This window comes from Cervus elaphus, chromosome 3 (assembly GCF_910594005.1).
Source record: "Cervus elaphus chromosome 3, mCerEla1.1, whole genome shotgun sequence".
Lineage (NCBI taxonomy): Eukaryota > Metazoa > Chordata > Mammalia > Artiodactyla > Cervidae > Cervus > Cervus elaphus.
Genome location: NC_057817.1, coordinates 18,636,827 through 18,781,005, shown reverse-complemented (window position 1 = coordinate 18,781,005; position 144,179 = coordinate 18,636,827). Strand labels below are relative to the sequence as shown.

At 39.4% G+C, this 144,179-nt stretch overlaps 1 protein-coding gene across 2 annotated transcripts; it reads left to right on the top strand.

Annotated features, from left to right (window-relative positions):
* The first annotated feature begins 42,242 nt into the window (after positions 1 to 42,242).
* On the top strand, positions 42,243 to 139,365 carry KITLG (KIT ligand). 2 transcript variants are annotated; one of them, XM_043880828.1, is made up of 10 exons: positions 42,244 to 42,459; positions 81,860 to 81,973; positions 94,188 to 94,250; positions 111,942 to 112,112; positions 114,586 to 114,745; positions 115,475 to 115,558; positions 124,079 to 124,188; positions 124,844 to 124,911; positions 125,913 to 125,989; positions 134,986 to 139,365. In XM_043880828.1, the coding sequence occupies exons 1-9, from the start codon at positions 42,445 to 42,447 to the stop codon at positions 125,950 to 125,952; spliced, it is 825 nt and encodes a 274-aa protein (XP_043736763.1). In that variant the 5' UTR covers positions 42,244 to 42,444; the 3' UTR covers positions 125,953 to 125,989; positions 134,986 to 139,365. The 2 variants fall into 2 exon arrangements, with proteins under 2 accessions (XP_043736765.1, XP_043736763.1); XM_043880830.1 differs by lacking the exon at positions 115,475 to 115,558 and having other exon boundaries at positions 42,243 to 42,459.
* Positions 139,366 to 144,179: the final 4,814 nt, after the last annotated feature.

Here is a 144,179-nt window from a genome sequence, read left to right as displayed (position 1 = left end):
GCAATCTGTTTTACTTGGTCTGCCAATTTAAATGTTGATCTCATGGAGAAACACCCTCACAGACATATCCAGAGTAATGTTGAACCAAATATCTGGGTACCCCATGGCCCAGTCAAGTGGCCTAGTCAAGTTGACATATAAAGTTAAGCAACACAATAACTTCTAGTGGAAGAAAGACCAAGGAAACTTTTAAGGGAATCCAATCATAGTCCAGAGAACATTAAAAAAAACTTCAAACACTACTGCTAATTTTTATAGATACAGTTAACAAAAGCAGTCAAGCGGCCATAATGACATAATACCATTCTTCTCTACCACGCGCAAACTAAACAACCCAAAAGTATCAGCTGTTTCTTAGATCTTATTCTAAAACATAAGCAAAAGTATTTTCTTTTTATATTTTATTTAAGATAATGTATGCACTGAAGGTCTATCAAGAATACACTGCAGTGTCTGCCTTGCTGATCATGCTTTTTGCAAAGAGCTGTTTTCCTTTTATTTGTTGTAAGTTTATTTCTGGGGCCATTATGACAGTTTTGAAGTTACACAATATTTATCTTGGCAGAAGTGATCCAATTTTTACAAATATGTGTATGTAATAATCTAACCCACTGTATCATAAGTATGGAAAACTAGAAAGTGTTGAAAGAACAAATTTTTTTAAACTATTGCTTGGATTTTAAAATGAGATCAAGGGTGATTCTTAAAAACTATCAAATGTTTGGTCATCTAAGAACACATCTATCAGTGGTTTTTGGTTTTTGATAGTTTCTTGTTTATCTATTGAGTTCCAGGCACCGGAATTTGGTCAACTGTCAGTTATCTGTGCTAATTAAGAGGAGTAATTTCAACAACAAATAATTTCAAATCATGAACAGCCTAAAGCCCACTGTATTTGCTTTTATATGTTCTGTGAGTTTTTGTCTTTTTTTTTTTTACATTAAAATTCCATATATTTTGCTGACACACACCATAGCCTTCCTCATGGTTACGTATCAAAAGCACAATGGGAGGAAATTCTGACTCTAAAGCTCTAATTGATTTTGGATAACCTCTAAGGGCTTCGATGGTGGCTCAGCTCAATCAGTTCAGTCGCTCAGTCGTTCCTGACTCTTTGCAACCCCATGAACTGCAGCACGCCCTGTCCATCACCAACTCCTGGAATTTATTCAAACTTATGTCCATTGAGTCAGTGATGCCATCCAACCATCTCATCCTCTGTCATCCCCTTCTCCTCCTGCCTTCAATCTTTACCAGCATCAGGGTCTTTTCTAATGAGTCAGTTCTTCACACCAGGTAGACAAAGAATTGGAGTTTCAGCTTCAGCATCAGACCTTCCAATGAATATTCAGGACTGATTTCCTTTAGGATGGACTCGTTGGATCTCCTTGCAGTCCAAGGGACTCTCAAGAGTCTTCTCCAATACCACAGTTCAAAAGCATCAATTCTTTGGCACAGCTTTCTTCACCGTCCAACTCTCACATCCATTACATGACCACTGGAAAAATCATAGGTTTAACTAGTTGGACCTTTGTGGGCAAAGTAATGTCGCTGCTTTTTAATATGCTGTCTAGGTTGGTCATAACTTTTCTTCCAAGGAGTAAGCGTCTTTAAACTTCATGACTGCAGTCATCATTTGCAGTGATTTTGGAGCCCTGCGCCCCCCCCGCCCCCCCCACCCCCGCCGCCAAAAAAAGTCTGTCACTGTTTCCACTGTTTCCCCATCTATTTGCCATGAAGTGATGGGACCAGATGCCATGATCTTAGTTTCTGAATGTTGAGCTTTAAGCCAACTCTTTCACTCTCCTCTTTCACTTTCATCAAGAGGCTCTTTAGTTCTTCTTCACTTTTCATCTGCATATCTGAGGTTATTGATATTTCTCCCAGAAATCTTGATTCCAGCTTGTGCTTCATCCAGTCCAGCGTTTCTCATGATGTACTCTGCACATAAGTTAAATAAGCAGGGTGACAATATACAGCCTTGATGTACTCAAAGGGGTACGTTCCTGAGTTGGAACCAGTCTGTTGTTCCATGGCTCAGTGGTAAACAATCCATCTGCCAAAGCAGAAGATACAGGTTTGATCCCTGGTCTGGAAAGATCCTACATGCTGTGGAGCGACTAAGCCCCTGTGCCACAACTTCTAAGCCTGTGCTCTAGAACCCAGGAGCGGCAGCTACTGAAGTCTGAGCACCTTAAAGCCCATGAAACAAGAGCAGCCACCACAATGAGAAGCCCGGGCTCTGAAACTGGAGCGCAGGCCCCGCTCACCTCAACCAGAGGTGAGGTGCAACAATGAAAACCCAGCACAACCCAAAATGAATGAATAAGTCAATAAAACTATTGTTTAAATATCTGGATATTAAGTTTAAAAGGAATCTGAGACAGTTCGTGCAGTAAATAAATCCTGTGCAGTTAGTTTTAAATTGAACATGCACAGAAAATCCAGCTTTAAAAAAAATGTTGCTGATAAGTTTACTAAACTAAAACCCACCAGAACAGAGGGGAGTAGAAACATGGTCAGCCCCTTTACTATAAGTTTCCTCACTAACATCTCCCCTGTAATAACTCTAATGCACCTTGGTCTCCTGCCATGCAAGGCTTTCATGGCAGAAAAGAAGACAGAATTTTTTTAATAATAACTTAAAGAGAAATTCTCTGAGGCCCTTCTCCATTAGGTTCTGAAGACTAGATAAGGAAGGAAAGGAAATTGAATTTTTATATCTAATAATTACATTTATTTTTATGAACTTTCATAATACATATCTTTATAGACATTTAATTATTTGATGGGAACACCGCAGCTTTGAAGGTTCCGACGTAGGGAAAGCACGTGTGCACCCTCAGTTAGGGGAGACTCTGAAAGTGTCTCCAGCACATGGTTCTTTCTCAAGTGTCCTCCTGCTTTCTGTCCAAACCTCTTGATTTTTCTCTGAACTCTTCTCAGTTCTTCCCCACTTCTTTCCCTTCTCAGCTTGACTCCCTCCCTTTGACTTTTCCCTTTCCCAGGTGACACCCAAGCTGTCCCTTTCTGTCCTGACATCCTGTGAGGAAAGCCCTCCTCTCTCAAGCTTTCTTCCTGGATACCTTCCTCCTCCTAAGATTCTAAGGTCCATATTTTCTGAGGTTGAGCTACTTCATAATCTCAATCATAGCCCCTCAGGCCAGCTCCTCAAGAGTTACTTTCCAGATGACGGTCCCTTAACCACTGATGAAGTAAAATGAAGTAAGGGAAGCCAGAAAATTAAGGGAGCACAAAAGCAGAAAGACAAATTAGTAGCAAGTTTATTCAATACTGTCTGTGCATCTCAGGGCAGGGGAGCTGGTAATAGGTCACAACATCCAGAAATCACTTTGACAGCCCAACATCAGTCATGACTAAGAGCCAGGCCCTGTCTGTGCCTGGCGCCAGGTCTGTGGCACCAATTTATATCTCCCTTTAAGGCCCCTGACTCCTGATACAATCACTGATGTAGGGCGTGCAGTGTCAACCACAATTAATACCCACACTCACCTTCTAATCCCAGTCATTGGACTATTGACTAGCGTTAGAGATTCTTTGTTCCCCCAAAGATTAAAATTAACTAATGTGAATGAATATTATCTATAATACCCTCACTGTTTGGGATAGAATGAACCAGTATGAATTGAATGATTTTTAACTTGATGACAACAATTTAACACAAATTAAATTGTCCCAGAAGCATCTCTATTTTTAAACCGAAAAGCTCAAGAGGAAAAAAAGAATGAGAGCTATAGAAGGACTATGGATCAAGAATTTTTTATTTGTGAGTCACAGTTACTAAGTGTGGCTTTGCACTTCTTAATGAAGAGAATTTTGGAGAATAAAGCAGTGACTAAGAAAAAACAGACTGCAAAACAGGCACTGTATCAGTGGCAGAATTCCAGGATGATAGTGAAAACCACACTGAGACTGATTACAGAGTCGGATTGTTTTTCCATCAAAATTCTCTTTTATGAGATTTGTCAATCAAGTGGACTCCATTTATCTTTTCAAAGTTAGATGACCTCTGAAGAGGCCAGTCTTACCAATATATCCATCCTTTTCATTGCCATCCTATCATGGTCTTTTATATCTAGATAAGATTTAACCCCCATAACCTCACATAGGGTAGTTTATGAAATCACTTTCAATAGGATATTGCTAAACTTAAGGACATTTAAAAAATGTTAGCTTAACAACCTCTTAGAATTGTCTGCTTACTCGGTGAACAGTGTCCTTTTCACTATCTCGCATAGCATTTTCTTTGTTCTTTCTGCAACCCTCTCTCATCAGAGTCCATGCTTTGGACTTGCTTTTTGCATAAGCAATAATCCTGTAAAGGTGGGGTTTTTTTACAAAAAAAAAAAAAAAGAGTCACCACTCAAAACTGAATCCTGCTCCCCCACCATGATAGAATTCATAAATAGTTGCTCTTTTATAATATTGGCCCACTGGATGTATCAAATCATTGTAGTCTATGAAAAAGTGCTTTGGGGGCTCATGTGAGTAAGTCATGTCACTTTTCAAAGGAAGACGAAAGAGAGGCATAGAAGGAAGCAGAGAGGGAGAGATAAAGGGAGGGCGAAAGTTCTAGGGCTGGAAAAAAAAATGAAACAGCAAAGGGTCACAGTGTTTTGCAAAATACAACTGGGACTTTGATATCCTACATATTATCATGAAGTTTCAGGTTACAGTTTGTACGTGTGTGCACAAGAATGTGGTTATTTTCCTTGTGGTTATGATATACCAGCCTAGACTGAATTCAGTACAGTATTACACACAACAGCGAAACCACATTTGTATGTCCTTAACAATTGTAATTTTAAACAAATATAAGAAATTCTCATGCATTCTATACAGTGAAATACCAAATATACAGTAGGCCTCCGTCTTTCTTTTACCTTTTTTAGGTTAGAGGCCAAGCAAAGGTCAACAAAAGAGAGACTCTCTATCCTAATGCTCTCCAACTGCTTGCTCCTACTTTCTTATATTACGGTAGAACTCCAAGGCCATTTCACCAAGTTAACCCTCTAGCACTGCATGGCCAGCAAACAGGGAACCTGGTCCAAAGTGCCAGAACATGAGTAAAGCAAGCTGGCAGGAGATCTCATTATCCAGTCGCTAAACATAGTAAGGAGGTCAGAGTACCACATCCACACTAAAGGCAACTCAGCGTTCCCTTGACCTCCGTGTTAAGAAGGAATTAAACTTCTTTCAATTTACAACACTCCCTCTAGTCCCCACGCCTCCTCCACCAACCTCATCTCCTGCCCCAGCCACTTCCAGACACTTCACATCCAAATCCTTGCCAATGAGGAAGAAACAGGAGAAATTTTAATGACCTCTCTAGTACACATTATCAAGGACCTGCCCCATAATGGATCCCCATGACCATTAGCAGCAGGAGTTCCTGCCAGAGATAAGCACCTGTGGGCTTGATAACCTCAGATTTCAAAAGTCTGAAACAACAAACATGATTTCGTTAAAGCCTTCTTCCTACTTGGGAGGACCAGGCACCAACACAAACACGATGATGAATGATGAGATTTCTCTGGAAGGGAGTTTCCTCTTCACGGTGTGCTGTCGTGCTTACAGTCAGAGTATCCTGGAGCTGGAAGGGGCTGCTCGATGTTCAGGTTACAAAGTGACAGTCACAGTCCCGATGAGGGGGATGAACCTGAAGCCTACTGTAAGAGTGAAGTAAGTCAGAAAGGGACAAATACTGTATATTTAGGCAGATGTATGGAATCAAGAAAGATGGCACTGGTGATCCTACATCCAGGGCAGCAAAGGAGACACAGATGTAAAGAACAGACTTCTGGACTCAGGGGGAAAAAGAGAGGGTGGGATGCTTTGAGAGAATACCACTGACACATACACATTACCATATGTCAGTGCAAGTTTGACGTATGAAAGCAGAGCCCCCAAAGCCAGGGCTCTGTGACAACCTGGAAGGACAGGGTTGGAGGAGGGAGGGGGATTCAGGATGGGGGTGGGGGGGACACATGTATTCCTATGGCTGACTCATACTGATGTATCACAAAACCCATCACAATATTGTAATTATCCTCCAATTAAAATAAATCCATTTAAGATAAAAAGGAAAAGAAGAGGAAGTGAGACTCAGAGCATAAGCCTTGTGTGCAAAGGCCACAGCGATGGTAAGCATTAGAACTAAAAATTAAGGTCCTCGGATTCCCAGTTAGTACTCTTTTATATGTACCAGTGATCCTCAAATATTTATATATCTTGGGGTCACCAGCAGTGCTCTTGAAAAATGCTAAGCTCCTAGGTCTCATCCTCAGAACATCCTGGTTGGTAGATGGCATGGAATCTGAGAATGTATTTCTACTGAGCTCCCCTTTGTGATTCAGAGGCAAGTGGACCCCACTCGGGGACAGGGTACAGCAGATGCTGAGAAGAACACCAAAGTTTGCTCATGATATTTATACACATTTTCTGCATCTTTTTGGTTCACCTCTCACAAGTCTTCCTTTGCCAGTGGGTTCATGACTAACTTGTCAACAAGCAGAACTCATGTTTAAACCCTCAGTGCTTTAAAACTCCATGTAGTACTGTGTTGGGGTAGGTGTGAAAAGGACAATCTCCCAGATAAAGAATTGCTCAAGTAACGCATGCGTATATGCTCATTGAAAAATTTAAACAGTGCAGAAGACTGTAGATTAAAAAGTGAGGTTCTTCCTTTATCCCCCCCCAATCTCACTCCTCTCCCTAAAGTTACTTACTGCTGTTGGATGAGTACCCTTCAGATTTTTCTATACATTTACACACACAAATACGTAAGTGTGCTTGTGTGTGCTTTTTGCACTTTTTGGGAAAGTTCTGCTTAGAGAATGATCTCAGCAATTGTTTCTTTTATTATATAGGCGACAGTGGATACAAAACTTAAATCAAGGACATCTCAGGATACGTGACTGCTAGTGGTAATTACAGCATCCTTCCTTGATCGTTCTAAAAATGAAGGCTTCCTGGACCTCACTCACCTCCTCAAATACATTTTGGTCAGTAAGTAGTGTTCCTCAGTTATATAAAAAAAATCTGTGAGGATGCTAAAGGAAGAGGAAAGGGCGGGCAGTCACACTGTGTAAACGCGTGAATACTATTATAGAGTTCTCATGCGAACACAAGGTGCTAAATTAATTCACCTGGTTCCAAGTCCTGCATGACGGAGGATCTGCTTCTGTGAGAAGGGTTGCATGGGGTAGGGTCAAGGACATAGAGTGAGTGCTGCTGTGCATTCATGCAAAATATACAGCGTTTGTCTGCTTTCCCACCTTCTAAATCCCTCAATGCAATTGTCACTCTCTGCATCCAACTGAAATGGCTCTTGTTAAGGCCGCTCAGGACACCTAACTGCTGAACCTTATTCTCTTGACTTCTGCAGCATTTTTTATTTAACCATTTCTGCCTTATCTCTCCTCTGGTTCTAGTGAAACAGTATTCACTGTCCATCTTTAGCAATTTCTTTTAAATCTTCGTATACCTCAGGATTCTATCCTGGGATTGCTTTTATGCTGGCTCTGTATCTTCTGATGGTGCTCACAGCCTCAGCAATGAACCCCAGATTTTCATCTACAATCCCATTTTATACTGAACTCAGGGATCACCTTCTGAAAAGCATCTGCAATTCAAATATGGCATGTCTAACAGCAAACTGGTGTCTCCCTCCCCATCTTTCCACCAGCCTCATCTCTACCCTATATATTACTCCTATCAGTTAAGGATAAAACAATGTATCAGTTCCTGAATCAGAAACCCCATCACGGTTCCTCATTCCTCCCTTTATCTTATTCTTTTCATCAAATCCTATGGATTATACCTCTAGAATATCTACATACTGTACCGTCTGCACTCTGCTCCCATTAGTTAGTTACCCTTGTCCTCATCATCTCCACTTGGACCAAAGCCATGGCTCCCTAGCAGGCATCCCTGTATGAAATCTCTTTCCTCCTCCAATTCCAAACAGTTTGCACCAAAAAAGTTCATGTTTCTGAAATATATAACATATATGGCACTCTCCACTTAATAACCTTAAATAGTTTCCCATAACCTACTGCATATAAATTTAAAATCCTTGACATATTTTCAAATCCTGTCCCAATCTACATTCCCAGCCTTATCCCTGGTCACAAATAACTCAGCAATTCCCTCAAAATGCCATAAGCTTCCTTATCTGTTTTGGCCATTCAGTTCTCTCAACCCAGAGTGAAGTCTGCCAACAACTCCTTTAGTTCATAAACTAAATGTTTTCTCCTCTGTAAATTCATGCCCACCTGTCCACCATCTCCTTCAAGGCACTCACATCTTTCTCTGGGTCCCACTTTGCACCTACCTCTAATAGGACACTTACCATAGCATTCGTTCACATATTCTTTCAGCCAGCATGTAAGTAAACACTCATAACTGTGTATAGTAATATCATTTCTAAACCCTATTGACCCTAATGAACCTGCTATCCTGGAATTCTGTACCAACTTCCAGTATATAGAACTGAGCCTTGTATACAAAAGGCTCTCAACAAACTGAATGGATAAATGAATAAAACATAAATAATAGCCGTGCATGGAAATGACCTTCATCTTATTTCTCATGATGCCAGACACTAGAAAACCACAGAGTTGAACCCTATTACCAGCTCTGAGTCCTGCCCTCCAGAATGTGTTCATTCATCCTTTTATGTGTTTACATATTCAATAACTGTTTAGTTCCTGTGATATGCCAGGAGTCAAGGTGCCAGGGAGACAGCAATGAACAAGACTGACAGAAGCACTGATTTCTTGCAATTTACATTCTAGTGGGGGGAAAAAAAACTATGGATGAATATAGAAGTAGAATGTATGGCATTCCAGTCAGTGATGAATATTAGGGATGAAAATAAAGCTGAAAAGGGAAAAAGTGCTGGGAATATAGCTAAAGTTTTGATTGGGGACAATCTATATAGAGAGGTCAAGAAATGGCTTGGGGAGGCATAATTCTAATTTGTACTCCAGGGATGATTTCCTACAAAAGTCAAGAAAAGAGGATGCCAAACTACTTTCCTAGCTCTATCTCAGGGAAAGTAAATAAATAAATTAAAGGGGAGAGAGGGACAAAGAGGCCTCCAACACACAACCATGTGGTGTGGATTTATAAAGAGCAGGACAGAAGTGTTGTCAATCTGGGCCTAGGGTCATAAGTTCATACTTGGGAGAGCCTCTGGACTTTATAAGAGAGGAAAAGCTTGAAGTCCTTGGGCCTCGCAGGGAGCTTTGGAGAAGAGGATCAGGTACTTTATCAGAGAGAGGCTTGGACCTGAGGCACTAGTCCACCAACCTCTCAGTCTGCGGGCATTCTCTGTCTAATAAAGTCACTGTTCTTTGCCCCCAACAATTCATCTCTCGATTTACCAGCCTGTTGGGCCCATGAGCAGTACAAGCGTGGACTCTGGACTCAGTACACTAATAACCCAGAAACCCAGCCTATCTACCTGCGAGAGAGAAGGCAGGGCCTGCCATCTGGGCTCTACTCTGGCAGATACGCCAACCTGCTTCCACCTGCCTCCAACCTGCCTCCAACCTGCCTCCAACCTATCCCCACGGGAATTTTTTTTTTTTTTTAAAGAAGAAGAAGAATACAAGGAGGCCATGGCTCAGATGATTTTTCAATGACATTGCTAGGTTTTTCTTGATGATAATACTGGTACATATCACCCAGATGATTTGCCTGGACTCAGGCAACTTCTCACGCAATCTCTCTGCCTAGTCACTGATTCCTGGTCCATTATCAAGAGTTATAAACCTCTGTGGCAGTACTGCCAGTGTGCTGGAGCTGACCCATATTAGCTCATACCAAAGAGTTGTTAAAAGTGCAAACACTTTGCAAGTCCATTTATCTCATTTTGATAGCTTGAAAGTGGTTTTGGTATGAGTATTTATACCAGGGAAATTGGAACAAGCTACAGATTCTCTTCTTCTTCCCTACTCCTGCATTCCCCACTACAGTTACCAACCCACTGCTTGGTTTAACCTGGAAAACTTGCATGCAGATCCCTGCTGTATCTAATTTCCATGGATGTATCACCATGCCCACATGATCCTTTCTGCCTGTGAGTTCTTAGTCTCACCCCATTTAACTTACCCTATCCTGCTGGTGCCCATGTCTTAGCATGGGAATATTCTCTGCCAAAAGCTACCACAGCAGGGGAGATAAGTAGCCCTGTATGATCTGGCTTCACAGTATGTAAAACTGAGTGTTACAGGTGGATTGTAGAGTCATTAGCTCATCAACCACCCATCCTATTTCTAATAACTTCCATGGCATCACTGATAAAAAAAAATGCGATGTGAAATGTTCAGAGATTACAAGGTACATAGCCCAATTTTAGAGTGCTGAATTGTGGCCCCAAGAAAGTCTTAGAAGTGAAGACACATGCTAATTAAATATAAGATCTTCAAGTAGTATTTTTTTAAAGCATCTTTTGACAACATAGGTGACAATTTCCCGAAGGAAAAACTATTTGGAGCTGAATATATATATATTTTTTCTTTCCTTCAATTTCTCCTACATTTTGCTGCCATACTATTTTCTAAAATACAGATTTTTATTGTAACATCAGATTTTTTTTTTTGGGAAGAGAAAAAAAGTGACTTTGTTACTTTAATAGGCAAAGGGGGTACACAGTAGGCTAGTGCCTCAAGAATTCTGCCCTGTAATTTAAATTCTTTGATGAAACTGTATATGGTTGCATATGGTTGCAATTAATACTAATTTTTATATCTCAATGAGAAAGAATAATTAGGACAGTGTAACAGTAGGAAAAATAATGCAGAACTTATTTGGAATTTAAAAGTATAAAACCTGGGAATTATACACTTCTTTGAATTATTAACATCCTGCTCCCATTATTTATGATAATCATGAATTAAATGTAGTTCTACTTAGTTTGATATCTTCCTACAAACTTGCTTAAACATAAGAGTCATATCAGGGTCTTGTTAAAAAAAAAAAAGAAGGTCTTACGCAGACCTACTGAATCTTCACAGGGAGAGACCTGGAACATTATAATAAATGTCTTAGGTAATTTCATGGCCATACAATCTGGAAAATACTGGTTTGGTACAACCTTCTATTTTTTAATAAATGAAGAAACTTCTCTGGAGAAATAAAATACTGATGGTTAAAAACAGCCAACCTAAGACTATTAATTAAGTTTTCATAATTTAAGGCAGTAGACAGAATAATTCTAGATTTATGAGACACTATTTCCACAATAAAAACAGACAACCAACTTTTATGGAAAGGCAAACAAATGTTTTATATAATAGTAACAATATTTATTATATGAATCATTTTTAAGAATTAAGTAAATTTTAAATTATATGCATCATTTAAAAGATTAAACATATATTTGAAAACCATCTATAAATAGTTAACTAAGCAAATTAAAAAAAAAAAAACTGCCACGTTGCCTTTTATGACCTGTTTTCAGAAGTCCCATAGTAATTTTTCTACTGCTTTCTATTTATGGAGGCAGTCAGAAGGGCCCACCAAGTTTTAAAGAAGAGGACTGCAGTGGAGAGAGGCACAGACTCCACCTCTGGACTGGGAAATTGCCAAAGTCTGTAGGATTGGAAATGTTCTTGCAGCCATTTTTGGAAAATACAATCTACAACAGTGGGGCTCTTATTGAACATACTTGGGATGACTTTTAACTCAGAGTACAACCCCACATAATTTATTTTAGTCTATACAAATGCATCCAAAAACCAGGTTGAATGTAGCTTGAAAGTGTAGGTTAATCTAAAAAAGAAACGTATTCAAATGCATTTTTAAACAGAATGCTTTTAACGTGGTGAAAATGTGTGATTCTGGTTATTCATTTGATCATGTGTAATTGGTCAATAAATAGGTACACACTTCTGCGTATAAATGTATGAGTTAAAAGGCAGATGTAACCACAGCTGTCTATTTCTCTATTACCTTAACACACTCATATATACCTGGGGATATATATATATATATCTCCTCATATCATATATATGTATCTGTGTGTATAACTAATTCAGAAATGTCTTTGTTTTTTTTTTTTTAGGAAACTTTATTTTCTGCCTGTCTTATTTCCATTTCCTATTTAAGGGTCTGTGGAAGAGCAACTTAAGACCACTCAGTGGTCGTTCCTACCGGTTCAGTGGCCCAAGCAGTGGGAGCTGCCATCCTGTCCTCGGCGTTGGGCTGAGCGCGGCAGTCTTCAGTAGGAACCGCTGGACGGGCCCAGAGGGCACCTGCAGACCCATCTGCAACTCCATGTCAGGTAGCAGTACATTTGGGCGCTGGAGCAGTCCGTTCACCCTGAACTTCCTACCGAGCCGAGGCCCTTCCTGCAGCAGCCAGCTCATCCCCGGAGCAGAGATCAGGCTGACCTTCCGGAGGGTGCTCACGGGAGTCGGCGCCACGCATGCGCAGAACTTCTCACCGTGCATCCACCCGGCATTGCTGCTGCTCGGCGATGGCGCAGAGGAGAGTCACCGGGACAGGGCGATGAGAGACGGCTTAACAGAAGACGCCTCCGACATCAGCCCGGGGCCAGTAACCGCTAGAAGTCTTGGCTCCGGAATGGAGGCCTGGATGGAGTTAGGAAAGGTTCCAGAAGAGCAGGAGCCAGCAGAAGGAATGGCTCCAGCGGCAGTAGCAATCTTCAGCCCAGATCGCTGGCCAGTATCCCTGGAGGATATGACACTGACATCAGCCCAGTGTCCGATGGCAGCTATGGCAGGAACTGCCAGCGGAGGCTTCTCTCGGTAGGTGTAAGAAGTAACACCACCACTCTTCCTTTCATAGACCATTTAGCAGTCAGGGTTGGTGCCACCGAAGTGGGTTCCTGCTGCAAACAATTTGAGGATACCTTCCTTTCTCATTTGCAGGACACCAAGGGCTCCAAACATTGTGATCCTTTTCCTTTAACGTACATGGGGAACCCAGAACAACGCTGTATGACCCCTTTTGGGGTAATGCAGAAAAGCAGGAATGTCATTTTAATAAATAAATAAAAACATGCAGTTAGTTCAGTTCAGTTGCCCAGTCGTGTCCGACTCTGTGACCCCGTGGACTGCTGTATGCCAGGCTTCCCTGTCCATCAACAACTCCCGGAGCTTGCTCAAACTCATATCTATCTAGTCAGTGATGCTATCCAACCATCTTATCCTCTGTCATCCCCTTCTCCTCCTGCCTTCAATCTTTCCCAGCAGCAGGGTCTTTTCCAAGGAGTCAGTTCTTTGCATCAGGTGGACAAAGTATTGGAGTTTCAGCTTAAGCATCAGTCCTTCCAATGAATATTCAGGATTGATCTCCGTGCAGTCTAAGGGACTCTCAAGAGTCTTCTCCAACACCGCAGTTCAAAAGCATCACTTCTTTGGTGCTCAGCTTTCTTTATAGTCCAAGTCTCACATCCCTACAGGACTACTGGGAAAACCATAGCTTTGACTAGATGGACCTTTGCTGGCAATGTCTCTGCTTTTTAATATGCTGTCTAGGTTGGTCATAGGGACTTCCCTGGTGGCTCAGACGGTAAAGCATCTGCCTACGATGTGGGAGACCCGGGTTCAATCCCTGGGTAGGGAAGATCTCCTGGAGAAGGAAATGGCAACCGACTCTAGTATTCTTGCCTGGAAAACCCCATGGAATGAGGAACTTGGTAGGCTACAGTCCATGGGTTCACAAAGAGTCAGGCACGACTGAGCAACTTCAATTTCACTTCACTTTCTAGGTTGGTCATAGCTTTCCTTCCAAGGAGCAAGCGTCTTTTAATTTCATGGCTGCAGTCACCATCTGCAGTGATTTTGGAGCCCCCAAAATTGAAATTTGTCACTGTTTGCACTGTTTCCCCATCTATTTGCCATGAAGTGATGGGACCAGATGCCATGATCTTAGTTTTCTGAATGTTGAGCTTTTTTTTTTTTTTTTGGGGTTTTTTTTTTTTTTAATTTTTTTTTTTTTTTAATTAGTTGGAGGCTAATTACTTCACAACATTTCAGTGGGTTTTGTCATACATTGATATGAATCAGCCATAGATTTACACTTATTCCCCATCCCGATCCCCCCTCCCATCTCCCTCTCCACCCGATTCCTCTGGGTCTTCCCAGTGAACCAGGCCCAAGCACTTGTCTCATGCATCCCACCTGGGCTGGTGATCTGTTTCACCATAGATAGTATACATGCTGTTCTTTTGAAACATCCCACCCTCACCTTCTCCCACAGAGTTCAAAAGTCTGTTCTGTATTTCTGTGTCTCTTTTTCTGTTTTGCATATAGGGTTATCGTTACCATCTTTCTAAATTCCATATATATGTGTTAGTATGCTGTAATGTTCTTTATCTTTCTGGCTTACTTCACTCTGTATAAGGGGCTCCAGTTTCATCCATCTCATTAGGACTGGTTCAAATGAATTCTTTTTGACGGCTGAGTAAAATTCCATGGTGTATATGTACCACAGCTTCCTTATCCATTCATCTGCTGATGGGCATCTAGGTTGCTTCCATGTCCTGGCTATTATAAACAGTGCTGCGATGAACATTGGGGTACACGTGTCTCTTTCAGATCTGGTTTCCTCAGTGTGTATGCCAAGCAGTGGTATTGCTGGGTCATATGGCAGTTCTATTTCCAGTTTTTTAAGGAATCTCCACACTGTTTTCCATAGTGGCTGTACTAGTTTGCATTCCCACCAACAGTGTAAGAGGGTTCCCTTTTCTCCACAGCCTCTCCAGCATTTATTGCTTGTAGACTTTTGGATAGCAGCCATCCTGACTGGTGTGTAATGGTACCTCATTGTGGTTTTGATTTGCATTTCTCTAATAATGAGTGATGTTGAGCACCTTTTCATGTGTTTGTTAGCCATCTGTATGTCTTCTTTGGAGAAATGTCTGTTTAGTTCTCTGGCCCATTTTTTGATTGGGTCATTTATTTTTCTGGAATTGAGCTGCAGGAGTTGCTTGTATATTTTTGAGATTAATCCTTTGTCTGTTTCTTCATTTGCTATTATTTTCTCCCAATCTGACGGCTGTCTTTTCACCTTACTTATAGTTTCTTTTGTAGTGCAAAAGCTTTTAAGTTTCATTAGATCCCATTTGTTTAGTTTTGCTTTTATTTCCAATATTCTGGGAGGTGGGTCATAGAGGATCTTGCTGTGATTTATGTCGGAGAGTGTTTTGCCTATGTTCTCCTCTAGGAGTTTTATAGTTTCTGGTCTGACATTTAGATCTTTAATCCATTTTGAGTTTATTTTTGTGTATGGTGTTAGAAAGTGTTCTAGTTTCATTCTTTTGCAAGTGGTTGACCAGTTTTCCCAGCACCACTTGTTAAAGAGGTTGTCTTTTTTCCATTGTATATCCTTGCCTCCTTTGTCAAAGATAAGGTGTCCATAGGTCCGTGGATTTATCTCTGGGCTTTCTATTCTGTTCCATTGGTCTATATTTCTGTCTTTGTGCCAGTACCACACTGTCTTGATGACTGTGGCTTTGTAGTAGAGTCTGAAGTCAGGCAGGTTGATTCCTCCAGTTCCATTCTTCTTTTTCAAGATTACTTTGGCTATTCGAGGTTTTTTGTATTTCCATACAAATTGTGAAATTCTTTGTTCTAGTTCTGTGAAAAATACCGTTGGTAGCTTGATAGGGATTGCATTGAATCTATAGATTGCTTTGGGTAGAATAGCCATTTTGACAATATTGATTCTTCCAATCCATGAACACGGTATGTTTCTCCATCTGTTTGTGTCCTCTTTGATTTCTTTCATCAGTGTTTTATAGTTTTCTATGTATAGGTCTTTTGTTTCTTTAGGTAGATATACTCCTAAGTATTTTATTCTTTTTGTTGCAATGGTGAATGGTATTGTTTCCTTAATTTCTCTTTCTGTTTTTTCATTGTTAGTATATAGGAATGCAAGGGATTTCTGTGTGTTAATTTTATATCCTGCAACTTTACTATATTCGTTGATTAGTTCTAGTAATTTTCTGGTAGAGTCTTTAGGGTTTTCTATGTAGAGGATCATGTCATCTGCAAACAGTGAGAGTTTCACTTCTTCTTTTCCTATCTGGATTCCTTTTACTTCTTTTTCTGCTCTGATTGCTGTGGCCAAAACTTCCAACACTATGTTGAACAGTAGTGGTGAGAGTGGGCACCCTTGTCTTGTTCCTGATTTCAGGGGAAATGCTTTCAATTTTTCACCATTGAGGGTGATGCTTGCTGTGGGTTTGTCATATATAGCTTTTATTATGTTGAGGTATGTTCCTTCTATTCCTGCTTTTTGGAGAGTTTTAATCATAAATGAGTGTTGAATTTTGTCAAAGGCTTTCTCTGCATCTATTGAGATAATCATATGGTTTTTATCTTTCAATTTGTTAATGTGGTGTATTACATTGATTGATTTGCGGATATTGAAGAATCCTTGCATTCCTGGGATAAAGCCCACTTGGTCGTGGTGTATGATTTTTTTAATATGTTGTTGGATTCTGTTTGCTAGAATTTTGTTAAGGATTTTTGCATCTATGTTCATCAGTGATATTGGCCTGTAGTTTTCTTTTTTTGTGGCATCTTTGTCAGGTTTTGGAATTAGGGTGATGGTGGCCTCATAGAATGAGTTTGGAAGTTTACCTTCTTCTGCAATTTTCTGGAAGAGTTTGAGTAAGGTAGGTGTTAGCTCTTCTCTAAATTTTTGGTAGAATTCAGCTGTGAAGCCATCTGGTCCTGGGCTTTTGTTTGCTGGAAGATTTTTGATTACAGTTTCGATTTCCTTGCCTGTGATGGGTCTGTTAAGATCTTCTATTTCTTCCTGGTTCAGTTTTGGAAAGTTATACTTTTCTAAGAATTTGTCCATTTCATCCAAGTTGTCCATTTTATTGGCATAGAGCTGCTGGTAGTAGTCTCTTATGATCCTTTGTATTTCAGTGTTGTCTGTTGTGATCTCTCCATTTTCATTTCTAATTTTGTTAATTTGGTTCTTCTCTCTTTGTTTCTTAATGAGTCTTGCTAACGGTTTGTCAATTTTGTTTATTTTTTCAAAAAACCAGCTTTTAGCTTTGTTGATTTTTGCTATGGTCTCTTTAGTTTCTATTGCATTTATTTCTGCCTTAATTTTTAAGATTTCTTTCCTTCTGCTAACCCTGGGGTTCTTCATTTCTTCCTTCTCTAATTGCTTTAGGTGTAGAGTTAGGTTATTTATTTGGCTTTTTTCTTGTTTCTTGATGTAAGCCTGTAATGCTATGAACCTTCCCCTTAGCACTGCTTTTACAGTGTCCCATAGGTTTTGGGTTGTTGTGTTTTCATTTTCATTCATTTCTATACATATTTTGATTTCTTTTTTGATTTCTTCTATGATTTGTTGGTTATTCAGAAGCGTGTTATTTAGCCTCCAGGTGTTTGAATTTTTAACAATTTTTTTCCTGTAACTGAGATCTAATCTTACTGCACTGTGGTCAGAAAAGATGACTGGAATGATTTCAATTTTTTTGAATTTTCCAAGACTAGATTTATGGCCCAGGATGTGATCTATTCTGGAGAAGGTTCCGTGTGCACTTGAGAAAAAGGTGAAGTTGATTGTTTTGGGGTGAAATGTCCTATAGATATCAATTAGGTCTAGCTGGTCCATTGTGTCATTTAAAGTTTGTGTTTCCTTGTTAATTTTCTGTTTAGTTGATCTATCCATAGTTGTGAGTGGGGTATTAAAGTCTCCCACTATTATTGTGTTACTATTAATTTCCTCTTTCATACTCGTTAGTGTTTGCCGTACATATTGCGGTGCTCCTATGTTGGGTGCATATATATTTATAATTGTTATATCTTCTTCTTGGATTGATCCTTTGATCATTATGTAGTGTCCTTCTTTTGAATGTTGAGCTTTAAGCCAACTTTTTCACTCTCCTCTTTCACTTCCATCAAGTGGCTCTTCAGTTCCCTTTCGCTTTCTGCCATAAGGGTGGTGTCATCTGCATATCTGAGGTTATGATATTTCTCCCAGCAATCTTGATTCCAGCTTGTGCTTCATCTAGCTTGGCATTTCACATGATGTACTCTGCATAGAAGTTAAATAAGCAGGGTGACAGTATACAGCCTTGACGTACTCCTTTCCCAATTTGGAATCAGTCTGTTGTTCCATGTCCAGTTCTAACTGTTGCTTCTTCACCTGCATACAGATTTCTCAGGAGGCACAATAAAGGACATAAATGGTATGGACCTCACATAAGCAAAAGATATTAAGAAGAGGTGGCAAGAATACACAGAAAAACTGTACAAAAAAGAACCACATTACCTAGATAACCACAATGGTATGATCACTCAGCTAGAGCCAGACAGCCTGGAATGTGAAGTCAGGTGGGCCTTAGAAGCATCACTATGAACACAGCTAGTGGAGGTGATGGAATTCCAGTTGAGCTATTTCAAATCCTAAAAGATGATGCTGTGAAAGTGCTGCACTCAATTTGCCAGCAAATTTGGAAAACTCAGCAGTGGCCACAGGATTGGAAAAGGTCAGTTTTCATTCCCATCCCAAAGACAAGGAATGGCAAAGAATGTTCAAACTACTGGACAATTGCACTCATCTCACATGCTAGCAAAGTAATGCCCAAAATTCTCCAATCCAGCCTTCAGCAGTACGTGAACCGTGAACTTCCAGATGTTCAAGCTGGATTTAGAAAAGGCAGAGGAGCCAGAGATCAAATTGCCAACATCCATTGGATCATTGAAAAAGCAAGAGAGTTCCCGAAAACCATCTGCTTTTGCTTTATTGACTATACCAAAGCCTCTGACTGTGTGGATCACAACAAACTGTGGAAAATTCTTCAAGAGATGGGAATACCAGACCACTTCACCTGCCTCCTGAGAAGAAACATTATACTAGCAAATTAAATGGTGGTCAATTTACATGCATTGAAAATTTTGAAGAAAATGCATTCTAGATCTGAGAGAACTCTGAGCTCTTCGCAGCTACAGTTCACTCTTAGGAGCTGAACTGAGTCCCCTCAAAATATTATATATGTTGAAGCCTTAATCCCCAATACCTAGAATGTGACTGTATTTGGAAAGAGGGCCTGTAAAGAGGTGACTCATTAAACGGAGGGCAATAGGGTGAACCCCTGACTGTTGTCCTTATAATGTACTCAGTCGCTCAGTCACGTCAAACTCTTTGTGACCCTATGGCCTGTAGCCCACCAGTCTCCTTTGTTCATGGGATTCTCCAGGCAAGAATACTGGAGCAGACTGCCATACCCTCCTCCAGGGAATCTTCCCAACCCAGGGATCATACCCACATCTCCTGCGTCCCCTGCATTGCATGCATGTGGACGCTTTACCCACTGAGCCACGTGGGAAGCCAGTCCTTATAATAAGGAGAGATTTGGACACACAAAGAGAAAACCAGGGCACAAATGCACAAAAGGACAACCCTGTGAGGACACAGCAAGAGGTGACACCTGCAAAGGAAGAGAGCAGTTTCAGGAGAACCAGCCCCACTGACACTGTGACCATGGACGTTCAGCCCCCAGGCCTGTAAGAAAACTGCATTTCTCTTGTGTAAGCTACCCAGTCAGTGGTAGTTCCTTATGGCAGCCTAGTAAACTAACATAGCCACTCAATCTACCATTTAAATGCATGAACAGAATTAGGTATCTCTCAATATTTTTCTAAATATTCTATGAAGTGTTTTCTATCCAAAAATTTGAAATAAAATTTTGAGAAGTCTGTCTTTTGTAAAGTCTCATTTGTTGCTGGTCAGTTGCTCGATCATGTTCAACTCTTTTCGACCCCATGGGGCAGCACGCCAGGCTTCCCTGTCCTTCACTGTCTCCTAGAGTTTGCTCAAACTCATGTCCATTGAGTCAATGATGCCATCCAACGATCTCATCCTCTGTTGTCCCCTCTCCTCCTTCCCTAAAGCTCTCCCAGCATCGGTGTCTTTTCCAATGAGTCCACTTGTTTCCCTAAATATTCCTCCTACACTTGTGCTCCTCAGGCACCTATGTTTAAGGTTCTTTGTGATCCTTTTTAAAAAGATAGTCCCAAGTATATTCAAACCATGTTGTTACCACAGTTCCCTAGGAAAAGCACAAATATGCTTTAGATGAGAAGTCTTATTATGAAATGAGCCTATGTTTAAATAGCCTTTTAGTTTTAACTGATCTTTTTTTTAAAAAATGAACAAAGTGCAGCATTAGGATCAGAGCATTTACTACTTGAGTTAGTAGCCACAAGAGACTTAAGCACTCTTCTATGTGACTATAAATGCATTGACCTTCCTACACAAGGATGGAACTGCTACTGTATAGTCATTATTTAAGCATAAGCTGACAGGAGAAACAAGAACAACAAACACCTTTGTTTCATTTTAAAAAGGAAAAATATATTCATAGTCTTTTTAAAAATAGAATGTGCAAGCATTTGTGTTTACTTGTGTGAGTTTGTTTATCTCTGTATATTTGTATTAACACATTGATTAAGTCAATAGAATAAACCATTTATGAACTCTGTGTCTTAGGATAAATTCCTAAATCTAAAACACTGTTCCCTCATCTAGAAAATTGGTGAATAAAGTGCAGTCTCTAAAGGATTGATGTGGGAGGATTAAATAAGAAAACATGGCCGTATTTTCCCTCTGCGATGGCCCACAATCGTCTGTGGAGTCTGCTTCTCTCTGTATCTGAATAAATCCACTTCTTACCTACCACTTTGTCTCTCACTGAATTCTTTCTGCGATGAGATATCAAGAACCTGAACTTCATTAGGTCCTAAAACCAGGTACTGTGGGCTTTGGCTGGGTTTAAGTCCCAGCACATGGGTTCGAGTCCCAATCTGTGTTAAACGGTTTCAGCTGGCAACCACAAAGGGATGGTGATAAGGTAAGAAAGGTTTAAAGTCAGGTCTTGGTCCTAAAGAGGTTCCCAGGACACCTGAGCCAGGTATACTGAGGAAAATGCTCTGCTGTTGTCTGCTTATTTGAGACTGGCAGGTCAATTCTGAATGCTTATGCACGTCCAGGACAGAATTATACTGTTTACTTTGACTGAGGTTTTTCTCCTACATTTTTTTGTTCTTATTCATTTCTGATCTGTTTCTTCTGTTAACCCCAGAAGATTGCTTTTATTCTCCTCCCTCTTACCCTTACAAGTGTTGACCCTTTATCCCCAACTTATAGCTAAACCACCTCCAGCTCATCATCAACACCATTGGGGATGTCTTTGTGCCATTTCTTTGTGACAGCTTTTGGGTACTAACAACTGGTTGGGAGACCCCCTTGGAAGGGATAGCATCTAAAATCGTAAGTGCAAATCTTGATCAAATTGTGTGGTGGATTCTGACTTAAGGGTAAAATTTTGAATAGAACAGGAATTAGACACATCATCCCTGGTTTGGCTCTGAAATGGGTCAGGCGGCATCAATCCCAACCACTACCCCATGTGTCTCATCCTCCAGGATTGGGAAAGATTCAGACTACTGGGATTAAAACCAAAAAAATTTGTTAGGTTATGTAATCATGTTTGGCCATAATATGAGTTAGGATGCCAAGAAAAGTGGCCACTAAATGGGTCCCTGAGTTATGATACTATATTGCAGCTAGATTTATATTGTAGAAGGAAATTTAAATGGAGTGAGCTTCCATATGTTTGAATTTTCATGACCTTGTATTAGATCCACAAGGGATTTAAGGTGTGTGTAGCTCTGAGGGATAATTCTAGTAAGGACACAAAAGATGTTTTAGCTGATTTACTCTTTAGAGTCATCCAAAGATTAAATCCTTTGCAAGGAGGAGCCACAGCTACTCCTCACCTACTGGGCGGAACCATTGCCTTGGGGGGAGACACAGCTAAGGATGGAAAAGAGGCCCCACCCATATTCAGGAACCTCTTCTTTGTACCCTGAGTTACCCAAGGGGCCCATCCTTAGCTCAGCTAGCACTGTCAAAGATCTAAGTCACCAACCAACTCCCCCTACAGTTTTGCCTCTGAGAGAAGATCTTGATGGAAACCGAGGAACAGTAAGATTCTATGTACCTTTCTCAATATCTGATCTAAGTATGGCAGAGGACAAGTTGGGAAGTTTTTCTGAGGATCCTGAACGTTTTACAGAAGAATTTACCTTACTAGTGAGTGAGATCTTTTGATCTCACCTGGGAGGACTTACAGAATTTACTATCCTATTGCTGTACCCCTGAGGAAAACCAGGGTATAATACTGGCAGCCTGAGCCAGACAGGACCGTGCGGTGCACCAGGTGAGGAAGGACGCTGTCCCTTAGGCAAACCCACAGTGGAATTACCAGCTGAATTCTATTGATAGAGATAGACAGGATCATATGACTGTTTAATAGAGGGTATGAAGAAACTTACAGTAAAGCCTGTTAATTATGAAAAACTGAAAGAGGTCAAACAGGGACATGAAAATCCTGCAGTTTTCCAAAGGAGATTAGTGGAGGCTTTTAGAAAGTATACAAATGTGGATCCCTCCTCCCCTGAGGGACGGACCCTTTTGGCTATGCGTTTCATAGCCCAGTCTGCCCCAGACATCAGGCACAAAATTCAGAAAGCAACTGCTGGTCCTCAGATTCCAATGAATGATTTAATCCAGTTGGCTCATTTGGTTTTCAATAATCAGGATACAGCTGAAAAGGCTGAACACACCCAGAGAAATATACAAGAGACCCAAATGATTGTAATGGCTTTGTCTGCTCAAAGACCACCAATCTGGTCCTGACAGACCACAAGGCCCATGGGTACCCATACAAGGCCGGTATAACCTGCGTAGACAAAAAGGCACTGGAGGAAGGACTGCGGTCGATGTGTCCTTTGCAGACAGCCAGGGTATTGGCAGAGGGAATGCCCCAGATACCAGAGACTGTCAGGGGCCCCTCAGCCATTGGTGGTTTTGCAATCAGAAGACTGATGGGAGCCAAGGCCAAAAGTGGCTCTGCTTGGAGATACTGTCTACATAACTAATGTCCAGCCTTGGATGATCATTGATGTGGCTGGCTGCTTGGTAAAATTTCTTATAGACACTGGGGCAACCTTCTCAGCCTTAACCCAAAGGATTGGAAACCTTAGCAATCATAAGAAATATGTAATGGGGTTGTCAGGGAAGAAACACACAATTTTCTGGAGCCTGTTTTGTGCAATGCTAATGGTCAGTTGTTTTTACCTTCATTTCTGGTTGTGCCTGATTGTCCCACCCCTTTAATAGGAAGAGATTTATTAACTAAGTTAGGGGCGACTCTGTTTCTGGCAGGGCAAAGGAGCCACCCTCATTGCCAAATGATTTTAACAGAAGATAGAAAGGGACAGGTTGAAACTGAAGTTGAGATAGAAGACTTACTAGGCCCTGGAATGTGGAATTCTGAGGTCCCAGGTCTGGCCAAAGATGTCCAGCTAATGGTTACTATACAAGATCCCCAAGAAATAGCTGTTGTTCACTGTAGGAGACATCAGGCTCAGATTCTCAGGTCTGAAATTGGACAGGGAAATCACCGAGTTTCCCAAGAAGCAAAGAAAGCAGCTTACATACCAACAGATAAAACACAGGCAGTTTTAAAAGTCCTAGGCTTGGGTAGAGGAAATGCAACAACCTTGCTATACCAAGGAAAAACACTGTGCTAAAAATAGGGGGTTAATAATTCAAAGCAATAGTATATGTTAGGTAAAAAGATTATGATCCCACAAGCTCAACAATGGAAAGTAATCAAGGCTTTATATGAAGCTGATCAGGATTTTCTAAGATTGGATGAAATTTATTTGGGCAAATGGATTTTGTTAGGAATGGGCTAAGACAAGACTGGATTTGGTTTCTTTCTCAAAAGATTCTTGAAATGCTACTTATGACAAATGGAGCGGAGTTTCTTCACCTGTAAGTGACTTATATTTGCTTTTGAGATCCTTATAACTTTGGATAGGGAATAAGTATTGTCTCCCTGTGACTTATCTGACTAAAAATTAACTTTGCGATGTTTTAGAGGACTCCTGAGGAATCTCAGAGAGAAATATTTAACTAGGGTTATTTGGTATGCTAAATGTGATCATTTGTAATTCTGGTTATTGTAACCAAACTTTATCTTACATTGTAATCAGATATTTGACCATGACTTTTGAGTCTTTTGTCATTTATAGATATTTCTGTACACTGGTGCTGGTACAAAATGCTTCATCATCAAAAAGATACATAAGAAGACTAATAAGAAACCAGTTACAACAGTTCTACATCAAGAAGATGGCTATGTAGGGATTTCAGCCCATGTGGACTAAAACAAGGAGCTTCCCAGTCCCTGGGGCCCCTAGATCAGGTATCCAGAGATTTTTACTCCCTGATAGGTAGGGATGATGCCTCTACTCAGCATGGAAGCAATTACAGAAGATGGCCCTTCTGCTTTCCATAAGAATATAGGAGTAAAATCTCTGTGGTGGGAATGTAACAGGAGGGACAGGGGCAGGGCACAACTTTTGAAAGTGACATAGCCCAAGCACATGATATAAACCGACTAGAATCAGATGGGACCAAGATGGCAGACAAGACTAGATCCTGATCCTTGATCAGCAAGTGAAATGACACACCCAGAAGTGCCATAACAGTTCCAGTACAGCTCAGTTCAGTCACCCAGTCGTGTCCGACTCTTTGCAACCCCACGGACTGCAACACGCCAGGCTTCCCTCTCCATAACCAACTCATAGAGCTTACTCAAACTCATGTCCATCAAGTCAGTGATGGCATCCAAACATCTCATACTCTTGAGGTCCCCTTCTGTCATCTGCATTCAATCATTCCCAGCATCAGGGTCTTTTCAAATGAGTCAGTTCTTCAAATCAGGTGGCCAAAGTATTGGAGTTTCAGCTTCAACATCAGTCCTTCCAATGAACATTCAGGACTGATCTCCTTTAGGATGGACTGGCTTAATCTCCTGACAGTCTAAGAGACTCAAGAGTCTTCTCAAACACCACAGTTCAAAAGCATCAATTCTTTGGCGCTCAGCTTTCTTTATAGTCCAACTCTCACATCCATAAATGACTACTGGAAAAACCAAAGCTTTGACTAGATGGACCTTTGTTGGCAAAGTAATGTCTCTGCTTTTTAATATGCTGTCTAGGTTGGTCATAACTTTTCTTCCAAGGAGCAAGAATCTTTTAATTTCAAGCATCTTATAATTTCATCTTTTAATTTCACCATCTGCAGTGATTTTGGAGCCAAAGAAAATAAAGTCTTGTACTGTTTCCACTGTTTCCCCATCTATTTACCATGAGGTGATTAAGACTGGATGCCATGATCTTAGTTTTCTGAATGTTGAATTTTAAGCCAACTTTTTCACTCTCCTTTTTCATCAAGAGCCTCTTTAGTTCTTCTTCACTTTCTGCCATAAGGGTGGTGTCATCTGCATATCTGAGGTTATTGATATTTCTCCTGGCAATCTTGATTCCAGCTTGTGCTTCATCCAGCGTGGCATTTTGCATGATGTACTCTGCATAGAAGTTAAATAAAGAGGGTGACAGTATACAGCCTTGATGTACTCCTTCCCCAATTTGGAACCAGTCTGTTGTTCCATGTCCAGTTCTAACTATTGCTTCTTGACCTTCATACAGATTTCTCATGAGGCAGGTCAGGTGGTCTGGTATTCCCATCTCTTGAAGAATTTTCCATAGTTTGCTGTGATCCACATGGTCAAATGATTTGGCATAGTCAATGAAGCAGAAGTAGATGTTTTCCTGGAAATCTCACTTTTTTGATGATCCAATGGATATTGTCAATTTGATCTCTGGCTCCTCTGCCTTTGTTAAATGCAGCTTGAACATCTGGAAGTTCATGGTTCACATACTGTTGAAGCTTGGCTTGGAGAATTTTGAGCATTACTTTGCTAGCATGTGAGATGAATGCAGTTGTCCAGTAGTTTGAGCATTCTTCAGCATTGCCTTTCTTTGGGATTGGAATGAAAACTGACCTTTTCCAGTCCTGTGGCCACTGCTGAGTTTTCCAAATTTGCTGGCAAATTGAGTGCAGCACTTTCACAGCACCATCTTTTAGGATTTGAAATAGCTCAACTGGAATTCCATCACCTCCACTAGCTTTATTCTTAGTGATGCATCCTAAGGCCCACTTGACTTCACATTCCAGGCTGTCTGGCTCTAGGTGAGTGATCACACCATCATGGTTATCTGGGTCATTAAGGTCTTTTTTGTATAGTTCTTTTGTGTATTCTTGTCACCTCTTAATATCTTTTGCTTCTATTAGGTCCTTACCATTTCTGTCCTTTATTGTGCCCACCTTTGCATGAAATGTTCCCTTGGTATTTCTAATTTTCTTGAAGCGATCTCTACTCTTTTCCATTCTATTGTTTTCCTCTATTTCTTTTCATTGATCACTGAGGAAGGCTTTTTTTTTTTTTTTTTTTAATTTCTCCTTGCTATTCTTTGGAACTCTGCATTCAAATGGGTATATCTTTCCTTTTTTGCTCATCTTCTTTTCAAAGCTATTTGTTAGGTCCCCTCAGACAACCATTTTGTATTTTTTTTTTCTTGAGGATGGTCTTGATCACTGCTTCCTGTATAATGTCACGAACCTCTGTCCATAGTTCTTCAGGCACTCTATCAGATCTAATCCCTTGTATCTGTTTCTCACTTCCAATGTATAATCACAAGGGATTTGATTTAGGTCATACCTGAAAGGTCTAGTGGTTTTCCCTACTTTCTTCAATTTAAGTATGAATTTGGCAATAAGGAGTTCATGATCTGAGCCACAGTCAGCTACTGGTCTTATTTTTGCTGACTGTATAGAGCTTCTCCATCTTTGGCTGCAAAGAATATAATCAATCTGATTTTAGTATTGACCATCTGGTGATGTCCATGTGTAGAGTCTTCTCTTGTGTTGTTGGAAGAGGGTGTTTGCTATGACCAGAGCATTCTCTTGGCAAAACTCTATTAGCTTTTGACCTGCTTCACTCTGTACTCCAAGGCTAAATTTGCCTGTTACTCCAGGTATTTCTTGGCTTCCTACTTTTGCATTCCAGTCCCCTATAATGAAAAGGACATCTTTTTGGGGTGTTAATTCTAGAAGGTCTTGTAGGTCCTCATAGAACTGTTCAACTTCAACCTCTTCAGCCTTACTGGTCAGGGCATAGACTTGCATTATTGTGATTTTGAATGGCTTGCCTTGGAAAAAACAGAGATCATTCTGTTGTTTTTGAAATTGCATCCAAGTACTGCATTTTGGAGTCTTTTGTTGACTATGATGGCTACTCCATTTCTTCTAATGGGTTCTTGCCCATGTAGTAGATATAATGATCATCTGAGTTAAATTCACCCATTCCAGTCCATTTTAGTTTGCTGATTCCTAAAATGTCAGTGTTCACTCTTGCCATCTCCTGTTTGACCACTTCCAATTTGCCTTGATTCATGGACCTAACATTCCAGGTTCCTATGCAATATTGCTCTTTACAGCATCAGACTTTACTTCCATCACCAGTCACATCCACAACTGGGTGTTGTTTTTGCTTTGGCTCTGTCTCTTCATTCTTTCTCCACTGATCTCCAGTAGCATATTTGGCACTTACCAACCTGGGGAGTTCATCTTTCAGTGTCCTATCTTTTTGCCTTTTCATACTGTTCATGGGGTTCTCAAGGCAAGAATACTCAAGTGGTTTACCATTCCCTTTTCCAGTGGACGATGTTTTGTCAGAACTCTCCACCACAACCCATCTGTCTTGGGTGGCCCTACACAGCATGGCTCCTAGTTTCATTGAGTTAGACAAGGCTGTGGGCCATGTGATCAGATTGATTAGTTTTCTGTGATTGTCCTTTTCATTCTCTCTGCCCTCTGATGTAGAAGGATAAGAGGTTTATGGAAGTTTCCTGATGGGAGAGACTGACTGAGGGGGAAACTGGGTCCTGTTCTGATGGGCATGGCAATGCTCAGTAAATGTTTAATCCAATTTTCTGTTGATGGGCAGGGCTGTGTTCCCTCCCTGTTATTTGTCCTGAGGCCAACTATGGTGGAGCTAATGAAGATAATGGCGACCTCCTTCAAAGGGTCCCATGCACACACTGCCCCCAACCCTGCATCAGGCCACTGCTGACCCACGCCTCCACCAGAGACTCCTGGACAGCCAAGGGCAAGTCTGGGTCAGTCTCTTGTGGGGTCACTGCTCCTTTCTCCTGGGTTCTGGTGCACACAAGATTTTGTTCGTGCCTTCCAAGAGGTGGCTCTAAGGTGGGGTTAATGGTGACCTCCTCCAAGAGGGCTTATGCCATACCTAGGTCTACTGCTCCCAGAGCCTCTGCCTCTGCAGCAGTCCACTGCTGGCCCGTACTTCTGCAGGAGACACTCAAACACAGTTATGTCTCATTTTCTGTGGGGTCTCTGGGTTCCCAGTTCAGTTCAGTTCAGTTGCTCAGTCGTGTCCAACTCTTCATGACCCCATGGACTGCAGCACACCAAACCTCCCTGTCCATCACCAACTCCTGGAGTTTACCCAAACTCATGTCCATCAAGTCGGTGATGCCATGCAAACATCTTACCCTCTGTCATCCCCTTCTCATCCTGTCCTCTATCTTTCCCAGCATCAGGGTCTTTTCAAATGAGTCAGCTCTTCACATCAGGTGGCCAAAGGATCAGAGTTTCAGCTTCAGCATCAGTCCTGCCAATGAACACCCAGGACTGATCTCCTTTAGGATGGACTGGTTGGATCTCCTTGCAGTCCAAGGGACTCTCAAGAGTCTTCTCCAACACCACAGTTCAAAAGCATCAATTCTTCGGTGCTCAGCTTTCTTGACAGTCCAACTCTCATATCCATACATGACTACTGGAAAACCCATAGCCTTGACTAGATGGACCTTTGTTGGCAAAGTAATGTCTCTGTTTTTTAATATGCTGTCTAGGTTGGTCATAACTTGTCTTCCAAGGAGTAAGCGTCTTTTAATTTCATGGCTGCAGACACCATCTGCAGTGATTTTGGAGCCCAAAAATGTAACGTCAGCCACTGTTTCCACTGTTTCCCCATCTATTTGCCATGAAGTGATGGGGCCAGATGCCATGATCTTAGTTTTCTGAATGTTGAGTTTTAAGCCAACTTTTTCACTCTTCTTTTTCATTTTCATCAAGATGCTCTTTAGTTCTTCTTCACTTTCTGCAATAAGGGTGGTGTCATCTGCATATCTGAGGTTACTCTGGGTTCCCAAGGCACTGTTAAAAGACCAAGGAATGGGCAGCAGCCCAAATCCTGGAAATCTCTGCCCCTTCCCAAAAATAGTTGGACTAATCCTCCCACCATTAGCATGTGAAGTTACCCAGCCTAAAAACTAACCACACCACGTCTTGCCACTGCATTCTCTCTCTGCAATGGCCCACATTCTGTCTGTGGAGCATGCATCTCTCTGTATCGGAATAAATCCACTTCTTACCAATCAAAACAGGAAAAGAAAACATATGCAAAACCCTTGGCAAAGTGGCTGATACATAATAAGAGATCAATAAAAGTTAGCAACTAAAATTGTATTACCATAAAGTGAATTCCTCAAGAACAGGGCCCTGTGTTATCTCAGGGCCAGTATCATGCCCTAGAGAATAGGTTCTCTTTGAGTATTATAGGTTGAATTAAATTGCCAGTTGAACAGAACCAAAATATATATTATATTTTATATATACATTTACACATTTTTTATTTCTGTTACTTTCTAAAAGTATTTTAATATGGCAAAGAAAAAATTTATCAAGTATTTAAGTAGCTAACTGAGGATAATAAACTATTTTAAGTAATCTAAGTTAGTTTGGACTTGATTCTTACAAACCCAATGCTTTTAAACTCTATGTAGTCAGTAACCATGTTTCATAAGAAGACCTCTGTTTCAAAGAAATTTTAATTATTTTGTTAGTATTCCAATTGCTTTATTCATCAAAATATTTAATTTTTTTCTTTGCTATTTCACGTTGAGAAATTTGATTTCTGATCTTAAAAACTTTGATCTTTTTTCCCGAAGAAAGACAAAACATTTTGCCATTTCAGTTTTCAAGGGTCTGAAATCAGTTCAAGTCTCAAAGCTGATAGTGGCACAAATCCATTCAATTTAGCAAAGTGTGTCCTCTGTTCCTCTCTAAATGTTACAGAGAATTCATCATCATTTTTCCATTTAAAAAAATGAAATGATAAGCCAAGGGCATCAACATATCATGAACTCATTAGAGGAAAGCCTATCTTGATTACTTACTTCTTGCTCTTACAATTTATCCCAACAAGATTCCTTGAAAGTTATACCAGAAAAATAAGACAGTGAGAATGTTTTATGATGGAAAGATTGTTTGCTGGGGCAGAATTCAGGAATCCAGATTCCAGCCTTGATCCTACTGAATCACACCATTTCTGCAGAATACCACTAAATTTCTCTGGATCTCAGCCTTCTTTTCTGGAAAATAGAGAATATGATGTATATGTCCTTCTCCACAAGGATATGATTATGCTTCAAAAAGTAGTGAACATAGTTTAAATATGGGAAATTTTTGTCTATTTTGTCTGCTACGGCATATATTTTTTCCTATGAAAACAAGTATTGAGTAAGCCAATCCCACCAATAGACCTAATGTGGATTTAACAATGTACTCCAAACATTTACTGCATCCCAGTTGTGTATCATTTATTGCCTGCTTCTATGAACTAGGAGCTGGCAGTTCTGAATATTCATTGGAAGGACTGATGCTGAAGTTCCAATACTTTGGCCACCTGATGCAAAGAACTAACTCATTAGAAAAGATCCTGATGCTGGGAAATATTGAAGGCAGGAGGAGAAGGGGCCAACAGAGGATGAGATGGCTGGATGGCATCACTGACTCTATGAACATGAATTTGAGTAAGCTCCGGAAGTCGGTGATGGACAGGGAAGCCTGTCATGCTGCAGTCCGTGGGGTCACAAAGAGTTGGAAATGACAGAGCAACTGAACCGAGCTGATGAACTATGAACTTGAAATGTATTACTTTAATCTTTAGAAGGCAACTACCAGGTAGTCATTTTTTTTTTAACTTGACAGATAAAAAACCAAGAGAGTCAGTCCTATATATTTCGTCCATCTGTGCAGGAAAAGTTCCAGATTGGAGCCAAGAAACATGACTATTCCCATTTTACAGATGGAGCTTCTGAGGCTCAGAAAAGTCGAGTTTCCCCAAGTCAAAAAGAAGGTTTATGACAGATATAGGCTTCAACACTTCTGGGTAATGGATACTGGGAGTTCCATTTAACCTATGGGGAAACTGAGGCTCAGAGAGTTTTAAGAATCTGCCCTAAATTTCCCAGGCAAAAACTACTAAAGCCAGGATTTTACCCCAGGTCTGCTGACTGCAAAGCTAATGTTCTTTTCATTACCATACAGTGTAAAAGGAAGGACATTCGACACAAAATATACTTCCTCTTTTTATATAATACACAGTGTAAAATCAATCATTTTGCACTTTATAACTTCCTTGTTCATTTTTTCCTCCATTGTTGGCTACAAAGCCTCTCTCTGCTCTTCTACCTGATTTAGCTGGTCTCCAGAAGTCATACATGTTCTGTTTCCTTTTCAGAGAAAAAGGTTTATATAGCATCATACCTTCTATTTTTTTTTTAATCAGTTCTGCTTATATTGCTAAGAGTTCAAGGATTATCTTCCTTAACAAAGCCACATCTTTGATGTATTCGATTTAAGAGAACAGCTTCAGTGTAAGGATGAATTGACAAAAACTCTTTATTGAAGTTCAAATAGAAAAACTCTGTACCACAGCAAATAATCAAGATTTTAGCCAACCCTTTTTGTTCACCACGTACTGTGTTGTCGATATTCTTAAGTGAACCTTCCCCCTAGGAAGCCTTCCTTCCTCAAAATGCCTTCTTTAGGTTAGCTGTTGGCGCTTTAATACCTTTACTACTTTATTTCTGCTCAAGCAAACTTTTTTAGTTTCTCTTTTTCCTAGTTAGCACCATTGGAAACCAGATGAAAGGCAGCTTCTCACTTTGCACTGATAGTTGATCAAGATAAGCTGACAAACACAAAGGTTACAGAGATGATATTGTACAAGCTATACTAAGGTCGGGTATCCAGAAACCCGATAAGGTGGATTAAGGGAAAAATCAGCACAGATAATCTTAAGCTTCCAATGTTTGCCCTGAAAAGACTCAGTGCTAGCCTAACTATTTCCTGAGCTCTACATAAAAGAACACAGCTTTGCTTTTGGAGCCCTTCATTGTCATGAAATCAGTCATTTGAATCAAAATCCTTAAGGACATTTTCCATGCTGAGAGTCTTGCTTTGAAAAGTGTCTAATTATCTCAGAGTCCTGATAGCTATCCAGCATGCCCTACACTTGACAAATTATTTTCTATCATTGGACCCCAGGAGAAAACTCTGCAAAGTAGATACTGTACTATCAGAAATATTTAACTCACTTCTTAGCCCCTAAATTATTCCATGAACAAGAAAAAATCATTTGGAGATGCAGTAAAACATCATGGTTAGAAGGATGGGCTTTTAAAGTCATTCAGGCACAGGTTAAATCCAAGACTGGCCACTTTCTATCTGTATGTCCTTGAGTAGTCACTTAACTCCTCTGTGGCGATAGTTTCCTTATCTGTAAAACAAGTAATTATGCCCACCTCATAGTAGTAGTAGTTTAGTTGCTAAGTCATGTCCGACTCAATTTAATTAGCTTGCTTCTCTTTCTCTAAATAGTGACAATGATTAGCATCATCCTGTACATCGATGGTTTGCCAAAACCAAACAATAACTGTTGTGCAAGGAGTAAAGTGAGAATTATTGTATAGATTACTATAGAGGTTAAATAATATATGCAAAGTACATGGTAAGTGCTCCATAAACCATTACGAACTGACTCAAGCCAATTCAATATGCACAACTCTTAGATTCTTTATGGTAGATTATGCTATGTGGCTACAAGATCATGTTGAAAGCAAATCACAGACCAAATTGTGCAACACATACAGACCTTCTCCCGGGGATCTTCCTGACCCAGCGATTGAACCTGGGTCTCCCAGATTGCAGGAAGATTCTGAGCTACCAGGGAAGCCCCAGTAAAATGATAGACATAAATCAGGTCACACCAAGTATTCTTTATAGCTTGATAAACTTCCCACTCTTAGTACAGTTAAGTGTTCCACTAACATCTCACACGAATTATTTACTCAAAACAAACACATCATTAGAAATTCTCTTACCCAATAGCTGGAACCAATCTGTTTAGGACTCAAGTCTTAAGCATCATTTTTACTGCTAAAGGTTTCAGGCCTCCTTGCATCATTATACCCTGTTCATGACTATGCTTCCAGAACAATTTTAGTCAGTGCACATATCCTGAAGAGCTTTAATTTTACTAATGAGACTGTCTTCTTACATTAATGATATTGATCAATAAGCCAGCATTTTCACTTCTGAAAAAATTATTTGCCATATAGTATGCTGTTTATGAATAATATCAAATATTCCTATTTCTAACCTATTTGCCATCTATGAAATAAGCTAGATTTAGATAGCAAAGATATGGATGATAGAAGCACGTACATTAGCATCTCATAGTGCATGGAACTTTTAGCTTGAAAGCTAGCTGGCTAGCCCTGGACTAAAATTCTTGAATATGATGTTTTCAGCACGTGGAATGTACTCTCCATCAAATAACACACACACAGTACTAAGCTGCATATTTTTAAGGTAAATGAAAGATATCATAGCAAAAGTCAATCCAATTTAAGCGTGAATTCTTTATAAATGAAAAAGAAAACATATATTTAAAAATCAGTGATTATGACAATGATTATCTTATTTTTATCTACTGTCTCATGTTGGGTGCAGGCCTCAGAATAAGAAAGCTGGTTGTGAGGATTTGCCATGGGAGCCTCCATAGTATGGAATAACAGATCTGAATGGGAAAAAAAATTTTTTTTAAGGAAAGTGGGTGAGAGTGGCTGGTGTATATGGCTAAGATGACAATGCTAGGGCTTACCAGCCATTCTAAGCTTGGATCTCTCAATTATGAAAGCCATCTCTTCCCTCAAGGCCTTTTGCAGACTAGGTTGAAAAGTGGTCAAGATCTGCATAACCTCTAAAGATGGGGTCATTGCAAATAGTTTCTAGCTGAGGGAAAACACAGACAATAAGGTACATTGTTAACAAAAGTCTTTTATCCAAACTTGATAAGTGGTCTGATGACGCTGGAGGGAGACATAAAAAATCTGCTACTTGTCTAAGCAAGTTGCACATCCACTTAAAAAAAAAAGTATCTACAATGCTTGTTTCAGACTTTGGAACCTACAATAAAGAGTAAAGTTTATTTGTTCTCTAGCTGCCTTAATGTCAAATTCTTTTCACCCACCATGCTCCAGAAGAAGAGGAAAGTTCCAAATACATGACAGCTTCTCTGCCATTCCCTGTTTATAATTTTTAAAGGGAGATAACCAGGGGAGTCACATTACATTTCATGATAGAGCTTTACCAAGTTCTAGAACATTTGTCGATGTCTCTATACTGTTCACTGACTATACCATTCAAGAGCTGAATATAACAAACTTGTCAATTAGGAAATAAGCCATTAGCTAGCAACTTCTCATTTAAATGATTCATTAGAGAATGCATTTCAAAACTACAATGAAAAAAAGAACACTGCTACAGTTCAAGTCACACATCTCTTTTAAATCAGATAAGTGAAGAGAATAACATCACTGACAAAAACATCACCCTAAATTAATTTATCTAATACACATAAAAGTTATCGGACATATATGGATGTCATAATATCAAGGGAAATTCTGTAAAAATGTGGAATTATATGTTTTTTAAATGTCATGGAGAAGAGGGGCTTGTAGTAAAATATTAAAAGTTCTAACAGCTCATGGTATTTGATCATCATATATATGTATGGATACATATATACATATATATGTATATAGAAATGCATAATCCCAGAAATACATATAAATTAGAAAATCAATTCTACTTTTTTCTCTTCTCTAGAAATTCTTCTCTAAATAATCTTAAAATCATTATCTTATTAATAAAATACTCTTTACTGTAAACAAGGTAGAATATTTACTCCTTGATCTGGATTTCTTGGAAGTAGTTCTTCCGGACTAGCCAGAAAGTGTTTCATAAGTCATTTATGGAGACAAATGTTCTCTTCCTCATTCAAATAAGACTTTCTGTGGCCTCCATTCTTCATCTGTAGATGAACTGTGTAAACCACATTTATCAAAATTTATCAAAATTCTTTTCTAGTTGTAAAACCTAGAAATAGTGAAATAACTATTTCTGAAATTTTTAAGGATTTGAAAGACACAAAAACATTTATATAAGTTGAAGGGAATAATTATACCCATTAAAAATAAAACTTTGAGTCAAAACATATTTGCTAACCTTTTAGTAAAAAAAAAAAAAAAATCACATGAAACTATTATCAAGCCCCCATGTGCATATTCTCTTGCTTGAGCGTTCCCATCAAATTCCCACAGCTCATTTTATTCTTCCGCTCAGCACATACTGAGTATCCTTCTCTCTTTCTCTGAATGAGGGCTCATGGATTACCAAATAACTTTCTCATTAATTGTAAGCCTAATGAATGTTATAAGGAGTGAGCAACCACTCTGCTTCTAAGAGGAAGTGTTATTTGAACCAGGATTTGAATGATGAAAAGGAGATTTCAGGCATAAAATAGAGAAAAAGCTACTCCATGCAAAAGGGACAATGTGAACACAGGAACAAAGGTGTCAAAGAGAAAATGTTGAGAAGTCCAATATGGCTAGTTGGAAGAAAGCAGCTAGTACAACTGATGAGTCTAGGGAGCTACAAACACGTATTGTGGCCAAATTGCGGGGAACTTCAGATTTTATTCTCTAGTTATGGAGAATCAGACTACATTTATAGACTGTGAAGTACTGTGTCTAGATTTTTACAGATGCTACTGTAATGTTGACAGTGATGATGAAGTGGATGGGAAGAAGAAAAGCCCAGAGACGGGATGCCATTAGGTGAATCTGTTCAAATAGTTTTAAATGAAATTCATGAGCTCTGAAGTGGGGTAGTGAGGATTGAAATGAATGATACATTTGAGGGGAGATTATTGGGGGTAATTAAAAATTATGTTATAATTACTGAAAGCATTAAAATTATTTGTCAAATGAATTCATTAATGAATAAATGAGTTAATTCTACAATTTTTTTTTTCAGGAATGTAATTATTTACTGTTGTTTTTAAATTGGACTTGTGATTAATCTTCAGGTACCTGTAAAGGGAAAGAATGCTGACTATCAATTATTAAAAGTATTTCCTATCCTTGGCAATATTTTCTATTCTGTACTCTATAATCAAGAAAAAATAAACTAATGAGTTTGGTAGTATTCCCTAAATATAAAAACTGTTGGGTTTTCAAAGAATACTCTGAACTATTATCTTTCAGCATTTTTAAGGCTGGTCAAACCAGACATCAATAGGACAAAGGAAGCTTCACATTTTTGTAGCTTGTGGCAAATCCATAGGAAGAAGGTAACCTTTCCAAGTAACTTTAGCAGGAAAATATTTCAGTGGATTCTGATTGGTCCATCTCAAGTGATGTATCCATACCTTCCCAATCAGGGGATTGGCCAGGATTCTAAACCCAGGCCTCTAGTGAAGGGGGAAGGTGGGGAACAAAGGCTTGTGAATGACAATCCCTCCTGAAAGACTTGGAATCATCTTGTGTGATTTCTACAAAAGAAAGTGGGATGCCGGTAGCAGAGGAAGAAGAATAGGAGAGGTGCCGAGTAGGTAAAAAATCCTAACCATAGTCCACAGCCTGAATTAGATCATGCCTTTTTCACTTACCAACTGAGGATCTTGAATAAATTACTTAATATTCTTGGTCCTCAGTTTCCTTATTGATCAAACATAAAAATTATCTCCCTTAGATGATTGTTGTGAGAAATTGGTGATATCATATAAGCTATGGGCCTTGTCCAATTACTGCCTCCTGTCTGGCATCAGCAAACTAATCAGAATAATATTTAAGAGATTCACTGTGTTCTGCTCACTGCACTAAACATTGAAGGTAAAATAATGAGTGAGGATAGTCAGAGTGACTTTAATAATCACACAAACAAATGTGAAATGGCCTCTGTTTAATAAATGCTATAAAAGAGGGAATTCATACTTGAGTTTCTAGTAAGACCGTGCATGTGTGCTAAGTCACTTCAGTCATGTCCAACTCTTTGAAACCCCATGGACTACTGCCCACCAGGCTCCTCTGTCCGTGAGATTCTCCAGGCAAGAATACTGGAGCAGGTTGCCATGCTCTCCTCCAGGGTATTTTCCCAACCCAGGGATTGAACCTGTATCTCTTATGTCTCCTGGCAGGAGAGTTCTTTACCACTGGCGCCTTCTAATAAGAGACATGCATGCTCAGTCGCTCAGTCATGCATGATCTTTGCAATCCTGTGGACTATAGCCCACCAGACTCCTCTGTCCATGGGATTCTCCAGGCAAGAATACTTGAGTAGGTTGCCATGCCCTTTTCCAGGAGACCTTACTGATGCAGGAATTCAACTGCAGCTCCTGAGTCTCCTGTATCACAGGCAGATTCTTTGCCCACTGAGCCACCTGAGAAGCCCCTCTAAGAAGAGGGAGCTGATCAAATCAGAGGTTGGGGAAAACCTACTTGAAGAAGGGAATTTAGGAAATACTGAGTTGAGATCTAAAGAATAAGAAGATATTTACTAGGCGACAAGAAGCGAGTTGAGCAAGGTGGTGTAGGCAGAGGCAGAAGGAGGAGTACCGAATGAGTGCAGGCTCTGAGATAGGAGAGATTCTGAGGACTATCAAGTGGCTCCTGCCTCTGGAGCAGGAGCACTGCACGAATTGACTTTGGAGAGGCAGTGAGGAGCCAGACCTCAGAAGGTGCAAAGCCTTTGCTTTTATTGTTTTCATTCCAAGAGCAATGGCAAGCCACCAGAGTTCTCAGCAGAGGAGGTTATGTGATCAAAATGTTACATCTAACAGAGGGCAACCAGAAGGGGTGAGTGAACAAGAGACGTTTCGTATGCAGGCAAGACTTACCAGACTTACATACTAAATTAAATCTATCTCTAAACAACATCAACAACAACAAATGTTAAAGCTCAAAAGAAAAAAATAAAGCTTTCCAACAAATTAATCAAAAACAGCATGATGGACCAACTAGCGCTGAATGTATGCAAGTAAAGACTAGATAATCATGGACAGACTTTCTTCCCAATGTATCAATGGTTGAACTCCCTGAACCCTATAACAGGAGACTACTATTCTGCAAGAAAAAATTCCTGATGCTTCCTATCCATTTAGGGCATAGCCTTACCTCTTGTTCACTTCTAAGTAGCTCCTGGTTTCCTTCTGCTAAGGGGCTGGAGGCTGGCTCTTGTCTTCTCTCAAAAGCCTACCCTGAAGAAAGATCTGAGTCTTTCTGACCCACTTCTGACCTCCTGATGAGCTTGCCCACAGTCTTCGATTGGTATGCTAGCACTTCTAATTGCTTGGGTATCTTCTTTTTTGTTGTTGTTCAGTCTCTCAGTCATGTCCGACTCTTCTGGACCCCATAGACTGCAGCACTCCAGGCCTACCTGTCTTTCACTGTCTCCTGGAGTTTGCCCAAGTTCACACCCACTGCATCGGTAAGGCCATCTGACCATCTTATCTTCTGACACCCTCTTCTCCTTCTGCCCCCCATCTTTCCCAGCATCAGGGTCTTTTCCAATGACTCAGCTGTTCGCATCAGGTGACCAAAATACTAGTGCTTTCAATTCTCCAACACTCTGCCTTCTTTACGGTCCAGCTCTCAAAACTATACGTGACCACTGTCTAGGTATGTCATAGCTTTCCTTCCAAGAAGCAATCATCTTCTAATTTCATGGCTGCAGTCACCATCAGAATTGTAGTGTCATATGAAGGAAACAACAGATACAGAGTTATCGATGAGAAAGTCAATCATGCTATTAATGGAGCTAAAAAGCCATTGACTGTGGAGGTGGAAGAAGAAAACAGAACTGAGAGGGAGAAGAAAGGAAGAAGGGAGGAAGAGTGAGAAGAGAGTGAGTCATTCTAGGAGATGAGCATATTGAGTACTGAGATGAATTATTCAGTTGATTGAAAAGAAACTGGACTGAATTTATGCTAGGTCTAAATTATCTGGTTTCTTTAAACCTGTTCTAACCTATAGGCCATTTCCTCTTATTGGTTTCATAAAATTAGAATAGTTAGATAGATGTTGGCCAAGCTTCAGTAATTCTACCATGATGATTTTTGTCAATATCTCTCTTCCTTTACTACCAATTTTATTTAATGTTATAAATTGAACTTCTTTTAAATTGACCCTTAATTTTTTTTTATAAAAAGCAATCAACTTGGACTCATCTGTTTAATATGATATACATGTTATATGTGTGTGTGTGTGTGTGTGTGTGTGTGTTTGTGTGTGTTAGTTGCTCAGAGGTATCTGACTCTTGCTGACCCCATGGACAGTAGCCCGCTAGACTCCTCTGTCCATGGAATTCTCCAGGCAAGAATACTGGAGTGGGTTGCCATTCCTTTCTCAAAGGGATCTTCCTGACCCAGGGGTCAAACCCAGGTCTCCTGCATTGCAGGAAGATTCTTTACCATCTGAGCCACCAGGGAAACCCTATATATGTTATACATGTAAATATATAGTAAACATTTTAAAAATTCACATTTCAACTTATCCTCATTTGATAAACAAAAATGTAGTATCTATAGTCACTTGGGGAACCTTTACAATTAGGCATGCCACACTGTTAAATCCCTGATTGGACAGAAGATCATAGAGTCTGCATAGAGTCTGAAATAGAATCAACCTTCCTCAAACTCATTTCCCTTTCCATTGGTCCATAATGATACACTTCAGGAGTGTAACTCCTTAGTGCGTAAATATATGCAACTCTTTGGAAGATTCTGGCAGACCAAAATTACTCCTAAAGGCTGGTTATATTAAGATTGGATTGCCAGGGAGAAGTCATTAGTTAAATGATTTTCCTCTACTGTCCTATTTGTTTCTGTTTTCACACTTCCACTCTGTTTAAAATGGTTTTGACTGAAAGTAAGTAATTATTTAACACTCTGACCTTTGGTTGTGGTCTTTTTTCAAACACTTATTTTCATAACTATGGAGCAGATAGTGTCCTAGCCAGAGATCTGTGGCTGCTTGGAGTTAAGCACTTGATGAAGGATGCATAGTGAAATAAATCCACATTTTCACTCCATGTTCTTCCAGAACTTGTTTGCTATTAAGTGTGGTGTGTGTTGAGTCACATCTGACTCTTTGTGACCCCCATGGACTGTAGCCCACCAGGCTTCTCTGTCAACGAGATTTTCCCAGCAAGAGTGGGTTGCCATTTTCTCCTCCAAGGGAACTTCCCAAACCAGGGATGGAACTCGTGTCTCCTGAGTCTCCTGCACTGTGGGCAGATTTGTTTTTTTTTTTAATGATGCGCCACCAGGGAAGCTCACATTGAGTGTGGCAGATAGAATAATGCCTGTACCTGCTGCTCCCAAACCCCTACCATGATATCAATGTTCTAAGCCCTGGAACCTGTGAATATGCTATGCTAAAATGGCAAAGGGGAATTAAGATTGCAGATGGAATTAATGATGCTAATCAGATGATTTAGGAGCATACCCTGGATTATTCAGGTGAGCCCAATGTAATCACAAGGTCCTTCAAAGCAGAAGGAGGAGGCAGAAGGGAAGGTCAGAGTGGGTGATATGAAGACTCAACTCACCATAACTGATTTTGAAGAGGAGGATGTCTGTGAGCCAAAAATTCTGGATAATTTCTACAACCCTGGACAAGCAAGAAAAGGAATTCTCCCCTAGAGCTTCTATAAGGAACATAGCCCTGTTAACATTTAGCCCCAAGAGATCCATTTTGGACTTCTGACCTCCAAACTGTAAGATAATAAATACGTGCTGTTTAACATGAATAAGTTTTGGTTATTTGTTACAGCAGTGATGGAAAACTAATACTATGAGCTTCAAATTTTACCTAGTTTCTTGTTTTTCACGATTATAGGTTTGGCATATTCATTTATTTAAAAAGGCTCACTGAATTAATTTGGAATCCTACTTATTAAAATACCTAAATTCTAAATTTACATAATATTCTTTCTTATAGATTATTGACATTAATCTCTAGTACATATTTTCTTCAAAGAATTAATAAAATGCTTTTTAGTGGTCTGAAATGATAAGAACAAATATAATGGGGCTTTAGAGAGTCAATAATTGTTTTAAATATTTTAAAGGCTGTATAGCCAGGACTCTGGATTCAAGTTAAGTTCTGCCATTTACTAGCTGTGATTTGGGAAAGTTGACCTAAGACTGTTTCACCAACTATAGAATGGAAATAAAAATGACAAGACCTGTATAATAGATTTGTGGAGAGGATCTAAGTGAGATAATCGCTATAAAGTACTAACACTTTACAGGCACAGCGCCTGGCATGTAATTAAGTGCATCACACAGTGGTTTTAGCTATTATTGGTGCTGCATTATCTGACTCCAAAACCTTCTCCAACAACAGAAAGTACAGGTTTCAAAACTGCCTGGTTCTATGGCCTGCCTGCTACCTACTGCTTCTCTTTCCATCTAAATTTCTAAAGCAGCAGCCGTAAATCACTCTGGAAACAGCATCTCCCTTAGCAACATTCAACTCTGAATCAACAATCATTTCGATGATTAAATATCCATTCACTAATTATTTTAAAAAAATGGAGTGGGACAATGGCCTAACTATATAGATCCTAATTAAGCTTTAAACATTTTTTCCCTAAAGCAGGACGAGGTGAATTCTTCGCTAGGCCCCCAGTGACCCCTCCCGCCCCGCCTCTGCAGTAGAGAAGGAACTGCCAGCCCTCGCCCAAGCTCAAGGTTTCTCTTGAGTCCCCCGGCCGTGCCAGGCTAAGGAGCAGATCAGAGACTCTCCGCGCCCGGCGCGCAGCGTGAGTGGCGGCTGCAGCGTGTTCACCTTCGTCCTAGGCGCCCCCGCGCCCCAGTGGTCTCCCAGCCTTGCGCGCACCGGCCCCCCAGCGCCGGAACGCGCTTTGCTTGATCTGTCCAACTTCTGGTGCTCCAGCCGCCCTCCAGGGTCTGCCCTCCCGCTCCCCTGCCCCAGCCCGGGCTTGCTTCCCCGGGGCTCCGGAAGGGAAGGAGGCGTGTCCGGAGTAGGCGGGCGGGAGCCGTATAAAAGTGCTGGCGGCTCGTCGGCCAGGGCTTCGCTCACCGCCTCGCGCCGGGACGGGGATCGCCGCGCCAACACGGGCAGTGGAGAGGGCGTTGCGCTCGGGCTCAATGCGTGGACTATCTGCAGCCGCTGCCCATGCAGTATGCCGGAGCTCCAGAACAGCTAAAAGGAGTTGCCACACCGCTGCTTGGGCTGGATCACAGCGCTGCCTTTCCTTATGAAGAAGACACAAGTAAGTAGGGCGCGCCCGGGAGCTCGCCAGCTCTCCAAGAAAAACCGTGCCCGGAGGCCGGCGCGTCCCGGCCGCAGCTGCCCGGGCGTGCGGGGCTGTGCCTGCCGGACTAGCCTGGAGGCTGCGGGGGAGGCGGGCGCGGCTCGCGAGCCCCAGCCGCCTGGCCCGGGTGAGCCTGGAGAGGAGGAGTGGAAGGGATGAGAGGGAGCGGGCATCAAGTTTGGAGCCATAGCCCGTAAGTTGGGAGCTGTCAGTCGGGAGCCGGCAATTCCTGTAAGACAGTAGGATCTGTGCTTTGGCCGGAGAGTTGAAGTTATTCCAGAAAGGCATGTCCTTGCACGGGAGACATTTTCCCATGGATTTCGGGAAGGTTACACAACAGTTCCCCCACGCGCCACGCTCGATCACTCGCGTACTCAGATTTTTGTGTGGCTCCGGGGTGGGTGCCGGCCTCGTGCGGACTCCGGTGCAGCCGCGGGAACCGAGCCAACCCCGAGGTCCTTATTCGCCGCGCTCAGCTGGGCGGAGAACCTGCCCCAGCAGCCGGGGAAAAACTTGGCTCCCGCGGCGTCTGCCAGTTTTGCGGCTCCAGGCGAGCTCTAGATAGGGTAATACCTCCACGTTGCACCCACTTTCTTCCATTACAGAAGAGAAAAAGTTGTGTGTGTGTGTGCGCGCGTGCGTGTTTTAATGGGCACCTCTGGTGGTAGTTACGGAGGTAATTCCCAGTGCTGCAAATTTTGCGTTATGCACAAGAAGCACGGAAGGTAGAGCACCGTCCAGGGATACAATTAGTTGGGTTTTTTTTTTTTTTTTCTTTTTTTCCCTTTCTTTCCTTGTAGCAGATATCTCTGGCTTGTCCTTGATAAAGGGCCGGCGCGGCACTCCCATCCACAGTTCTTTTCGCCAGGTCTCACCTCTTCTTACTTCTCCCCTTAGGAATTTTTCTGTTAATCTGCTGCGGGTTGGGTAAGGCTGCCCTCTCACCCCCCAGAGGTTCTGTCGGAGATTGCAATTCTTGAAACGTGTCGAAGGGGTGGAAGTGGCGGGTGAAAAGATTGTACACGTCTTCAGTTTAGAATGTGCTGAAAATGCTTTATTTAATGATACATTGAGTGTCACATTTTCAATAGACGTCTAGATCTGGAAAGGGTACCACGCATTCCGAAGGGAGTAGAAAGACCCGAACCCATTACACTGTGTGGAAGAGGGCAGCGGTTTGGGACTTGGCCTGGCAGAAAGGGTTGTGTAGTCTCTAGGGCAGCTGCCCGAGGCGGAGGAGGGGAGCGCAGCGCAGGTTTCTCTCTTGCAAGCAGGTTAGTTTATAGGCAGAGCACCTGGGATCACCGCAGCGGGCTGTTGAAATGCAAATGTGGAAGACTGGCAACAGAAGTTTTAAAGTAATTGCTTGACTTATACATGCTTTCTGCTGTGTGAAATTAATAAGCATGGGCGGGGAACCAATTCTTTGTTACAGTAGCATCTGCTCACATGAATGGCAGTAGTGAGATCAGGGTGGAGAACCCTGCTACCTTACAGATCAGGAAAAGAGCCTAAACCTTCCTATTTAAACACGATCTCTGGAGACAGATCAGGTTAATGACCAACAATCTAAAGGTGGGGGTGGAGGGGGCGTATGGGACCGTACTATCAAGTCAACTTAGACTCTGTAGGATTGATGATCCTTGCACCCTTGCTTGCTTTGCAAAACAAACGGTGAGCTCTGTAATCTCCTTTCTCACTTTGATTAAATAGCTGTGTAAATCGGATTACATGGAATAATTCCATTGAAAGCTAGAAAGAGGTCGAACTAGCCTGAAACTCCTTGGTGGTGGTGAATCAGTACTGCTGACCAGGGACGTTGGAGACAGGGAAGTATTTTAGAAATGTGACCTGCTCAGGCTGAGTAAAAGTGCAAGCCCTTTGGGGGAACTTGCTGATGCTGAAGGGCTGGAGGCAAAGGAGGGCAGTACCCTTGGTGAATGAAGGCATTCATTGCCTGGGATTTAATGACCTTCAAGGTTTCCTTTAAGGATACTTCTAGCAATTCCACATTCTTGCCACTGAAGAAGGAGACCCTGGAAATAACATGAAATCAATGAAGTAAGCAGTGGAAATGGGGGAGGGTGCGTAGGTCCTCATTCATATTGTTAGATTTTCTAATCCAAAAGTTACAAAGAAATTTCCTAGTGCAACTCTGTATGGAGGGAAAGTAGCATAAGGTAATCTGGCATTAAGAGATGAGATCAATTGTTCCAGTCAATCTAATGTTATACTCGAAAGGGTGGAATAGCTATTAATATTCAGTAGTTGAAATAGTCATTTATAAAGATGGAATCAATTCCAAGTTCTGTTATAAAGCAAATAGTTGTGTACCCTTCCATTACCCAAGATATAAAATGAGAAATTAATAATAATATACTTGAATTATGTAGCTCTCCAAGAATCACAGGGACACCAGGCATTCTTGCCTTATAGTCAAGCTAAATAAATGTGGAAATTCCACCAACAACCACTTGGGGTGTGAAAAAACGATTCTTTCATTTATTTAGCACATGCGACGGACCAGCAGATGGGCAATAATTACACGGCAGGAGTCGTGAGAAGCAATTTGAACGGTTAAGTTTTAATCACAAGTCTACAGAAATGAACGTGTTTTGCATTTTTCAGATCTCTGGATGTATTTTATCCTTATTGTGTGGTTTTACGGTTTCTGAAGGGAATTGTGTCTCTGGCTTAGAACATCTATATTCAGCGTATAATAACAATTGGACATCTTAATTTGCAAGACCAATTAGAAAAGTGCTATCAGTTTAACAGGGCTGATGCCATGTTTGTTGATGTACTTATATTTTAGTTTTCAGATGGTTTGTGAGAGTTTTCACAACTGCTGTCGGGTTTAGAAATATGAAGATAGGAAAATTGCATCTGGCAAATGGTGTAGAAAAGACCACATTAGGCACACATTAGTTCTCAGAAGAAGCAAATAGAATGATTATTAGCTTTTGTTTTTCCAAAGATGCCCCCCTCCTTTTTTTTGTCTGTGTGAAGCTTGTCATCTGGGTGATGATACAAGGTTATAGAAAAATTTAACATTTATGAAAAGAGCATTTTTTAAATCTTGCCCTTAGAAATCACTCCATTTGGAATCTGTGCTTTGAACACTCCTAATTTATGTAGCTTTTAATTGATACATTCTGCCAAAACTTTGAAACTCAAGTGCTAAATCGATTACGTTTAACATAAAACAAGGAAAATAACCATATGTAAATCTGAAGGCCTGAGCCAAACCAATTAAAATTGCCAAATTTTATTTATATCTAACTGCTGATTTGGAGATAGCAAATTGTGAGCCACATTTATTCTATAATGATAGGTGATTGAAATCTTTTCATCACCATCAATAATGTGAAAAAGAATAAATTCTTCCCCAAGTAGTTAGTCTGAATATGCGAGGTTCTTGCATGGTCTGGCAAGCCCCACTCCATGTGCCCTTCCCCATCCATGTCCAGGGAACACCTAAAAATAGTGAAGAGATCTTAAACTTTAGCTTTTCAAGACTGATTCTAATTCCTCTTTTACCACTGGTGAGAAAAAATGACTAGGCACGTGGCTTAACATCTTGGGATTTCCATTTTGTAATCTGTACAATGATTATCAAATAGTTATAAAGATTTGTAAGGATTAAATGAGATTTTATGTATCCCAGCACAGTGGCTTGCTGTGGTTACAGTCTAAATTTATTATCCCTAGAAGAAAGTTGCCTCCCGGCTCTCTTAATAGCCAGAGATAAAACTAGCTTTTGCAGGTAAATGATGCTTAACCATCAAAGCATAGAGACCAAATTTTCATAATCTGGATCTGTGGATTCAACTTTATAGGCTGATATGTGTCTGTACTCATCAAATCAAGAATGTGTGAAAAGAAAGGCTATCCATGGCATGGGAGATGCTAAATTCTTAAAAATATTTTCTTTAAAAGTGAAAATGAGAGAGTGAAAATAGAAAAAGGAAATATTATCACTATCTCTGATTCACTTTCATATTTCTGCACTCTCGCTTTCTGAGTCCCCCTAGTATGAAATCTGAGGATTTATGTTATTTCGTTTTAGACTAAAGGGACTGGGTCAGCTTCTTGTCCTTGATGTTCTTGAACTTGCTCTTCTGAGTGAGGACAAGCATTCATGTCTGCAGGGTTCTTTATTGTCTTTACCAGGCAACAGGCGGTGACATTTTTTTTTTTTTCCAATTATGCAATTTTGGGAGATTTTTTTCCCCCCCTTGATTACCTTAACATTCCCTTTCTTAAATTAGGGTAAGGCATTTGGATATAAATCTGTCAGAATTGATCTTTTATCTTTGTTTTCTAGTACATGAATCATGAGCAGCTGCAGGAGATGTCTTTTCGGTGTTAGTCACCTGTGTAGTCAGAACAATTTAGAAAACAAATTGAAGGGACACCAGGATGCTTTTCTAATATATGCTGCTTTCAGGATTATTTTGTTTGGACTTTGTCTCATAGAAACCATTGACTTTAGCCTTACTGATTTATAGATGCAGTGAGATGCTTTTGCCTTTTCACTTAATTATGGGCATGCTAAAATTGTTTACTAGGAGTGGGAGAGAATTGTCATTATCTATCTCTACCTATTTTCTTCTGTCCAGAAAAATGGGGATGATGGGGGGAATGTGATTTTCTTATAATTAGGCCTCAGGGACCTTTTTCTAAAATCACGATGTGTGTCAGGAAGACTGTCCTTTATATAACTCTCTTTGTCTTTTGACTATATTTTCCTATTTTTCTAGGTTGCTGCATTGACTTGGTTATTAGGGGCTGGAGTTCTTTTTTAGCACAGATACTATATGACTTTGGGAAGGCGTTTGAATCTCTCTGGACCTCAGTTTCTTCTACTGTAAAATGAAAAAGTAGGACTAGGTGATTTCTCAGTGTCTTATACTTCTAAAATTCTCTATTTCTAAGGTTCTAGTAAAATAGATAATTTGAACCAGCTAGTGTTTAAGCTTCCATTGGTTCTGAGGCTCATGTAGTCATTGCTTTGGTGTGAATAGAAATCATAACCATTGTCTTATATATGGTTATGGAATATAACCATATAACATATATATGTGGAAAATAAATCCAGTAGGGCAAAATGAAGGAGATTTCATTTTGGACTGCTCTACTTTTAGCCTTTTCACCTACTACTTGATATTTTTCTATAAACAATGGTGTTCACCCTTCCTATTTTGGCAGTATCCCTCGTTAAAGGGGATCTTTACTTTCTCTCTTCCAGTCTTTTAATTCTCTCAAGTGAAGAAGAATCTTAAGGCAAAGTCAGACAGCCAGAGAGGTCCCCTTACATCACTAATGTGTGCCTGCCTCCCCATATTAGCTTGTCATTTCTGCCCCTGCGGTCTCTAATAATCTGTGTGCCTGGAGGAGAAATAGAGAGAAGCCGATCCTGTATAGAAAGAGCTTGCGTGGAGGGTATCAGAGGTGTGGGTCCTACACTAGACTCCGGTTCCAGGGCCAGTCACTGGGTCTCTGTAGTCTTGGGCGAGTCTCAGACAAGTCTTGGGCAAGTCGCTGAGTCTTAGCCGTATCCGTGCCCTAGTGTTAATCCTGAGAAGAGAGTGAAGAGGAGAGGGGTCTGCAGCTGGAGACGCAGAGGCCGAGAAAGGAGGGAGCAGCTCTTCTGCCTCCAGGAGAGCCCGTTCCTGAGGATAGCTCATTGCCATGTGAGCCTGTCCGTGCCCTGGCTTTTGCAGGTCTCTGGAACACCTCTTCCTCACCACTTTTCCTTCGCTTCTCCTGCCGACTGACAGAGTTGGAACCTGGGACTAGCCCGGTGGCCAGCAGCTGGTTTTCCTTGGCAGCCAGAAGCCACTTGGCTTATGATTGACATGAAAATATTCAAAGATCAACCAGACCCACCCCCCCACCACTTCCAGGCAAAAGACTACAAATTCTGCAGAAAATAGAACTGTAGCAGTGACAAGAGTGTACCATTTGCACTCAGCATCAGCAAAATCTAGCGAGTTTCCTACTAAAACTATGTTCAGAATGGAGGCAGTGATCCAGATGCTTGACAAAGCAGCGGCGGCTCTTTCGGTTATCTGGATGCAAGAATTCAGCGCTTGACTTTGCAGGTGTAAGCTGTTGCCTTGGGGCTTGGAGTGCAGCTGATTAGAATGTAGTCTCTAAGGGGGGCAGTTAGGGTGCCTTTTCTGTGTCCCTGGCACACAGACAGCAGCTCAGAAATCTGACAGTTGCCTTGCAAATAATGCCTTTGCTCTCCAGGGTGACCATGCAAAAGAGCGTGCAAGGCGAGAGCAAGTGCAAAGCTCCGTCACTGCTCACTTGCAAAAGCAAGCCCCAGCCTCCTTCACCTTTGCAGAAAGGGTGTCCCCCCTGTCTAACGTACCCTGACTGTACACCATGTCACCGCTGGAGACCGGGGAAGAAGAGCGTGACCTGGAGGGGGCCTTGTTTGTCTTATATACACGTGCTCTGTTGCCCTTTCAGAGCAGAAGTTCATCTTTTGTGTAAAAGCCCTGTGGGTGCTTAGCACTTTTGCCTCTTTGTCGCCTTGACATGAAATCTCTGAAGCCAAGGACCTTTCCTTTCAAGTGTCTTTACCAAAAGTCCAGGACTGAATCACATCTGGTAATTGGCCTGTTTCTTCTAAATGCCAGTGTTTCAGTGGTGGTAAACCAAGTTGTCTCTAAACATTACAGCTTAATAGTGGTAATCTATTGTCACAGACTCTGTTGTGCTGCGTTTTTGACTGTTTACTTGGGGTCCCTTTCTGAAGCCTTCCTAGATGCGTTATGAAAACGCGCATCTGTTGATTTCCAAGAAGAGTGTTGCAGAGAAAGTAGGTTGTGTTATAAAGGCCTTGCCCCTCTCCTGGAATGTGTTGTCCTTATAAGAAAGAGAAGAAAGATAGCGCGAAGTCGTGTCCGACTCTTGCAGTCCTATGAACTGTAGCTTGCCATGCTCCTCTGTCCATGGGATTCTCCAGGCAAGAATATTGGAGTGGGGGGACTTATAGATGGCTGTTAAAATTGACATTCATTGCAGAACTTTAGATGGGAGGAGGGAGGAAGGGTAGAGATGGATTGCAAAACAAACCCTAGAAGTCGCACATCATTATTTATGGTTCTGTGTAAACCTACAGTTTAACACTTCTGAAATAGTCACTGCATTAGGGATTTCCATTTTTGATGACGAACTAAAACCTCTGTGATTGCTTTTGCTTGGATCTCTGGCAATTTTAGAAAGCTGCTACCTTCAGCCAGCCCTACCCAGAGATCTCTGATGTGTTCTGTTAGGCAGAGAATGAACTCAGGTAACTACTGCTTATTAGATATATTATCACACTATAGGAACTGGCTCTGTGCTTTCTGCCTCAAGATGGTCCAAAGTGGCAGCTAAAATGCTGGGATAGTAAAGTCAGAAAACATTCATGAAGAATCCAAAAGAAGTTATTAGCATAATGTTTTTAATACTGGATGAAATTAATTCTATGTAGAAAAGCATAGAACTACAAAGTAGGGTTTACATAATCCTTCCATTGTTATGCAACAAATTGTAACACTATTGTTTTTGCTTTTTCTAATTCTTAACCCCTGCCCAGGAAAGTATTTTAAAACTTTAGGACACATTTGTTTACAAAGTACTGTAGCCATAATGCTGCTCTATGTCTGAACAGTAATAGGAAATAGTGAACTCTAAAAAGTAGTCCCCCATTTGAAACTCGAATCTTTTACATTAAACAGTTCCATAGACTTCTAACCCCCAAGTTGATTTGCGTTTGTTGTTTGCATTTCTGTATAAATGTCACACATAAATGCTTTGGCTTGAAGGAATGATATTTACTATAGTTTGTGTCAAGCATTTGACATTTAAATGTGTAGCCATTTTAAATAGCTTTCATGGTTATTTTGTAAAATCAGATCACCTTGATAATAAGATTATGCCAAAATAGCACTTAGTAGAAAACAGTTCCAAGATGAATGAATTCAAAGACCTTGTCTTCTTCAGTCCCGTTTCACAGATGAGGAAACCAAGATAAAGTCTTTTCCTTGTTAACTCAAAGGGTTTTCTGGTCATGATTACACCCAGAGATTCAGCTGGCACTTCCTCAGTCCATTAGTGCAGCTTATTCAGAACCTCAAAGATATATGTTCTGCTCATAAGAACATTGAGTTAAAAACAAACACAATCAGATATTAAAAACAGCTGCCTGTAATAGAATTTGGCAACAAAAATTTTGTGATTCCAGTGGATCTAGCAGGGTGGTTCATACTAGAGGCTCAATGATAATAAATGGAATGTTGTGGAATGAATACATGCCTGATACCAGGTTGTTAAGTGCCAATAACCTGTTTTAGAAGCCTTTTTCTTTCTCTCTTTATTTTTTTAACAGACGGCAAATTTTAACTACTGTCCTGGCTGTGTCATACACAGAAATATCTGATTAATGATTGGAAAGGCTACTTCGGTCCCCATTTACAGCGTTAATTTTCAGTGAATATGCAGTATTTACTAAGCAAAACTGGTGGGCATGTGAGAATACAAAAAACACGGACTGAAGCAAACATGATACTGGTTCTGCCACTTACTAGCAGTATGCTCTTCAGTAAGGATTTCTCTCTGAGCTTTACTTTCCCAGCCTCTAAAATGGGTGCAGAAATAACTACCCGTGGGTAGTATTGACGTCGTGATTAAGTGAGATAGACTGTAACAGCACAGAGGCTTGCTTCTAGTAAATAACCAGTTCCTTCTCAGCAAGAAGAGTGAATCAGTCACAGTACCTTTCAGCAAATCCACATACTGAAAGACATAAATGCATTATTCGCATTTCCTGACTTTGGGTATAGGGCTTGCATGAGTAAGTGAATTAAAATAATAGAGCTTGGGATAGTTGGGGAATTGGGGATTGATACGTACATACTGCTATTTTTAAAATGGATAACCAACAAGGATCTACTGTATAGCACAGGGAACTTTACTTACTTAATGTTATGTAACAACCTAAATGGGAAAAGAATTGAAAAAGAATAGATGCATGTGTATGTATGACTGAATCACTCTGTACACCTAAAACTAATACAACATTGTTAATCAACTATTACTCCAACATAAAAGTTAAGGTATAAAGCTCTATCTTAACTGCCTTCTTTATACATAGTCTACCTTCTTTAGCACTCCTAGAAGATTAAACAGAATTTTCCTCCAATTTTACATCCTCTACCTCATTCCTACCCTTGCTACAATGGTAACAGGTATACAAAATGGGCCAAAAGACAAGCTGCTTAACAAAAGGAGGAATGAGGAAATAAAAAAAAACTAGTTAATAAGTTAATATCCATTGATTACTCACCATAGCTGAGGCACCAGGCCACAAACTGCAGAGGAATTTCTCATTTTATACTAGCCACATGCAAAAAAAATCTTATGACGCAGATATCATTATTGATAACATTTTTTCAACAAATAAGGAAACTAAAGTTCAGAGAGATTAAGAGGACTTGCCGAAGATTTTAAGTGGGGGAAAATGCACGTAAGTGGAAGAGTTTGGATTTGAAGCCAAGCCTGTTTAATTCTAAAAACTAGATTCCACTGAACCACGTCAATGGAATGCACCTATGTTTAAATATACATATAATCTGTAAGGCTTGAGACTTTAAAAAGAAAAAAATGTGTGTGTGAAGATGATGGTTTTTTAATCTTATAAGGGGAAGGCTGAGCAGGCAAAGCAGAGCTCCTGGGATGAGTGAAGGGTTGCTTCTGACTCAGCTCCCAGGACCACCCAGGAGTGTAAATGGCTGTGAAGCTCAGTAACACTCCCACAGCCTCGGAGCCCAGGCTTGGTCCTCAGTCTCCTTAGCCATCAGATGCTTGCCTCTGCTGACCCATTGTGAGGGAGGCCACTTGTTAACTGGAAAAGTGCCATTTTATTTTATGGAATTAAGAATCACTGCCAAATTCTTGGTGTCTGTCAAATAAAATGGTACTTTTGTTGGCAGAGGGGAAGGTTGTTAAATATTTGAAAATTGTTGCAAAATCACTTCTTGGGAGAAAGCTGTTTCAAGGATTACTTTAATCAATTTGCTCTGACTCTCTTTTCATGTTGTTTATGAAGACAATTTTCAGTGACTGGGATCATTTTTGGAAAACTACTGAATAATGTCTTTATGCTTATGTCTAGTTGCTAAAGCTACCAGCTGTTAAAGTTGTGACCTTTGCTTTGTAATTCCCTATCAGTCCAATTGCATGAATAGTAAAAATTCATTTTCTGCATTGATGTTATGATTTTTTGCAACAAATGACTGTTGGAGCATCCTTGGGGGCAGCATCACTTTGTAACTTATCAGTTTAATGATAAAAGGTCCTGGGATCATTTGAACACAGGTGAAAGAAACAGCAGCACAGAGGTGTGATGAGCTAAACAGAACTAAACAGACAGCAGGTAAGATGGCCTGCTTTGGTTGACTTATCCCCTGAACCTCGGTTTCCCCATCTGCCAAAAGGGACAGCAGTACATTTCTCAAAGGTGGTTGTGAAAATTACGTGAAATAATCCACAAAAAGTCCTTAGTCCAGTGTCAGGCACCTAGGGAAACCTAAGTAAATATTCACAGTAATCATTAACATTAAGCAAATGATATATATTTATATTAAACAGATGGCTTCCTTGGTGGCTCAGTGGTAAAGAATCTGCCTGCCAATGCAGGAGATGTATGTTCAATCCCTGGGTCGGGAAGATCCCCGGGAGAAGGGAATGGCAACCCACTCCAGTATTCTTGCCTGGGAAATCCCATGGACAGAGGAGCCTGGCAGGCTACAATCCATGGGGTCACTAAGAGTCGGACGTGACTTAGTGACTAAACCACCACCACAACCGAGCTTATCAATAGCAATGAAGCCTTATGTTTTAAAGTGACTTTCACTGCAAAATCTCCATTGTCAGAATGAAACAGAAAGTCGAAGCAATTTATCCAAATACCTCAGGCCTGAAATTCACTTTAGTCCTAAATAATTGTTTTCATTCCCTACTCTAACCAAAAAACTGAAGAAGAGCTAAATGTGTATAATTATAGTTGCAAGATAGTTTACCTAGAGCAAAGTTACTTCTTTCTATCGTGTGTCCAAGGTCACAGTGCTAGCACGTGGTGGAGCTGGCCTAGGAACCAGGTCTGGAACCAGAGCCTGCATTCCTAAGCCCTATGCTGTACCTGGAATTGGGGGTACAGACCATGAGTCCTTCCCCTGAACTGGTGAGTGATCTCCTTTCCCTCTCTGGGAGGAGCAGTTGTTTTCTGCATCAACAGAAATATATAGCCACTCGTTGAGAGAAAGGAAAGAGTGTGGATTTTGTGTCAAAAGCACCTAGGTTTTACCTCTAGCTCTTGATTCTAGCTTTCAAAGGGATCTTAGGCAAATTATTTAACTTGGCCTAGCCTACTCTTAAACTGAATTTCCTCTCTTGTAAAGTGGAATAATACTTTGCAGCTTTTTAACCTAAAAATAGTGTCGTATATCTGCTTTCTGATTGTCACTCACAGAATGGTACTGTAATAAAAAAAAGTGCTTTTCAGACTGAACACATGTTTTCCCACTGTAGTATTAAGCACTAAATTGTGATTGTGTAAGTGTTTGATTCATTGGCCTCATCAGACACTCAAAGGAGCATGGACTTTGGAGTTAGAATGAGGCTTAAGTCCTTAGTCTTGTTATTCACCAAGACCCACTTTCTTTCTCTGAGCCTCAATGTTCCTGTCTGTATAATGGAATGGTAAAGGTAATAATATATAGTTGGAAGAATACAAAGATTACCTGAGATAATGTATGGAAATTGGCTGAACCAGAACTGATGTTCAGTGAGTGGTATCTCTAATCTTTAGGGACTGGAATATGCCAGCAGACAGATCCGTATGGATCAGTCTGCTCTGCCTCTTGCTCCACTTGTGTGACAGCTATAATTATTTAAACCTGTTGTCACTGAAAAGCAGAAAAGCAAAGAGAGATTATGGGAAATGGGCTTGTGTAACCGTGAACCAAGACTAGTAAGGGTCTGGATGTGGGTCAGCCTCCTGCTTTGAAACCAAGGATGCTGATGCACGTCTTGACTACATCACCAGTTGTAGTGAGACAGAGACAGACAGTTGTTGTGAGACAGAGATAATTAATAGAGCAGTGCTCCTCACACTGTGTTGTTCTATTCAGAGGCCTACAGTCATGCTATTATTCTAAGCTCTGAGTAATGAGTAAGTCCAACTTTCTAAATAATGAAAGTTTTGAGTTTATTAATGTCTCCCAAAATGAGCCTCACACTGCTTCATATAATATGTATTAATAGCTTTGGAGATGCATAGATATGGAGTCACCTCTCCAAATTGGAATGTCTTTGAATCGCTTAATTCTTCTAACATTCTGACTTTCTCATTTGTAAGATGACATTTATAATAATGTTTAACTCATCAGGTGGTTTTGAGGATTAAAGGAGCATGAGAAGGGCTGGCTGTTCCATGCCAGATACCCAGGAAACCTAGGTAAATGCTAGCTGCTTTCGAGCAAAATTCATTTTTGTATTCAGTTGGTTGCGTTTTTTTGGTTTTGTCTGCATATATTGACTTTGCATGGGTGTAGGATCAACAGTTTGGGGATGTTTGCATTATAAACTCGGTTTTATTTTCTTGTGGGTGATGGTGTTTTAGAGTTTAAGGGCTTGATTGTCGAGGTTAATCTTCAAGTAAGTGTATCAATCAAGACCAGACGCAAGTTACTTTTATCAGTCCATTATTTCAGGTAAACAAGCATTCCCTTCTTGGAAAGAACATTAAACTGTTATGTTCCTTTTGATGGAGTACTGACTTGTGGAAGACAGAAAACAGCTCCTATTTTCCAACATTGCATAATCTGAAGACTGTTTCTAGAGGCTTCTTAATTGAATCTTTGACTCTCACGACTTCAACAATTAAGTTATCAATCCAGAGAAGCGTGAAATAACTTTGGGCTCAATTCAGAGTAGGCTTTAACATAACAACTTGAGGCAAGACTCCAGTGAAACTCAAAAGCAAGAAGATCTCTTTTAAATGTTGGGGGGGAAAAAAAAAGTATGTCCATTCTTTTAAGGCCCAAAGGAGAATGGGACTGAATCATTGATATGTGTGTTATTTTTATAAGTTGTTTAAGAGGAGAGTTAGATTATAAAGGGGCTTTTTGTATCTTTCCTTGAAAATGTGTGCCCTGCCACAAGCACTTTACTGACTGCACAAGAACCCACATCCTAAATTCAGCTCTATGGTGTTGATGTAGAGTTGGTCCCTCTGACGGCATCCATTTCGGAATTCAACGAAATGATGAGTGAATTCTGTAATGTTAAAGATTCTCTGTAATGCACACAGTCTAGATTATTAAAGAAGTCTGATCATGTGGCTGCCCTGGTTAAAGTCCTCCACTGACTTTATATTACCTGCAGGATAAAGTCCAAACCCTCAACACACTGTACAGGATTCTCTGTGATTTGGCTGTTGCTTATTTCCACTGCTCCCTCAGTGGTAAATTTCATGCCAGTGTCACCTAACCAACGTGCAGTGAAACAGTGATATACTCCATGCTGCACTTGGTCTTGAAAGCCCCCGCTCTTCATCCTCCAGTTCATCTACCTGAAATGGTTCCTCTTCTCAGAAGCCCTCCCTGAAGTCTGTTGCCCTTCTTCCTTGCCTCCACTCCCCCTGTATTTAGTGATCTTACCCCATGCTTCTATAGCATTAAATATATATATATATATAAAACAATATAACAAAATTTTCTTATTTACCTGTCTACTTGGCTAAATTGGTTCATGTTGATATCCCCAGCTAGTGGTACAACACCAAAATCTTAAGGTTTTTGGAACCAAACTATGAGTGAATGAATCACATCAGTTGTGTCTTTTACTGAATCTTTGACTATAGTATTCTAAGCATGGGTCAGACTGCTTATCAGTTTAATGCCTGCTGACCTCAGTTGACACATGGGGTGGTACCACGGAGGGCGATTTGGAAGGTGGGAGGAACATCAGTCATGCATTGATGTCATACCTAGGAAATGCATATAACCGTGCATGCAGTACCACTTGGCACAGACATACGTTGTTCAAACGTACTTCTGTTTGGAGAGAGAAGTGGGCCACTTGGGGTTGTAGAAGAAGGTAGAAACTCTGGATTAAAAAGAGTTGGGTGGGTCAAGTTGCTGGCCATCTTTAAGGAAATAACACACTAGGTTGAGTAGCAGGCTGAGATGGTGCTGGCTAATTCAAGATTATACAGGTTCTAAGAGCCAGAAGGGATTCTAGGAGATGATATTGCCGCTGATAATGATGAAGAAAATGCTGATTCTGATTCTCCTTTGGTGTGCCGGGTCCTGAGCTAAGCGTGCCACATACTTTGATCTGCACTAATCTCTCCACTTATGAGTCTGGTGATGTGATCCCTTCCATTTACAGAACAGGAATAGGTAGGTTGTGCAAGTTGCTCAGCATCTTGCAACTAGTTAGTCTTAAACCCAGTCTGTTTGCTTGGCATTAGTATTGCTGGCATTTTCTCTTTTTGCTTAGGTGAGATGTTTTGCTTGATACATGATAATGAATAAGACTGTCATAAATAGAATAAATGAAATTCTTTCCAGCTTACCCACATTCAAGAAGCTTCCTTTCATATTTTCTTTCTAACCAACAGTTTGTGTTGGTTAACGGTTAGCCAGTGCAGTAGACAAGGGAAGGATGTTGTGTAGCTTTACATACTGGTGTGTATAATCTCTATCAAGAAAGTGATGAAAGAAATATGAGACAATAGACAATGTGAGAACTTTAGATGGTCAAACCTAAGTGATATTTGTGGACTTAAGATTGATGTGGTTAAGGAATTTAGCAAAAATGATGTTTCAGTACAAAGGATCAAAGATGTATTTAAGTGTGCAGGAAGAAAGTTGGAGAAGGATTTACCATGAAGTGACATTTTCAAATTTTATCTGTGATTAGAAGCTACCATCTTAGTGACCCAAGGCAATGATACCACTTATAACACGGAGTTCTTAAAGACAAAAGTATTTTGATGCCAAGTTTTCAAAAGTTCTGAAGTTGTTAAAGTTATGCAACCTATAGCATGCCCTAGTTTTGCTTTTTTTTTTTTTTTTTTTTTTTGTCTAATCAGGTAAGCTGCTTGGTTTGGGGTGTAGAACTGAAAGATTAGCATTTCTGAAACCTGTAAAAACTTTTTAAGTTTTGGATAATGCTACATTATAAGGAGCAACATCTACCTCCTGTCTCCATTTACAAACAAAAGCTCCAAAAACTACCATAATGAGAAGGGGAGATGACACAAAAATTTAACAATAAAGTTGACATGCAAAATGCTTGTGCAGATTTGGCACTCGAATCATACGGCAGCTGAAGCATATCTTTGAAATTTCATTCAGTTGGATACACGGCCCTATCTTCATTTTCTGAGGAATTGGATTCCCATTCTTTCCTGTATAGTGAGAGAATCTCTTTGCTCTCCAAGCGCGCTCCATGTTTATATGTGTCCCTCCATCCACTTTTGATTCCTCAGCAAAACAGCTGCTTTGAAAAAAGTCCAAAGAACAGTCTTGCAATGGATACTCACTCATCTTCTTTCCTGGCCCACGGAGAAATCCCTTTCTTTCTTTTTTTCCCTCAAGGGTTTTTTTTAGAGTTAAGGCTTACGGGTTTAAAGTACATTTTCCATATTCTTCTTTTGTCCTATTATACAAGGAAACTTAATTGATCATCTCCCAGGTCATCTCTGAGAAAGAATTTCAGAACACAAAATAGTTGATATTTGCTTTGAAGATTGTTAACTGATAACCTTTTAAAAGCTAGGAATAATAAAAAGTGTGTGATGCCACTCCTCACATCCTGGTACATTGTTTGAAAAGTCTTTCCCTTTTTTATTTCTGTCCGACATCTTCCTTTCTCTAGTGAGTTTGAAGTCTCTTCCTACATAGTCATATTATGGAGAATGCTAAGCACACCTCTATGGATATCTTGGTGAAAAATTGCAATAAAAGAGCTTGCCGTGTAGTCATGCTTATTAGCATGAAACTGTCTATTTTGGAGGGTAGGTGGTGAGGGCACTGTCATCTGAGTCCACTCCTGTGTAGTCTGGCATGCAACTTTCTGCTTCTTGCAAACAAGTCTTGCAAGAGGGAAATGGTGATATTATGCCCGTGTTGCTCTGCAGAAAAGGTAGTTGTTTTTATTGAGTCAAACTTAGGAATGGGTCTGATGACATAAAAAGTCATTTAGTTCTGTGAGGTTTTTTTTTTTTTTCTTTTTGCCTGCTTCAGTAGGGATGACAGAGTCAACCAGTGCTTTGGGAAAAGATAAGATTAGCATTTAAAAGCTTAACCTATGTCATCACTTCGAACTTGCCTGCTCCCTAGTGAAATCATATTCCCTGCATGTTTTTCCCAGTGCAGAGCCACCATGAATAACTTTTTATGAATGACTGCTCTAGAAATTTTGATGGATTGCAGCTCCCTGGGGAAACAGGGAGAAATTTATAGATGCATCTTATACTGAATTCTAAATAAGAGTTTAGAATTGTACACTTCTTACATACTTCCACTGAACTTACTATAGGAAAGTGTCTGCATTCCAGGTCTTTTTTTTTTTTAATGCCCTTATGAGTCAATAAAGGAAAGTAACTGCACGTGATACTCATCTAGTTCCTTTAGAAAGGGAATTGGGATTTTATAGGCAAGTCAGCACTTTGGGATACTGTCACATTTTGACCAAATCTGCCAGTAAAAACATTTTCCACTGGTTGTTTATTAAAAACAGTTTATTTAGCATTTAGCAGAACACTGTGCTAGAGGCTAGTGCTACAGTAGTGAACAAAACACATCATTCCTGCTTTTCATGGGGTTTACAGTGTAGCCTCCGTTTTATATCCTTATTTTCCATTTTCATGGGGTTAGAGAAGTATTTAAAGGTACAAAGAAAATGGTTTAAGTTCAAACTGAAAAAGCATTTAGCTGATGTTGCATTTTGGATCATTAAGAAAATGTTGCAGCATTCATATGTGTCATCATTAGGGTTTGGCAGTTACTGGACAGTGGTTCATGCCCAGTGGATGAACAAATCTGTTTCATTTATCCTTCATTCATTGATTCATTTTATCCTTCATTCATTCATTGGTTTATTTTATTCATGTTATTGAGAAGCTCCTCTGTATTTAGCAGTGCTCTACTCACCCTGGCCAAAACAGTGAGGGACGAAAGTGCCTGCCTTATGGGGCTCAAACTCAGGAGCAGGAGACAGGTAACAAGCATGCTAAGTCGCTTCAGTTGTGTCCAACTTTGTGTGACCCCATGAACTGTAGCCCGCCAGGCTACTCTGTCCATGGGGATTCTCCAGGCAAGAGTACTTGGGGTGGGTTGCCATTCCCTTCTCCAGGGGATAACAAGCCTGCCTGGTGGGCAAGGTCAGTTTTGTGTGAATAAGGACACCATCTGCTAAGGATTGAATCAGACACTATCCTGGCTTTACCTGTGCCTCATTTCACATACCTGAGTTTATTCTCTATGCAAACAATTTAGAGTGTGTTCCCACCAGGTCTGTACTATATAAAAAAGAATTAGATGGTAGGAGTACTTGAGTAGTTCAAGGTGCTAGAGATAAGAATGATGAACAACAATAATAGTATCTTCATCCTCACCCCATTTTCCCACTTGTTAGAAGGAACGGGGATAAGAATAAATGAATTGGGCCATCAAGACAGTTTTCTCATAATTTCTGATGAAAAGTGCTTCAGTGGGAATAAAACTGTGATCTGAGAGTGCTGGAGCTGCTTAAGGCGGGTCACCTGGGAAGGTTTTTCCCAGAAGGTGATATCTGAACTGAATCCTGAAGGATCAGAAAGCTTTGCCTCATTCACAGCCCAAGAGGGAGGAAGCTTGCAACAGTGCTGCAACAGCTTAAGGCAGAAATATATCCCCGGTGTTTAAGGACCAGAAAGGAGGCCCGTGGAGCTGGAGTATGGTGAGGGGAGAGGCATGGTGAGACTGGGCATAGAGCAGGACAAGTCTGTGTGAAGTAGGGCCTTGGAGACCTTGGTAGCGATGTGGATTTTATCATAAATGTAATGGAAAGGTATTCCGAGGTTATAAGCAAGTGGTGGTGATTTGCATTGCCTGAAGACCACAGTCTTGTGAGTAGCAGGCTTGGAAGCAAAGGAGGCTATTTAGGAGGTCCTGGGAGTCTTCCAGGCAGGAGTGATGGAGCTGGGCACAAGTGTAGTGCTCTAAGATGCGATGGAGGGAAGTGAGTATTTTGCTGGTAGAACTAACAGGACTTGACAGAGTTGATGTGGAACTAGGGGAATGGGAAGGATCAAGGATAGTGCTCAGGGCTGTGGCTGGATCTGCCAGGCTTCAGGTCTGGAAATGACATTACCGGGGATGCTTGTTCTAGGTGTGGTTGGAAAGACAGCACTGAGAACCACAGTAGTGGACATTTAGGAGGGTGAGCTAGCTCTGGGATACTCCATACCAAGTGCATTTGTAACTTTAGTCCTCAAGAAGCTTGTGAAGTGAGTTCCATTATTAGGTCCATGTTACAGTGAGGAAACTAAAGCAGAGAAAGATACCTTTCCAAAGGCCACGAGGCAAGTCTGTGGCAGAGTAGAGATTAAATCTAGAGCAGCTTGATTGTAGAATCACTGCCTCCCAGCCCCCCAACTTTATATCTGTTCTCTGTGCCTGAGTAAACACACTCTGTTTTCTAAAACCGTCTTGGATTATTACTGAAGCTGAAGTTGACTTTTGAAACTCTACTATTCAGGTTAACATTCACCTATTGCCCAAACAATTCCGTCTCACTTTTGCTCCAGGTGGAGATGAGCCTGTCGACTCTGGGAGAGCTGATCCTGAATCTAAGCTCAGGGGTCAGTTTCACAACCTCTTTTTATCATCTTGCTGTGCTGATCTTTCATCTATGGGGAAGGTGGAAAATGAATGGGATTGTGACATCCGCTGTTTAGTTAAATTAAATTTAGTTAAATTAAAAACTGTGTAGTTTTTAATTTAAAAGTCAACAGTTAAAAAACCAGGAGTAATGATAAAATAACTACAGGCATACCTTCTTTTATTGTGCTTCCTAGATATTGCCTTTTTTTTTTTTTTTAAACAAACTGAAGGCTTATGGCCTCCCTGCCTGGACCATGGCTTTCAGCATCACTTTTCCGATAGCACTTGCTCACTTTATGTCTCTGTCACAGCTTTTTGCATTATTTCAAACTTTTTCATTATTATAATATGGTGATCTGCGATCAGTGTTGTTTCATGTGACTTCTTTGACTTTCTGAAGGCTCAGATGATAGGCAGCATATTTAAACAATATTTTCTAATTAAGTTCTATACATTATTTTAGATGTAAGGCTATTGTGCACTTAATAGATGACGGCATAGTGTAAATACAACTTTTGTGTATAATGGGAAACCAGTGTTATTAGTGTGACTTGCTTGCTTTATTGCAGTGGTCTAGAACTGACCTTAAATCTGAGATATGCCAGTATAGCTTTAACGGGCTTCCCAGGTGGTACAGTGGTAAAGAGTTTGCCTACCAATACAGGAGATACGGGTCCAATCCCTGGGTTGGGAAGATCCCCTGGAGAAGGAAATGGCAACCCACCCCAGTATTCTTGCCCGGGTAATCCCATGACAGAGGAGCCTGGCAGGCTACAGTCTGTCGGGTAGCAAAGAGCTGGACGTGACTGAGCGTGCACACATGCATAGCTTTAACAGTCGTGTCTCGGTCTACCATGTGCCAGGCCCTTTGTATAACAGCTTTATGTAACACTGTCTTCTGATTAATCTTTTCAAATATCCAAAGAAATGTTATCACCATGAGAAAACCAAAAGGAACCTCAGAGTTTCCATCATTTGTTGACGTTTGCAGCATGTAAGTGACAGAATCAGGAATTGAATTTATATCTTACTTTGTTGATTCTCTTCTTTTCTAAACATCATCTCATCTCTTTCATAAGCAGTGAACCTGCAGCTGAAATATATTGTTACCAGAGGAACATGTTCTGGGCATGTCAAAAGTAGATGCTTTGCTGGGCTTCAGGTGGTAGAATTACCAGAGGAATGTGTTTTAGGCATGCCATAGATACATGATTGCGGGGCTCAGGTGGTAGAATTGCATTAACAGTCTCATGAATTGCCAACCAAAAACTGCCTTTAAAAGAAAAAAATTAAATGATTCTTATTTTACAATTTGAATTTTGAAACATTAATGGAAAATTCCTAAGGAGAGTTTACACTGACCTTTATGAGAAATAAATGCTCAGTAACTTAAATGTTTCTCTCCTAGCATTGCTTGGGGTCTGGTTGCAGGCAATACAATCTACTCTAGCTAGTTTAAACATTAAGGGATATATTAAAATATATTTGATGGCTTATGAAACCACTGGAAGGGCTAGAAGAACAGGTTGAGCTTTCAGAACACTCCCACACCCAGAACCCAGTTAAGTCCAAGGCAGCCTGTGAGGCAGCTACATACAGCCAGTGCGGTCCAGCCAGGACTGCTCCCGAGGGCAGGCTCTCCCTGCTGCCTCCACCACCTCTCAGCAAAATGCATGCCCAGCATCCATCCAGCTTCTCTTCTCCTGGCTTTTCTTTCCATATCAAATCCTACACGGTTGTGCCTGACTGATAAAACCTAAGTCACATCTGCAACCGTCGCTAACTGCAAAGGAGTCCAAGACATGAAAATTTTAATTTTGCAGTCACTACAATACAGAAGAATATGGTCAGAGAGAGCGGGAATAGGAATTAAGGGTCAATTGACAGTCTCCTCTACACTCGCTATATTTAACTCTTCTTTTTTCTCTAAATTCCTCTAAATTTAGTTCCTCTAAATTAGGATTATCTAACATGTAACCCTGGAACCAAATGCAACCTCACATACCTTTTCAGACATTTTCATTTTCTCTAATGATATAGCACTCATGAGCTAGTGCAGCCTAAAATAGGATGTCTCGGACTTCAGAGAGTATCTAAGAATCTTGTTAAAAGTACACATTTCTGAGATGGACCCTTGGAAATTTGGATTCCACATGATGCCCAGGAGCCTGCATTCTAAATAAACACCCCCAGATGATTATACTTTGATCTAAACATATGAGAGCAATTCCCCTTTTTTCAGTTGGGGCACCTTTCATGAAAGTGGGGGCAACATTTCAACAGTTTATTCAGTTCAGCCACAGGCATTTGGTATGTCCAGCACACATTGCATAATCAGGGAAGCTCATGCAGTGACCTTTGCAAATCTGGCTTGTCATCTGATGTGATGGAGAAAATGATCAAGATTGTGAGTGTTCTTTAAGCTCATGCCTTTGACCTCCTGGTTTTGATGCTATTTGGAGTAGTTCCAGCAGAGTATAAAGATTTAGTTTATTTGTAGTCCAAAAACTCAGGTGGGGAAAAAAAGAAACTTCATCGGAGATTTCCTGAGCTGCCTTCCTCAGACTGAATCTTCTTAAAATTAAAAGGGCCTGTGAGACCAAACTTGTCACACTCCCAATAGCTAATATGACAAGACCTCTGAGCCCTTTTAATTACAGCCAAAGGGGGCGGGAAACACAAGAAGTTTTAGGAAACTCAGGCATTCGATCCAAATTCAGTGCGTGGAATCAGAGAGCAACTGGAGCCCATGCTCATTTTCCATCCCTGAATTGTTTGGAGTTCAAAAGATTGTACAGATTTTATAGAACTTTTGATTTACAGGAGATCATAGTTTCAGAAGTGAGTCACATAGATGGAAGAAGATAAATTATGATTTAGGTTTTGTAACTGTTTTTGGAAAGCTACAAACCCTCAGAATGTATGCCATGGTGATTCAATTTTAAGAGCAATTAATTAACATAATAGTGAATACTGCCATCCCTAAAGAATCAGTGCTTGTAAAGTGCTGAATTTTTGAGTATGTGGATTTCAGAACTGTCACAATTTCTCTTTCTTGCAATATTCCTATACTTTCCAATGTTGAGGGCCTGTTGCTTTTATTAAAAAACAAGCAAAAAAACAAAAACAAAAAAACACTGGTAGCAAAAAAGAATTGGCAACAGATGTGTAAATCTAGGTTCAACATTGAGCTAGCACCCACTGGTTTTCTAGACCAGTTTGGTTTGTTACATATCCTCTTCCTCTTAATATTGATTAGAATTAGGTCACCAGCTAGCATCCCTATAAAATACATCCTTTCTCTCTGCATTGATGTAACTTCTGAAGACCTATATTTATGAATAGCAATGACCTATCTATTACCATTGTTTGTGATGAAATCTCCACTGCTGTACAAAGCTTATTCTATCACATGTGCTTCTATTAAAAGTAATGACAGTAAAACTTGAACACCTAGCCCCTAGATTCTAGCCTGGGGTAGAAGTCCTTTATAGATATTTTCATACAGGGGCAAAGTCTCTGAGCTAACTTGGTTCTCATTAACCACAGGGGAGTTCTCTATGCTCAGGCTATTTAAGGTGGAAGAAGGCTTAGTTACTCATTTTAGCCCATTATTTTTCTTTTTAAGATTTTTATTTTTTTGATGTGGGCCATTTTAAAAACCTTTATTGAATTTGTTACAGTATTGCTTCTGTTTTATGATTTGGTTATTTGGCCTTGAGGTATGTGAGATCTTAGCTGCCTGACCAGGAATCAAAACTGCACTCCCTGCAGGGGAAGGTGAAGTCTTAACCACTGGACCCCTAGAGAAGTCCAACCCCATTCTTATAGAGGTACCTTTTCTCATCTACCAAGACTACAGTTAACTTTCTAGCCATTCCAGACCTTAGCCACTCTCTGTTGTGGTAAGCCCTTGAAATTTCCTCACTCTCACTGACCCTTCTGGTCCATCTTCCATGGTCTCCCTCCATGGAAACAGTCCTCATCACGGTCAGTTCCACTAGGTCCTCTTCCAACAACCAACCGGTTGACATCTTTTAGTGCTTGTTTTATTGATTATATTCTCCCTTTTGTACTTTTTTCCTCTTGGCCAGGGTACCCCCAAAGCAACTAATATGCATCTCATTTCTATTTGACTTCTCATTCTCTCATCTCCTATGTAGCTAATTCTTTCTCTTATATGGGGTATTCTCCAGGGTTTTGGGTGATAACTTCCAATCCCCAGCTGCCACTTCTGATGGAACTAGCACCACTTCTGCCTCAGTTACCTGTGGAAGTCATTTGTGACTCCCTCCCTTACACCCCACACTTTCTTTCTGCCTACTTCCACATCCTCTTGAACTTGTCTGTTTCTCTATTCCCACTGCCCCTTGTGAGTTAAGGGCCTCCTCCGGTGGCCTCTGGATGACTCCATTGACCTTTTAACTGACCTCCTGCCCCAGGCTTCTTGCTTGCCCCCCTCCACCCATCTATCCTTTATTCTAATTACTGACAAAGTTTTCAAAAATAAATCAGATCTGGATATTCCTTGCTGAAAATCCAGCAGGAGATCCCCATTGCCTTTAAGATAAAATCAAATCAATTAGCGAAACTGGGAGGGCCTCTGCCTATCTTTCTACCCTTGTCTATTGTTGCGTATTCCTTGAGATTCATTTTTCACTCAGTCATAAACATGAAGATCTATGAAAATGCCTCTTTCACTTCTGTAGGCACATGCTACTTTGGTTTCTCTGTCACAGGTCTTTGACCTGGCTACCTTCCTCTCACATTTGAAAAAGAGGACTCCTCCCAGAAGCTATCACTGAGCCCTTCCTATACTCTCCCATCCCGAAGTCAGGTTTATTGGGCTTTCTGGGCCCTTCCTCTCTTAGATGCTCTATCATTTAGTTATGTTCGACAAGAGCTTTAGCTCCTGGAGGCCATGACCATATCTTCTGTATCGTTACCTTCTGTACTTATCAGGTACTCTATGGATCTGATGATGAATAAGTAGCTCTTCTTAGAAGTCTGAAGGCACTCAATTTTGTTTTTATCAGAAGGAACAGCTTATCACTTCATTTTCTGAGCTCTCCCCTCCCTCTAGCTATGCAATTTTTTAAGTTATGGCAAGCATAACCTGATTTACCCGCATTCCTTGTCTACCCAGCCTAGTCATAATTTGAGATTGTTGTTTCACTTAGAAATTGATGCAGTTAAAGAGACCTGTATGCTGTCCACAGCACAGGCATTGTGAAGTGAAGGTTGCTCAGTTGTGTCTGACTCTTTGTGACCCCAGGGACTATACAGTCCGTGGAATTCTCCAGGCCACAATACTGGAGTGGGTAGCCCTTCCCTTCTCCAGGGCGTCTTCCCAACCCAGGGATTGAATCCAGATCTCCCACATTGCAGGCGGATTCTCTACCAGCTGGGCCACAAGGGAAGCCCGAGAATACTGGAGTGGGTAGCCTATCCCTTCTCCAGCGGATCTTCCTGACCCAGGAATCAAACTGGGATCTCTTGTATTGCAGGTGGATTCTTTAACAACTGAGCTGTGAGGGAAGCCATAGTAAATAAAACTTAATTGTTCATCAGATATAACAATTAAGTTGTTTGAGCAAACTCCCAGAGCTGGTAGATGACAGGGAAGCATGCTGCAGTCCATGGGTTTGCAAAGAGTTGGACATGACTTAGTGACTCAGCAACAACAGAAGTTTTACTAACTGGCCCAGTGTTTTTCCTTCCAGTGTAGTGTAGGTCTTGGTTTAAACTAGGTGGAGGCATACAGATGGCCTGCTGCTGCTAAGTCACTTCAGTCGTGTCCGACTCTGTACGACCCCATAGACAGCAGCCCACCAGGCTCCCCTGTCCCTGGGATTCTCCAGGCAAGAACACTGGAGTGGGTTGCCGTTTCCTTCTCCAACAGATGGCCTACAGGCACATAAATGATGCAACATATCACTAATTATTAGGGAACTGTAAATCAAAACTACAATGAGGTATCACCTCACACCGGTCAGAATGGCAATCATCAAAAAGTCTACAAATCATAAATGCTGGAGAGGGTGTGGAGAAAACGGAGCTCTCCTACATTCTTGGTGGAAATCTAAATTGGTATATCCACTATGGAGAACAGTATGGAGGTTCTCAAAAAAACTAGAGTTGCCATATGATCCTGCAATCCCACTCCTGGGCAAATATCCAGAGTAAATGATAATTCAAAAAGATACATGCACCCCAGTGTTCATTACAGCACTATTTATAAGAGCCAACAACTTAAATGTCCTAAATATCCACCAACAGATGAATGGATAAAGAAGATGTGATACACATATACAATGGAATATCACTCAGCCGTGAAGAAGAATGACATAAAGGCATTTATAGCAAAGGCTTAAAGATTTTCATAGTAAGTGAAGTAAGTAAGGGCTTATCCTAGTGGCTCAGCAGTAAAGAATCTGCTCGTCAATGCAGGAGACACAAGAGATGTGGGTTTGATCCCTGGGTCAGGAAGATCCCCTGGAGAAGGAAATGGCAACCTGCTCCAGTATTCTTGCCTGGAAAATTCCATGGACAGGAGATCCTGGCAGGCTACAGTCCATGGGGGTGCAAAGAGTTGGACAAAATTGAGCATGCATACATGCACATTACTGTATATAAAATATAGTATGCACATAAAATATGGTATATAGAATGCACATTTCTATATATAAAATAGGTAAACTCGACCTACTATACAGCATAGGAAGCTATATTTAATCTTATAATAAAGAATGGAAAAGAATATACATATTCAATTGAATTACTTTGCTATCTACCTAAAACATTGTAAATCAACTATACTTCAATAAAATTAAAAGAATAAACTTGGTTTCAGGGGTTTACTAGCAGAGTGGCCATAAACAAATTACTTAATCTCACTGAATCATGTTTTACTTACTTACAAAATGGGGTAATAATAATCTGCCTGGTTGATGAGAAGGTCATATGAAATATTGCAGATTGCAATGTGTGGCCCTTCGTAGGAGTCAATACATGTGAGTCATTTTCCCTTTTAAATAGTATTTACATATAAAGTATGAACATATAGTATATGAACATACATATACATATATGAACTGTCACAGGGCGTTTCTCCTCCCACCCCCATTTTTTCCTATAGATTATCTTGAAGTCCTTAAATTCTCCTTTTACTTTAAAGCCATTGTCTGTCTTTTTCTATTAAGCAGTTCCCTTCAGAATGTTCAGGTTTTGTTATAAGAGCATTCTTACCCATATTTCAAAATATTCTACTTCACAAAAAAGACCTGCATTGAGAGAGAGAGAAGAGTGAGTATCTTTATAGGATTTTATTGGACCAACTTGGACTTCAAGCTGGTTTGGGTTTCACTTAACTGGCCTGTTAACATCTCCTTTCCTGATAACGGTAAAAACAACCAATCTGCTGTTTCTTTTGCCCCTTTGAGATTACTAGACAATCACTAAGGAAGAATTTGAGCCTGTGTAGGATGCTTCTGTATTTTCTTTATAATGTTGGATGGTAAAATCTTGAGCAATAAAAAATCTGAAGGAAGAAGTCATACAGAACTAAATGGTTATTCACTGACTGACAATCTGCTGTTGCTTTAGGTAAAGATTATTTTGGGAGGATATGGTTTGTATGACCTCAGAAAATCTGAACTCAGGACTCATTTCTATACCTGTATCTTGGTAACTTGCTTTCCTGGCTCTGGGTGGCTGAGCCAGTTGGCTGCCTTCCAAAGCACATTTGGGCTACAAGGGAACTGCCTGCTTGGCTAGCTGGCAGGCGAGATTAAAGAGGAGATGAATGTTATTTCTGGCAGCAGCTGCTGTTTTGTTCGGGGCAGTCCTAATACCATTCTGTAGTTCTCTGCATAAAGAAAAAGGCTACACAGACGCCCTGCTTACCTTTTCGACTTTGAAAAGTCTGTAATGTGGACCCTGGCAATGCATATTTTAAAACCACTTCTCACATGCATAGAAAAGTTTGTTTTTCTTCCAAGTTTAGAGAATTAGAATCTTCTGGTTTCCCGAACAGCATATGTTGCCCTGATGTTCTTGGTCTGCATGCATGTTAATTTCTACTAAAGGAAAGGAGTCTGCAACCTGACTTCTATGTAATAACACATGTTCAGATCAAGTAGATAGTTTGCTTTAGGGGGCTTTACAGCTCCTTTTTCTGGCTTGTGGCTTTTTATTGTAAGGAAGGCTGTTTTGCTTCGGAAGAATTGATGAATGGGTGAATAGTCCACTTAGAGTCTCTTGAGATTGGTTCTCAACAAAAACGAGATTTAGATAACACCTTTGCTTTAGGGGTCTCCAGCCCAGCCTCATCTTCGTGTAAATTTTCCCTTTTAAAGTTCCTTTTCAGTTCTCTCTGCCACTGTTAAAACCTGCTCCCAGAAAAAGACCCGCTATATCTTGTCATTCACAATTGAATGTGAATTTTAGTCACTGTTACCTCCCTCTATTAGGACTGTTTCTACTGAATGTTTTAGTTCTAACAGTGCCTGTAGATTTCTCACTTTTCATAATGTAAATAAGCTGAGGGTTCTTTTAACTATGAAAGGGTTATTGGAATTTTGTGTGCTGTGGGGAGGACGTGGGGGACACTTTTGACGCATGCCTCCAAATTAAAAAAAAAAAAAAAATCTAGAAACGGCCGACAATAAGATTAGTTTAATGTGTCTGTGCACTGAAAGGTTATCATGAAATGAGGGGTTATCATACAATGAGCGTGACCTAGAGAGAAAAGTTGTACAGTGCTAAAACAAAGTAGCCAAAGAAAAATGTCATCTGCAGAAGCAGAGTGTTAGGAAAAAACAGCGAGATGATTACCCAAGCCAAAAAGATACATTGTAGAACTGAAGTCACAAACGAGGGACATTTTGCTTCAACTTTCTATCTCCATAGGGTGCGTGTGTACACACCTGCCCACGCGTTCAGGCACCTGCATACCCTCCTTGGAGTTTCCAGAAGTTAGAGAAAGAGGAAGGGAGAGAAAACAAAGATAAATATTTTGTCGATGTATTGGAACACCTCACTTCATTGGAAGTCAATTGTCTGTTAACTCAAGCTATTCTCAACACAGCTGAGAACTAAGAAATAAATTCAGAAAGCCATCTGACCCCCAAGTCAGTGTCACAATACCTGTGCACTAAAGATCAGGCTCTTCGTTCTTGCAGGATTGATTCTATAAAGTCCTTTCTTGGACTCTTATTTGTATGGTTTTGAAGCAGTTGTTTCCCTGATTTCCTAGACGATGCAAAACCTACAGGGCACACAACAAATCACAGCACGTGTGGTTTGGAAAGTTTTCATTTGATTCTCACCAGCACCCCGTGAACATGGAGGCAAAAATGATTCTCATTGTAGACACTGATAAACAGATACTCAGAAGGATTCACTGGCTTGTTTGAAGTCACACAGTGAGGGGCTCAGAGGTTTTTCTGGATCCACCTTCTGTACCCTACCATCACACTACAAGTTTTCAAAAGCGTGAACCTTTTTTCTTTCTTGTCCTTGGAAACCTTTGTTCAAACAAAATCTTACCCGGAAGCATGAACAAATAGAACAGAAAAAAAAAAAAAAAAAAAAGCTGAGCTGCTTGCTTAGAGCAAGCATCGGGGGCCCAGAATTCTGGTGAGGCAGTATATTTTCCTTACCAGGAACAACTTGAACATTGCATAGTGCTGCATTCATTGCTTAATTCATCCAGAAAGTAAATTTATTGAGCTTTGATTTATTTTTCTATTGCTGTTGGAACATATATGATCACCAGTTTAGTGACCTAAAACAATACAGATTTATGAAATCATGGTTTGGAGATTCAGAAGTCCAAAATGGGACTTACTGGGCTAAAAGCAAGGTGAGACCCTGTGCTTTCTTGAAGTCTGTAAGGGAGACTCTTTCCTTGCCTTTTTTCAGCTTCTGTCCTAGCCTCTTACCTCCATCTTCAATGCCAGCAGTGGCAGGTCAAGTCCTGATCGTGTCCCATCTTGCTGACCCTTCTTCCGTCATTGCATCTCTTTGACCAGCTGGAAAGGTTCTTAGTTTGTAAAGACCAGTAGGGTTAGGTTGGATTTAGAGAATCAAGGATAATCTCTCCCATCTCAAGGTCCTTTGCTTAGCTACATCTGCAGAGTCCATTTTGCCATATAAGGCAATATATTCACAAATTCCAGGAATTAGGACATGGCCATCTTTTTCCCATTATTCTGTCTACCACAAGTACTGCCCCACCCCATCCATGGGACGTGTGTTGTATTTGCCGTGGAGACTACAAGAGGCTAGATACGGGCATATTAACAGTAAAACTATGTTGCAAATCATTACCTGATGACATGGGAGAAATAGGTAAATTAAGACACAAACCAACAAAACTAAAAATAAAATTGAAAAGCAGTCATTCAAACAAGTACAGTAATTTGGAGCTCCTTGGAGAAGGGCAGTCACAACTACATAACCAAAACACTTTCTTCCCCCTAGCTTTATTGAGGTTATTGTTCAGTTGCCCAGTTGTGTCTGACTCTGCAACCTCATGGACTGCAGCACGCCAGGCTTCCCTGTCCTTCTCCATCTCCCAGAGTTTGCTCAAACTCATATCCATTGAGTCAACGATGCCATCCAAACATCTTTTCCTCTGTCGTCCCCTTCTACTGCCTTCAATCTTTCCCAGCATCAGGGTCTTTACCAATGAGTCAGCTCTTCGCATCAGGTGGCCTGAGTATTGGAGCTTCAGCATCAGTCCTTCCAATGAATATTCAGGGTTGTTTTCCTTTAGGATTGACTGGTTTGATCTCCTTCCTGTCCAAGGGACTCTCAAGAGTCTTCTCCAACAGCACAGTTCAAAAGCGTCAGTTCTTTGGCACACATCCTTTTTTATTGGCCAGCTGTCACACCCATCCATACCTGACCACTGGAAAGACCATATCTTTGACTATACAGACCTTTGTGGGCAAAGTAATGTCTCTGCTTTTAATACGCTGCCTAGGTTTGACATAGCTTTCCTGCCAAGAAGCAATCGTCTTCTAATTTCATGACTGCACTCACCATCCACAGTGCTTTTAGAACCCAAGAAGAGAAAATCTGTCACTGCTTCCACCTCTTCCCTTTCTGTTTGCCATGAAGTGATGGGGCTGATGCCATGATCTTAGTTTTTTTTAATATTGAGCTTTAAGCCAGCTTTTCATGCTCCTCTTTCACCCTCCTCAAGAGGCTCTTTAGTTCCTCTTTGCTTTCTGCCATAAGGGTGGTGTCATCTGCATATCTGAGGTTATTGATATTTCTCCCAGCAATCTTGATTCCAGCTTGTGCTTCATCCAACCCAGCATTTCACATGATGTACTCTGCATATAAGTTAAATAAGCAGGGTGACAATATACAGCCTTGATGTATTCCTTGCCCAATTTGAAACCAGTCTGTTTTTCCATGTCTGGTTCTAACTGTTGCTCCTTGACCTGCATACAGGTTTCTTAGTAGGCAGGTAAGGTGGTCTGGTATTCCCATCTCTTTAGAATTTTCCACGGTTTGTTGTGATCTACACAGTCACAGAAGCAGTGATCAAATTGCCAACATCCTTTGGATCATAGAAAAAGCTAGAGAATTCCAGAAAAACATCTACTTCTACTTCATTGACTACACTAAATCCTTTGACTATAGATCACAGCAAACTGGAAAATTTATTGAGGTATAACTGACAAATAAAATTGTGTATATTTAAGGTGTATGATGGGATGTTTTGATATATGAATACATTGTGAGATGATGAGTACAGTCAGACTGTCTACAGTTACCCATGTGTATATGTGTGTGTATGTCTGTGTGTGTGATGAGTACACTTGAGATCTACTCTTAGAAACTTTCAAGTAAACAATACAGTATTATTAGCTGTAGACAAAGTGCTGTACATTAGGCCTTCAGAACTTATAAATGAAAGTTTGTAACCTTTAATCAATATCTCCCCATTTTCCTCCACCCCCCTAGCCACCTTTCTGTTCTACTCTTTGTTACTATGAGTTCAACATTTTTTTTTTTTTTTGATTCCACATATACGTGAGATCATATGATATTTGTCTTTCTGTATCTGGCTTATTTCATTTAGTCTTTCCTTTATTTGATGAGAATGAATCATCAAAGGAAAGCAAAGTTTAATATTTCTAGTCACTGTTTAGGAAATCAGGGAAGTATGTGTACTATATATTAGAATAATTTCTGCATAGAATAATATGGAAAAAAATACTTTTTAAAGAAGTAAGCTCCTCATTTCAACCCTCTCCCAAAAATACTGATAGGGAGGTATTACTACTGCTGTGCAGAATGCTCAATACATTCTACCCTGACTGCTCCTCCGTCCTAATCTTTAGTTATGCCTGAGTGAATGATTGACTTTTATGAAAGATGAATACTCATCAGTAGCAAAGTACATGACCCTTGACGAACATGAGTGTGAACTGCATGGGTCCACTTATATGTGGATATTTTTCAATAGTAAATACTGAGGCACTACACAGTCTCAGATTGGTTGAATCCCTGGGTGCTGAGGAGCCAGGGATAGGGTGGGCTGACTATAAATTACACATGGATGACTGCTGCATTGCTCAAGGGCCACTGTACATGCAATATCAAATTACAATTTCAGTGTCACAGCTTTAACATAGTGCTTCATGAAATATGTTTCCCAGAGATACTTGTTTTTTATTTTTTTAATTTATTTTATTGAAGTACAGTTGTTTTACTATGTTGTGTTAATTTCCAGTGTGCAGCAAAGTGATTCAGTTACACTCATACATTCTTTTTCATGTTTTTTTTTCCATTATAGTTTATCCCAGGATATTGAATATAGTTCTTTGTGCTATAGAGTAGGATCTTGTTTATTCATCCTATGTATGATAGATTGCACCTGCTAATCCCAAACTTCCACTCATTCCTTCCCCACCTCCCCTCACCTTTGGCCACAACTACTATGTCTGTGGGTCTGTTTCGGTTTCATAGGTAAGTTCATTTGTGTTGTATTTTAGATTCCAGATGTAAGTGATATCATATGGTGTTTGGCTTTCTCTGACTTACTTCGCTTAGTATGATAATCTCTAGGTCTACTCATGTTGTTTAAATGGCATTGTTTCATTCTATTTTATGGCTAGTATGCCTTTCCATACATGTATCACATCTTTACCTGTTTATCTGTTGATGGACATAGGTTGTTTCCATAGCTGGGCTATTGTAAATCGTGGTACAGTGAACACTGGGATGCCCGTATCTTTTCCAATTATAGTTTTCTCATGATATATGTTCAAGAGTGGGATTGTGGGATCATCTGGAAAATGTATCTTTAGTTTTTTTGAAGATTCTCCATACTGTTTTCCATACTGGCTGCACCAATTTACATTCTCTCAGGAATATTGGAGTGTATTAACAGATTTAAGTTTAGTCCTACCCAAATAGACTCTAATAAATTGAGCAAAGTCATCTTTACAGGTGTTTGTATATAGTTGGCAAAGTCATCGTTACAGATTTTTGTATATAGTTGATCCAGAAGAAATTGCTGCCCTGGTGAAATTACTTTGCAATTGTTATAGAAGTCTGTATTAATATATATTTTTAAACCATCAAAAACATATAAAATTATAAAATTAAAAGTTCTGAAAAATGTAAAATACTCAGCTTTGAGTTGGAAACAAGCTTGTCTTCATATGTATTATATTTAAATAATTATTGAAGTCTTTGAGAGATGGTGTCAGAGTCCTCATCAATGATGTAACAGCTTCCTGGGAGTGTTATGAGTATGAGATGGTGAAGAGGACAGGATTTCAAACTGGACACACTTGAGTTTTCATTCTGGTCTCACCACAAAGTGAAAGTGAAAGTCACTCAGTAGTGTCCGACTCTTTGTGACCCTATGGACTATACAGTCAATGGGATTCTCCAGGCCAGAATACTGGAGTGGGTAGCCTATCCCTTCTCCAGGGGATCTTCCTGACCCAGGAATCAAACCAGGATCTCCTGGATTGCAGTCAGATTCTTTACCAGCTTAGCTGTCAGGGAAGCCCTCACCATGTAGAAGTCACTGAATTTCTCTTTATCTTGGTTTCTTCATCTTCAAAATTAAGATAGATAAATCTTAAATTTTGTCTGTGATCAGTTGGACAAAATGTTTGGTACCCAGTAAATATTCAGTAAGTGAAAGCTGTGTTCACTGATGTTCAGAAAGCGGCAGCATTTGTGCACACATTCAGACATCCTGCCTGGTGGTACTGATGACCTACGGTATATACTCGATTCAGGGCCAGGCCCTCTCTTTGAGGCCTGGCTCTCACCCCCTCCTGTCCTCAGGAGCATTGCTCCAATGTACCTTTCTTCTGATCTACAGTGCCAGTTGTATCTCCTTCTGGATTATCCCCATGGGTATACAGACATCCTGGTATTTCTACCATCTTACAAATAAAAGTCTCCCCCCCCATCCCAAACTAATTCTTCACCAACTACATTCTCACTTTGTTTTTATTTCCTTGGTCATTTATTTATTTGCTGTTCTTTGAAAGACACCTCTTTTTAAAAAGTTATCTGTATGTACTGTTTCCAATCGCTCACCCCTCACTCTCAAATCCACTCCTCGCTGGCCTTTTCCAAACCGTTTCAATAAAAATGCTCTTGTTAATGTCACCAGTGACCTCTGTGCTGCTAAATTCAGTGATCAGTTCTCAGTCCTTATCTTCCTTGATCTATTATGAGTATTTGATGTAGTTCATAGTTTGACCTCCTTAAGGTACTTTTACTTTTTCTGTTTTTTTTTTTTTTTCAGCTTGGGTTCCTCCTCCTCCTCCTCCAGTGGCTCTCTCTCAGGCTCCTTTGTATGTTCTAAATCTTTTTCCAGACCTCTTAGGGTTGGAGCACCATAGGACCCAGTTATTTGTTCCTTTTTCTATTTGTATTCACTCCTTTGATGGTCTTGTCCACTCTTGTGCTTAAAATTCCATTTATGTATCAAAGGGTGTCGTATTTTTATATCCAGCCCAAACTACCCTCCTCAATCCAGATTCAAATATCCTGACCTGCTTTCATCACTGGGATATCTCAAAGACATCTCAAACTGAGGACATTCAAAACTTTACTCCTGATCTGACCCCCCAAACCTTCTCTACCCCTCAGTCAGCCCCATATTGATAACTTGATGGCAACACTGTCCATTTAGTTGCTCAGACCAGAATCCTTGGACTCATCCTTGACTCTGAGCTAACCACCTCAAGCAGTACTCTGCGACAATCCTTTCTTGCTTGGATTACAGCAGTATCCCCAAATTGGTCTTCCTGTTTCTATTCTTACCACAGCAATCAGAAGTGATCTTTTTTAAATTTTTGTTTTAGGGGAAGAATTTATATTTTTAGAGCAGTTCATAGCAAAATTGAAGGTACAGAGGCTTCCCCAATGCCCCTTACCCCCACACACGCAGGGCCTCCCCCATTGTCAATAATCTCCCACCAGAGTGGTGCATTTGTTACAGCTGATGGACTTATATTGATACACCTTAATCACCCAGAGCCCATAGTCTATGCTAGGGTTTACTCTTGGTGGTGTATCTCCTGTGAGTTTAAACAAACATATAATTATATGTATTTACAATTATCATACAGAGTACTTTCACTGCACTAGGAATCCTCTGTGCTCTGTCTGTGGGCTTCCCAGGTGGCTGAGTGGTAAAAGGAAAATCTGCCTACTAATGCAAGAGACATGAATTCAATCCCTGGGTTGGGAAGATCTCCTGGAGAAGAAAATGGCAGCCCACGCCAGTATCCTTGCCTGGAGAATCCCATGGACAGAGCAGCCTGGTGGGCTACAGTCCATAGGGTCGCACAGAGCCGGCCACAGCTGAGCACACACGCATGCATGCCCTGTCTGTGCATGCCTCCCGCTCCAACCCCTGGCAACACGGATCTTTTTACTGTTTGCATAGTTTTGCCCTTTCTGGAATGACAGAGGAGTTGGAATCAAATGGTGTAGAGCCTTTTCATATTGGCTTCTTCACTTTGTAATATGCATTTATTTCCTCTATGTCTTTTCATGGCTTCATAGCTCATTTCTTTTTAGTGCTGAGTAAAAGTCCATTGCCCAGATATACCACAGTTTATTCATCTGTTCACCTGCTGAAGGACATTCTGGTTGTTTCCAAGTTTTGGCAGTTTTGAATAAGCTGCTATAGAAATCAGTAAGCAGTATATATCAGTAAGATATATATTTTCAGCTCCTTGGGACAGGACCAAGGAGCATGATTGCTGGATCATATGGTAAGTGTATGTTCAGTTTTGTAAGAAACAACCAGTTTTTTTTTTTACTATTGTTGTATAATATCTCATCTGGCTCCTATGCTCAAAATCCTGCAACTAATCCCACTTGGTTCACAGTAAATGTCAAAAATCCAGATGAGTATAAAAGACCCTACATGATCTGACCTGTTCTGTTTGACATCATCTTCTTCATTGCTCCCTGCTTTAATCTCACATGCATGTGTGTATGCTAAGTTGCTTCAGTCCTGTTCAACTCTTTGCAACCCTGTGGGCTGTAGCCCTCCCAGCTCCTCTGTCCATGGGATTCTCCAGGCAAGAATACTGGAGTGGGTTGCCATGCCCGTCTTCAGGGGATCTTCCCAACTTAGGGATAGAACCCAAGTCTCTTGTCTCCTGCCCTGGCAGGTGGGTTCTTGACCACTAGCACCACCCGAGAAGCCCTGCTTTCTTCTTGCTCTTCCTTAAATAAAGCAGGTTCCTTAAATCAATGAGTATGCATTTCTTTTATAATGGCAGGGGGAGATACACTTGCTAAAAATTGTCAGGGCAGTGACATTCCAAGTAGGTTTTTTCTCTATTCTCCAAGCGTTTGGTAATGATAATATATTACTTTTATAATAAAATATCTTGAAGGATTCCATTGAAAACAACAAAATAGACCTTAGGGACTTAGCAGTAGCTTCTCTTTCTCTGTCTATAATACTCTCCTACAGACATCTGCATGGATAATTTCCTTAGCGCCCTCTAATCTTTGATAAAACATTGCCTTCCCAATGGGGCCCCACCAAAAAAGTATTCTTTTTGCAGTCATTTCATATTGCAGTCTCTGGGGAAAGAGAGGTGGAGTTAATAGCTGGTAGTGTGGCCTTTTCTCTAGATTCAGAGATGCCTGGGGATTTGACCTCTCTACCTTCCTCTTTGTATCAAGAACTCAAGCACCTGATAGGAGTAGACCTAACCTTCACCCAAGAGAATCGTGCTGAAGTTACTAGGGAGCAGAACAATCACCAGTATGCACGTTATTGTGGAGACTGGTGGGAGTAGCTATACTGGAGAATGAGTGGCATGTCCCTGATGCGGCTGCTCAACTAGAGACGTAAGCCTGAGAAGTGGGCCTGCCCAGCCCGCATTGTGAATCGTTGCCACGTATCCCAAGGGTGTAGTGGTATGTGCACATTAGAGGTGGAGCAGGAGTCATCATGAGTTCTACCCTGTGGTGCGTGCTGCTTGTCACCTCTCCTGTTTCCTTTCTCAAAGCTCAGGAGTACACTTGATGCTGGGCGAGGCCTCCAGTGCCTCATGAGTGTAACCGTCACCTGGAACCTAAGACCCTGCTGCTAGTAGAGAAGAGTGGGCAATATCATCCCAGTCCCTCTACTGAGATCCAATGTTTCTCTTTTCATGGCACACTTTTGACATACTATATAATCTGGTTATTTACCAGTTTTATTGGTTATAGTCTGCCTTCTCTCACTAGAAGCTAAGCTTCATGAGGACAGGGATTTCTTCTTTTTCTTTTTTTTTTTACTAATATATCCCCAGCATCTAGAACAGTGCCCAGCACACAGTAGCACTGGGTGCTTAATAAATATTTGCTGAATGAATGAGTGAACAAATGCTTGTGGAGTGTTTCTTCAGTGTCAGGTATAAGACATGGTAAAGAGAAATCAACAGAATTTCTGCCCTTGTATTTCTCTTTTTTTTCATTCAGTCTTACTGAGATATAATTGACATATACCCTATATAAGTTGTACACCTTAGTGATTTGACTTACATACATCATGCAGTGATGACCGTATTAAGATTAGTGAACATCTGTCATCTCATATAGATACAAAATTAAAGAAGCAGAATTTTTTTTTTCCTTGTGATAAGAACTCTTGGCATTTACTCTCAAACAGCCTTCATATATAACATAGAGCAGTGTTAATTATATTTATCATGTTATACACTACATCCCTAGTAGTGATTTATCTTTTGACTGAAAGTTGGTACCTTTTGATCACCTTTATCAAATTCCCCCTCCCTCATCCCTGTGCCTTTACATTTCTTACAGCCTAGAATATGAATAAGGTTATTAGAGATTGGCCCTTTATAGAGATCCTTAGGGAAGATTCCAAAGTCAGATCATGAAAGAGGGTGTTGGAGAAATATATTTCGAGGGAGGGTTAGATTTTAGCAGTGACAGTATGAGAGAAACTTTGAGTTTAAGCATTGTATTTACATACATGAAGGGAGACTCTTAGAGGAGATGTTATGTGTTGGGATTGTCCAAAAAGCAGAATCCCCCAAACAAATCATTTACACCAGCGGTCCCCAACCTTTTCAGCACCAGGGCCCAATTTCATGGAAGACAGTTTTTCCACGGGCCGGGGTAGAGATGGGGATGGTTTTGGGATGACTCAAGCATATTACATGTATTGTGCATGTTATTTCTATTATTTATTACTCAGCTTCTCTTCAGATCATCAGGCATTAGATCCCAGAGGTTAGGGACCCCTGATGTACACAATTTAGTCTTTATTTTGGCCCAAGGGAGAAAAGCAGGATCCCACCAAACTCAAAGTAGCCTTAAACAAAATTAAGCAGGATTTACTGTTAATGATTACCTATGATCATCTATGTAATCATAGATTACAATGGTAAAACAATGAAGGGATTTTAGTTTTGTTTACACTACATTATTATCTATGTAGGTAGCATTGTAGTCTTAGAAATTTTAGTAAATGATAATTGTAACTTGGTCCAGTATAATATCTATTAAGCTGGCAGATATTAACTGAAAATAATAATTCAGTTCCACTTAATACATGGCTGGTTACATAATAAGCAGGAAAGATTTCTAGCCATGTGCAGATGGGCCTTTGTGTAATTTTAAGATGCCATAGATGAATGTTAACTCATAAAAGAATTCTCACATTTTAAAATATCATCACATCTCCATGCCTTTGCTCCTGTTGTTTATTTTTCCTGGAATGCTCATCCCTTCTCTGTCAACTCTTGCAAATTCCTCCTCTGTCCACCAGAATCCAGTTGGAGTCACATATTTTCTGTGGCTTTTCTTGGCACTGCCTTTCTGCCACGAATTCTCTCCCTTAAGATTAATTGATTAATTGCTTCCTCCTCTGGGTTCCCAAAACATTTATCACAGGGTGTGGGTGTTACTTAGTTCCCTGAATCTGCAGTTCAGGGGAGTCTTAACACCTTTGTTCCTCTGGCTGGCTCGGTCTCTGTCTCATACAAGTTCGATAAATAGTTATCAAATTTGAAGCATTAGACTCTTTTTTAACCTTGATCACTGATTCATCCACCAAATATTTAGCAAGAGCTTTTTATATTCCAGGTGCTGTTATGTCTTATAAAGATACTGAGGGGGAAAAAAATAGATGCCCCAATTTTTAGAAATATAAAACAGAGTAATAAGAAAAAGTAAGCCATGCATAAAAGTAACTATTTAACATGATTGAAAGAGTTATTTGGAAAGAGAGGTAGTGTGTGTGTGTGTGTGTGTGTGATTACTTCATGCTGGTGTTCAAAAATGTCTTCTCATTGACTAAGAAAATATTTTTCCTTGTTAAATTGCTAAAAAAATTGTGATTCAAAACAATGATTCTTTTGATGTCTCACAAGTTAGATTAAATTCTTTCCTAGATCTAAATATCTCTCCCTCACTTTAACTGGGTGTTCTAGTAGGTTATTGGGTTAAAGCAATGCTCAGAGTTTTGCTGTTACTTGCCAAACAGTCTACATTTAAAGTAGAGAAAAATTTTTTTGGTGCCTTAAGGCACAAATTTTATACATTCCCTAGTTTTTAGAAAATAGCTTAAGTGATAAATTCTTTTCGTGTTGCTACAAGTTCATTTCTAATTGCCATTGGGAAATTGCCCATAGACAGCTTTTGACAAAAGTTAATGATACTATCATTGAAATGAAAAATCCAAACTGTATTTTAACTGAGAATTTTTAAGAAATTTGGTTAGCATAGTTTGTGTGTAAGGCATTTAACTATATTTAAGCCAGTAGCATTAAAAGAAAAAAAAAATTCTTTTTTCCACATTAAGGCAGAAAATGTTAGTTGTTAATAGTTTGAGTGATTATGGATATTTATTGATGGTCACCAGCATTTTTTCTCTTTCCATTTAGACTTGGATTATCACTTGCATTTATCTTCAACTGCTCCTATTTAATCCTCTCGTCCACACTCAAGGGATCTGCGGGAGCCGTGTGACTGATGATGTGAAAGACGTTACAAAATTGGTAAGGAATGCTTTCAATTGCTCTGACTCTTGTACTTTTTGAAAAAGATTTCCTTTTTTTCTTGACCCAGATTAGTGTCTTTCAGAGATCAGGAGAGATGTCACTGAGTTGTCCTGAAGGGTTTGTAGAGAGCAGGTCAGGAGATATTTACGGTCACGGAGCATCTTGGTAAAGTTGGCCCGCCGCGCCTCCCTTGGGGGACTGTTTCCTTGCTGGTCTCTTCGTGGCCTTTGCAGGCGGTGAAGGACACTGGTGGGTGCTTTGTCTGCTGATGGGTGAGCACTAGCTTGTTCCCCATTATCTCATGTTTCATTTTCCCTCCACATGTCTTCCTGCTCTTCTCTAAAGAGCCTAACAAAAGGAGATCTGAGCGGCTCATGCTCCCCTTTCCAGCTGCTCTAAGACTCCGTTACATGCGGGTGGGTGTTTGCCCCTCAGTAAGCACAGTTGGAGTCATTTGTTGCCCAAACGTTGACCAGACACATCTCCCACATCCATCCCGTCGTAACCCTTCCCTCAGCAAGAGCTGCTTTTCACTAGTGCCCTTGGTCACTGCTGGCTTCATGCCACGCTTCTCTTAAGATGCAGAGCGCAGAGAGGGAGGCGGTAACACAGCCTCTGAGATGGACTCCTCCCGACCCTCAGGATCTCGTGGCAACTGTGCGCGTTCATTTGAGCTACGTTGTGTGCTTTTGGAATGAGCACAGTTTGAAAAAGCCGTTTTGTAAGTTCCTGGTTTAAAGGAGCCCAGTGGCACTCAGTTATTTGAATATTGTTTAGAGGGCAGAGTGATGTGAGAATAGGAAAGAAATGAGGTTGTATGTAAAAAAGAAAAGAAAGTATATTTGTTGAGATATTTATCTTCCCCAACTTGATATGCATTTCCTGGTGTATATGTTGTTATTTTGGGTTCATAGCCAAACTTCAAAACAGAAGTTTAATGTTACGATCTGAGTTTCACTTAGCTTAGTCTCAATGCAGAATTAAGAATATACACATCCATGCACACACATACACACACCATGCAGATTTCTTTGGATACCTACAAAGTCCAGGCTTACAAATATTCTCTGGTGTAGTATCTGAAGGTGTATCAACCTGTTTTATTGGAGGGACTGGTGATCCAAGCAGTATAACATTTGCCTTCTAAATGCCCAGCTGGGTTTAAGGATGGGCTGGGGGAAGTACTTCTTTCAAAACATAGATCATGATCCTTTTCCTCAAGTTGCTTGTTAGTTTGTGAGCCAAGGGACTACACTAAGAAGAAAATGTTTATATTCAAAATTTGGTATGCGTCAAAGGCCCTCATGAAATGTTTGTTCAATGAATGAAGAAAGGATGTGCATCATCAAAGGATGTGTACACATCAAAGGATGTGTACAGCATCAAAATTATCTGTTCATGAAGGTCACAGGGGTCTGGGCCCCACTGTGCAAACGGGTCTGAGGAAGGGTTCTAGGCATCTACATTTAAAAGATGTTCCTTAAAGGAGATTGAGGAACCATTGCTTTAGATGGTTTATGCTGTCAAAGTTTAGAGACCAAAATATTGTGCCCTTACTTTAACCTCATTTCTTATTATGACTAGTATTTTTTTCTTTTTTTTTTTTTTATGATGACTAGTTTTATCTATGTTGTATCAGTTCAGTCGTGTCCAACTCTTTGTGACCCCCTGACCTGCAGTACACCAGGCTTCCCTGTCCATCACCAACTCCCGGAGCTTGCTCAAATTCACGTCCATCGAGTCAGTGATGCCATCCAAATATCTCATCCTCTGTTGTCACCTTCTCCTCCTGCCTTCAATCTTTACCAGCATCAGGGTCTTTTCTAAGAAGTCAGTTCTTTGCCTCAGGTGGCCAAAGTATTGGAATTGCAGCTTCACCATCAGTCCTTCCTGTGAATATCCAGGACTGATTTCCTTTAGGATGGACTGGTTGGATCGCCTTGCAGTCCAAGAAGGGACTCTCAAGAGTCTTCTCCAACACCACCGTTCAAAAGCATCAATTCTTTAACGCTCAGCTTTCTTTATGGTCCAACTCTCACATCCATACATGACTACTGGAAAAACCATAGCTTTTTCTGTGTTGTATGGGTTTACATATATGTTAGATTAAATGAGTCTCCAAAATAGACTTAAAGTAGGTCACAACTGGGAAATTAACAACTCTTATGGGGCTGTTTGTGGAACCATGGAGCTACAATGAGCAGGGGAGATCGGAAGTAGTCCTAGGCATTTAATTTCAAATATGTGGGCAAGGAGTCACAGATGGAAGGTGATGGTGTATCTGACCACAGGCTGAGAATATCCAAAATTAAAGTAGCATTTAAGAAAAATTACTTGTAGTCAGTATTTTTTTGCTGTTTGAAGAATATTACTTAATGAGCCCCACTTCCTGTGAAATGTCAAATCGATATTTTCAAGTGGCATAAGTAGGTATTATAAGCACCTTCCAAGATTTTCTGTTCTTGTCTTTAACCATCTGCTTATTTTCACTCTGTTACCTATCAGTTGATACAGCAAAAAATGCAAGAAACTTTGAGAAAGAAATGCCTGGAAAGAGATACTTATTAACAGTAAAATATTAATATAATTCCTTTCCCCAGGGGCAAAGGTAAAAATCATTAAACTGAAAAAAGTCTTTTTTCTCCCTTCCAGCAACTGACTCAGAGGGGAATTTTTTAATTTCAAGAGTTGATCTAAATGAAATTAGTGTGTTTACTTCAGATTATTGGGGGGAAAAGTCAAGTTAATAACAAAAAAGGATTTAGAAGATCACTTCTGATTGAATAAAGACCTACTTAATGCACAGCCATTATTTCATAGAGTAGGAAATTGAAAGATATAAAATAATCCCTGGTCTCAGAGTGTTTATAATCTAGTTTGGGGCTAAGCCATCTCTATGAATATATGAAAGCAGATCACTAATCCCACAATAACCACATGAAAATGGATGCCATTTAAAAGGCTTTCTGGTAAAGTATGGGATCCAACTGGTACTAATTTTTTGGTTAGAATGGATTTTAGCATCTGACAGACCTGCTCTTTGACCTTAGATAAGAAACTATCTTTCTAAAGCTCAGTTCTTACTTCCCAATTTTGTGGTGTAGATTAAATAAGAGAATGTGTGTGTATGTATTACATATATATATATATAACCACAGTTATTGTAACATAATCTCTCTGTGCCTCAGTTTCCTCATCATTATAATAGATTAATAGCACAACAGGGGCTGGCAGTGGAAAGTCGTCTCACAGCCTGTAGTTGGCCCTCTACACGTAAGGCTCCTCCCTTGCTGTGGTTTTTGCACCCACGGATTCAACAACGGTGGATTGTGTAGTAGTGTACTACTATTGAAAAAAAAATAGGAGTATGAGTAGACTCATAAAATTTAAACACGTGTTGTTCAAGGATCTACTGTACTTAACCTCATAGAGTGATTTTAAAGATTAAATAAAAGAGCGGTGCTAGGAACATCGCAAGCGCTTGCTAAATGTTGTGTTTGTGATGGTAGTATAGGGCTCCTCTGGTGGCTCAGTCGTAAAGAGTCTCTCATTGCAAGAGACTGGGTTTGATCCCTGGGTCGGGAAGATCCCCTGGAGGAGGACATGGCAACCCACTCCAGTGTTCTTGCCTGGGTAATCCCATGGACAGAGGAGCCTGGTGAGCTACAGCCCAGGGTCACAAAGAGTTGGACATACTTAGCGACTGAGGGCAGAATGGTAGTGTGATGGTAGTGATGTTTGTGGGGTTGTAGGATACTGGAGCTGAATTTAGGGAATTTAGAATTTCATAAATAGGAAAACTGAGATCCCTGAGTGGTGAAGTCCAGCTCCTGGTCCCATTACCTGTGTTGTCTTCTAGGACAGTGGTTTTCAGACTGGCTTTAAGAGACTACCCAGCAGCTCTGCTTTTATTGATGTGTCTGGGTTTTCTAAATAAGACTTGGGTGGAACAAAGAATTGAGCTTCTGGAAAAATGGTTGTGAATCACGTCTCTAAACCGGAACCATCCAGTCACAATCTCTGAGGGTCCTTATGAAAAGTATAGCCATCAGGGCCCTGCCTCAAAAATAATGGATTGCAGCTCATGGAGATGAGATGTAGGAAACTTAATGTGTGGGGCTGGCATCCCAGGTGATAGTCATTTGCACAGGTCAGGACTGCTGAGGTCATAATATTATACTTAGAATTGGGGTTGTTTCCATATTTGAAAAGAAGTGGCGTCCCCATCCTTAGCCTAAAACTCATTGATTTTTGGGGACATGAGTGACTTTTCTGTTTTATGGCTACAGATAACCACAGCCTCTCTCTGGAGAACAGTGGAGCAGAAAAGCATCTTGAAGTAGGTCAGGCTTACTGGGGTGTTTCATACGAGCTCTGCTGTTACCCAGCTGTGTGCCTTTGGACAAGTAAATCTCTGAACCTTTCTAGGATTCAACTTTTGGTTTTGAAAATGAGGAATTAGGACATGATCAGTAGTTCTTAATTTAGAATTCATAAACTTTCAAACTCTTTCAAATGAAATTCCAAATTATGCTTGCTGTGTGCCTTATGTGTTTCTGGTGGTGATGGTTTATTTGCTAAGTCGTGTCTGACTCTTATGATCCCATGGTCTGTGCCCACCAGGGTCCTCTGCCTATGGGATTATCCAGGCAGGAATACTGGAGTGGGTTGTCATTTCCTTCTCCAGGGGATCTTCCCGACCCAGGAGTTGAACCCGGGTCTCCTGCGTTGCAGGCAGATGATTTACTAACTGAGCTACGAGGGAAGCCCTATGTGTGTTTCTAAGAATGTGTGTAACTTTTCATTTGCTTCCCAGAGAAGTCTGTAACCCTCCCCCCAAAAAGATAAGAACTACCAAATTGGATTACTTGGGAGGTGCTTTTTAGCCCTGAGATTCTTTTATTCCATAGTCCTACTTCTTCAGATTGTACATGTTGGAATAATCCAGTTATGCCTTGACTAAAGGAGGTTATATCAGATTGGATTTACTTGCTTTGAAGGCATAACATTTGTACATTTTATCTGAGAAAAAGAAAGTGGGTTGAGAATACTTTTTTACCCTTTGCTCATTGTAATTTATTCAACTAAAGTCATTCCTTTGCCAGTGCTGCCAGTTCCGCCTTTGCTGTATGTGGCAACTTGCACTCTGCCCACAAACCTTGTTTGTTTGCTTGGGGTGACTCCCATGTCACAGAAGCACATGGTTTGTGACTTTAGTGTCATTTTCTTTTTAATTTCTCCTTGGATGTTTTGTACTACACCTATAGTCCCCATGGTTTCCATTTGACATCCTTCTGACATGTTTACTCAGCATAATAGTCATCTATTTACAGAACATTTTGCTTTGTTTCTAAAAAATGTTGCAAGACTTGTGTTAAGTGACAAACTCAGACCTACCTAAAGTAAGGGTATTTGGGAAGGGGGTGAATCAAACTTCAAAAACTTGTATCTTTGGGGTGGTTCAACTGCAGCTCTTAATGATTGTGTTGATAAAAAAGGAATCCGAACATTGAAATAGATCAAATTAGTTTTTCCTTCTGTTCTTTCTACTGTTTCCTTCATTTATGATAATTTTTCTTCATTTGGGGGAGTTTAATTAAATGTGACTTTGCTGGTTTTTGAAAACATTTTTATCTTTATCTGTTGGGTAATTATTTGTCTTCCTTAAAATGTTTAAGGCGGGTTGCTGTTCCAGCCTCCATCTTGTAAAAGTGAAATCACTCTGTCTTTTCAAGGTCAGTCTATAGACCAGTAGGGTAAAGTCAGAAATTTGTGGCTTTTTGGTCTTGCGGTAGGCACTTATTTTAAATAGGTTATATTAATACATGACTGTTACAGTTTGACATAATAGGAGATTATAAAAATATTCTTAGATAACAAATTTCATACTTCGAGTGGATGGTTTTGAATAGTGCTGAATTTTTATTCTCTTCAAAGACAATGTTCTTTGGATAGGATTACCACTGCATTAAAATGGAGGATTGGAGTCTCTGAGTCTTCCCATTTCTAAGTATATCTTCTCTTTAAAAGCAGAGGGTCCCCCATAGTTTTGTTTGACCATTGAAGAACAACGGTTTGATAGCTGGATAGTTTTTAAAGTTGATTTTTTATTAATTTGCAGTATTTAGCATTTTATGTTCTGCTCCTGCAGTCAGTGGATATTTTTTTTCTATTTAAAGCTAAATTTTGGACTTAAACAGTATTCAAAGTACAGAGTATATTAGAAATAATATTTGTAAAAACTGACTAGCTATGTTGCCAAGCATATCAGTTTTATCATAAAGAAAATGTTGTTCTTCCTTTGTAAGATAAACCACTTAGGTACAGTATCCCCTGCTCCTTGACTTTTTTACAGCAAATATTATTGTGTGAACATCCAAGCACCATGCAAAGCCCTGTCTGTGGATTCTCTGTTTTAGTCATTGCAGCCTTAGGAGGTAATGATTTTGTCCACCCGTGTATTCTTTACCATCTGGGTCAAAGGGAAGCCTGACTAATGCACCAATGTATTGACTAGGCAGCTGAAGCCTAGTGATGGTTAGTAACCTGATGATTCTCACCTGGAAACTGGGAGATGAATAGAGGTATGAACCCATACCTGCCCATCTCTGAAACATAAGAACCCAGTTCATAATTTATGATGTCTTATGTCAGTATCAACTGCAATTTAAGAACTATCATTCTGTCCTCTTGAATTGTATTTCCTAGGTAGAAGTCACCTTATTTTATGATTAGGAAATTGTAGATTAGTGCTACTTAACAGGAGTTGTCATCATAAGGTGTCTTTATGAAGCAGACCAATATTTTAAAATTAATTTTTATTGAGTATAGTTGCTTTACATGTTGTGTTAGTTTCTGCTGCATAGCAAAGTGAATCAGTTATACACATACTCCCTCTTTTTTAGATTTCCTTCTCATTTAGGTCACCACAGAGCATTTAGTAGAGTTCCCTGTGTTAGATGGTAGAGACCAAATGTTTTTAATCTCTTTTATTTGAAGGAGACAAGGATCATCTAAACTTATTTAGGTATTCTTCACTGAGAAAAGATGACCTAGAAAGTCTCGTGAGTTGTCATGTTAATTTTTTCTAAATCACTAATTGAGTTATTATTTAAAAAAGAAAAAAGCAATTGACCTGGTTAGATTTTTAGTCAGTACTAACAAAAAATGGCTTACAAGGGGAAATAAAAAGGCAAAAAGCCTTGTTCTGTGTTATCTCTGAAGACTGAATAACCAGTGTTACAGTAAGCTGTGGCAGGAGAGTAAACTGGGATATTACTGGGATATTTTAAGTACAGCATAGAAGGCTTTTTTGCTCTAAGAATCAGCAGTGATTCTTAAACTTCTCTGGGTCTCAGAGATTTGAGAACTGGACTCTTTCCTCACAAAGGTCAACTATATGTGCACTGTTTTATGTAGGGTCAAGGGAATAATGAGTTACTATCAGTACATTTTGATTCTTATCAAGATCTTGACAGAAACAGCTGAGACAAGTATCTCACCAAGGATGTCCAAAAAGCCACTGATTTCACAAGACTGAGAGACCTCAATGACATTTGAATCTTGAGATCCAAAGCTTTTAGACCAATGATCTAGAGAGGGAGTTAAATGTTCTGACTTTGAGTTCTTTTTTTCCCCAAGTCCAAATACCTGCAGGGCATGGTAAGCAGCCAATGACTGTTTGGCTTGCGAAGACTTTTTCTTGGCCAAGTTTCCAGTATTTCTACATAATATTTCTCTTAAGCATTTCCCCCCTAGTGTCACTGAGTATGATCAATCCTTAAGATATCCCAAAAAATGAAAAGATAGCAAATGGGCCTATCTAGTAATAGAGTAAAAGTGAAAGTGTTAGTTACTCAGTTGTGTCCGACCCTTTGCAACCCCATGGACTATAACCCACCAGGCTCCTCTGTCCATGGGATTCTCCAAGCCAGAATGCTGGAGTGTGTTGCCATTCCCTTCTCCAGGGGATCTTCCCTTTTCAGGGACTGAACACAGGTCTCCCGTATCCCAGGCAGATTCTTTACCATCTGAGCCACCAGGGAAGCCCATCATATCACAAAATGACTTGTTTTGGAAGTTTTATGCATTTTCTAATCTGGCACAATATTTAAATCCTCGCACTCCAAACCATTTCTTTCATTGGACTAACTTGACCTTTGATAAATTTTCCATCAATTAGGTTCTATTTCATTTTAATTTTTGCCCTGAACTTATTTTACTAGGACAGTTAGGTTTTCAAAATCTATAGCCTTGGTTATGTATCCATATAACCTTCCCAGCAGGATGCTTCCTTGGGATCTAAGCCACATCTCTGCTTTTTCAGCTCCTAATCTCTGTAGAAATATTTAATGCGTGTTCATACTCTCCTACTGGTCTTCTAAGCTGCCCCTGGTCTCTCTTCGCTTCAGTCCATGCTTCCAAACTAACCTTCCTAAGTTGGCTGTGATGTTTTCTTCCTGCTTAAACACATTCCGTGTAGCACCACTGCTTACATGAGGAAGCTAAGTCTGACTGAATTCTTAGTAATTTTCTCCTTCCACTTCATCTTACAGATGGGGGGTAGAGGTTCCACAGGGAGGAAGCGATGTGCCTAAGACAAGAGTGACTTGTTGTAGGGATCTAGTGGTGGAACTGGTTCCGCTGAACCTTACTGCTTCCCACTTGGCCTCCGTGGCCCAACATTCAGGTCCCTCACTGATGTGGGTCTCCTGGTGTATTTCTTACCTCCTACTGGCTGGAGCCTGAATGATCTGTCCCTGGTCTACCATGCCTTTGTCTTTGCAGATGTCCCTTCCTTCCTATATTTAGAATGTGCCTCTCCCTTGCAATTAATAATAATAAGTACTCGTTCACACACAACACTAAATAAGTGTTACAAGTTACATTTATCTTTGTATAGTCTTAATAAATCCACCAGCTCAGTTCTGTGATTCCCATTTTACCTTTGTGGAAACTGAGGCTAAAGGAGATTTGGTAACTTGCCCAAGATCTCTGAATTAGCACGTGCCAGGACCTGGATCCAGCCTGAGCAGTGTGTCCCCAGGACCTGTGCTGTGAGTCCTTCATCAAAGTAACTGCCTTGAAGGAACAGCTTATCTTCCTAGTTCCAGGCCAAAGGCTCTCTCTACTCTGAAATTTCTGCAGTGTTCATCATACATAAGAGAAACTGAATTTATCACAAGGTTATCTCTGCTTTTTGGATGCTATTCAACATACTATGAATGCTTAGAAAGTAATATAATAATTCATGAAGTGGCCATAAAAAATATACAACTTGACTTCTTAATTTCTCTTCCAAATGTGATTGGAAATGAACCAATGCAATCCAAGAAAGTAATAACGTGGAGACTGATTGACAGATAACTGCTGAGACCAGCGCTCAGAGCCAGGATTTGTGTGCTTACTCGCACCGTGTACTCCTCATGTCTGTGACCCTGAGATGCCAGTTAACCCTTCTGAGCCTCCATGTGTTGTTTGGTGAAATAGGCCCAATGATGTGTATCTTGGTTGTGGAAGCATTTTTCCAAAATAGTATTCAGCTCCATTAGAAACTAAATATCAGTAAATCAGTTTAAGACAGAAGTTATTATGATATACCGCCCCCCCCCCCACCATGTGGTAAGGAGGTTTCTTTGACTTCTTTGCACCAATTTTTACATGTAAATTATTAATAAAACAGAATTGGCCAGTCTATCTTTTAACATTTTCTCTGCTCTCTTGGTACATACTCAGATCATAAGTTTTCTGAACACTAATTTGGTCAATTCTATATTTATTTTCCGATAATGTTAATTGTGCTTAAGGAAGGGGGCTAGATTGTCAAGCACCTGTATTCAGAACACCTGCCATGTTGTGCCATGCTTCTCCATCTGGAATGGCTTTCACTTTCCTGGTTGGTTCGTAACAAAACAGAACGTTGCTGCTCATTCTGATTCCAGCTTTTATACCTGTGAAGCTGTCCACTCTGTTTTCCACGAGGGCTTACATAAAATGATGAGGTCTGTCTGCTTTTCAAATATGGAGGTGAAGATCCACAAGACAAAAGAAATCATGGAAGCATGGTGGGAAGTTTGACCAAGAGAAAGAACATTAATGTAAAAAGTCACCCTTCTGTGGTGGTCCAGATGTGTTCTCAGTAAGCAGTGCAGACTTGACTGTTTTCTTGGGGGTGGCCCGAGGAGGGATGTTGGTGAGTCTCACAAGTGGAAAATATCTAGGACAAGTGTGCAGAGTAGCTGGGTGACCATGTGTAGTTGAGCTGAGGGGTAACGGAGGCCTGGCTGTCAGAGACCTGAGTTCTAGTCCAGACTTGACAGGTAGCAGTTGTGTGACCTCAGTCAAGTTACCTGACCTCTTTGAGTCTTAAGTTCTTCATTCATTAATTTAGCAATACTATGTGAAAGTGATTCTCTGAGGGTTGGATGTGATCACACAACGTAAGCCCATAATTAGCACAGTGCTAGAACATGGTAAGTATTTGGTAAGTGTTAGGCTGGAGGCTGAAATGAATGTGAGGTGGTTCCATGGGATGTTGGATGGTAGCACGCATGATGGGATTACCTACTCCCTCTGACTGCATATATCTTTACCTAGATTCTTTTCTCAGCAAATTGTTCTCAAATTCTAGAAGTTATTGGCAAAGCCAAGAAGAAGCATAAGGGTTGTGTTCTGGGAGTGTTGTCAGAGATGAACTAGCCTGAAAATATGCACAAGGTACTAGCTCACGATGGAGAATAGTGATGATTTTAGAAACAGGGTAAAGCGGATAATGAGTCTGCCAGAGCAGGTAAACCCATTGAAGATATAATGGAGCAAAACCACTTTTTTACATTGTCTATTGTTTTAAGACCCAGCGGGCTAAGTCAATTTATACATAAAGTAAATGGGCCATATTCTACGGAAGGAAATTTTAACTATGCTGAAGGGTGAGATGTCAGAGCTGGTGATATGTAGGAAAGGGGACAAGTGAACCTAAAACTCTGTAACTTACTAGAACTTGTGCCTTGGAAGTCAGTTTCCAGTGTAGCTGTCAGTAAAGAATATGGATTGATTGTTTATGATGTTTGGCACACTCATCTAAGTTCTTAAATTGACTCTTAGACACGGGTACTTTTTTTTTTTAATTGGAGGACTGCTGCTTTACAATGTTGCACTAATTTCTGCCTTACAACAATGTGAATCAGCCATATGTATACATATATCCGCCCCCCACCCCGCCCAGTCTCACCCCCATCCCCATCCCTCTAGGTCATCACAGAGCCGCCAAGCTGAGCCCCCTGTTATACAGACGTTTCCCACTAGCTAGCTGTTTTATACATGGTAGTGTATATAGGACATGGGTACTTTTATCTCCACTTTACAGATGAGAGAAACCAAAGTAGACTTTAGATTTGTTCTAAATTCCCTGGTTCTAAATCAGGTGCTTGTTCAACTTATGCCACAGTGACTGATGGAAATGGGTTAGATATTTTTTGAAAGTCTTTAAAAGAAGCTAGTTAAACATTTGAGGCATCACACACGTTCAGTCCCAGGCAAGTAGGTTACATTATATCACAAAACTGAATCTTTCTAAATTAATTAACTGATAAAGCATTTGCAGCTTGTAAGTATCATTGTTCTTTTGAAATTTAACACTTTTTTTCCTAGGATTAACATAGAACATAGAACATTAACATAGAACATAGATGTGTGCTCTCTAACTTGAGCACACATCAGAATCACCTGGAGGACTTGTTTAGGAAGATTCAGTAGGTCTGATGTGGCCCGAGACTTTGCATTTCTAACAGGTTCGTTCCCTGGTGCCGTTGACACATCACTTGGAGAACCACTTATGAGAAAAAAACACTGCGTTACTGATCCTTTGGAGGAGCAAATAGGAAAATAGTCCTGAAGGGAAATTCCAAGACCACAGATGGAAGCTGAAATTCAAATCATGTTTCCAAACTCAGTAGATTATAGTTAGCCACCCATAACTGAATTTGGAATAAAAAAAAGATTTGTATTATTACTTCATTTCTGGAGAGTGCTTTTGATTGCAGAGGGAAATCAAGAATGAAAAATCACTATGTATGTAAATGATGAAAATCAGTGGTAATTTAAAAGCATACTAGGTTTGCAGGTGTTTTTCTCTAAGCCACTAAAAACATGTGATTAACTGATGTGTATGGATTTTCTTACAGATATTTTTTTTTTCTTTTGGTCTCTGTAGGTGGCAAATCTTCCAAAAGACTATATGATAACCCTCAAATATGTCCCCGGGATGGACGTTTTGGTATGTAAGCTGTACATTTCTGGGTTTCATTGTGGTAGCTGACAAAAGAAATGGGGCCATTCATATTGAGATAGGAAGTTATCTGCCATTTAAGAGTTTGCTAATTGTCAGAATTTGAAGAAGGTATCTTTGGAATTTGACTTGTATATTTATATTTTTTCCTCAGGCAACTGCTAAACTTTGGTTTGGGGTGAACATTTCAGCATGTGTCTTACCCCTATACTCCCAAAGCACATAAAATCACCTTCTTTATAGCTAGCCATTGACTTCTCTTTTTCTTTTAGCCTTCCTCCAAACAAAGGCTCAAGTGTAAAGTTATGTAAATTATTTTCATACCTGAAAAGGTCCTATATAAGTCTCCTATTTAATTTGAGAACACAAAATGTTTTATCTCTGAATTTATTTGCAATGATTCTTCAAAATTTACAGTAAAAATGTAGCTATGATTATAGGTATGCTTTTATGACAGTAACCAAGAATGTTCATTGATTTTCTAATTACGTAGTGTTAGTATTAAGGCATGAAGAAATGTTTCACATATAGGGACTAATGTAATGCCTGTGGACCCATCACATAACTTGTCAGATGTTACCATTTTGCAATATTTGCTTCAACTGTATTTTTTAATTGGAGTATAATTGCTCTACACTGATGTTTCTGCTGTACAGTGAAGTGAATCAGCCATGTGTATACATGTACCCCTTCTCTCTTTGGACATCTCTCCCACCTACCTCCACCCCACCCATCCCGGTCATCACAGAGCACCCAGCTGAGCTTCTGGTGCTTTATATAAATAGTAGGTTCCCATTAGCTATTTTACATATCTGTTTTTCTACATATCTATATTTTACATAGCTATCTGTTTTACATATGGTAGTATATATATGTCAATCCTAATCTCCCAATTCATCCTACCCTTCCCCTCGTCCCTCTCTTTCCCCTCATGTCTGCAAGTCCAGTCTCTATTTCTGCATCTCCATTCTTGCCCTGGAAATAGGCTTCAAATGTACTTTTTAATAGTGAATCATGATAAATATAATTAAAGCCCCGTATGTGCCTCTGTCCTATACCCTTAAGTACCATTTTTTCTCTTAGGGAGAGCTTATCTCTTAGGAATAAGTATTCTGAGCTGGAGTTTCTCATTGCAATGCATTTTTTCAGGGCTTGACATGAGGATACCATCCCCTTGGAATTGTGTTGAGTGTAACAGCCCACAGTAGCCCTACTCTTTCTTATACTTTGATAGCAAACTCTGCATCCATATATAAGATACCGTATTTTTGCATATTTTCATATTTTATGTTGATACTGTTATAATGCATGTATCACTTTACAACTTGCTCATATTTTGCAACATGCCTTTGACTCATAATATGTTCCAGGTTGATTCACTTTAACTACTGTACTGTGTTCCTTTGAGTTGATTTAAAACCACTTGGGGAGGGGGCTAAAAAAAAATAAAACCACGTGGGTTACTCTCTGCTCTGCAAATTGACATCTTTCTATAACACCAAAAATACTTATTACACATTGACTTCTTGCAAGTTGACTTTGAGTCCTTTCTGTGGACACATCCATCAAAAGTTCAAGTGTGTTAATAAGCACGTCACTAAATTGTTGTTGTTCAGTTGCTAAGTCGTATCCAATTCTTTGCGACCCCACGGACTGTAGCACGCCAGGCTTCCCTGTCCCTCACCACCTCCCAGAGTTTGCCCAAGTTCACCATTGAATTTGGTGATGCCATCCAACCATCTCATCCTCTGTCACCCTCTTCTCCTTCTGCCTTCAATCTTTCCCAGCATCAGTCTTTTCTAATGAGTCAGCTCTAGTATCAAGTGGCCAAAGTATTGGAACTTCAGCATCAGTCCTTCCAAAGAGTATTCAGGGTCGATTTCTTTTAAGATTGATTGGTTTGATCTCCTTGCAGTCCAAGGGACTCTAAAGAATCTTCTTCAGCACCACAGTCAAAAGCATCAATTCTTCAGCACTCTGCCTTCTTCACTGTCCAGCTCTCACATCTGTACATGACTACTGGAAAGACCATGTGAAAGTGAAAATCACACAGTTGTGTCTGACTCCTTGCAACTCAACAGACTGTAGCCTGCTGGGCTCCTCTGTCCATGGAATTCACCAGGTCAGAATACTGGAATAAGTAGCTGTTCTCTTCTCCAGGAGATCTTCCCAACCCAGGAATCAAACCAGGGTCTCCTGCATTGCAGGTGGATTCTTTACCAGCTGAGCTACCAGGGAAGCCCTAGACTTCACTATATGGACCTTTGTCAGCAAAGTGATATCTTTGCTTTTTAACACACTGCCTAGGTTTGACATAGCTTTCCTGCCAAGAAGCAATCATCTTCTAATTTCATGACTGCAGTCACCATCCACAGTGCTTTTAGAGTCCAAGAAGAGGAAATCTGTCACTGCTTCCACCTTTTCCCTTTTTTGCCATGAAGTGATGGGGCTGATGCCATGATCTCAGTTTTCTTTAATATTGAGTTTTAAGCCAGCTTTTTCAGGCTCCTCTTTCACCCTCATCAAGAGGCTCTTTAGTTCCTCCTCAATTTCTGCCATTAGAGTGGTATCATCCACGTATCTGAGGTTGTTGATATTTCTCCTGGCAATCTTGATTCCAGCTTGTAGCTCATCCAGTTCAGCATTTCACACGATGTGCTCTGCATGTAAGTTAAATAAGCACATCACTAAGTGCTTGTTCTTAAAAAGTCTTCCAAACTTTGTAAGGTTGTCATTTCAAGAGCATTCTCTTGAAAGGCATATTTCTTGTCATTAGTCCATGCTAAAATCTTTACTATCTACTAAATTCCTTAGAATTCCTTAGAATGTGTACCTTCTTGTTGAACCAGTTATATCCTCTTTGTTGACCTAGCAAGTCTATTGAATAAGGGAAGTTCTTGGGACATAGTAATGTAAATCTTTTAGCAGCCTGAACCTTAATTAATCTAATCATCTGCTCATTTAGCAAGTATTTGTTTAGGGAAAACTATGGAGCGAGTGCTTTATGAGACACTTTAAGAAACAAACAAACATACATCAATTAACCTTATGTTTAAAAACTAGTAATTATGGGGGTGGGGTAGCTGGCCTTTTCATAATGCTTTTCTATTTGCAAAATGATTTCACATGTTTATCTCCTTGGATGATTAAGAAAAATAGGAAAGCAGGATGGCTACTGTGATTCTTATTATACAAATGACACCCTGAGCTTCATAAACCAGAAGTATTTTGACCAAGGTTAAACAACGAAAAAGTGATAGTCTTAAAAAGAAATCCTAGGTCATCTGACTCTTAGCCCTTCATGTGGGTATCTATTAATGGCAAGCCAAAGTGTTCTCAGTGAAGCATCTAAGTAATAAAGACATACCCTGTTCCTGACCATAGAAGCACTTAGGCTGGGACTGCCAAACTCATTTAAAGATGTCATGCAACTCTCTGAAAAACAATGTGTTAAACTGAAAATAGCAAAATAGATTCTTTTGTGTTGGTATAATCATAGATTGTGCCGAATCATAGATTCGAGTATTGTCTGGTGCTAACAAGAGCTAAACATAAAAATAAAACTGATTCATTGCCACCTATTTTTTCCCCCTTGTTTCTGTAATTGAGAAAAGTCCACTATTATTTGGTCTTGGCACACCGTCCTGGCACAATTGGAGGAACTCTGTTCTTGGCTACCACAGTTGGCAAGAAAAACAAACCCGAACATAGCCTTTGGGTAGAAACAGGGGGCCGTATGCTTTGTTTTACCTTCATTTAAAAATGTTAGTTTCTTCCAAGACCAGAGGAGTTTCCCAGTGGAGAGGCTCAGGCTTATTTGTCAGTGGTTGGAGTCCAGGCAGCCTTATCTTTTGTCTTTAAACAATACAGGGTGGAGTGGGAGCCTGAATGGGTACCTGAAAGATTCTCTGGGGCCAAACCAATAAAATTCTGCTGGAGGCCCTGGGCAGAAGAAAGCTCTAGAATAGAATACTTTTTTTTTTTTTTTTAAATCAACTGAATACTCCTGAAAAGGGGAGGCTACTTTCCTAAGTGCCTTTTTAGAAAATTACCCAGCAGATTGTCTCTCACAAATAGCCGGGTATGATCCACTGGTTGGTATTTAAATCTGACGATAATTACCAATTTTAGTTTAAACTCTTTGAAACTATAATATTGTCAGACTTAGGATTTCCTTTAAATTCTTAGCCTAAAAATCCTAAAAGTTTCTGATCCTTTTCACTTTCTAGTCATGTTGTTGTAGAAAGAACAGAAATTGAGTTGCTGAATCTGCAGTCATTCTGACCTCTCAAATGATATCAACTATGAGTTGCTTGTGGTATTTGCATAATAAAGTTAATCCGCTTTTAGTTAAATTACATACTTACCACTTTTTATCTAACTTTTTAGTTGAAAATACTTTCAAATTTACTGAAGGTTATAAGAATATTCACCCATATACCTTTTAATACAGATTCAATTGTTTTTAACATTTTGCTTCATTTGCTTTATAAATGCTTGCTTTCTGTATGCACCTATCTAAACCCCTTGAGTAAGTTGTATACAAAATGACTGTTTACCCCTAAATACTTAAGTGTGTGTTTCCTATTTTCTCTCACATAACCACAGTTGTCCACTTGAATAAATTTAGCAGTAACTAAACTACTTCAATCTGTTGAAAATTTTTCAAATTTTTCAAATTTTTCTGGCACATTTTTCTTCTGGTACAAGATCTAATCTAGTATCATGATTTGCATTTTGATACTATGTATGATCAGCAGAATAATGGTCCCCCAAAGATGTCTCATGCTGTGACTATATTACCTTCCATGGCAAAGAATCTTTGCAGATTTAATTAAGGATCTGAGGATGGGGAGGGTATCCTGGGAATATCCAGGTGGACCCAATCTAATCACATAAATCCTTATAAGAGGGAATTCAGGAACCTGAGAGAAGGTGTTACACCACTGGCTTTGAAGATGAAGGGGCCACAAGCCAAGGGATGTGGGAGATCCCTGACAGCTAGAAAAGACAGGGAAGAAGATTCTTCTGTAGAGCCTCTAGAAGAAACACCATGTAATCTGTGGTCACTTTGATTTCAGCCTGTTGTTGTTCAGTCACTCAATCCTGTCTGACTCTTTGCAAAGCACGCCAGGCCTCCCTGTTCTTCACCATCTCCTGGAGCTTGCTCAAACTCATGTCCATTGAGTCAGTGATGCCATCCAACCATCTTGTCAGAATAAGCATTCCAAGGTGTGATGCTACATTAAGGAATGATGTGTCCTCTAGTTATCACACCCAGAGGCACTCCCCATAGTGCTGATTGTTTTAACCTCCTGATTCAGGTGTCCCACTATTCCTGTGTATTTACTCATTAACAACTAAACAGCAATCTTTGGGAAGATACTTGAAGACCATGTACATTTCTTCATCAAAGTTTCTCTTATAGATTGATTTTTACATGAACCAGTCTTTACTGTCATGTCAGTTTTTATTTTTTTTTTTTAAGTCAAGGTTAAACAAAGAAGTCATTGGCAATACATGATGTTATTCTAAAAATATGGCTCCCAGCTATCTTCCTTTTGCCGCACCCTTCCTCCCTTCTGGACGATTTCACTTTCTCAACTATTCATACCTTTTTTTGCTGGTCTGCCCTCTCTGGGTCTTCTCATCTCCCTCACCAGTCAAGGATTTATTACTTGATATTTCAACTCTTCTTTAAAAGACAGAGTGGATCTTCAAAACAAATACACCAGGTCATTTTATCCCTCCTCTTCATATACTTTGAGTGGTTGCTCTTAGGAAAAGAAGCTCCTTAAACATGGCCTCCAAGACTCTGGTGATCTGGCATCTTTCCAGGTTCTTTTTCAGTCCTGCAGGCTTACATGTTCCCTGCTGCCCCTGTTCCTTTACTAATGTCCTTCTCTGAACTTAGTGTGCTGGTCAATCCTTTTCTTTAGATAACTCCTCTTTCACTTTCTTTTGTTTTCTTCCATGATTTTTCTTTTTTTTTCCTTAAATTTTTTAAATTGAAGTATAGTTGATTATTTCCAGGAGATAGAGGACAGGGAAGCATGGTGTGCTGCCGTCCATGGGGTTGCAAAGGGTAGAACACAACTTAGCGACTGAACTACAGTAGTTGGTTTATAAATGTTGTGTCAATCCCTGCTATATAGCAAAATGACTCAGTTTTACATATCTATTCATTCTTTAATATTTTTTTCCATTATGGTTAATCGAGAATATTGGATATAGTTCTCTGTGCTATACAATAGGACCTTGTTGTTTATACATTCTAAATGTAATAATTTGCATCTACCAACCGCACATTCCCTCCCCGTTTCCTAGCAACCACAAGTCTGATCACTGTGCCTGTGAGTCTGTTTCTGTTTCGTAGATAGGTTCATTTGTGCCATATTTTAGATTCCACATATAAGTGATATCATGATATTTGCCTTTCTCTTTCTGACTTACCTCACTTGGTGTGATAATCTCTAGTTTCATCCATGTAGCAGCAAACGGCATTACTTTGTTCTTTTTTATGACTTAGTAGTATTCCACTGTGTTTATGGGCCACATCTTCTTTATCCATTCCTCTGCTGATGGACATTTAGGTCGTGTCCCTGTTTTGGCTATTGTAAATAGTGCTGCTATGAACTTAGGGGTGCATGTACCTTTTTGAATTGTAGTTTTGCCCAGGTATGTGCCCAGGAGTGGGATTGCTAAAGATCATACGGTAGCTCGATTATTAGTTTTCTGAGGAACCTCCATACTGTTTTCTACAGAGGCTGCACCAACTTAGATTCCCACCAACAGCATAAGGGAGTTTCCTTTGCTCTGCACCCTCTCTAGCATTTGTTGTTTGTCTGACAATTTCATTTTCAATTTTGCTTAAGGAAGCCTTTGCTCTCCTTGAGGAAGCCATACCCTCATATTAGAAACTTTTAACAGTACTCCTCAGAATGGTAGTGCTTTTGTTTATTTGTGCAGTTATTTAGTTGTAATCTTCTATTTACCTATAAACTTCTTGAGGGCAGCAATTGTTTAATTTTGCTCATCCATCCTCACTGTCCAATGTATGACTATTATTGTTCAGTTGCTCAATCATGTCTGACTCTGCAACTGCATGAAATGCAGCACGCCAGGCTTCCCTGTCCATCACTATCTCCTGGAGTTTGCTCAAACTCATGTCCTTTGAGTCAGTGATGCTATTCAACCATCTAATCCTCTGTTGTCCCCTTCTCCTGCCCTCAATCCTTCCCAGCATCAGGGTCTTTTCTAATGAGTGGGCTTTTAGCATCACATGGCCAAAGTACTGAAGCTTCAGCAGTCCTTCCAATGAATATTCAGGGTTGATTTTCTTTAGGGTTGACTGGTTTGATTTCCTTGCTGTCCGAGGGACTCCCAAGAATCTTCTCCAGCACCACAGTTTGAAAGCATCAATTCTTCAGTGCTCAGCCTTGTTGATGGTTCAACTCTGACATCCTTACATGACCACTGGAAAAACCATAGCTTTGACTCTACAGTACTTTGTTTGCAAAGTGATATCTCTGCTTTTTCATATGCTGTCTAGGTTTGTCATAACTTTTCTTCCAAGGAGCAAGCGTCTTTTAATTTTGTGGCTGTAGTCACCATCTGCAGTGATTTTGGCACCCAAGAAAACAAAATCTGCCACTGTTTCCACTTTTTTCCCATGAAGTGATGGAACCAGATACCATGATCTTAGTTTTTTGAATGTTGAGTTTTAAGTCAGCATTTTCACTCTCCTCTTTCACCTTTATCAGAGGCTCTTTAGTTCCTCTTAGCTTTCCACCATTAGACTGGTATCTTCTGCATATCTGAGGTTGTTGATATTTCTCCTGGCAATCTGGATTCCAGCTTTTGAGTCATCCTGCCCTGCATTTCACATGATGTACTCTGCATATAAATTAAATAAGCAGGGTGACATTACACAGTGTTGACATACTTCTTTCCCAATTTTGAACCAGTCCATTGTTTCATGTCTGGTTCTAACTGTTGCTTCTTGATCTGCATTCAGGTTTCGCAGGAGGCCGGTAAGGTGGTCTGGTATTCCCATCTCTCTCTTTTTTTTTTTTTTTAATTTCTTACCACATTTTTATTTTTATTTTTTTCATTTATTTTTATTAGTTGGAGGCTAATTACAATATTGTAGTGGTTTTTGCCATACATTGACATAAATCAGCCATGGATTTACACTGGTATTCCCATCTCTTGAAGAATTTTCCACAAGTTTTTTGTGATCCACGGAGTCAAAGGCCTTAGCACAGTCAATGAATCAGATGTTTTTTTGGAATTCCCTTGCTTTTTCTATGATCCCAGCAGATGTTGGCAATTTAATATCTGGCCCCTCTAACCTTTTCTAAATCCAGCTTGTACACCTGGAAGTTCTTAGTTCACTTACTGCTGAAGCCTAGCTTGAAGGATTTTTAAGCATAATCTTGCTAGCATGTGAAATGAGCACAATTGTATGGTAGTTTGAACATTCTTTGGCATTGCCCTTCTTTGGGATTAGAATGAAAATTGACCTTTTCCAGCCCTGTAGCCACTGCTGAATTTTCCAAATTTGCAACATCATCTTTTAGGATTTGAAATAGCTCAGCTAGAATTCCATCACCTCCACTAGCTTTGTTCATAGTAATGTTTCCTAAGGCTCACTTGACTTTGCACTCCAGGATGTCTGGCTCTAGGTGAGTGGCCACACCATCATAGTTTTCTGGTTCATTAAGATCTTTTTTTGTATAGTTCTTCTGTGTATTCTTGCCACCTCTTCTTAATCTCTTCTGCTTCTTTTAGGTCCTTACCATTTCTGTCCTTTATTTTGCCCATCTTTGCATGAAATGTTCCCTTGATATCTCCAACTTTCTTGAAGAGATTTCTAGTTTTTCCCGTTCTACTGTTTTCCTCTATTTCTTTGCATTGTTCAATTTAAGAAGGCTTACTTGTATTTCCTCACTATTCTCTGGAACTCTGCATTCAATTGGGTATGTCTCGGCAAAACTCTGTTAGCATTTGCCCTGATTCTTTTGTACTCAATGTATGACAGGAACTTATGTGCTGAAAGTGAAGATGGAAGGAAGGAGGGAAGTTCTCTAACATGTAATCACTTGTAATTTCCCTGAGGTACCAATCAAATAGAATCTGTAAGATGATGATGATGTGGTGAATGACTGTAACTTACCACACAGTGTTTGCACCTCAGTGTTTTACTCATCTTCTTTTAGATATGTATGCGTTTTGTAAAAAGTTTAGGTCTACGAGGAATATCATGCTATTTTGAGAAATCATGATTTCCATGAGCCTTCTGTTATGCTACTACTTTTAATTGAGTCATTTTCTTAATCAAGAACTTTCTCATTGTTCTCAATGATGGAAGACTGAAAGCCAGATTCCTGAGTCTGATGTTCATAACCTTCCATAATAACCTTCTTGCCCCACCCCATCCACCTCATCTTAATGCCCATTATTCTGCAACACAAACTTGTCACCCAGTCAGGTGCATCCCACCCTCCTAGAATCAACTTGAACTGAAAGTGTTAGTCGCTCAGTCTTGTCTGACTGTTTGTAACCCTACTAGCTTGCCAGGCTCCTCTGTCCATGGAATTCTCCAGGTAAGAATACTGGAGTGGGTTGCCATTCTCTTCTATTCTTAATTCCAAGACTGGATGGTATAGCTTACCTTTGCTGGGAATGTTCTTTCCTCTCCCACCCACTCATCCAAATTCTATCCAGAGAATTATGCAGTATCCTGGGACTGAATGCATCTTAATGGTCATCTCCTCCAAGGTCAGCTTAAGGTCCCTATTTCTCATAAGACCGTTTCCTACTGTCCCAGACATGCCCTCTTCCCTGTATCATTGGCCAGTAAAAACTGACACCACCCCAATCTGTGCATCTGCTGGGTGCTCGGGTGGGACAAAGTGATGTGGTATCTGTTCTGTGGGCCTTATCTGTTACTTTATCATCTGAATTTCTATAGAATTTGTCTCGAAACTAATCATTTGGAGTAGTTGATCATATATTGCTTACACAGCTATTTAAAATTGTATGTGTTATGGATCTGTCTTATAGTATTGTTGTGAGAAATGATTAAGATGTGAAAAACCCAAGATATAGTGTACATGCAATAATTGTTCTATGTCCTCACAATTATTTTGTTGTTATATTTTCTCTTTTTACGTATTTATCTAAAGATTAGGGATCAAACCTTTGTTTTATTTCCTTACCATTTCAGCAGGTCGTAGCTATGCAAAAGCTACTTACCAGTAAACATTTTAACTGCTGGCCAAAAAATCTCTGATTTACAAATCTTGAGGGAGCCTACCTTATTTGTTTATATTCCTTTGGTTCTCGCTAACAGTAATGAACTCAAGCTTCACCAAAAAAAAAAGTCCCATTACTGTAAGGATACTGAAGAATAGCATTTCAAGCCAAGGGGAGGGATGCAGGCAGGCCTCATGAAGGGACTCGATCCAGGACTGGGAAGCCTGCGGGTTTTCCTTTCCCTTCTCTGCATCTCTGCCGCGTTCTGCTTCGCCTGTGCAAGATTTTTGTGTTTTCAGTCACCTGGTGGCGTAACGGCTGGCCCAGAGCTCCCACACTTACATATTACAGTTTTGACCCTGCTCAGACTGAGTTATCAGTTCTTATCACTATTACCTATTTGGGGGAGGGACTTTCCGATTGATCCATTTGTCTCAGGACGCCAGCACTGGCCAGTCAGCTGTGGCTGCTTTGTAATTGTAGATCCTACGATTCGAAATGCTTCCTATGGAAACGGAAGTCAGTCAGGTAGACACTGTACTTGTCTGCTTCTAGCTCTCATATAGTATATATTTCAAAGAAATAAGCATAAAATCTTAGGTAAATGAATAAAACATAACATTAAGTACTATTTTTTAGGTGGCTCTTTTGTATACTCAGACCACAGGCCCCATCTTAATAAGTAAGTGATTACATTAAGATACTTTCAGAACATCTAGACCATTACTACCTGAAAAAAATAGCATAGAAGCCACATGTTTTTAAGTTGCTCAGTCGTGTCCGACTCTTGTGACCCCGTGGACTGTAGCCCACCAGGCTCCTTTGTCCATGGGATTTTCCTAACATGAATACTGGACTGGATTGTCATTTCCTCCTCTAAGGGATCTTCCTGACCCAAGGATCAAACCTGTGTCGGCTGAGATCTTGGCAGGCAGATTCTTTACCACGGAGCCCTCTGGGAAGCCCAGAAGCCACATATGTAATGTTAAATTGTCCAGTAGCTGCATTTAAAAAAAAAAAAAAAGGAACATGAGAAAGTATAATAAAGTTTATTAGTCTAATATATTCAAAATGTTATCACTGTACCTTGTAAACCATATAAAATTATCAACATATTTTAATTTTTAATATTTATTCAGAATCCACTGTGTATTTCATATCTACAGTACACTCCAGTTCAGACACTAAATTTTCATCAGAAATATTTACTCATTTAGATTTTTATAAAATTGGCAATTGAAAACACAGATTCACATACCTAAGCTTTTCCAAAGATTCTTTAAAAGTGTTCCAGTCACCAAATCAGGTAATGATTTTTTAACTTTCAACATGTTGAATTAGTTAAGCAAAATTAATATTTTAGTTCCTCAGTCATCCTGGCCACAGTTTGAGTGATGAGTAGCTGAAGGTGGCTAACGGCCCCTCTATTGGCTCACACAGATTAGACAGAGATATTTTAGAGACAGAGAAAGTGATGCTCTGAATAGATTAAGTGACTTGCCTAAAATCACGAAATGTGTTAACGGAGTTAGGACTAGACTCAGCCTCTAGTTCATCAGGGCTGCCCTCATCTCCCACAATGACCTTTCTCCCTGGTGCTATTTTGTATCTGGCTCAGAGGCCATTTATAGGCCTGCCTGGGGAAACAACATGTATTTATAGTGTTTGGACTGATTACCATCTTAATCAGATTGAGGTTTCTACTCGCTTTAATTAAAGCGAGAAAATGCAGTTAGATGTCTGCAGTGAACACTGAAGACCCAAATTAATTGTTTAGAGAGAGGACTAAAATAAATCATGACAAAACCCAGCTCAAAAAAGTTAAGATTTTGGAGACTCTACAGCAGTAACATGAACACACAATATTTTACAGTGGTTTTTGTAGGAATGTTTTAAATCTGCCTGCCCATGAAATGTTCGAGACTGGCAAGGAATATCTGCTTTCTAGTCCTAAGAGGAAAAACAAAAAGGAGTCAGGAGAGTCCATTAAAGTCAATTGGTGGTGATGGTTTAGTCGCTAAGTCGTGTCCAACTCTTGTGACCCCATGGACTGTAGCCCACCCAGGCTCCTTTGCCCATGGGATTTCCCAGGCAAGAATACTAAAGTGGGCTGCTCTTCCTTTCTCCAGAGGATCTTCCTGACCCAAGGACCCAACCTTGGTCTCCTGCATTGCAGGCTTTACCAGCTGGGCCACCAGGGAAGCCCACTAAAAGCAATTAGCACTTGCTATTTGGTTGCAACAGTTACTGGAAGAAATCTGGCTCCTATAATACAGTTCTGGATTCATTGAAATGATACAGAGCCATTTCTAATTCCTAAGTAATCTCTTAACTGAGTTGAAGGACCAGTGTGTCTCGTCCAGAAGCGGCACCATATGAGTTCTGGAGAAGCCAGCAGAAGAAAGGGCTGCAGCTGTGTGTGTTTTGACTGTGTTTACTGATGAGAAAGAACTAAGCAAGTGCTTGGGAGTCTTGGTTTCTAATATTTGTTTTAAATTTGTTGTGTAACCTTGGTGAACCACTTCACTGCTCAAGACCTTCCTTGATTTTCCCATTTCTGAAACTGGTGGGACTGGACCAGATGGTCTTTTAGCATTTCTTCCAGATCTAAACCATTGCGATTCTAGTGGCATGGTGCTAGATTCTTTTTGACTGATCAGCCAGGAGGTAAATGCTGGAAGCACAAGAGGAAAGAAAGGAGCGCTTTGAGCCTGTGGGCGTTCATACTTCCCATTCTGGCAAGATTGAAGGTTGACACACATTAAAGAAAACAAAACAAATAATCAAACTGGGCGGTAATGCTGGTAATTAGATTAGTTGGATTAGAAGATGGGGTGGAAGACTCATTGTGAATAGTCCTCAGAAGCCTCATAGTTTATGAGCCAGGGCTTTGCTCCCTCAGAATCTCTAATGGGTGTTTTACCCCAGCTCCTTTGTGGAGAATTCCCTCACAGTGCACTTAACTCCATGAGGCTTCCTGATGAAGCAGACACATATCTCTCAAAGAACAGTTACTAAATGGAAAAGCAGTGCCAAGTACATCTGTGAAGACACATTTGTGTGTGTTTTGTCCACTTTCAGATTCTAGTACCAGAAGGCTTCTGGACTGCTCTTGGAGACTCTTCATCTAAGACTGATGCAGAATACTGTGTCAAATGTTTTCAGCTAATAAACCAGAACAGTTTCTTATATGAAGCAGGGGATGGAGAGAAGAAGGCAGGCCAGATTTAGCAAGTCTCTCGGATGTTTTTATTTCAGCCACGGTCTCAAATTTACCAGTTCTGGGTCTGCAGAGATATTATATCACACATCCTGTGAAATTCACGTATCATCTATTTTAAATTTGTGTGAATGTGTGAGTTTTCATTGTTGGTTTTTGGAAATGGTCGTATTCTTAATTATGTTTAGAATGCTTTCAATCATAGTTTTTTTTTTTAATCTTATCATTAATTTGGTGCTTATGGTACTTTAAAATCCTTAGGAAGTTCATAGTTTTTACCCAGATCTTCTGTGGTGGTGGCATGCAAGCAGGTCAAGGACATTGATTCAATTCAGTTAGCATTCTAGAATGATACATGTTATATATCATTTATATATACACACACAAACATGAATAGAAAGCATATGTTGCTTCAATAATCCTAAATAGAGCTGTTATAATTGATCCAGAAAATGTAAGACAGAGGCTACCAAAAAAGAAGGTAAGAAATTAAGAGTATGAAGTTAAGGAAAATCCAGACAAGTTTTCCCTTTCAAAGCAAAAAACTATATTTCTTTTTGTGTGTATATGGGTGAATAAAACATTACATTATATGTACTTCAGGAATTTGAAACATACTCTTTACATCCTCTTTGATGTCCTGTCTGACTCTTATCAACTTTACTGATCTTTCACATTCTTCTCATGAAATAGAGAACATCATTTATATCTTACATTCTTCTAATATATATTCTGAGTTAATAGCTATGAATATAAAACTAGTTTAAAATGGTGTCTGAAAGATGAGTGATAAGTAATGCCTGTTTATTAAGGTAAAGGAAAAATTTAAATTTGTGAACTGCACACTTTTAATTATCTATTTCCTAATCATAATAATCTTGTGAGAGTTGAAAAACAGACTTCATACCATCTCACAAATGAAATATTTAGGTCACTGTGTTTTGCTGTCTGGAAATCATTGACTACATTTAATTAAAAAGAAAATGCATCACTGCTTGATGTTCTAGTCAAGGCTGGTTTCCTTTCTTGTAGGCAGACAAGTTAAAACTGGCTGATATTTAATATTGTTTACCTCAGTTTTATCTTTCCTAAATTCAATAAACTTTAAAAGCTAAAATATAGCTTTTAAACAGATTAGTGAAAAGAAATAACTTTGAATTGATTATATAGTCTTTTCCAATAAAATTATGCAAGAATGTATAGTGAATGAAATACAGTTAAAGGTGTTTAGAAATGTATTTTTCAGCAGTGTAGTCTCGATGTTTATGTCAAATATCAATGAATTTTTCATAACCTTAAAGGGGCAGATATTGGGCTAGGATTCGATTATAGAATTTCCATGATTTAACAGTAAGAAATTACAGGTTTAGGGTTGAAAATGTTTCTGGGAAAAGTTGATTGCTTGGACTGTTGATTAGGTATGTGAAAACAAGGGTGGGTGGCCATGGGGCAAGTAGTCATAGCTAAATAAGAACTTGAATGAGGAATGTAAACATAGAGTTCAGTTGAAGATAGAGATAAACAGAAGTGACAGCAAGCACCCCAGAGTTCCCAGTTTAAAACTAAGAAACATATCAACAAGCTCCTCTCTGCTTTAACCACAAAAAAAGCAGCAAACAGACAGAAAGCAAAAAGAAAAAACAACCTGTTCATTTAAGGCACAGACCACAGTACCTTAATTCAGAATAGGGGAATTTGATTTTGGTTCCTATACGTCAGAGGATCAGAGAGAAGGACAGGCGAGCTTATTCATAAAGTGGAGCAAGGACAGAGTTTGAAAAGATTAATACATGAGCTGTACTTGCCATGGAAAAATTTGCACAATTTCAGTGGGATGAACTAATAGGTGAAGGCTGTTCTACCATATAAATACTACTAAAGTAGTATTTACAGAATGTACTGTTTCCCACATCCTAGGAAATCTGCCCCTTGCTGATAGGGATGACTATCTAAAGGCAATGGTTGCTGTCTAAATGGAGGGAACCTTGGCAGAGCAATCAGCCTCCAAAGAAAGACTGACAGCTTGTAAAGAGACTTGTTAATGATGCAAATATGAACTTGCATGTGCTTTAGATAAGCACCGATTTTATATAACAAAGAGTTCATTCTCAGCATATTTTGGAAACACTTAGTCTTTGAGAACTTGCTTGGTGAGTCAAATGAAATGGCCAAATTGAACTAATTCCCACTAGGAGTTTGTTTATTCTACTTATCTGAAGCCAGAGCCAACACTCCCTAAAAGTTTTGAATGGCATTTAATGCTTCCAGAAATTGCAACGTACCTATCTGTAGAGAAACCAGTTTCCTCTTTGGCTGGGTCATGTTAATTGAAATTGTTCTATTAAATAAATATAAAATGACTCTCTTATATAATTTAGAAAACACGATTTACATGACTTTCCCCCACATAGATATTCTGCTGTTAAGTAGAAAAACAAAGTGTAGTGGGTTTTACTTGTTTTACATGGCATCGATTACCCTCTCTGATTATGTATTTTTATTACAATAGAAATAATTTAAAATTATGTGAGATCTTAAGAAGCCAAGACCATTTTACCTTTGTCTAATATCTATCTTATTTTTTTCATTATAACATTTTAACAGTTAAAATTATAAATCAGAACCTAGACTTCAAAGTTCTTTATAAGAGAGAACAGACTATTACAATATACAAAGTATGTAAATTTTCAATTATTATATTTTAAGTGGTGTCACATTCATTTTTAAAAATGTTATAATTCATCCTAATATACTATGAAAGTTTTCCCTAATAATCTAAACCTTTATTTATCTGCAGCAATGTATAAGAGGGGTTGGCAAACTACACTCTATAGACCAGATCCAGTCTGTTGCTGATATTACATGTACAAAAGAGTTTGTCTTGGGGAATACATGTAAATCCATGGCTGATTCATGTCAATGTATGACAAAAACCACTATAACATTGTAAAGTAATTAGCCTCCAACTAATAAAAATAAATGAAAAAAATTTTTTTAAGTTTGTCTTTTTACAGATGAATGTTTACAGTCTACTTGATAATAGAGAATGCTTTTAACCCTAAGTGAACAAAAATGTTGACCCAAAATAAAGAATTCCATTCTTCTTATTGCTAAACTTGTGTTACAAAAGAAGCTAAATTATTAATTATGCAGAAGAAATTATATCCATTTATAATCATTACATTTTAAACAGTAACAAGAATGGGTGGCAATTCATTTTCTCTTATATAACTGGACCTACACAATATTCTTCATTTTTGCCTCTTAGCATACAAAGCTTGAAAATAGTTGCCATCTAGCCCTTTCCAGAAAATGTGGGACCCTTGTTATGTAGTATTTCTTCTCACTTTTTTTTTTTTTCACTTCTATATCAGTTAAGCAACTAGTTTCTGAGGAACTCCCACATGCCAGATACTATTCTAGGTCTTGGGGACACCACAGGGAACACAATTATTTAAAAACCCTACCCTCATGAAACTTACATTCAAATTATATACCTCATCTCCTCAAAACTACCTTACTTCTATTATCCCCTTTCTACAGGGGGGCAAAATGAGGTTCAGAGAATTTAGGTAGCTTGTCAGGATTCTCTCAGCCAGAAATGAACCCAGTTTTGATTGACTCCAAGGCTTGAGCTTCTAGCCCCACAAATTCTGCAGCTGGTCCTGCCACTAAAACAAAAGTGCTTCTCTCTCAGACCACATTCTGTCAGTGCTATTTTTTTTTTTAACACCCACAGAAACTCAGCTATGAAGAGGCTTTGAAATCTATCAAGATCTTGAGAAAAATAAGCTATTATTGATCCACTGATTCATATTCCAATTCCCCAAAAGACTGGAAGTTCTTTGAAGAATAGGAATCTTTCCCACTATAACTTTTTTTAATTTCTCTGGGTCTAAAATTCATTTCAGAATACAGTAAGTGAGAAATAAATATGCTTCCATAGAATTGAATTTCACAGTATCTGAACCTTGTCAAGGGCTCTGTTGTAATTTTATTTCCATGGAAGGGCAAAAATCTTTACCATCAACAATTTCCTCTGATCTTTATGCATTTGGAAATTTTGAAACAGCTGTTAGATATGACTTAAACAAAACCTAAGAACTAACCTGTTCTGATATCAGGAAAGCTTTTGTCCAGCAATCAGTGACTGTACTTAAAACGGGTGCTTTGTCTTCTTTTCATTTAATTTCTTACAGCCTAGTCATTGTTGGATAAGCGAGATGGTGGAACAACTGTCAGTCAGCTTGACGGATCTTCTGGACAAGTTTTCAAATATTTCTGAAGGCTTGAGTAATTATTCCATCATAGACAAACTTGTGAAAATAGTTGATGACCTTGTGGAGTGCATGGAAGAACACTCATCTGAGGTAACTTTGTATTGGGACTGCTTTTTATTACTTGTCTCTGTAACCTATGGCTGATTGGTGGTGGCAGGGGTGGGGACGTGTTTGTGAGATTTTTAATTTATAAATTTTTAATTTAAAAAATTTTTAAGATGAGCACAGAAAATAAATATTTATAGTTATATCACAACTGAAATGTATACTAAGACAATTAAATGTTGTCACTTAATATAAAAATAAAATGTATTCACAATGCACTTATAAAAACAACCCTGACTTTATTTCATGGATAAGGTTCTACCAATGTTCATTTACCTTTAAATGGAAAATTGCCTATAATGAACACTTGACCTCTTATCTATAGTAATAATATCACAACAAAGAAGTGCATTTTAACGTCTTTGGGTCATTTGATGATTAGTTGTCACTTCAGAGTATGGGTCTGGCAGTGCTTTGAGTTCAAAGCATATTAAAGAAGCCATGTACCCACGAGAGATTAAGGATGAGATGCTGGAGGTCAAACCCTGGCTTTGTTCAGTAATAGCTTTGCTCCCCTTCTTTATGCATAAAATGGGGACAATAAGAGGAGCTGATGTTGCATGATAATGATGAATTTTTAGCCCCATATTTGGCAAAGTAAAATGTTAACAGTTTTTTTTTTTTAATTTTATAACACTGTGTCTAGATAATAAATGACCTCTTGGGACACCTGTTTTGGCATAGAGTTCACAAGCCAAGGTTTAGCCTACAGGCCTTCTTGAAGTTCAAACCTAAGGCTTTAACCATGATGCTGTATAGTAATAGTCAAATACTCTGTCTCCATTCAAAATTCCAGTCACTCACTAAGACCCGACCTCCATCCCAATTGTGCTCTCCAATCTTAAAATTCTCATAATGCCAGTAACCTAATCACTATAATTCATCATTTCTACTGTTTTACTTTCTAATTTCCCAATCAGAATGTATCTTATAATCAATGACATCTTAGCGTTAGCATCCCTTTTTATCATATCAGTATGAATGAAATACTAATGGCAATGATAAGTAGAGGTCACAAAAAGTAAAGTATCCCAGACAAGGTGTCATGAAGAAAATAAGATATGCCCTAGGGCCTGAAAGATGAATTAATTGGTCAATAAATGACAATTTATCCAGAAGAGCATTCCAGATCCCAAAAAGTGTACATTTACTAACCGTGGCACTTTGGCTAGAACCCAAGAGATTCATATCAGGTGGTATTTCTCAGTTGTTTCAGAGGTTAACATATATAAAACACTTAGAGTAGTACATAGTAAGTGGTACATAGGTGTTAACTCTAATTATTATTACCTGCATTTATTGATAGATAACCATGTTTGAGAAGATCCCCTGGAGAAGGGAAAGGCTACCCACTCCAGTATTCTGGCCTGGAGAATTCCATGGACTGTATAGTCCATGGGATCGCAAAGACACAACTGAGCGACTTTCACTTTTCATATATTTCTGAATTCCTAAAATATAGCTTTGACTTGTTTGGGGATTTTATAGAAAAAATCATACTCTTTTTATGCTTTTGAGACTTGCTTCTTTCACTCCACATTATGTTTATAAGATATCCACATTGATTATTAAAGTTGTAGTTGATTTTTTTTTTTACTGTTCATAGAACATTTCATTGATTCAATATACCACTATTTATTAAACCACTCTCCTGTTGATTGGTGTAAGAATTTATAAACACTGCTGGCAAGAACTTTCTTAATATGCCTCCTGGTACATCTTGCAAGAGTTTCCTTATAGTTATCTAGGAGTGGAATTTCTGGGTCACAGGATGGGAGCATGTCCAACCATACTAATATCAAAGTGCCAATTTATGTCATTCCACTGGTATATAAGAGACCCCCTCTGCTCCATGTCCTTGCCAGTATTTATCATCATTAGACTTTTTAATTAGTGCATATTTGGAGCATGTGTTGTGTATATTTTTAATGAGAAGTAATGATTTTAATGAACATCTCTAAAGAGAACAGTTTGTAATTTGTTGTTAGGATTATTTCATTGTTATGATGTTGCTTTCACCTTATTCACCCTCACCACCACCCTCTTCCTTTTATCCGGAATTGAGTCCCAGACTGAACTGCATAGAATCACTTGTCCAATAGTGCCAGTTTGAATTATGAGTTGTAAAACAGTTGTCTAGAGACTTCCCTGGTGGTCCAGTGGTTTTAGACTCTGGGCTTCCACTGCAGGGAGCGCAGGTTTGATCCCTGGTTGGGAAACTAGATCCTGCATGCCCTGTGGAGAGGCAAAAAAAGACTTTAAAAATCTAATTCAAATTTAACTCAATAGATAATGTTCCTAAAATATTAACAATGTTACTTTAAAAAGCTGTCTAAAAGTGTCAGTTTCACTTGAATCTGTCAAGGACATATTTGTAGTCTATTACTTTGACATTAGTTAAATCTGCAGGCTATTTGAAAAACCTAATCTTGTTTTTTTTATTTTTTTCTTCTTCTAGAATGTAAAAAAATCATCCAAGAACCCAGAACCCAGGCAGTTTACTCCTGAGAAATTCTTTGGAATTTTTAACAAATCCATCGATGCCTTCAAGGACTTGGAGATAGTGGCTTCTAAAATGAGTGAATGTGTGATTTCCTCAACATCAAGTCCTGAAAAAGGTAAGACATACAAGTATTCCTAAAATAAATGTAAAAAGCAAGATTGAATCTTTTATGTGTAGGTAAGAATCTACTTCTGACTCAAATATATATGTAGCTAGAAAAAGACATGTGTGTGTGTATGTCTAATATAAAAGCAAATATCAGTGGCAAAAGAAGGGAAAAAAAAGTTATATATTTGTTGGTGTTCAAGCCCAGACAACACTTAACCATCTTCAAAGTACAGAATTGTGCATGAATAAATGATATATGAGATAGTCACTCATTTTCACCTGATATTTACTAGTAATATATAATTATATTCTTTTTCACTTCCAGTCTTCTTAATGTCCCCTTCTCAAATCTTTTCCTTAGGGGTCTAACTCTGAGTCATGAATTCTCATCTTCACCACTTACCCTGTACTGAGACTTCCTCCCCGCTACCATCCTTATGATACAAAATTTTAATTTCATTACTTATTTTGAAAAAGTGACCAATTGCCGACTGTTTGCATTATTTACATTTATCAGCGTGTGTAGGCAGTGAATCTTTGTCCTGTAAGGTGACTTTGGTGAATTTCTTAGTAAAAATAGAATAGCAGGACCCAGTATAAAATAAATAGGATCTGAATAATCAAGATTTGGGAAGCAGGCCTGGAAAGTACTCTAATATTGCACTTCACCTTTTGAGGACTCTTTAATTTATGTACATCGCCATGCAACACTGACGCATTATTGCTTTCTATTTAGATTCCAGAGTCAGTGTCACAAAACCATTTCTGTTACCCCCTGTTGCAGCCAGCTCCCTTAGGAATGACAGCCGTAGCAGTAATAGTAAGTACATATGTCTGATTTAATGCATGCATGGCTCCAGTTAGCTTCTGTTAGGAGTATTGCATGAGCTTTAAAGGAAACTTCTGCAATCACCACTATTAATTCTGTTCTCTTACTATTCTTCCTGTTATGATTTTCCTGAGAATTAAATAATTAGGCTTGCACAATTGGATTTCCCTACAGCTGGAGATGATGTTTAATTGGGGTAATAAATTTTCTGCTAAGATAGTTTTCAATAAGGCATGAAATTACTTTTAGATGACTTAAGCTTTTTTCATTGTTGACTCGAAATATATTCTGCATGGAATTTGCCTGACAAAAAAATGGAATTTTAAAATGGAAAATACAGGTGCTGGCTGTGTAAAATTCCAAGGATATCTTCTGTTTTGTTGTGTATAACACTATTTTACTACTGTATGTTTGGAAATTTGATGATTTTTTTTAAATTTTACTATAAAATTATATGTTGGGGGACAATATGCTTCTTTCTCTGAAATTTCTATCCTTGTTCATGAAGAAGAATCCAGTTTTCTGGAAGTCTGATGTCCTTTTTTTTCCCCAAATGTAATCCAATGGACAGAGGAGCCTGGTGAGCTACAGTCCTTGGGGTCGCAAGAGTCGGACACAACTGACAGGCTAAACTTACCTCCCTAGGCAGAGGTCACTATAAGCGTCATTGGATTTACTAAATATTCTGACCCTTTAGTCTCATGGATGCTGTCGGAGGAAAAAATTCATCCTGTGATCTTGGCTGAGAGGATCGTCCCTTAAAAGTTAGTAATGGGACACTCTCATGTGTTCAAGAGCATCAAAGACCTCTCTGTAAAAAAGAGTAACCAATTTAATACAAACCCACAATAGCAATGCTGCAATTCAGAAATCAAAAGGAAAACCTCTAAAATCCAATCTGTTTGGGACGTTTTGCCACCAAAACCTGACTTGATGAGGCTATTTATAATCTTTACCCTTTAAAAGTGGGTATGTCTTTCACTAAGGCATGCCTTTCACTAAGAAATATTAATGCGTTTGACTATAGGGTGCTACTCATACCTCATTGAGGATATTATATAATATATAATATTTATAGGACAGAAATATTCTAAGATCTAAAATTCTGAATACCCATTGGATTTGAAAAATTTGAAGACACTATATATGTTAAGGTCTTTCTTACTAAGAATTTTATTAATCTTTTCAAAGAAGTGATTTTTGACTTCTAAAATTCTGTTAGTACTTCATTGATTTATAATCTTACCTTTCATAATTTCCCTACGTCTACCTTGGGTTTAATTTGTTCAACTTGTTCTAACTTCTTAAGTTCTCAAGGTAGAAAAATTAGATCATTGACTCTAAACTATTCTTCTTTTCTAAAATAAGCACTTAAAGGTATAAATTTCCTTATAAGCAGCTTTAGCTGAATTCCACATATTTTGATATATTGTGTTTCCATTATATTTCTTTACAAATAATTTTCCTTGTGATTTCTTCTTTTGTTCATGGGAATATAAAAGTGGGTTGTTTGTTGTCTAAAAACATGTGATTTTTCTAGATATCTTATTATTGGTTTCTAAATTAACTCCATTACTGTCAGAGAACATACACTGTAGTCTTGTGAAATTTATTGAGACATTTTATGAATATTAAAGTTTCAGGTGTAGCATTCTGAAATTTGAAACAAGTTGTTGGTAACTTTCAGATCTTCTGTTCTTATTACATTGTTTGTCAAATTTTTAATCATTTACTGAGAGGGGGCATTAAAAATCTTTCCTTTTGATTGTGGGTTTGGTTGTTTCTTGTTTTGGTTCTAAGGTTTTTGCTTCACCTACTTAGCAGCTCTATTATTAAGTACTTATATATTTATTATTGTTATATCTTTCCTGAGTAACTGACTTTTACATCTTCCTGAAATATTCCTTATTAACTCTGCTAGAGCTCTTGTTTTGAAGCATATTTTGTTTGACATTGGTAGAGCCAGCCTTTCTTATATTTACTCTTTTCATATATATTGTTTTTCTTCTTATGTTTATTTTGAAAGTATATCTCTGATAGACAGGATGCAGTTGGGCCCTGCTATTTTATCTAGTCCCTTATTTTCATTAATTAGGCTGTTTCATCCATTTTGTATTTAATAACAGTTATCGGTTTGGTTAGATGTAGGCCGACAATTTTTTTACTGGCACCACATGCTTACTGATCCTCTGTTCCTCCTTTGCAGCCCTCTTGTGTGTTCATTGATTGATCGACTTTTAGTGCTCTATTTTAATTACTCTGTTGTCTTTTCCACAGCACCTCTTGACATTTTGTGGTTGCTTTAGGAGTTACCATATACATCTTAACTTGTAACTTTATTTAATGTTGCAGCACTTCAGAAACAATGTAAGAATCTTGCAACAGGATAGTTCCACTTGCCTATAACCATCTTTTGTGCTGTGCTGACATATATATTTACGGAGGTTATAAACCTCACAATGCAGTCTTAAAATTATTGCTTAAGCCCATCTTTTAAAAAGAAGGGAAAAAAATATTTTCCATTTACCCACATATTTATTATTTCTTGTTACTCCTCATTTCCTCTTGTAAATCCAAGTTTCTGTCTAGCGCTAATTCCTTTCTGGCTGAAGAGCTTCCTTAGCATTTCGTGTAGTGCAGATCTGTTGCCAACAAATTCTTTTTCTTTTAATAGAAAAATGTCTTTGTCTTCAGTATTGCAGGTGCTTTTTACTAGATACGAAATTCTGGGTTAACAAGAGTTTTCTTCTTTGAGTCCTTTAAAGATGTCACTCCATTGTCTTCCTGCTTCTATTGTTTTTGACAAAAAGGCAGCCAGCATTTATATGATGTTTTTCCTTATATGTACTGAGTCATTTCCCCCCCGCCCCGTGCCTTTCAAAATTTACTTCTGTTTTAGGAGTTTAAATAAGATGCGCCTAGGAGTGGTTTTCTTGTTTGTCAAGCTTCTTGGATATGTAAGTTTAAGAATCACACATACGTACAATCACACACATAATAATCCCACATATATTATTGATAAAATCAGTCTCACAGATCATGGAAGTTTTGTTAATTTTTTTTCCAACCTCTCTTTAATATTCAAGATGAATAATTTCAACCTATTTTCAAGTTCCCTGACTTTTCTGTCATCTGCTAAATTTTTCTTCCAGTAAGTTTTCCTTTTTCCATTAATTTTTTTTATTAAGACTTTATATTTTTAGAGCAGTTTAAGGTTTACAGCAAAATTGAGGTGAATAGACAGAGATTTTCCACACACTGCCTGCCACACATGCACAGCCTCTCTCATTATCAACATCCCCCACTAGAGTGGTGCATTTGTACAATGGAGGAATCTTCGTGGACACCTCATATCACCCAAAGTCCATAGTTTACATAGGGCTCACTCTTGGTGCTATCCATTCTATGGGATTGAATCCAGTGCATTTTTTTCATTTCTAAATTTGTACTTTGTGTTCTGGAATTTTCATTTGATTCTTTTTATATTTTATATTTTTCTGCTGAGATTTTCCATCTGCATATTCATTATGACAATATTTTCTTTTTTGGCTCTTGGATATAGTTACAATAGCGTATCTAAAGTTCTTGTTTTCAAATTTCAATATGTAGGTCATCCCATCATGGTTTCTATTAACTGATTTTTTTTTTTCTTCCTGATTGTGGGTCACATCTTCCTTTAGATAGCTAGTAATTTTTGAACATATGCTGGATATTATAGGTATTATGTTGTTGAATATCTGGATTTTGTAGCATTCCTTCAGCGACTATTTTATTCTGATAGGCAGTTAGTTCAGTTCCTAGCAGATCAGCTTTCTCTTCTTTCCTAGGCTTTTTTTTTTTTTTTTTTTTTTTAAGCTTTCTTAGAGGGTGGAGGGAGAGTAGCCTTATTTCTAAGGCATGGGGTCGCTGAGCTATTTCTTGAATGCCTAGAAAATCTCTCCATTCTTGCTTGTCAGAACTTCTTTGTCTCTGAATTGACTGCTAGGGTCTTTGTTTAAGTCATGGTTTCCCGGACACTGTTTATTGCCAGCTTTTGTGAAGTTTCTCCCTATGCATGTATAGCTTATTATTCAACCAATGATTGAGTCTCCTCCAGACACTTGTAGCACTTCTTTTCTGCACAGTTCCTCTCCCCAAAATAACCCTGCCTCACAAACCGCCCTGCCTTCAGCTAAGGCAGCAGCCCTAAGCTTCATTCTCTGATTTCCTATCGCAGTGAGGCCACTAAGTCAAAAGCTGTCACCCATCCAGCAAGTCGGGACAGTTGTGGGTCTCATCTCTTGCATTTTCCCTCTCCCAGGGATTACACTCCTGCATTGCCTTTTGGTCAAGGTCTGAAAGTAGTTGCCTTGTATAATTTGTTTAGTATGATAATTATTTACGTTGGGAAGGTTAAATTGCTATCATCAGGGTTGAATGCAAAATCTTTTCTACTTACATGACAACTGAATATATAACACCTGTTCGGTCCTATACCTTTGAGACTGTCGGTAGTTTTTAAATGACAATGTGAATGACCAGACTTGTTTTTTGTTTCCCTTTTTCTCCCTTTCTTCTTTAAAAAAAGAAAAAAAAAAGTGGGTCTTGCATGATTGATCAGCAGCTTTTGGCTAGGTGTTCTCACTCATGAATATGGCACTTAGATACCCATGGATAGGACTAGCTGTTATGGAGTGTATAGTCTCATAAGAGAAGCAGACACAAATCAAAATATTCATATTTTATGTTATTTATACTATATTTAATAGAAGTATGTAAATGTCTTTAGTTGTAGCATAAGGAAAGTAAGAAGTTTTGGTGCATATGGTCAAGGAAATTTGAAGAAGCCATGCTGTTTTCAGGGATAAGACCCCAATTGTTGCCATACTGGTCAGAGGACCATGGCATATGATGGAGCAGTCCAGAGGTGTAAGTGCCCTCTCTGTAGCTTATAAGGGAGAATCATGGGATAAGGTAAACATGTAAAAATTATCCAGAGGGAATTGTGCTTTCAAAGTAATGGTAATATTCTTTGTACCAAGCTAAAGTGTGTTTTAAAAATGTTTAAGTTTGCGATCCTTACAGACAGTATATTTAAATGACAGAGAGAAGATCCTTACTTTGACATTACCTTACACATCTTCTAGAAAGACCACTGCCCAGCTCTAGCCCTTGGTTAGCTGTGTGATCTTAGGCTAGTGTTTTAATCGCTCTGGACTCCTCGATCAAACTGAGGTTGATAATCTTTCCTTCATAAGTTTTCTATGAGTCTTAAATGAGTCAGCACATGTGTACTTAGCACCGTGCCTGATGCATAGTACATGTTCATCAAGAGTTATTAGAACAATTAAGAGGCAGCGAGGCCGGGTCAGTAAGTGGCGAGCCTGCAGTGAGCTCTGAATCAAGGGGAGAGTACTGAGTTGCATGTTTTCTAAGAATTGAGAAGAGAGACGTATTCATGGGCATGGTGCCCATAAGCAGACTCACTCTACAAAGAAACTCAGCAGAACTGTAGCACAGGTTTTTGTGGTCTGTGTTTGTACAGATGTCCGGCATTATTAGTCACACCACACAAGTCAGTTCCCACCAGTTTTGAACACTGAACAGTTTTCATAATAATGAGAACAACTAATAAGAACTCAGGAATTCAGGATTACTCAAATCCTGTCCAGATGAGCTTCCCCACCCCCATAAACTTAGAAGCATTTTTATATAAAAGCAACACTTTGGACCCAATACCCTTCATTTATGCTTCCCAGGTGGCATTAGTGGAAAAGAATGCCCCTTCCAATACAGGAGACAGACACAGTTTCGATCCCTGGGTTGGGAAAGTCCCCTGGAGTGGGAAATGGCAATCCACTCTAGTATTCTTGCCTGGAGAATTCCATGGACAGAGGAGCCTGGTGGGCTACAGTCCATGGGGCCGCAAGGGTCAGACACAATTGAAGTGATTTAGCACACACACACACCCTTCATTTGGCCCTTGAGGCACATAATTCAGATCTCATTGACCCCTGATGGATAGCAGCAGTAGCAAGTATTGGGAATCACGCCTTGGAGGTGTAAGCAAGCCTTTTCTAATGGAGTAGATTTTCTCTCCTGGAAGAGGGATGGCAGGATCACTGAAGAGGACCCAAGGCCCAGCTGTGAAACCATTTACATGAAGAGTAGAAATAAGGACGTGAGGCCTCTGTAGAAGGTGACATCAGCTCCTGTGGATCTGACCACCTCCTATCTCCTTTTCTCTCTCACACAGGAGGCCTGGTGCTAGGTGTTAGTCAAAGTCCAGAACTTTGCTCAGGGCCACAGTCCTAGGGGTAGGACTTTGGTTAACAAGTCACAGTGTTCTGGGAGAGCGAGGTGTGCTTTCTGTAGTCGCTCCTCCAGCTTGGCTTTATTTGCAACACCTCCCCTGGGGGCTGTCCTCCCAGCTGAGAAAGATTTAGAGTGGGGAATCCCAGAGCAACTCACTCTGTAACAAGTTCTTTCGGCTTACTGCTGGTGGGTATGATCTTTCCTCTGGTCTGACTAATACTTCAAGATTTGGCCTTTGGATAGAACAGGAAGAACAGATGGTTAGCTGCCTTGACTCTGGGACATCTGGCTTCTCAAACATGGGCAATGGAGTTCTCTGTAGCACCATCCCCACTGGTTAGTTTTCCACTGAGTCTGGGGACAGAATATTCATAGCTTTCTTTGTTCTCTGTATATGTCTGGATATGTCACTTGGCCAAAGCATAATCACATGCCAGCAATCAAAATAGACAGTGTTGGCCGTCAGTGGGAATTCGAACATGTCACTGGAATACAAACACAAATACCCAAATTATTATTTACCAATAGTGATACAAACATTTCTAAAATGGCCAGAATTGCCTGTAACTCCAAACACATTTCCTCAAAGAAATCACTTTTATAAATAGTAGCAAAATCTCAGACAAGCACATATAATCTTATATAACCCTTAAATAGCTTTATTATTGTAACAATAGTGTTCCTTCAATTATGACGAATCCCATTTTATAACTTAGGCTTATTTTGGTGATAAAATTCATGTTGAGTTTTTTTTTTTTTTTTCATGTTGAGTTTTAAGATGCCTAAAACATATTTCCCATGGGGTTGGCCAAAAGATCTGTCAGTCTGGTCTTAGGAAGTGATTCATAGTTACATGAATAGAAGAGTCCAGTTCTTTACTCCATCTCCTTTAAGTATAAGGGGCACCATTACTCACCATGTTCCCCCTACCCTGCCCCAGCGCACACCCAAACTTACTATTATGAGAACCTGTTTGGAAACATAAGAATTGTAGAATTAGTGAGTTTTCTGTTCCAAGTTTCCAAATGGTAGGGAGAAGGGCAATTCCTATTCTCACTACAATAGATAAGATTTATTTCTTGCCTCTCAGGTTAAATCTATAAGTTTATTTTTCCCTCTTAAATGCTAATACACATACAGTGGTTTGATTCTTTTAGATCATGTACTTTAGGTACTTAATATTAAATAGGTGACTGTAGGCTGACACAGTAACCCAAGTATCATTGCCAAATATCAGAGCCCCAAACAGTCACTTGTACCTAATTGGCTTACATTTTGATCATATGACTGCTCAAAGTATATAATTTATAAATGTATTACATCTTCCGAAGAGAACTGACAGTTTAACTCTTACAAGTTGACACACACATGTCCATGTTCTCAAACAAGGAAGTTGTTTCTTGTAAGGAGACAGGAAAAATCTGTCAAAATGTTAAGTTTTGTGATGGAAGCAAGAGACCCTTAGGGGAGTTTTGTTGTTTAATTCCTGAATCATTCTGCTTCTCGAGAAATATCAGAGCAGGATGAAGGGAGGTGTTCCAAGTTGATTTCATGTGCAGGTTTTCTCTCTCAGTTATATGGGGAAACACTGGTGTTTCCAGCCATTCTTCCCTGTTCAGTAGTCTCTGGCTTTCTAACATAGAAAGCCTGAAAAATTGAAACCTTTAGTCCATAGCACTGTGCAATGCACTGCTTGGTATCCAGTAAATGCCATGAAGAGACACCGTAATTCTAAGCTTGAGGTCCCTGAAAATACCCTAAGCATAATGTTCAGATATTAACTTAAAATTTGAGACAGGCCAGACATAGCTTGATGCATCAAGACCTTGATCAGGTTGCAGAATGTCATCTTTAAATTTTCTTGGCAAGATGTGACATGTAAAAAAGTGAAAAGGTGTTAGAAGATAAAGGCATAGAAGATGGATTTGCTTGATTAGATAGACATCATTTTCAGGTATATGTTATCTGTGTTCCCTATGGGTCCACATTAACCAAGTCAGGCAGCCTTCTGCCTGTGGGGTTTCTTTTTCACCTTATATCTTTCAGAAACTACATGAACTTGTATTGAAAGTGGAAAAATCAGTATGTTAAATATTTTAAACAGATAGGTCCAGAGTACATTTCAGAAACAGTTGGGAACAACCACAGCATTAAGAGCAAAACCTCTGGCATGGATATGGGTATGTGGTGTTCACCACTGTACTGTTTAAATTACAGGGAAGGCCTCAAATTCCACTGAAGATTCCAACCTACAATGGGCAGCCGTAGCATTGCCAGCATTCTTTTCTCTTGTGATCGGGTTTGCTTTTGGGGCCTTATACTGGAAGGTAAGTGTTGTTGTTCTTTTTTTTTTTTTTCCCTTAATCAAAAACTTTACATATTTATTTGTTCATTCTACATTACGTAAATGGTTAACTGCCGTTTTCTAAGAAAGGATCCTACCAAGAAAACAGTAAGATAGGATATGTCTTAAATTATAGCCTCCACAGAATATAAACCTTAGAAAGGGTCCCCCATTCCTCCTTATGTTTTGAAGACCACTCCTCTAATTGAGAATACATACTTAAGAAAATGAAAACTGGTTTTATTAGTCTGAACTGAATATAAAAAGGAATAAATATATGATGTGCTTGAAATTAGCTAGAAATGCCATTTGTATGATCTGCTATTTTTGGATTTCTACTCTTGTTTCTCTTCTCATTGAAGCCTGTCTGAAATTTTTAAATGTGCTAAATGATTGCAAATCAGCTTTTTGAAATGTCTTTTTAATTTGATTACTATTGAGATCTTTGTTTCTTTACTACTCTTTCATCTCCAACATCCTGAAACTTTTGAGTGATAGTACCATGCATTTTTCGTAATTTTCTTACTGCAAAAGTATTTTCATAGGCTGCCTGCTGACGAAGACATGGAAGTGAAGACTATTTACCTCTTAAATAGGACATGATAATTTTTTAATACATATCATTGTTCTTTTCCCAGAAGAAACAACCAAATCTTACAAGGACAGTTGAAAACAGACAGATTAATGAAGAGGATAATGAAATAAGGTACTTCATTTTACTAGAGATGTTCATCAGTAAGGTTGGCCCCGCCACTTCACATACCATGCATGTGCTCATAACATCTTTTAAGAAGTGTTTCACCCTCACGATGGCAGCTCCTAATCAATGTCTTCCCACTTTTAGCTCCATTTCTGATCTCCCATTGTCTCTTCAGTCCCACATCTCCACTTACCTGTGAAATACCTTCACAGAATTGTCTTCCTGACCCTTCTTAGGGTATGCGCTCTCTTTTTCTATAAGCAGCAGAATCTTGCTCATCGTGTTCCTGGTCATGGAGCTCGGGAGGCACGTTTCCCATCCTCTTTCCCACACTATAACCGAGACATGCTTAGTTCCTTCTTTAGCAGCAGTGATTATTTTCATCTTGTCTGAGTTGCTGCCATAGAACCTTCCTTGGCCCTTCTAAATTCCACCTTCGTCTCCTTCTGTAAACCCCATTCTTGATATCACCTCCTAGTCAAGATATTTTCTGTGCTTTTCTCTTTCACACTTCATATATTTGACCTCACTCTGGATTTTGGAGCCTTTAACGTATTTCAGCTTACTCAGTATTTTTTTAAAGCCAGATACAAAATTTGTTTTAAGATACCTTTTGTCTTATGATAGTTGACTTCTGATCACTATTTTACTCTTTCCACATACTGCCCAGGACCAGTACTTTGACTTTACACTCAGTTATGGTTTTTCCATTTGGCATGTTATTTTCTCTTATATCATGTTGCATGTGTATGCATTCACATATTAAGCACATATAAGCATTTTCTGTATATGTATCTGCATATGCATAGAGAATTTTTTAACTAATTGGGGAGACTGTGTTGAAGTCCTCCCTATAGTAATATTATGAAAGTAAACTTCCCACCCAATTTTGTAAGCTTTTTGCTCCTGTATTTATAGAAAAGTAAAAACTGCCCTTTACAGTTCCCAGGTCATGATATACTTCAGAATCTGTCTTAAAGCAAATAAGCATGTTTCTTGGTTTTCAGCATGTTGCAAGAGAAAGAGAGAGAGTTTCAAGAAGTGTAATTGTGGCTTCTATCAACACTGTTACTTTTGTACATTGGTAAGTTTTTAGAATTCAAGCTAAAAGATATAACGGGAACTACACAGTATCCTGGATGCCAGAATGTATTGTCTTCTATCAAGCTGATGTCAGTATGTCAGCTGAAACTGTTACACTGAATTGTGCATTCTCAAGTTTTGAAAGGCAAGCGGTGTTACTCCAGATTAGTGGATCCGTCTTGTATAGGAGTTATACAAAACATTAACAGTTGAGTGTTTCCTTTTTTTTTTTTTTCTTTTTGGCCACACCACATGGCTTATGGGATCTTAGGTCCCTAACAAGGGACTGAACCCACGTCCTCAGCAGTGAAGGTGTAAAGTCCTAACCACTGGACTGCCAGGGAATTCCTGAGTGCTTATTTTTGAGGCCAGAAAATAAGCAAGGGGAATAGAGCAAAGTAGGACTAAAATTAAATAGAAGAAGAATAAATAAAACCAATTTCAATTCGCTGTGGTTATTCTAACATGATAGGAAATGTATCTCATTTGTTAAATGCTCAATCAAGTGCAAACCAAAAACATTTCCTTGCTATTTTAAGGAAAAGGAGTAGAGGTCAAAATCCCTTGTAGTCAGGAGAGGGAAAGCATCAAGGTAAGGTGCCACCTGCCACATGACTGGTCCTCATTGTGCCTCATCACAGTCCAGAACCCCGGACGCACTGAATACAAGCCAGGGATAGATACCTGAGGTTGGGGTTGTGTGGGTCTGTGGAGGGCTCGGGGAGAAGGAAGACCAGGAGGACAGGACTGGGAGGGCACTGTTATTTACATCTCCTCTCCCCTCTCCTGTCTACTGCCTTAGCTTCCAAAATAGTTGCAGACGTGGTGTGGGGAGCACCCTGAATGGCACTAACCTGATCCATCATCCTGCATGCTCGTCCCATTTTACTGCTGCCAACTGGCTATTACTTCTGTTCTGCCCATGCACTCGCATGTATTCCAGTGGGGTATGAGTGTTCTTTCATTTTTCTAAAGCTTCCGTTCTTCCCCTGGTTGGAGGATCATTTACTTGCCCAGATTATTACAGACGCGGTCTCTGGGGAGCTTTGCCTTTTACTTCCCTGTCACTGTCCGTCCAGCTCTCCCTTCTGAATCTGGGACAGAGATTTCTCTCTCTACTGAATCTTCCCTGGGGAAACTGGGTCACAGAGTCTCTTGTCTCCTCCAGGAACTCTCTTTTTATCAAACGTCATTTTTTAGAAACCCAAAATAACATCATATAATAATAGTAATTTTGTCGCATATGCCTCTCACACTTGAACCCTGCTATTATGCAGACTTCATTTTTACCTTGAATCATGCCCTTGATCACCACGTCTGGGGCATGAATAGCAAGCACTCTCTCTTTTTTCTGCTCCCATCCTAGCCCTCTCTAGACTCATGTTTCCTATCAAATACTGTAAAGGAACACTTGACTCTATTTTCAGGCCCAGTATTCCCTAAGCTGAAATAATTGTTATTCCTAAAAACTTAACTTCTCTGCCCTTGAATCCCAGTACAAACCTGCTGCTTCTTCCCTATCTGCTGTTTCAGTTCCCTTAAGCCAGACATCCACCACGCACACGTTAAGTGGTTAATTGAACCTTCAAGGTTCAAGTTATGTCCTCTGTGGTTCGCTTTTGGATGGCATCACTGGGATCCTGTTTTGGCACACAAGTCATGTGGTATTTAATTGTGGTACTTGTCCTGTGACATTTGGAGAATGGATTTTGATGGAAAAGCCCAGGGCATTGGCCTAGGAGAAAAAAAAAAAAAAAGATAGCATTTTAAAGGTTGTAGTCAAGCAACTAACACATGTCTACCAGTCAGGGGACATGCAGACAGGAACCGAGGCTGTCTGGTTCTTGCTGTATCTCCTCACGAGCACCTCAGTTGTTCCCTAAGCATTGGAGGCTCTCCGTTGATGTCTATTGAATGAGTGACTGAGGGGATAAACAAACCCTAAATGAAAAGCTTATTAAGTGGTAAGGAATATAGTTCTTGGGAAATGACCTTTTTTAAAAGGTTTTTTGTTTTACAAGATGAGTATGTTTTTAGAGATCTGCTGTCCAACATAATGCTTAGAGTTAAAAAAAAAAAAAAGCTATATTGTGTATTTAAAAATGTGTTCAGAGAGTGGATCTTTTTTTTTTTCTTTTTTTTTTCTTTTTTTATTTTTTCAGTGGGTTTTGTCATACATTGACATGAATCAGCAATAGATTTACACGTATTCCCCATCCCGATCCCCCCTCCCACCTCCCTCTCCACCCGATTCCTCTGGGTCTTCCCAGTGCACCAGGCCCGAGCACTTGTCTCATGCATCCCACCTGGGCTGGTGACCTGTTTCACCATAGATAATACACATGCTGTTCTTTCGCAACATCCCACCCTCACCTTCTCCCACAGAGTTCAAAAGTCTGTTCTGTACATCTGTGTCTCTTTTTCTGTTTTGCATATAGGGTTATCTTTACCATCTTTCTAAATTCCATATATATGTGTTAGTATGCTGTAATGTTCTTTATCTTTCTGGCTTACTTCACTCTGTATAATGGGCTCCAGTTTCATCCATCTCATTAGAACTGGTTCAAATGAATTCTTTTTAACGGCTGAGTAATATTCCATGGTGTATATGTACCACAGCTTCCTTATCCATTCATCTGCTGATGGGCATCTAGGTTGCTTCCATGTCCTGGCTATTATAAACAGTGCTGCGATGAACATTGGGGTGCACGTGTCTCTTTCAGATCTGGTTTCCTCAGTGTGTATGCCCAGAAGTGGGATTGCTGGGTCATATGGCAGATCTATTTCCAGTTTTTTAAGAAATCTCCACACTGTTCTCCATAGCGGCTGTACTAGTTTGCACTCCCACCAACAGTGTAAGAGGGTTCCCTTTTCTCCACATCAGAGGGTGGATCTTGTGTTAAGTGTTCTTACTGCAATAAAGTAAGATGAACAATCTTTTAAAAAGTGCAGTAAGGTTTATTTTTATCTTATACGTGTATGTTTAAGTTGCTGATTTTGGTCAGGACAGCAAAGTGTGTACAGCAAGGGGAAGATAGTCATATAGGCAACGGCTAACTTATTTTCTTAGAATCTGAAATATTACTGATGTAATTAAATGAATGAAAATGAAGCAGGTTAAAGAAGCCCCGGATTGTTTAGAAATAAACTCATCACATAATAATTGAGGAGTTGGTGTGAAATAGGTGACCTTACTCATCATTATCTCGGCAAAGCTCTCTCAAGGCTCAGGTCAGAAACCACCCCTCTGAAAAGCTGACTTTCCAAATGAAAGTAACCTCTATGATTTCCAGGTGGCTTAGTGGTAAAGAAATCCACCTGCCAATGCAGTAGACACAGGAGTTGCAGGTTCAATCCCTAGGTCAGGAAGATCCTCTGGAGGAGGAAATGACAGCCCACTCCAGTATTCTTGCCTGGCAAATCCCATGGACTAAGGAGCCTGGCAGGCTACAGTCCTTGGGGTTGCAAAGAGTGGGACCCGACTGAGCACACACATGCAATTATATTTTATATTACATTTCATACCATACTAATAAATTAGGAAGGCATCACATTTACTTACATACACGTTTTGTGTCCTCTTATAAACCATAAGCTCTGAGAGGACAGGACTCGTTTCTGAATTTCTTTATGGAATCCCACTAAACTATATAGTTTATACTTTGCACATGCAAGTGATGATGACTGTATCTGTTGAATAAATGAAGAGATGAATGACTACATCAAAGAATTGCAATAATGTGAGCGTAAATTTTATGTAGTAAAAATAGATGTGTGTAGGTAGAAGTAAATAAGAATTCAAATGTTGAGGGAAAGATAGATATAAAAGGAAGTAAAAAGCAGCTCATTATCATGAATCTGCAAACCCCAAAGTCAAAATGTGTATGTATCATTTGTGACCATTTGTTGAGCACCCATTACATAGAGGAAGCTTTGTTCTCTGTAACAGTAGAGGTTTAAAACCTGCCAAGGAAATTTGAATATAATTTGGGGAAAGGGATGTGGTAGAAGGAGGATAGGCTGGGGCGTGGTAGGAGAGGAGGTCTTCCAAGAAGTAAGAATAACCATAGTAAAAAGTATCAAAATAGAAATGAAATGTGAACTTGTAATTATATATTTTAAAAATTGGATATAATTTGTATTACAGACATGTTCTTGGTTAACAAAAAAAGGGAAAGTATAAGGAATGACTCAGCTTTGTAGAAAAAATTCCTCCCTGAACTAAAACAAATTAAACCAGGACAAATATTGGAACACTAAAATAGAAAACATATGGAATAGTTAGATCTCCAACCTATAACTGGAAAATGAAGAGGAGGGCTTGATATTTTAAATACAGGGAAGGAATGTAGATAATGAACCAGAAACAAAAAGAAGTTGCCTCTAGGAGAAAATATACTAAAGCTGTGATTATTTGACATCAAATGTGAAATTATCGCTGTGAAAAGTTAAAAATGTATTTAGTCAACTAGCTGATGACAAGTATTCGTATGTGACATCCCAGAATTTTTCATTTATTAGGTTGCCTGTAGCACAGTTTAGGAGAGAGAAATAGAGTAGATCATAGCACATATTCCTCTTCATTCTAACCACAGATGTGATACCAACAAGCTCTGGTATAGCAAAACTTACTATAACCTATTTCTGTCCTCAGATTGCTTATGGCCTGCAAAAGGAGATAAGACATATGTATAAATAATCTATTTTTAAAAGCACCAAAGGAGGTGTTAGTTAAAAATCAACAGAAGGAGCTGACAGAGAAATGCAGTAAAGAATCAAAGGCAAAGCCACTGCATATGGTTGTAGAGAATGTTCTCTCAACATAACTCTAGATAATGAATGATATGGACGGCATCCCTTAGAATTGTACCACCCACATACAATTGTCTTAGAACTGACTCATTGGAAAAGACCCTGATGCTGGGAAAGATTGAAGGCAGGAGGAGAAGGGGACGACAGAGGAAGAGATGGTTCAATGGCATCACTGATTCGATGGACATGAGTTTGAGCAAGCTCCAGGAGTTGGACAGGGAAGCCTGGTGTGCTACAGTCCATTGGGTTGCAAAGAGTCAGACATGACGAACTGAACTGAACTGATACAGTTGTCTTATTTAACTAGGAGAAAAGCTTCATTGTGTAGGTGATGGAGGTGGCATTTGTACTGAGCTAAGTCTTGAATGATTGGTAAAGTTTTACTGGCAGTAGGGAAGGTACTGCAAATGGCATAAGCTAAATCAGAAGATCAAAAGTACAGACTGTGTTCAAGAGTTTATACAGTTGGAGATCACACATAGAGTGTTTAAATGCTAAGAAAGGATGGACATCAGTGTGAAAGAGGGTCTGAATTCCATATACAGGGCTTACACACTATTGAGCTACATAAGGAGTTGCTGGAGGGTTTAGAAAAAATGTGAGTCATACAGTCAAAGCAGAGGTTTAGGAAAGTAGTCAGTTGTTGATGTGGCTGGATGGATGGGGGTGGTGAGCTGGAGTCAGGAAGTCCACTTAGGAGTGGATTTTCAAAACAGATGTGAGAGAATGACAACCTGAGCTACGGTCACAGCCATGGAAATAGGAAATCACAGGCCATTTTGGAGACACAGCAGTGAAAGAATCAAGTCCTAGTTCCTGATGGATGTAAGGCTTGATATTATAGCACTCAGGGATGCATGTGCTCAGTCATGTCTGATTCTTTGCAGCCCCATGGACTGTAGTCTGCCAGGCCCCTCTGCCCATGAAATCTTCCAGTCAAGAATACTGGAGTAGGGTGCCATTTCCTTGTTCAGAGGATCTTCCTGACCCAGGAATCAAACCCACATCGCCTGCACTGGCACATGGATTCTTGATGATTTGGAGCCTATAAGACCAACCAGATTTCAGCACCATTAGAAAAAAATGGGAGAAGGAGACGTTAGTAATTATTAACCAGTGGCCAAACATGTTGCAACTTCAGTGAACAGTCAGGGATGGAAATAGTAGATTTGGGATTGGGAAGTCATCTACAAAGAATTTTAATTGAGACCTTAGGGGAAGGGCTGCATAATCATGGAGAAAGCCCAGTTTGGTTGGGGGTAAACAGCATGAGTCCGCAGACACACAGATAGCAGTGTTTGTAGACTCATCCCAGCATAGTAAGTGGAGAAAGTAATTCTTATTATAATTAGGCTGGCAGAGAGAGTTATAAAAGAAACACAAGTTGGAAGTTTCCAGTGGATCTGAGCTAAGACAGAAGAAGGGAGATCCTAGAATTGGAATAGGGATGAGGCAAGTTATGCTGAGACAGTTAATGTACAGGACTCAGGAATGGTTGGTTACCAAAGGGCGGGATCTGTGTGTGACTCGACCACGTATTTCCTAAGAATTTCTAGAGCTTTGAAGGTTTGGTTTTGGAGCTTGCTCTCTGTTGATACATTGTGATGCAGAGGATTAGCAGGAATTAGACCTAGGTTCAAACCTTGAGCTGCAACTTAACTAGCTATAGGTTCCTGGATGAGTCAGTTGTTTTTGACCCCTGATTTTTCAAATATAACTGAAAGGACAATAATGCTTACCCTGTTTATTTCATGAGGTTGTTGTAAGAATCCAGGGTATCATTATAAAAATAGTAGTTTTGTTCTATAGAAAACCAGCTGTTGGCTTTAAATTTTTTTCTTTTTTTTTTAAAATGATCCAAAGACAAAGTCAGAAGAGATTTCCAATCTTGTTTCTCTCTGCTTAAGTTTAGAATTTCGAATTCTTCATAGCTTTTAAAAAAATATGTATTTTTTTGCCTTTTGTTAGTCCCTTCTGCTTTTCTAACCAAGCTTTATTTTTCAAACTTGGTAATTTGTATTTCTGAAATTTTCTCTTAATGTCTGTTAATTTTTCCTTCAGGATTTAATTCTGCTTTCCTAAATATAATTTTCCTATTTTTCAGAGTTTGGTAAATTGTCATATAATACAGTTTTTAGTATATTATTACATTTTATATATTTATAGTCTTAGTAAATTACATTTAGAGAATATATAAAATATATTACATTTAGAGATTATATACATCTAGTATATTACTGAGAAAAACACTGTACTTCTTACCACTCATACTATAAAGTTTTTAATATAGCCTGTGTAATGATCTCAAACATTTTAAAACCAGTGACCTCTGATTCTGGGATTGATAAATAAGGACAAAAATAGGTAAGGAGTAGGGGGCTTCTCTGGTGGCTCAGATGATAAATAATCCACCTACAAGGCAGGAGACTCAGGTTCCATCCCTGGGTCGGGAAGATCCCCTGGAGAAGGGAATGGCAACCCACTCCAGTATTCTTGCCTGGAAGATCCCATGAACAGAGGAGCCTGGTGGGCTACACTCCAAGGGGGTCGTCCATAGTGAGACACAACAGAATGACTAACACTGTAACTTTTCACAGGGAAGAAACTAAATGCAAAATACACATTTATTTAGGGGTTGTGACTAAAGATAACATATAAATGCTGCCTGTAATTTAAAAAAATAAAAGGAAGTACAAACACTTAAGTTGAAAGTTGAAAAACCTGGGACTTCCCTGGTGGCACAGAGGATAAGAATCCACCTGCCAATGCAGGTTCAATCCCTGGTCCAGGAAGATTCCATATGCTATGGAGCAGCTAAGCCCAGGTGCCTGAAGCCTGTGCTGCGCAACAAAAGAAACCACGGCAATGAGAAGTCCTCGCCCTGCAATGAAGTGCAGTGAACTAGCCCCCAGTCACCACAACTAGAGAAAGCAACGAAGACACAGCACAACCAAAAATAAATCAATTAATTAAAATAACAATAAAAAGTTGGAAAATCTGAATGCTGAGTCCACAGCTCAGCGGTTTAACCCCAGCACTGAAAAACTAGAACAGAGTCTGGCTTTCATGATTCAACAAGTACAATAAGCTGCTCTGAGGCCAAAGGAACTTCCCCAGAGGCTTTGTCGGGACATGGTGATAGGATTTCTTTGTTTCTTTTTTGGCTCACAGTACTGGAGGAGATCTTGCTGCTGGTCTTTCCTTGGTTGGTAGAAGTGATTGCTAGAATCTGGTGGGCAGTCAACACACTGGTGCTGCTCAGTGGCTGGGAGGCTGCCATTTGTGGGATCCCTGATCTAGTTCATGCCACTCCACTTCTCCACTCTGACACCGCCACTGTCCCTCATACCTCACTGCCTGTCTACAGCCTTTTCATAGCCTTGTTAGAGAAATTCACGGCTACATAGATTGATAACTCTCATCACAAATGGAGCTAATCTGTGGCGTGCCTGGGGATATGAAAGCCACAGGGCATTCATTCATCCACTCCATATTCAAGACATATTTATCAAATATAAGTGAGACTTTCCTAACAGGATGCACAAAATAAATTGAGGTGAAGCACAGACGCTTATAGACACAGTTCAAAGATACAGTAGCTTTATGCTGAGATTCTAAGTGTAGTTCCAGGGAAAGAACTTGGCGCCAGAACTTGTCACTCTTACTGATGGGGCTGCACGCTTACCGATAGGCTTATTGCAAAACAAACCCTGAATGCTATGTCACTTTTCGCCTTTTTTCATAGAAGCAAAATCCTTTTCAGATTTCTATCGTGTGTTGAAAACAGGTACTAATGTAGGTCTTTTGTAAAAAGCAAAGTAGTGTAAAGGGAACTTGGAAAAAGCAGGGGATAACTGTATGGATTTTGTACCAGGCCCTGTTTCAGTTGTTGGAATACAGCAGTGAAAAAGATCAACAAAGCTCCATGTCTTCAGAGGGCTTACATTCTAATGGGAAGACATACTAAGTAAAAAGATCATTTTAGATTTTGTAAAATGTTACTAGAGAGATCAGAGAGTGATCACTAATATCTAGGAAAATATTTGTCAAGTTATTTTAGGCCGTGAAGCATACATTGTAAATCTGTTACTCATTCTTTAGGCACATGGATTTAGCTACTGAGAATGAAAAGAAGGCAGAAAGCAGATATGCTATATAATTTCTCTCTTTTCCTTTCTTCTCTAGGCGGGTAACAGTTCATGTTTGCTTCATAAATGAAGCAGCTTTAAACAAATTCCTATTCTGTCTGGAGTGACAGACTGCATCTTTATCTGTTCTTGCTACCCATGACTCTCTACGGATGATTGAGAAATTGGAACAAAGTGTTTTACTGTGAAACTGGCACTGAATTAATCATCTATAAAGAAGAACTTGTATGGAGCAGGACTCTATTTTAAGGACCTACAGAGAGTTGTGGTCTCAGTTAGAACTTGCAAACTGATATTGGGAGAGAAAGCACGCATCCCAGATTGCACATACAATTTTGCATGCCTCCAGAAGCATCTAACTGCTGAAAAACCACATAGCTTTATTTTACAGTGACAACCTGCAGTTCATAGTTATCTTGGTCTGCAAGTAGATTTCAGCCTGGATAGTGGGGGGTGGGGGTCATCATTTGTATCAAAGGGATCTAGAAAATGTTCAAAAAACAAAAACTCAATAGCATCATCCACTGTACATTAGAAAGCAGTGGAAACAGTGTGGGAGTAGGTGCAGGTCAGCCTCATACCTGCTGATCAGTGAGGGATGTGGGTCTGAACTTGGGTCTCTTCCTGACATAGAAGGTGCAAATTTGTCCATGAGACAAATGGACATAGTTGGCTGGCTCTATCCATATAAGCTAGCCAGTGCTGAATGACAACATGATGCCTTTGCAAAGAAGAGACTCCTAGAGAGTTGTCACATGAAGAAGCTGTGGACACTGATCAGCAGAACCATCTGCTGAGGAGGACATCTGGCACCCCAGTGATCTGCCAAGGAGGACATCTGGCACCCCGAGTGAAGCCGGCCTTTGCCCTTGACCACTCTAGAGTGTATAAATTGTGCTTGCAAAATATATTACAAAGTGTTTATATTCTAAAACTATTACAGAGTTATGTAAAGGGACTTAGGAGGAATCACTGAATGTACGGAGGCCCCATTTTCAATTTCTGCTGTGGGAGAGAGGAAAAATAAGTTACGATATTTAGTATCTAAGATTAGAAAACCACACTCACATGCTGATAATGGGTGTTGAAAATTAGGTGACTTGGCTTTTACAAGAATGCAGGGAATCAGGTAACTTTAGTTATTTATACTATAATCACCATTATCTGTTTAAAGATCCATTTATTTAAAATCAGGCACTCTATATTCATTAAGGTTTATGAATTAAAAATAAAAAGAGAGCTTTATGTAGTTATGCATGTCAGTTTGCTATTAAAATATGCGACAGCATTTTTGTCATATTAAGTGAATTTGGCAGGAATTCCCAAGATGGACATTGCGTTTTTAAACCAGAACTTGTAAAGACATTAAGTGAATTTCCCTTGCCAATTTTCTTTTTTTATATCAAAGGAACATCTGACTAAGGTCAAAGAATGATTTCTTATGGTTTGTTTTGATGAAGAGTCTTTCAATATGTCATGAACATAAAGGAATCCAAAGCTTTCCTTCTAACTTCATCCTTGTGATAACATTATTGCCATATCCTACCACCATCAGATGACCTTCAATGCAGTGACACAGAAGGGCATGAAAAACTGCTACCTTTTATTTGACTTTACTAGTCCAAGAATTTCTAGTAGAGTTGGATTTTAGCTTACGTTCAATGCTAATTAGAATACAACTCCAGTAAGTGGCCTTTGCTCTTTTTTATACCAAAGAGCTCAGATGATTTCTATGACCCTTGTCTTCTCTAAAGTGCTGTGGTTCCTCAAATACTAGTCATTTCTCTAAGATACAACCCAGGTGCTTTGGGAAGCTGCATTAATTTATTTAGGCCCTCAAATATCCCATGGTACAGCTATGATATGTATAATAAAAGAGATCAAGTTAATGGCTGTCAGGACCTGTCTCAGTGTGTGATACTGTTTTGAATAGACATAGATTAACATGAGTATGTGTAAGTCACGTATAGATTGAGAAGATTGATACTTCTCAATCTAATAGTTTATTTCAGCAATGGTTTCGATTTTCATAGGTATGTGAAAATGCTGCTTAATGAGCTTCAGAGTACAATAAATGTACTTTTGTTCTCCAAACTGGTAGCTGGGTTTTTAACGCTCAAGGACATGGTCCTAAATCAATAGAGTTAAATAAATAAATTCAGCAAGTTATGAAATCTGGCATGGTAGGGTGAGGGGAGATGTATTCTGCCTAATTAAATATATTGGTTCATTGACAGTTGTATGGATACCAATTTTTAAAACACTAAAATTCAATAAAGTACACGAACAGTAGAAAAATGCTGAGCATTACTTTGGATGGTAGTTGCTTGGGAATTAACTGTCATATCCGCTTGGAGATTAATATATACATATATATCTTTGCTTTATTTTATCCAATATGTGTTCTCAATAGCCTTCATAAATCATGGAAAACTCACAACTGACATCTGAAACTGAAATCACCCTTTAAATTGGTGCCATGTTTCTGATAGTCTTCTTTTGTAATGTTTTAAAATTGTCTTTTAAAATAATTTCAGAAGTCTTCAGATTCTAAATTACACTAAAAGCTTTGTACCTCTTTGGTAGAATGCAGATCTACAGAGAGACGCTCTGTGATAAATGATGCCTGCCCAGTGACATCAAAGTGTTGCTGGATTTCGTATTGTAGTCTGTTGTATTTACCACACTGCCACTTTCTAATGAGTCAGAGACGTTGATTTTTTTCAACACTTTAATAGAACAATACTCTATTCTCTTTAAAAAGGACTATGTGAAAATGACAATTTATGATAAAGTATGTTCACAACAAAGCATTTGCTTTTAGTAAGAATTAAAGTACTTTGGAGAAACTGTGTGGCATATTTTGATATTCTAATTCAGATGAAATTTTAAATTAATAGAAAAATCCATTCAGAATTCATAGATTCATTCATTCATGTTTTTCTGCAGCTAGTTTCTGGTTTCAAAATGTAACTCCAGTATGGGGCTTTTAGCCATTGCCTACCTATTCTGACTTAACTAAAAAATACATTTTTCAAAGAGGCAGTTTGACATAGTGGGATGGATGTTAGGAAAATTGTCAGAAGCTTCCACTTTGCTGTTAACCTGTATTGATAAATCACTGCCCTTCTTTGGATCTCAATTTTTTATTTATCTATGTGGTGAAGTCAGGTCCATACCATAGGTGTGAGGGAAACCTATTGATATGTGAATGACAAAGATGATAGATAAAATGGAGCTGAAGCTATCGCATACAAAATATCCAACTATGATCTCTGTGAATAAGCAATTTGAACATAAAAAGCTATGGCTGTTCTTGTTTGTAATGTAAATATGGTCCATTCTTAAAGTGAAATCCAGTCTACTGTAGGTTGAATTGGATAACCATTTACACAAGAGATGGCTTTTTCCTTTGCTTAAATAAACATTTTTGGATTACCTCTGAAGAATGAAAACCAAGAGTATATTTTATCCAGGAAAAGATACTATAAGATGTGTGTAGCATTTGGAAGTGCACCAAATTAAGTATTTAAATCTCTCATTTTCTTAAAAGCTAAGGGCAGAAAATGTAAGATGCTCATAAAGTTTTTAGGTGCCAGAAGATACTTTAGAATCCATTTGGAGATGGGTAAACCATAAATTAATAAAATTGGAAAGTGGGATAAGAATTTTAAAGAAAGCCAGCTTGTTTTGAAACAGTATTATTTTGAAATTGGCATTAAAATAAAAACATTCAGATTGAAATTCCAACCACTTCATTTGTGGTGTTTATAGTGTTGCTGGAAATGCCCTTTGTGAAGATAAAATAATGGTACTTTCATTTCCTAACAAGGTATTGTTTTAGAAATAATCCATATTATAATGGATATTCATGATCCTAAAAATGTTTCCTAAGCATTGTAAATTTATTTGTAAGTGCCATCTACAATTACATCTTAATTATATTGCTTTTTTAAAAATAACATTGTTTAAACTAAAAACCATAGTATTTTCAGTTACTTAATTTCTGAGCTATGACTCAATAAAAATTTCCAATCAAAATATCCTATTCTCCTATATTCTAAGGGTTAATGTGTGATTATAGTGTCCACTTGCCACTGTTTTTTTTTTTTTTTTAATCAATGGACTTAAAAGTATTCAGACATTTAGATGGATGTATAGATATATTGCTAGTTCAGTCATAGATTGGAGTTTGCATATTGTAATGTAAATGTCTTTCAACACTATTCTATAGTTTTATTATGACTGAAGTTTAATTAAATAAAAAAGATTGTAAAATGTGATGTGTATGTGTATGTACTGTATGTGTACTTTTTAAAATAGGTATATGTCCTGACCCTTTTTTATACAGGTTTGAATTTGAAATTACATTATATATACATATACTTTATTGTTCTAAATAAAGAATTTTATGCACTCAAAGTTGTCCTGTGATTTGGTATCTTAAGGTTATCACACATGTTCATAATGTGGTTGGTTGAGCATTTAAGCTAATCTCAATTTTTTCCTATGGAAACATCAATCTGGATTTTGCTGTGATATGCACACAAGGAGATAAGAAATCAGTTTATTCCACAGAATAATGCCATTTGCAGCAACATGGATAGATCTAGAGATTGTCATACTAAGTGAAGTCAGAGAAAGAGAAATACCATATGACATCCCTTACAGGTGGAATTGAAAAAGAAATGATACAAATGAACTTACAAAACAGAAAGAGACTCACAGACTTAGAGAAGGAACTTAGAGTTGCCAGTGGGGAAGGGACAGTTGGGGAGTTTGGGGTCCACGTGTGCACACTGCTACATTTAAAATGGGTCACCAAGGGCCTACCGCAGAGCACAGGGAATTCTGCTCCGTGTTAGGTGGCAGCCGGATGGAGGGCAGTTTGGGGGAGAATGGATACATGTATGTGCATGGCTGAGTCGCTCTGCTGTGCCCCCGAAACTATCACAACATTATCAACTGCCTATACTCCAGTACAAAATAAAAAAGTTTAAAAATAGGATAACTAATGAGAACCTACTGAATAGCATAGAGGACTCTATTCAGCGCTCTGTAGTGACCTATGTGGGGATGGAGTTGAGAAGATAGTGGATGTATGTATATGTATGACTGATTCACTTTGCCGTACAGCGGAAACTAACAGCGTTATAAGTCAACTCTATTCCAATAAGAAAGATTAAAAACAAATCATCTTATTCCAATAACTATGTATTGGTTAAGTAACTGAGAAAGATAGGTAAGCTAATCAAAGAAGGTAAAGCTGAATTAACACATTGTTACATCTCAAGAGGTTTCTAACTTCATTGAGGTTGGTATAAACGATAAGTCGTGTCTGACTCTTGCAACTCCATGGACTGTAGCCCGCCAGGCTCCTCTGTCCATGGGCGTTTCCAGGCAAGAATACTAGAGTGGATTGCCATTTCCTTCTCCAGGGGATCTTTCCAATTCAGGAATCGAACCCGGGTCTCCTGCATTACAGGCAGATTCTTTACCGACTGAGCTATGAGAGAAGTTGAGAAGATATGAAAACCACTTCGATTGCATAAAGCCACGGTGAAGGAACTTCCTAAGTGCAAAACTGAGGTCCAGCTAGTATGGTTGCAGCATGCAGGAAGGAGAAATGGATAGACCAGAGATGGTTATGGGGGAGTTGGCATTTGGGCCAAGACTTACAAGGATGAGACAGATTTTGATAAAGAAGAAGAATCATGCCCAGCCTGTTCAGTGTTTTCCAAAGCAAGTAGTTGTAAAATGTTTTAGCTTGTCCCATCAGATCAAATCAGTTCTGTCCTGAGCATGGAACCCATAAAGAGGTATACAGTGAGATGAGAGCAGAGCCTTGGATACCAGAACAAGAAAGTCATATAATTCTTAGGGTAAGCCATTGCATGTTTCTGAGAAGAAGGATGGAATGGCAAGATCAGACACCATGGCTTATGTGGTTTAGGCAATAAATAATCATCCTGCTTATTAACCCCTAGTTGGTACTTGACTCTTGAGACCATCCTCCAGCTTTATGACAGAACACTTACTCACCCACCATTTCTTTTCAATTTCTTGGCTGATTTTCTCTCTACTCACATTTTATATTATGAACGTCCATCAATATAAGCCTAGATCATAATAGTCTTGTAACTGATCACAGTTCTCAACTTCTGAGCACTTTTTCAAACAGTTCCTCTGTTAGAGTGAATAATATGGAGACAACAGATAATATTTTTCTCTGGCTAAAACACTGAAATGCCTTCTAATTATTTTTAGGAGAGAACCCAAACTCAACACGGTTTTCAAGGCCCTCCTTGACCCATCTCATAATTTTTCAGGGGGGTGGGAAAGTTTGCTAATAGTTTGTTTTCCCCTTTAAGTTATAAATAACACAAGGACTAGGGCTGAGTATTTATATCACTGCAGTCTCCAAATTTGCACTTCCCTTGTGGCTCAGCTGATAAAGAATCCACTTGCAATGCTGGAGACCTGGGCTTGATCCCTGGGTTCGGAAGATCCCTGGAAAACCAAAACACTACCCACTCCAGTATTCTGGCCTGGAGAATTCCATGGACCATATAGTCCATGGGGTGGCAAAGAGTTGGACACAACTGAGCGACTTTCACTCATTCTCCAAATTTAATGCAAATAATAAAGTATGGAATTGAAACAAAATTTTATCTGAATAGATATTACCTATTGCAATGTTCAATAAGTTATTTTCTGTAACTTTTTGTGGACAATTTGAAATATATGCAAAAGTAGGCAGAACAGTGTAATGAAACTCCACGTAAACATAATCTAGCTTAAACCTTACCCAACTTGTGATCTTATTTTATCTGTCTCCTATTTATTCCTCTTACCCACTCCCCCTTTCATATTATTTTTAGGCTGATACCTACAAATAGTTGATCTGTAAATATACGTGCATCTCTAAATTACGACTTTTAAAACATCATCCTAATACTCTTGTCACACTTAAGATAAAGTAATAATTCTTTAATACCAAAGACCCAAGGGACTTCCCTAGTGGTCCAGTGGTTAGGAATCTGCTTTGCATTGCAGGGGACACGGGTTCAAACCCAGGTTGGGGAACTAAGATCCTACATGACACGGAGCGACTAAGTTCACAGGCCGCAACTACTGAGCCCGTGAGCCGCAACTAGAGAGTCTGCACCACAATGAGAGATCCCACGTGACACAATGAAAATCTCATGTGCCGCAACTAAGACCCATTTCAGCCAAATAAATAGTAAGCAAAGACCCAGTAAGTATTCATATTGATTGTCTCACATCATTATGCATTGCAGTATTTCAGTATGAAATAAAGGTAAAATTGCCCCTCCTACATTATTTAGTTCCTCCAGAGGAAAACACTTATTTCTTGTTAGCCATCAGAAATATTGTGTATGTACATTTATATGCAATACTATATTCTCTAACCTTCCCCTTTCCATTTATTAGAAGAATGTGTAACAGTGCATCAGCCCACATAAACCCCTGCCCCCTACCATAACCCATAAATTATATCTGGACACAGACATGGTACTAGAACATGTGCCCTTTGGAATTCCAGTCCATACTTAGCAAAATCCAGTGTACTTTTAGAAATTTTTCTTCCAAATTAAAATGAGGCTCTCTTTTGAGGATATATCTGCCTCTTCAGCCCTTTCAGGTGGTGGCTGCATTTCTTCCGTAACTGGGTCTGGAAGTGGGTTGTCTGCTCCTCATTGCTGTTTCTGGGTATTTCTTTTCTACTCCCTAATTCCCCCAATTATCTGCATCTCATTTTATCAGATTACATACCCATTGCTATTCACTGTCACTTTCCTGTACTAACTCCCAGGTTCTCCTCCTTCATTTCTTGTTGGTATGAGTGCCAAGGTTCACTGTCACCCAGCTCATTTGTACTCCTGTCTTAATTCTTGGGAATTTGATACACATGTAAATGATGCTTTCACTGTCCTGTCCTTTTAGGTCTTTGAAATGTCTCTTCTAGTAAGCCAGTTCTCAACACCGCCTTACCCACTCATGGTAATCTGTAGGCTTTGTCACTGCCCTTAACAGCGACTCATCCGTACCTCAGTTCTAGGCATCCCATTTCTTGTCATCTCTGTGTCTTTCCAGTTCACTCCCTCATGCATTCAATTCTAACAATCCTTTGATCCACGAGACCTCTCAACCTATTGATTTTACCACTTTTCACTAACCATCAACTTCTGATACCCTTTCTCCTCTCCTTACACAGGTTAAAATTCATAAGCCAGGTTTAAAATCACTCTCTGCATCATCTTCTTCCCCCTTGATCCCTCTTACTTTGCAATATCTGCTTGGCAATGATGCCCCTGCTGAAATCCAGTTCTCCACCCACTCTTTGGTCTATAATTGTGTGACTAAACATGGCCAGAGTGTAACACACTGTCACACCTACTGGTTTTTCTATAAATTCCTCCCCAAGAACATGAAGTAGGTCCTAATGCCATTCAGCAATTATATTTCCCTAGTTGATTCCCATTCTCATAGATACTTCATATGTTATTTTCTCTCCCAAACTACCCACCTCCTTTCTCATTCTCATGGTTATCCATCCTGATCGCTATTTCACCTTGAAAACTGAAGAAAATAAAAGAGAACTTCCAAAGACTCTTGGGCACATGGAGGGTGATTTTCTGTGAAGCTGAAGAAGCTTAAATGCCTGGTCCTTGCTTATACAGTTCTTTTATAAGTCATAGGAAGGGGACTAGCAATGTATTCCCACAGAAATATATTTTTGTAAAATTTGCCATTTACATTTATCTTTAGGTTATTAGTAGGTGTTCTGTGTGGCAGTGGCTTCCAGCAACTCTCCCACTGACCATTGTGCCAATGCACTAGGGCATCATGACCCAAAGGTGTGTGGTCAGAGGCTGTATTATGAGGCCCAGGTGAATGTGTCCTGTGGCCTGACCCCAGAAGCATGTCAGTGATGGAGGAGAAACAGGGTTTAAAATGAATGGAACAAACCTAGATGTCCATCAGCAGATGAATGGATAAGAAAGCTGTGGTACATACACACAATGGACTATTACTCAGCCATTAAAAAGAATAAATTTGAATCCGTTCTAATGAGGTGGATGAAACTGGAGCCTATTATACAGAGTGAAGTAAGCCAGAAAGATAAACACCAATACAGTATCAGTTCTGTTCAGTTCAGTTGCTCAGTCGTGTCTGACTCTTTGCGACCCCATGAATCGCAGCACA

Excerpts from the sequence above, each read along its gene's own strand:
- KITLG (XM_043880828.1), top strand. Across the intron at positions 81,974-94,187 it reads TGAAAGACGTTACAAAATTG|GTGGCAAATCTTCCAAAAGA; the intron begins GTAAGGAATGCT and ends TGGTCTCTGTAG. Across the intron at positions 114,746-115,474 it reads AACATCAAGTCCTGAAAAAG|ATTCCAGAGTCAGTGTCACA; the intron begins GTAAGACATACA and ends CTTTCTATTTAG.